The sequence below is a fragment of the Salvelinus namaycush genome, chromosome 7 (assembly GCF_016432855.1).
Source record: "Salvelinus namaycush isolate Seneca chromosome 7, SaNama_1.0, whole genome shotgun sequence".
NCBI lineage: Eukaryota > Metazoa > Chordata > Actinopteri > Salmoniformes > Salmonidae > Salvelinus > Salvelinus namaycush.
In genome coordinates, this window is record NC_052313.1 from 13078422 (window position 1) to 13191637 (window position 113216).

Below are 113216 nucleotides of genomic sequence, written 5' to 3' on the forward strand. Positions count from 1 at the left end.
TCATATCTCCCTCACTAACTTTAAGCATCAGCTGTCAGAGCAGCTAACAGATCATTGCACCTGTACATAGCCCATCTATAAATAGCCCATCCAACTACCCCATCCCCATATTTCTACAGTCGTGGCCAAAAGTTTTGAGAATTACACAAATATTAGTTTTCACAAAGTTTGCAGCCTCAGTGTCTTTAGATATTTTTGTCAGATGTTACTATGGAATACTGAAGTATAATTACAGGCATTTCATAAGTGTCAAAGGCTTTTATTGACAATTACATGAAGTTGATGCAAAGAGTCAATATTTGCAGTGTTGACCCTTCTTTTTCAAGACCTCTGTAATCCGCCCTGGCATGCTGTCAATTAACTTCTGGGCCACATCCTGACTGATGGCAGCCCATTCTTGCATAATCAATGCCTGGAGTTTGTCAGAATTTGTGGGTTTTTGTTTGTCCACCCGCCTCTTGAGGTTTGAACACAAGTTCTCAATGGGATTAAGGTCTGGGGAGTTTCCTGACCATGGACCCAAAATATTGATGTTTTGTTCCCCGAGCCACTTAGTTATCACTTTTGCCTCATAGCAAGGTGCTCCATCATGCTGGAAAAGGCATTGTTTGTCACAAAACTGTTCCTGGATGGTTGGGAGAAGTTGCTCTCGGAGGATGTGTTGGTACCATTCTTTATTCATGGCTGTGTTCTTAGGCAAAATTGTGAGTGAGCCCACTCCCTTGGCTGAGAAGCAACCCCACCCATGAATGGTCTCAGGATGCTTTACTGTTGGCATGACACAGGATTGATGGTAGCGCTCACCTTGTCTTCTCCGGACAAGATTTTTTCCAGATGCCCCAAACAATCGGAAAGGGGATTCATCAGAGAAAATGACTTTACCCCAGTCCTCAGCAGTCCAATCCCTGTACCTTTTGCAGAATATCAGTCTGTCCCTGATGTTTTTCCTGGAGAGAAGTGGCTTCTTTGCTGCCCTTTTTGACACCAGGCCATCCTCCAAAAGTCTTCACCTCACTGTGCGTGCAGATGCACTCACACCTGCCTGCTGCCATTCCTGAGCAAGCTCTGTACTGGTGGTGCCCCGATCCCGCAGCTGAATCAACTTTAGGAGACAGTCCTGGCGCTTGCTGGACTTTCTTGGGCGCCCTGAACCCTGCTTCACAACAATTGAACCGCTCTCCTTGAAGTTCTTGATGATCCGATAAATGGTTGATTTAGGTGCAATCTTACTGGCAGCAATATCCTTGCCTGTGAAGCCCTTTTTGTGCAAAGCAATGATGATAGCACGTGTTTCCTTGCAGGTAACCATGATTGACAGAGGAAGAACAATGATTCCAAGCACCACCCTCCTTTTGAAGCTTCCAGTCTGTTATTCGAACTCAATCAGCATGACAGAGTGATCTCCAGCCTTGTGCTCGATGGGACTGGTCGGCCGGCCTGATAGGTAGGTCCGGCCAACCAGATAGGACCAGTCGACCGGCCATATAAGACGAGTCAGCCAGCCAGATAGGTCCAGTCGGCAGGCCAGATAGGAAGGTTCGGCTGCTGGCTAGATAGATTGGTCCGGGTAGGCCGGCCAGACCGGCCTGATAGGTACAGTACCAGTCAAAAGTTTGGACACCCCTACTCATTCAAGGGTTTTTCTGGCTCTCTGCAGTAGAGGTAACTCTGGGTCTTCCTTTCCTGTGGTGGTCCTCATGAGAGCCAGTTTCATCATAGCGCTTAATGGTTTTTGCGACTGCACTTGAAGAAACTTTTAAAGTCCTTGAAATTTTCTGGACTGATTGACCTTCATGTCCTAAGATAATGATGGACTGTCATCTCTCTTTGCTTATTTGAGCTGTTCTTGCCATAATATGGACTTGGTCTTTTACCAAGTAGGGCTATCTTCTGTATACCACCCCTACCTTGTCACAACATAACTGATTGGCTCAAACGCCTTAAGAAGGAAAGAAATTCCACAAATGAACTTTAAACAAGGCACACCTGTTAATTGAAATATACATTCCAGGTGACTACCTCATGAAGCTGGTTGAGAGAATGCCAAGAGTGTACAAAGCTGTTATCAAGGAAAAGGGTGGCTACTTTGAAGAATCTTAAATATACATCTAAAATATATATGTGTTATTTCATAGTTTTGATATCTTCACTATTATTCTACAATGTAGAAAATAGTAAAAATAAAGAAAAACCCTTGAATGAGTAGGTGTGTCCAAACTTTTGACTGGTACTGTAGGTCCAGGCTGGCCAGATAAATACGTCCGGCCGGCAAGATTGCTAGGTCCGGCCAGCTTGCCTGGTAGGTAGGTCCAGCCAAATAGGTAGGTCTGGCAGGCCGGCCAGAAAGGTAGGTCCGGCCGGCAAGAAAGGTAGGTCCGGCCGGCCGGACAGATTGTGAGGTCCGGCTGGACAGATAGCGAGGTCTAGTCAGCCGGCCTGCCTGCCTGTCTGCCAGATAGGTAGGTCCGGCCGATCAGATTAGTCGTTCCGGCTCGCCGGCCAGATAGGTTGGACGACGGCGGATGAACAGCTGGATTGAAGGTATGTTGATCTCAACAGAATTGGGGCCTTCCAGAATTGGGGCGAGAACTGAGGACCCCGGTCTGAGACAATGTCAACCGGGAGTCCATGGATTCGGAAGATGTGCTGCACCATAAGCTGGGCCGTCTCCTTGGCTGAAGGTAACTTCGGAAGTGGGATGAAATGGACGGCCTTAGAGAATCTGTCAACCACCGTCAGGATGGTGGTGTTTCCATCTGGCAGAGGAAGCCCAGTAACAAAATCCAAGGAAATATGGGACCAGGGGCTTGCCGCGGAGTCTTGCTTTGCGCACACACCATGCATGCAGCGTCGAAGGCCGAGACATCAGGAACCATGGTGGGCCACCAGAAGCGTTGATGGAGGAAAGCCAGGGTTTGACGAGTACCAGGATGACAGGTAAGCCTGGAAGAGTGAGCCCATTCCTGGACCTGAGACCGGACGGAATCAGGAACAAACAGCCGGTTAGCCGGGCCCCCCCCCCCCCCCCCCCCCAGGGTCCGACTGGGAATGCTGTGCCCTGCGGACCAGAGCCTCAATTCCCCAAAGAACAGAAACCACCAAACAAGAGGCAGGGAGGATGGGCTCAGATTCATAGGGAGTGGCAGTGGAACTGTACAGATGGGATAGAGCATCCGGCTTCACGTTTTTTGACCCTGGGGTGTGAGATGGTGAAATTGAACCTGATAAATAACAGAGCCTAACGAGCTTGCCTTGGGTTGAGGTGCTTGGCAATTCTTATGATCTGTCCATACCAGAAATGGATGTTCTGCCCCTTCCAGTGGTCTCACCTTCTCTGGATCCATCTGAACATTCCCCTCAGCAATAATGTATCCCAGAAGGGAGATAGTGGAGCGGTGGAACTCACACTTCTCAGCCTTTACAAACAACTGATTCTCCAGGAGGCGCTGAAGGACTTGTCGCACATGGAGAATGTGTTCCTGGGCAGAACGAGAGAAAACCAGGATGTCGTCGAGGTAGACAAAAACAAAACTATTCAAAATGTCCCGGAGCATATCGTTGACCAGGGCCTGGAAGACAGCGTTGGTGAGTCCAAACGGCATAACCAGGTACTCATAGTGTCCACTGGCAGTATTGAAAGCTGTCTTCCACTCGTCTCCTTTACATATCAGCACAAGGTGGTAGGCATTTCGAAGGTCGAGTTTGGAAAAGATAGTAGCCCCCTGGATAGGTTCGAAAGCTGAGGAGAGGAATGGTAGAGGGTACCGATTTTTAATCGTAATGTCATTGAGGCCCTGGTAATAAAAACATGGACACGGGGTCTTGTCCTTCTTCCCCACAAAGAAGAATCCTGCGCCGGCAGGAGAGGCAGAAGGGCGAATGCTCCCAACAGCCAGTGAGTCCTCGATGTACTTCTCCATGGCATTGGTCTCAGGACCAGACAGAGAATATAGCTGGCCTCGAGGTGGTGTGGTGCCCGGAAGGAGTTCAATAGCACAATCGTAAGGACGATGTGGAGGAAGGGAGGTGGCACGAGCCTTGCTGAAAACCTCCAGGAGGTCATGATACTCTGCGGGCACGGCAGAGAGATCTGAGACCGTACTTAACCCTTGAGGCAGACGTTTCGGGGGAAGGCTGTGCCGCCTTTAGGCAGTGTGAATGGCAGAATGAGCTCTAACCCAGGACGGAACCCGTAGTCCAGTCAATATCTGGGTTGTGCTTCTGGAGCCAAGAAAAACCCAAAGCAACAGGTATGTGAGGGGACTCAATGAGGAGGAGCTGAATTGACTCACTGTGATTTCCAGACACCTGCATATTAATGGGAACTGTGCTGTGCGTGACTATACCAATGGAGAGGCCGTCTAGAGCCCTGGCATCCATGGGAACAGAGAGGAGTTGAGTAGGGATACTTAGTTCTGATACCAGGGTAGCGTCCATGAAACTCTCATCTGCCCCAGAGGCAATAAGCACCCAGAGAGACTTAGACTGGTCTCCCCACAGCAAGCTCACATAAAAAGGAGTTTGGGTAATGGGACATAGAGGGTTCCCAGTCAGACTCACCAGAGTACTTGCACCTACTAAGGATTCAGGTCTCTTTACTGGGTAGGTGGCTATGTAATGCCCTACATCTCCACATTACAGACAACAATTGGAGCTTAGCCTGCGGGAACATTCCCTAGGTGATAACCTAGCTCTTCCCAGTTGCATAGGTTCAGGTGTATCAAGCTCACCCGTCATTGATGATTCTCAAGGGAGCTCGGGTGGCTTCAGATCCTCTCGGAAAAATAGCCTTCGGGGACTTCCGGATTCCTTCGAAGATGAGTGAGCCACTGCGGATGAACGAGTGTGACCTAGGCCAGACCTCCTCTCACTCCTGCATTCCCTTAGAAGTCCATCAATTCTAATGGTGAGGGCGATGAGGGAATCGAGGTCCACCGGTAATTCCCGAGCAGCTAGCTCATCTTTTATCACCTCATATAGTCCGTGAAGGAAGGTATCGAAAAGGGACTCCGGATTCCAGGCATTCTCGGCAGCCAACGTGCGAAAATCAACAGCGTAGTCTGCCACACTACGGGAGTCTCGACGTAATTCATTAAGTTTTCAGGCCGCCTCCCAAACTGCCGTAGCCCAGGAGAGCGCCCTTTCCGACATTAGTGTAATAATATACGCTATCTTCGATCGGTCTGAAGGAAACGAAGACGGCTGTAGCTCAAAAATAAGGGAGCACTGAGAGGTAGGTACCAGGATCCCCAGAATATCGCTCCGGAGGAGGTAAGCAGGGTTCTTGGGGAGCTGGGGTAGGCTGTACAAACTCACCACTAATAGGAAAAAAGTTACTAGGTGGTTGGGAATTCTCATGCTGCGTATGAGCTAACTCCCTGATTTGCTCCATAATAGCCTTAAACCCTTGGTCGTGGCATTCCTTCAGGGAATGAAGCCCTTCCAGAAGGTCCTGTAGTAGCTCCTCATGCCTCCCAATGGTGGCTCCCTGCAGGGAGACAGCGTGGCGGAGCTGGTCCAAGTCTGCTGGGTCTGTCATGGCCAGTTCGTACTATAAGGGCACAAGGGGAGACCCGGATGCAGACACGGGAGGCAGATGGTTTGAGTCTTTGATATTTATTATAATCTAAAAATGGTAGGCAAGAGAATGGTCATGGACAGGCAAAAGGTCAAAACCAGTTCAGACTCCAGGAGGTACAGAGTGGCAGGCAGGCTCAAGGTCAAGGCAGGCAGAATGGTCAGGCAGGCGGGTACAGAGTCCAGAAACAGGCGGGAGTCAAAACCGGGAGGACTAGCAAAAAGAAAATAGAAAAAGCAGGAGTATGGGGAAAACACGCTGGTTGACTTGAACATACAAGACGAACTGGCACAGAGAGACAGGAAACACAGGGATAAATACACCGGGAAAAATAAGCGACACCTGGAGGGGGTGGAGACAATCACAGGTGGAAAGGACAGGTGCAACAGATCAGGGCGTGACAGTTTCAGCATGATAATGCACGGCCCAATGTCGCAAGGATCTGTACACAATTCCTGGAAGCTGAAAATGTCCCAGTTCTTCCAAAGCCTGCATACTCACCAGACATGTCACCCATTGAGCACGTTTGGGATGCTCTGGATCAACGTGTATGACAGCATGTTCCAGTTCCCACCAATATCCAGCAACTTGAAGAGGAGTGGGACAACATTCCACAGGCCACAATTAATAGGCTGATCAACTCTATGCGAAGGAGATGTGTCGCACTGCATGAGGCAAATGGTGGTCACACCAGATACTGACTGGTTTTCTGATCCACGCCCCTACCTTTTTTTTAAGGTATTTGTGACAAACAGATGCATATCTGTATTCCCAGTCATGTGAAATCCATAGATTAGGGCCTGATTTATTTATTTCAATTGACTGATTTCCTTATATGAACTGTAACCCAGTAAAATCTTTGAAATTGTTGCATATTGCGTTCATATTTTTTGTTCAGTGTATATTTGTATATAGGCATTTTGTCATATTCAATGACAAATCACTGTGCATCAATATCGTGGTCGTTAATAATTGATTCATGTCTGTTTTATTTTCGCTTGTGTAACTGTTGACATTTTTCCAGTCAATAACCACAGCCAAACAAATGGATTAATTTATATAGAGTACCTCCATGCTACATATTAGCAATTAATTACTTAAATTAAAATAATTCATATTGATTGAATATTTAATAAACATCAGAAAACACTTACATGTTTTGTACCAACTGCATAGTTACCTGAAATTACCCATGGCATGGTTACAATTACTACAACAGGTAACAGATCATGTTCTTTATCAAAAGCAATCAGTACTTTTATGCAATTATAGTATTTGAAATGCATTTTTGGACTATTTAAATCAGAAAGTACAAAATGAATAGACTTAAAATGAGTATTAATTTACAGTACAGCATTATGCTATGGAGAGATACATATTTGTCATCCAAACTGCTGAATACCTTCCATTGTCAAGATGTTTTAAGGACTCAAAAAAGACACAAGAAAGAAGTGGCAATTTAGAGCAATTAGGATCTCAAGAAATTTCCAGAAGTCATGCCACTTAAATATATTTAAGTGTTCTCTGTTGACAGTTGTTTGTGACAAGGTTTATGTTAGACGTATTCTTTCAGATTATATGGGGAAAATGCATTTCATTCATGGCTGTTTTATGTGAGTGTTCACATGATGGTAATTACTGTGCTTTCGGAAAGTATTCAGACCCCTTCACTTTTTCCAAATTTTGTTAAGTTACAGCCTTATTCTAAAATTGATTAAATCGTTTTTTTCCCCTCGTCAATCTTTACACAATACCCCATAATGATAAAGCATATTTTTTTGTGCACATTTCTTAAAAATAAAAAACTTTATATCACATTTACATAAGTATTCAGACCCTTTTCTCAGTACTTTGCTGAAGCACCTTCTGTAGCGATTACAGCCACGAGTCTTCTTGGGTATGACGCTACAAGCTTGGTACACCTGCATTTTGTGAGTTTCTACCATTCTTCTCTGCAGATCCTCTCAAGCTCTGTCAGGTTGGATGGGGAGTGTCGCTGCACAGCTACCTTCAGGTTGTAGCTGATGTGTTGATGTGTGCAGAGGGTCCCTGGTTCGCGCGAGGGGACGGACTAAAGTTATACTGTTACATTGATGCTGTTGACCCGGATCACTGCACCAATGTAACAGTTTAACTTTAGTCCGTCCCCTCACCCCGACCCGGGCGCGAACCAGGGACCCTCTGCACACATCAACAACAGTCACCCACGAAGCATCGTTACCCATCGCTCCACAAAAGCCACGGCCCTTGCAGAGCAAGGGGAACCACTACTTCAAGGTCTCAAAGCGAGTGACGTAACCGATTGAAACGCTATTAGCGCGCACAACCGCTAACTAGCTAGCCATTTCCCATCCGTTACAAACACAATCCTGTTTCGGAGTTCTACGGACAATTCCTTTGACCTCATAGCTTGGTTTTTGCTCTGACATGCACTGTCAACTGTGGGACCTTATATAGACAGGTGTGTGCCTTTCCAAATCATGTCCAATCAAACAAATTTTCCATAGGTGGACTCCAATCAAGTTGTAGATACATCTCAAGGATGATCAATGGAAACAGGATGCACCTGAGCTCAATTTCAAGTCTCATAGCAAAGGGTCTGAATACTTATGTAAATAAGGAATTTCTGTTTTTTATTTTTTTAGAAATTTGCCAAAAATTCTAAAAGCTGTTTTCACTTTGTCATGATGGGGTATTGTGGGTAGATTGATGAGCAAAAAAGTAATTTAATCCATGTTAAAATAAAGCTGTACCGTAACAAAGTGTAGAAAAAGTCCAGAGGTCTGAATACTTTTCGAATGCACTGTATGTTGTCATTGTTCATCATGTTGTTTCCAGTTATCTACGTTTGACTTCCTCAATATGAAAATGAAGTGAAGTTGTCAGGATAAGGGGAAATCAGGCATCAAAGCCAACAAGGTCAAGGATCATACAACTTGATGCAAGGTGATCCTGATCTTGACATCTTGACAAAATAAGTGCAGTAAATTGCCCAAATCAAGTATACAATGGATTCCACTCCCAACCTCACTAGAATATTTGGCTTTGAGAAAAATGTGTTACAGTAGACAGTTACAACCCAGAATCTGTTAAAGTAATATGTACACTCGCATGTAGAGTACATTGCATTGTTAAGAGGTGGCACTGTATTGCCATTTGTCACTCATCTGGGATCCTAACTGTCCCTTGCTGTATCCTTGAGACAGTTAACTTTGTGTAGGACACTGCAGCTCCTCTAACTTCATTATACTAGTGTGTGACTCATAAACGATAGGGGCGTTATAGATTATCCTATAACAGGATCCAAACAGACAATGGTGTTGGTTTGTGAAAGAAACGCTCAAATTCTTTAATCGTCACCAAAATCACATCAACAATCAACCAAAACCACATAACTTTTAATTTGATTAGCTTATGAGGACATTCATCCATGTAAACAATTCTGGCCTAAAGTTTGTTGTTGCAGTATGTTGTAATTAAAGTGTAGGTTTTTCAATCTCTTTTGATTAGTTCAGTTCACTGGGCTGTGCAGCTACACCCAGACAGATTCCAGGTGGAAGGTCAACTCAGGTGGGCTGCCCTCAGTCGATGTTCCTCAACAGAAGCTAATAAGAATGATGTTTTCCGTAGTAACACTACAATTTGATAAGGGATTTAGAATTGCACTCTGAATGCTTACGGACATATAGTCTGTTCTTGTTCTACAGCTGTTAAACACTCGAGCTGAGATGATTTTTATGATGGTTTATGTGAGTGTGAGTGTGTTCAGTAGGCTACACACACAAGTCCAGTCATCTGAGTTGTGTGTGTTTTGATATAACATAGTCACACTTGCCACTGGGGTGCTCGTGGCTTAGTTGGACGGAAAGGTAGACGGAAAAGGAGACAAACCAAACCAACCAACCAACCATGGATACAGCACATTGCCCCAGGCCGACCTAACGACAAGGAATAACTGCCGCTGCCTTGTCACAACCCTATCACACTCCTCTTCCCAGCCCATTATAATATCCATACACCCCAAATAGGAACGCTGGCATTCACTAACTGTTCCCACTCATCTGTAAGTATGAATCATCAGCTTTTATTTGCAGTACAAAATGCAAATGAGGCCTTGCGGCCATCACTGAGCATTCCCTCCCTGCACCCCTGTTTGGAGACAATGAGGAAATTAATCACGTAACTCAACTATAGGGTGAAATGTCCGTTAAAAGACCGAGCTTCATAGTGAGAAAGAGAGACGAAACAGAAATAAACCTGTGAATTTGATTTGCAGCAGGTGCAACGAAGCAAACCCCTGGTGATGTCACAAAGGGACTGGCGGAGTGTTTATGTTATGCTGTTTTTGATCTCATGATTGGGAATAACATAAAATAAACAGATTTTTTATGTTGAATTAAATTCAGTGTAGAGCGCTTGTGAGTGTTCCCACGGAGATAGTTGTTGCTGGCGCCAAAGAGTTAAAGTCTGTGTGTTGTTGTGTTTCAGAGAATCCTGAGGTGTCTTTAAGTTTGAAAAGGAGCTAACGTGGACTCCATGGAAACCAATTAAAGAATAGGTCAAACAGAGGCGATTCTTGAACAGGTCTCTCTATCAAAGTCCCATTGTTCAAAAAGGAGAAGACGTTATTGTTTCTCTTCTACCACCCAGTTCACTACCACACAAAATCCAATTTGAATTCCAGTGAGTTCCCTCACTGACCACACTATATTTTAATTGCAGTCGTCCGTAAGTAGGGAGACCCCCTGCTACCCTCTAGCGCTCTCTCTCTCTCTCTCTCTCTCTCTCTCTCTCTCTCTCTCCCTCTCTCTCTATCGCTCCTTCTCTCTTTCTCTCTCCCTGTCTCTCCTCTCTCTTTCTGGTTATGACAGTCCATTGTTCCACTGTGTGTAATTGTTAAGACTTCTCCCATCCCTGGATTCTACAATGACCAGTCTGCATGACGGCCGGAACCCCACATATTTCCTCCCAGATATAGTGAGGAGTAATAAGTCTCTACCTCCCGTCCACCCCCACACTGACCTCCCCAGAGAGACGCAGTCAGTCAACTGGTACCTCACAATGTCAAAATGGATTTCATATAGCCTGTAAAGTTTATTCCAAATGACTTCTGAGGCTATTGAAAATGGGTCCTTTGTAGCCTACTGGTCTTTGCAATCATAAGTGGATTAGTGGTACCTAAGAGAAGGATAGAAAATGACGGGTAGCCATTTAAAATTAGGAAGCCAAATGTTGATTAAAATGTTGATTCGTATCTCTACTTGCACATTCATCTTCTGCACATCTATCACTCCAATGTTTAATTGCTAAATTGTAATTATTTTGCCACTATGGCCAATTTATTACCTTACCTCCCTAATCGTACTACATTTGCAAACACTGTATATAGATTTTTCTATTGTGTTATTGACTGTACGTTTGTTTATCCCATGTGTAACTCTGTGTTGTTGTTTTTTGTCGCACTGCTTTGCTTTATCTTGGCCAGGTCACAGTTGTAAATGAGAACTTGTTCTCAACTGGCCTACCTGGTTAAATAAATGGGGGGGGGGAAAAATAATAATAATAATTAGCACCCACCAAATTGTTGCCATCTTGCAACTCTGTGAAACTCAAGGGTTTAGAAATATGAATCAGATTTGCACAACAAAGCAAAGAAGCCTTGGGGGCGGGGGGTGCCTCAGGGCAGAGGAGGGGGTGGGGGGGTTGTGGTAACTCAAGAAAATTATGTTATCTGTATTATTTAGAGCCAAGGAAAGTGTCTCTGGATTTGTGTTTTGGGCATCTGTCATGTTCAGGGAGGAGACAGTGGTAGAGCGAATGTCACCAAGACGTGTCCCATACTGTACTGTCTTCGTATGGATCCGAGCACACAGACATGGCATGTGTCGTTTAGCAGTGCCCGTCACGTAGGCTAGCACAGCATTGACACCCTGTTAGGAATGAGTGACAGGGAGCAGAGCGGTCTGGGTGATAGCCACTGGAGGAGGTTGACTTCAGCCCTTTGGCTAATGAGCATCCCTAGCTCTGACAAGCCACAAAAACACATGGTGTAGGAAGGAAGCCACAGCGCTTCAGAATGACACATAAACTAAGATGCAATTCTGGACTCACTGGTGTAGGGGGACTTTATTTACCCTCACAAGCTGCCTTATCTCACGAGCTTACATGAATGTTCACTGTATGGATATGTACCCTGACTATACCAAACATCAGGAACACCTTCCTAATATTGAGTTGCACCCCCCCTTTTTCCCCCTAAGAACAGCCTCACTTCGGGGGAAGGACTCTACAAGGTGTTCCACAGGGATGCTGGCCCGTGTTGACTCCAATGCTTCCCAAAGTTGTGTCAAGTTGGCTGGATGTCCTTTGGGTGGTGGACCTTTCTTGATACACACGGGAAACTGTTAAGCGTGAAAAACCCAGCAGTGTTACAGTTCTTGACACAAACCGGTGCAACTGGCACCTACTACCATACCCTGTTCGAAGGCTCTTAAATATTTTGTCTTGCCCACACATACACAATCCATGTCTCAATTGTCTCAAGGCTTAAACATCTTTATTTAACCTGTCTCCTTCCTTACATCTACACTGATTGAAGTGGATTTAACAAGTGACATCAATAAGGTATTATAGCTTTCACCTGGTCAGTCTATGACGTGGAAAGGTGTTCCTAATGCTTTGTATACTCAGTGGTTATGATACCACAGTGGTAATCAGTCTGGTAATCAGGAGGCTAGACTTTATTAGAGAAGAACTCTTCAGAAGCAAGCCAGCAGTGTGATGTAGGGTGGTGTGCTGCTGATGATTCAACATGTGAGACAGGGCTTAAACCATATAGGATGAGGTGTGTGGCTATGGAGCTTGCCAAGCCTTGCTTCCTGTCCAAGCTGTCCAACGGAGGGTCTAGAGGAGGGGATCAGAGAGTCAAGGGTTCAGGGGCAGCAGGGGTTCCACTGGAACAGCAGTGTTGGGGATGATCTTGAGTTAGGGATCAAATCAAATTGTATTTGTCACAGGTGCCGAATACAACAAGACATGTAGACCTTACAGTAAGCCCTTCCCAATGATTCAGACTTAAAAATAAGAAAATATAAACACAAGAGAAATAAAATACAATTTAGAGAAGATATTTAAGAAAATGGCAAGAGTTCTTCTTTAAAGCCAACCCCTGTGCTAATATGACCAAGCGCAGCTATCCTCAGAGTTCTTATTTCTGTTACCAACCATCACTGAAACTGCCACAGCATCTTCCCACGAGCCTAATAGACATCTTTCCGTTGACGTTCACAACTGATTAGGCCGTTTTAAAGGTAAATTAACAGATGAAAAAGTGTGAAAAATGTGTGCTCTCTTTTAATCCTCAAAGGTAATTCCCACTTGTACTTATTTAGCTTTTTCACAGTGAGTTGCTGAGGGCTTGTATTTTAAAGTGTTTCAGCTTTCAGCCCTGTCTTCACACGCATGTCGCACACGTCAGCACCGTCCAGAGCTGCTTTGAAAAGTCAGAGAGAGAGAAAGAGAGAGAGAGTGAGAGAAAGAGAGAGAGAGTGAGAGAAAGAGAGAAAGAGAGTGAGAGAAAGAGAGAGAGGAGAGAGAGAGAGAGAGAGAGAGAAAGAGAGCGACAGAGCGAGAGAGAGACAGAGAGAGAGTGAGAGAAAGAGAGAGAGAGAGAGAGTGAGAAAGAGACAGAGACAGAGAGAGAGTGAGAAAGAGAGAGAGAGAGAGACAGAGACAGAGAGAGCGACAGAGAGTGAGAAAGAGAGAGACCCCTTGGGGAAACACCAGAAGAACCTACATAAAGTATTCAGTTCATCTCTCAAAATACCAATTTGTCACTATAGATTTAGTGAGAAACAATTTGTATTCGGTTTCTGTCTTGTTGTCCTTCCCCCTGGTCCAATGTCGTCAAACCGGATGGCGTCACATTGAGCAGCACTTTGATGCTAAAAGCTTCACTGTCTTTGAGGAACTGTGTGAAGGTTTGTAGGCGTGGGGGCATTCCGTGTGTTTCTCCAAGCCATAACTTCAAGATACTGTTCATCGCTAGCTCTTTATGGTTATTGATCTACCCCAAAAAAATATATTTTATCGTTTCATAAACGTTTAACAACACATTTGTCGTCTGCCCATTTCTAACATATATATTTTTCTCATACAAACATGTAGGGCTAATATTAACCAGCCCTTGTGTAACATTCAAACTCTTCCCCCTTGTGTAAACACTCCGCCTTTACTTTTCAACTATTCCTCTTTGTGGTATCAGGCAGACTGTTTTCATTAGGCTCATTATCACCCTCATTATGTACCTATGAGCGAATTAGGAGAGGATCAATACCGGCCCTGGATACCCCTCACAGATAGCGCAGTAAAGGACCAGATCATTACCAGCGCTTCCAAGCGGCTTCAAACAGGATTTTTGCAGACCATACCCACTGGGTTATGATGGGGATGACACATTGTAAAGGTTTTGGCAAAGTTAATATTTCCGTTTCTGTGTATTCTGATTCTAGAATCCGATTGATGGTTGGAAAAAGATGGTAACCCCAGGGCTGTTTGGAAGGATGGGATATTTACAGACACTTTGAGAACTACTGAGAGCCAGTGAAGATTTGTCACGCTGTCAGATTTAGCAGCTTTATGAACTAGAGTAGGAAAGCTGGGGGGGATTTGTGATGTATGTGAACTAAAAGGGGACGTACTGTATATGAACTGAGGAGGGTTGTGGAGTTGTGTGTCGCATATTAACTGCCAGTGGGGTGGTTGACATAATAAACATAGAAACAGAGCCAGGGCCGTGGTTTTAACACATAAAGAGGTAGACGAGAAGTGGTATCATAAGAACTGAGCTTGGAGACGGATTTTATCTTACATCAACCAAACTTTGACTGAACTTGTGGGGTAGAGCCAGTGGATCCTAATGCGTTGTAGGGGCATTGACTGAGGTCTGTGGGTGTCCCTTCTATATGATGTCATCCAAGTCAGCTCCCACAGTGTAGAGTAGCGGGCTGAGGGATGACCTCTGTTAACTGCTGTGATCTCAGCCAGTGACCAACTCTCTCTCCGCTTCCAAGCCCCAGCATGGAGTCGATGGATAATACTGCAGTCCAATCACACACATACACTCAAGTACGTACACACACACACACACACACACACACACACACACACACACACACACACACACACACACACACACACACACACACACACACACACACACACACACACACACACACACACACAGACACACACACACACACACACACACACACACACACACACAAAACTCGAAATGTTATCTCAAGGACTCTCCATTCCATGCTGTGTGTTTTCTAGGAACCAGGCCAGGTTTGGTGAGAGGCTGTCCACGGCCGGAGCAGCTTCTGTAGTGTTTACCGGCCCCATAGTACTTAAGGGAGACCCCAGCTGTTTGTCTCCCAGCACCTCCTACACACAACCACAACAGAACAGTGACACACCACTGTGACCGGGGCAGAGAGTGGTGTAATCCTCTCCGTTTACAATAAAGGTTCACCAACCAAACAGGTTCAGTCCCTATTTGTCCTGTAATATGACATTATGCTTGAAGTCACAAGAGCTGGAACAATGCACCTTGAATCTGTGAAATGTATGGAAAGCTGTGTGCTTTCACAGAGAGAGGGCGGAATGTGTAGGAGGTGGTTTGTCTTCTCACTCCTCCCTTTCAGGGACGAGCTGTCGTGCCGGGATGAAAGTTGTTTGGAAGCAGCAGGTAGAGTCATGAGGTATTGACCAGAGTAAAACGAGGTCTCTGTTCACATCACACTAGATCAGTACAGGCCTTGACCTCAGCTGTCATAGAGCTAACGACTGGCTCCCTTCCGGCACAATCTGCTCATTGACTTAAGTCAAAGATGCATTTAGAATCATAGTCTAAGGAATTTTGGTCTGATATTGATAACAGCGCCACTAAAAAAGTTTGCCACGCAGCCCCAAGCCACTGAAGTGATTTTGTTTTTTTTGCTCTAATTCTCCTGAGAGCCATCCAAGGAGTGGATTTACAGAGTGACGCTACTGTACTGTTTACTTCTATTTATGAAGGTGAGGTGCAGAGCACTGCGATGGATTGGGAGCTTTTCTGTATGTTGACCTTGCAAGCCGAGGGAATAGGAGAGTTAAGCTCGCAGTGTGTCTTCACTTCCCTCTTACCCATGACCCACCAGGATGCGTCCTCCATCACTGACTGTCATCCACTATCTGTTTGTCTTGACAGCAACGTCAGACAAGTAGCTAGGAGACCTGACTGGCCCCAGCATAAACAGACTGACAACCAGGCTGGCAAAGCAGACAAGAGAAAAGTCAGCTCACCTTACTTTCAGAGACATTTCGAGAAAGTCAACTTCTGAAGGACCGCTGGTTTACCTTCTTTTCAATTTAATTCAATTCAAGTGGCTTTTTTGGCATGGGAAACATATGTTAACATTACCAACGCAAGTGAAGTAGAAAATATACAAAAGTGAAATAAACAATAAAAATGAACAGTAAACATTACACTCACAGAAGTTCCAAAATAATAAAGACATTACAAATGTCATTTTATGTATATATACAGTGTTGTAACGATGTGCAAATGGTTAAAGTACAAAAGGGAAAATAAATAAACATAAATATGGGTTGTATTTACAATGGTGTTTGTTCTTCACTGGTTGCCCCTTTCTTGTGGCAACAGGTCACAAATATTACTGCTGTGATGTCACACTATGGTATTTCACCCAATAGAAATGAGAGTTTATCAAAATTGGGTTTGTTTTCAAATTCTTTGTGGGTCTGTGTAATCTGAGGGAAATATGTGTCTCTAATATGGTCATACATTGGGCATGAGGTTAGAAAGTGCAGCTCAGTTTCCACCTCATTTTGTGGGCAGTGTGCACATAGCCTGTCTTCTCTTGAGAGCCAGGTCTCCCTATGGCGACATTTCTCAATAGCAAGGCTATGCTCACTGAGTCTGCACATAGTCAAAGCTTTCCTTAATTTTGGGTCAGTCACAGTGGTCAGGTATTCTGCCCCTGTGTGCTCTCTGTTTAGGGCCAAATAGCATTCTAGTTGTTTTAATGTTAATTCTTTCCAATGTGTCAGGTAATTATATTTTGTTTTCTCACGATTTGGTTAGGTCTAATTGTGTTGCTGTCCTTTCTCTTAATTTCTATCTAATTAATACCTGAGAAACCAACTGTGTGGACTGGACTGCCTAGCCAATCACTAGTCCTCCAGGACTTTTACTCTCCAGCTGGTGGCTTCTCTCAGGGACGGTTCTACTTCTCTCGGGGACGGTTCTACTTCTCTCGGGGACGGTTCTACTTCTCTCGGGGACGGTTCTACTTCTCTCGGGGACGGTTCTACTTCTCTCGGGGACGGTTCTACTTCTCTCAGGGACGGTTCTACTTCTCTCGGGGACGGTTCTACTTCTCTCTGGGACGGTTCTACTTCTCTCTGGGACTGTTCTACCTTTCTCGGGGACGGTTCTACTTTTCTCTGGGACGGTTCTACTTCTCTCGGGGACGGTTCTACTTCTCTCGGAGACGGTTCTACTTCTCTCAGGGACTGTTCTACTCCTCTCGGGGACGGTTCTACTTCTCTCGGGGACTGTTCTACTTCTCTCGGGGACGGTTCTACTTCTCTCAGGGACTGTTCTACTCCTCTCGGGGACGGTTCTACTTCTCTCGGGGACGGTTCTACTTCTCAAGTCTATTAAGTCTCCCAGCCAAGTGGGCCACAGTCGTTTATGCAATCCATAAATAAATATATAAGCTTCACTTACACACAACCAGCTGGTTTTGTGTAACTCTGTCAACAGCTGTTCTCTTCCATTTAGTCAAGCCTGCGATGATGCAATCATTTCACCTGCTGTACCATCCCCTACCTTCCTTACTCTATTTCTCTCAACTCCTGGAGGACTTTTCTCACTCCCTTCCCGCCCCTCCCTAACTCACTTCCGATCTTTCTCTCTCTCTTTCTCTGTTTTTATGTCCCCCTCTCTCTCCATCTCTCTCTCCTCATCTCTTCGGGTGATACTGGGTCAGCTGTGACATAGAAGTGTAAAGCAGCAGGCTAATTTAAACTAAATGCATGCTCTTCAACCGATCGCTGCCCCTACCTGCCCGCCCGTCCAGCATCACTACTCTGGACGGTTCTGACTTAGAATATGTGGACAACTACAAATACCTAGGTGTCTGGTTAGACTGTAAACTCTCCTTCCAGACTCACATTAAACATCTCCAATCCAAAATTAAATCTAGAATCGGCTTCCTATTTCGCAACAAAGCATCCTTCACTCATGCTGCCAAACATACCCTCGTAAAACTGACCATCCTACCGATCCTCGACGATGTCATTTACAAAATAGCCTCCAACACTCTACTCAACAAATTGGATGCAGTCTATCACGGTGCCATCCGTTTTGTTACCAAAGCCCCATATTCTACCCACCACTGCGACCTGTACGCTCTCGTTGGCTGGCCCTCGCTTCATACTCGTCGCCAAACCCACTGGCTCCAGGTCATCTACAAGTCTTTGCTAGGTAAAGCCCCGCCTTATCTCAGCTCACTGGTCACCATAGCAGCACCCACCCGTAGCACGCGCTCCAGCAGGTATATCTCACTGGTCACCCCCAAAGCCAATTCTTCCTTTGGCCGCCTCTCCTTCCAGTTCTCTGCTGCCAATGACTGGAACGAACTGCAAAAATCACTTTGCACCCCAGTATCTCTACTTGCACATTCATCTTCTGCACATTCTACCAGTCCAGTGTTTAATTGCTATATTGTAATTACTTTGCCACCATGGCCTATTTATTGCCTTATCTCTCTTATCCTACCTCATTTGCACATGCTGTATATAGATTTTTCTACTGTATTATTGATTGTATGTTTGTTTATTCCATGTGTAACTCTGTGTTGTTGTATGTGTCGAACTGCTTTGCTTTATCTTGGCCAGGTCGCAGTTGCAAATGAGAACTTGTTCTCAACTAGCCTACCTGGTTAAATAAAGGTGAAATAAATAAAAAAATATTTTTTTTAAATACAAATTTGGCTGTGCTCTTTAGACTACACCTATCTGATGTCCATGTTTCTGCTGTGAGAAATATATCATGATGGCTGAAGGCTCCTGCAAGGTGCAGCCACTCATAAGATGTTTAGGTGAGAGACTGAGGAACTGTGACTGAGACTGTAGGCAACACATGGCAGTCTGAGCCTTAGGGGGGTACTGTATAAGCCAGCACACACGACACTGATCCTCAACAGTGATGCTCATACATGCGCCGCTATACTGCAGCGTTCAGGCTCTGACAAAACTTGCACACACCAGTCCACTTTTTATTTGCACATGATTTTGTATTTAATGATGCTGGTTTACGTCAACTAGTGAATAATCAATATGAACATCCACGTTTTCTATTTCCATCTTATTTACCTATATTATTCGCTCTTCAAAATAAAAAAATAACTGTTTCAAGCACCCTGTGGAGCACCCTATGGTAATTACAGAGCACCCTGTGGTGAATACAGAGCACCATGTAGTAATTACAGAGCACCCTGAGGTAATTACAGAACACCCTGCGGTAATTACAGAGCACCCTGTGGAGCACCTTGTGTTATTACAGAGCACCCTGTGGTAATTATACTGCACCCTGTGGTAATTATACTGCACCCTGTGGTAATTACAGAGCACCCTGTGGTAATTACAGAGCACCCTGTGGTAATTACAGAGCACCCTGTGGTAATTACAGAGCACCCTGTGGTAATTACAGTGCACCCTGTGGTAATTACAGAGCACCCTGTGGTAATTACAGTGCACCCTGAGGTAATTACAGAGCACCCTGAGGTAAATACAGAGCACCCTGTGGAGCACCCTGTGTTATTACAGAGCACCCTGTGGTAATTATAGTGCACCCTGTGGTAATTATACTGCACCCTGTGGTAATTACAGAGCACCCTGTGGTAATTACAGAGCATGCTGCGGTAATTACAGTGCACCCTGAGGTAATTACAGTGCACCCTGAGGTAATTACAGTGCACCCTGCAGTAATTACAGTGCACCCTGAGGTAATTATAGAGCACCCTGTGGTAATTACAGAGCACCCTGTAGTAATTACAGAGCACCCTGTGGTGATTACAGAGCACCCTGTGGTGATTACAGAGCACCCTGTGGTAATTACAGTGCACCTTATAGTAATTACAGAGCACCCTGTGATAATTACAGAGCACCCTGTGGTAATTACAGAGCACCCTGAGGTAATTACAGAGCACCCTGTGGTAATTACAGTGCACCCTGAGGTAATTACAGTGCACCCTGCAGTAATTACAGTGCACCCTGAGGTAATTATAGAGCACCCTGTGGTAATTACAGAGCACCCTGTGGTAATTATACTGCACCCTGTGGTAATTATACTGCACCCTGTGGTAATTACAGAGCACCATGTGGTAATTACAGAGCACGCTGCGGTAATTACAGTGCACCCTGAGGTAATTACAGTGCACCCTGAGGTAATTACAGTGCACCCTGCAGTAATTACAGTGCACCCTGAGGTAATTATAGAGCACCCTGTGGTAATTACAGAGCACCCTGTAGTAATTACAGAGCACCCTGTGGTGATTACAGAGCACCATGTGGTGATTACAGAGCGCCCTGTGGTGATTACAGAGCACCCTGTGGTAATTACAGTGCACCTTATAGTAATTACAGAGCACCCTGTGATAATTACAGTGCACCCTGTGATAATTACAGTGCACCCTGTGGTAATTACAGAGCACCCTGAGGTAATTACAGAGCACCCTGTGGTAATTACAGTGCACCCTGAGGTAATTACAGTGCACCCTGCAGTAATTACAATGCACCCTGAGGTAATTATACTGCACCCTGTGGTAATTACAGAGCACCCTGTAGTAATTACAGAGCACCCTGTGGTGATTACAGAGCGCCCTGTGGTGATTACAGAGCACCCTGTGGTAATTACAGTGCACCTTATAGTAATTACAGAGCACCCTGTGATAATTACAGTGCACCCTGTGATAATTACAGTGCACCCTGTGGTAATTACAAAGCACCCTGTAGTAATTACAGAGCACCCTGAGGTAATTACAGAGCACCCTGTGGTAATTACAGAGCACCCTGAGGTAATTACAGAGCACCATGTGGTAATTACAGAGCACAATGCGGTAATTACAGAGCACCCTGTGGTAATTACAGAGCACCCTGTGGTAATGACAGTGCACCCTGAGGTAATTACAGAGCACAATGTGGTAATTACAGAGCACAATGCGGTAATTACAGAGCACCCTGTGGAGCACCCTGTGTTAATTACAGAGCATCCTGTGGTAATTACAGAGTACCCTGTGGTAATTACAGTGCACCCTGTGGTAATTACAGAGCACAATGCGGTAATTACAGAGCACCCTGTGGAGCACCCTGTGTTAATTACAGAGCACCCTGTGGTAATTACAGAGCACCCTGTGTTAATTACAGTGCACCCTGTGGTAATTACAGAGCACCCTGTGGTAATTACAGAGTACCCTGTGGTAATTACAGAGCACCCTGCGGTAATTACAGTGCACCCTGAGGTAATTACAGTGCACCCTGCAGTAATTACAGTGCACCCTGAGGTAATTACAGTGCACCCTGCAGTAATTACAATGCACCCTGAGGTAATTATAGAGCACCCTGAGGTAATTACAGAGCACCCTGCGGTAATTACAGAGCACCCTGCAGTAATTACAGTGCACCCTGCAGTAATTACAGAGCACCCTGTGGAGCACCCTGTGGTAATTACAGAGCACCTTGCAGTATTTACAGTGCACCCTGCAGTAATTACAATGCACCCTGAGGTAATTATAGAGCACCCTGAGGTAATTACAGAGCACCCTGCGGTAATTACAGAGCACCCTGCGGTAATTACAGTGCACCCTGCAGTAATTACAGTGCACCCTGCAGTAATTACAGAGCACCCTGCAGTAATTACAGAGCACCCTGTGGTTTGAATGACAAATTAAGTCACTAGACAATTATTTTAGAGAGAGAGAGTGTGTGTGTGTGTAGCCACTTTAGCGCCTGATTAAGATTCCCCTCCTCACACTACCTGCAGTACATATAGCAGTGTCACTGGTAGGCTCATTTCCATAGCTGTCAGAACCTTGGCTCTCAGGGTGAGTCTCACACTGGATATAATTAGTGGGGTCCAAAAACATTTTGAAAATAGCATGTGGGGGGCAACACAATCCGTCTGTATGTATAGAGGTTGATAAAGTCTTTATAAAGTCTTGATAAATATCAACAGGTACAACTTGATAAAATGTAATAGATATAATGGCTCAACATTGTTACCTGTTCGTCCCTCTATTCTCTCTGCTCCTTCCACAGAAGACCGCTGTAAGATTGGGTATTCATGTGGAACATCACAGCCAAGCTCTCTGAAAAGAGACAGTCTTATTGAGCATCAGCTATTCTGCCAAAAACCAATACACAGACCCTGAAAAGAAAGGGACAGTGAGTTGGTTGTGCCATGCTTTAGTTTAGAGGTCTCAAGGGACATCAGGTATGCATTAAATAATATTCTAATTTGATAGTGATAGAATCAAGTAATATAACTCAACTATTCACTTTCTTCAAGTGAAAGGCTGTATTTAAAAAAATATATGTTCTGTTGTTGCCATGACTCAAGTAAGACAATGGTACCACCTAGTGGACACAAGTGGGGAAAAATACATCAGAATGGGGAAATTTGAACCCGGAAATAAATGCATGACCTTTTCACGTGACTTGAAACACACGCGGAACCAGTTCTTTATTACACTTCAGTGCTTGGGACCGACATGCTTTCAGAAATCCAAAATGGCTGCGTGCAGTATAGAAGGCTTGCTTGCTAAAGCTGAACAAGATGAGGCTGAAAAACTCAAAAGTATCACCGTTCAGAAAGAACTGGACCTCGAGTTTGACATTGGAAACTTGGTCGCATACGACAAGAACCGTATTGACATTCGACTGTTTCGTGAACAGAAGAAAGAGGATTTTCTGCGTTCGCTAGCTCGTGACAACACGCAGCTCCTGGTCAACGAGATATGGAAGCATCCAACTGAGAGAGTTGAGGAGGTAATCGTAGTCAAACTACCCGAGCCGACCACTGCACTGCCGAGAGAGAAGCCCCCACCAAAGCCCAGGCCTCCAACCAAATGGGAGGAATTCGCCAAACTGAAGGGGATCCAAAAGAAGAAGAAAACTAACCTGGTATGGGACGATGTTGCCAAAGAGTGGAAGCGGCGTTGGGGCTACAAGCGTGTCAATGATGGCACAAAAGAGTGGCTGATTGAGGTTCCCGAAACGGCAGACCCTAACGAGGACCAATTCGCCAAACGCAACAAAGCAAAGAAGGAGAAGGTGGCAAAGAACGAGCTGCATCGCCTGAGGAACATAGCCAGGGCACAGAAAATCAAAGTACCAGGTGTTGGACTCACACCGACCGCCCAGCAATCCAAAACTGACCTGGCTAGGGCTGTCAATGTGGCCAAGTCATCCACCGCTTCCGCAGGTAAATTCCAAGAGCGCTTACCTAAGGAGAAAGCTCCCAGAAACACCGGGAAGAAGAGGAAATTCCAGCCGGTCATTGGTAACTTTTCCAATGAAAAGCAGAGGCAGCTGGATCTGCTGAAAGTGATGGACAGTAAGAAACCTCGTCTGGACGTCAACAAAGCTGTAAACAAACAAATGCGAGAGGATGACCGAGAGGAGTCTGCAGCTAAATTTAAGAAGGGGGGAAAGAAGGGGCGCAAGGGTGGTAACTTCTCTGGAAAAGGAAAGGGTGGTGGTGGGAAGGGCAAAGGTAAAGGAAGAGCAGGGGGTAAGGGTCAAGGACCACCTAGTGGTAAAAAAGGAGCTGGGAAACCAGGGAAGCGCTAAGGAGGACCTTTTGGAACTTTGCATGTCATACATCATAAGTGCCTTGTCTCAGATGTATCGGACTGCACAATATGAACTGACTACTTCATTATGTCTCCCACCTGCACTGTCATATTGCTGGGAGCGATTCCTGTTTTGTTTCCCCTTTATGCAGGTCAGGTGCAATAGGAGTGTAAGAGGGGAGGGGTCTTCTGTCCCATCATGCAAATTTCTAAATGGCTCACCCATGATGTTGTGTGAAATGGAATACAGTCTTTATTTACCTCATCAGTCCTCAATTTGTTATAGATTTGTCAATGCAATGTATAACTTTTGGGTACAGGGTTATGTTTGATATTTCAAATTAAAATCAACTTCAAAAATATATATGCTGTGTTTAAGATTTTATAAGAATGTAGGGCACAGTGCATTGTTACTGAACACAATAGCAAGTGCACAACTTCCATGTGATGGTTACAGTAGGGCTGCCACTGGTCTGTAAACAACAAAACAAATATTTTAGGGTCACTTTAAAGGATATGGGTCAACCAAGAAAAACCTGTCTCTGAAGGCTGCTATTCTTTTTGTCCTCTGCTGAATATTGGTCAATCATGTAGATTTTCCCACTGCACGTGTATGACAGACTGGATGCGTACAACACTTGGGGGCAGAGAGGAGAGGGAGGGGTGAACAACTCTTTCATTATGCTCCTGTAGAAAAGTGCTTAGGAATCCACAATTGTGGCTTCATGTCAATATGAATGTGCCCTTGTAGTAGACTGCCTCTCAGTCCCATCACTCCATAAGGGCCAGATGGAATTGACTGAGGCCTGCCCAGAAATGATGCAAAATATGAACAAATACAATTGTACTGAATACAGACAATGCTATAAAGTAGTTAATTGATACGAAAATGTTTCCTGGAATCAGATTAAGCCTATTCCTACACTAAAAAGCATTGAATATACATTTAGGCACGAGTGGACAGTTTTATTTAACTAGGCAAGTCAGTAAAGAACAATTGCTTATTTAAAATGATGGCCAAACCCTAACGACACTGAGCTAATTGTGCACCGCCCTATGGGACTCCCAATCACGGCCGGTTGTGATACAGTCTGGAATCGAACCAGGGTCTGTAGCGATGCCTCTAGCACTGAGATGCAGTGCCTTAGACCGCTGTGCCATTCGGAAGCCCAAAAGTTTTGCTGCCCCGTGTGAGGATCATGGTCTGGGAAACTGACCCTGTAAGTAGTGTCATATGATGATATAAACAGAGAGCCTGTCTGTTTCTAATGCATTGCATGTAGACCTAATGACCAAGAATAGAGGTGATGTAATTGGACTTTCTTAGAAACATACAGTACAGGAGCTGGGCCTGCTTATCAGATTAACTGTGCTGTTGGTTATATAAAACTAGCTTTGGCCCCAGTGAGTTAGATTCCATCTCAGGTCAGCTTTCCATTCACCTGGCCAGGACATTACACCTGGCCATACCAATCAAGGAGACCCACACTGGGAAAAAACAACCACGTGAGCCTGGGATCTGAATTAATAATCTGCTGCTGCAAGGCAAAATGTGAAACCAAATGATATTTTCAGTGAATACGAAATACTTACCTCGATTAGCAGCTCTTCATTATGCATAGCCAAAGTTATTTTCATAATGCATTACGTACTGTACATCTGGTCAAAATTACATCAAATAACTATTCATGCAGAAATTGTACCCTATTATCTCTGGGGAGTACTTTCATCCAGAGCCTGATGCCTGTACTCAAGCATCACTCGGCGATAGTCTAGGGCAGGGGTCCCCAATTAAATTAATCCGTGGTCCCATTTTTGCTTGAGCGGGTGGTTGGAACATAGTTTTAAATCATTTGTACACTAGAATCAGATATAGTATTTGACAAAAACAGAATAATTTCAAACCTTTATTACATTGGGATTCGATCACATACGCCTCTATGCGTGGGAATACTTGGGAACAGATTTCCTAAATTAAAGTCACGCTGACTTCCTAGTGATTTTTCTGTCAGTTATGTCCAGCAACAAAAAATGTAGCTCAGAAAACTTTGGGGACAAATAAAATTATCCGCAGGGGGTCGCCTATTATAGAACTCATGGTCTAAGGCAGGGTTTCCCAAACTGCACCTGGGGGGCCCAAGGACAGAGTTTGGGAAACCCTGGTCTAAGGGAACAAAATCCTAAACATGTTGTGTGCAAAACAAGGGAAAACTGAGGAGAGATTGAATTGAGGTTAGAGTTTAGTGTGTGCAATCTATAGGTACTTTAACACTAATACAAGGCTAAGGAGGACAATGAGGTTAATCGTCTGTCAGATCAATTTACCAGGTGTGTCTTAACTTCTGCTCCACACCGCTATCACACACACCACGTTTCCCCTTCGAAAGAAGAGCTAATTCTCAGCCCTTTTGGCTCCAGACAGGCAGCCATAGATCTATTTTCCCTCCCTATCAGGACAAATACACTGGAAATAGGCAAATCAGGATGTGAGTTCTAGAGCTCTCCATTGTGAATGCAAGTGTTCTTTCATTTCTCTTGCATATCATGCCCAGAGACACAAATGGATCTTAGCACTATATATACTTTTTCATGTCTATTCATTTGACCGAATTCAATGGAGAGTTGACAATTAATTTGCTCGTCTCATCAACTTTCTCAAGCAGTTACCCTTCCAAAAAACCTGATCGATTGCACTAGTCAATACAAGAACATACTGTAATTCTTACAATAGACAGATTGGGCACAATGTTATAGATAGGGTTGTATATACAGTATCCACCACATTATTGCTCTTTCAGAGATGTGGTTGTTTTGTTTCTGACTGACTGCATAATCTCCCACATTTTTGATGGATGGTGTTTGACTGCTGTCACAAGCCAGCAGCAAAGCCCCTATGCACTGGGGAGGGAGGGGGCGAGGCAAAGGCTCTAACTAACCGCCATCTGTTGACTGACTGGTCCATCTCCTGACCCACCCAGTCAAAACCCCATTCATCTCATGCCTATTCTGGCCACTGCTGGGACACACCACACACATCGTCATTGGTAAAAATCAATCAACCGCCCTGAAGTGAAATTATGAATTCTGTTAGGGCAGGGAACCAAGGCATCAATCCCGGGCCACCTCATGCCTGTAGCCAGATGGAGGGAGGACAATAGGCAAATGATTAAATCAAATCAAATATATTTATAAAGTCCTTTACACCAGCAGATGTCACAAAGTGCTTATGCAGAAACCCAGCCTAAAACCCCAAACATCAAGCAATGTAGATGTAGAAGCACGGTGGCTAGGAAAAACTCCCTAGAAAGGCAGGAACATAGGAAGACATCTAGAGAGGAAGCAGGCTCTGAGGGGTGGCTAGTCCTCTTCTGGCTGTGCCGGGTGGAGATTATAAGAGTACATGGCCAGATCGTTCTTCAAGGTGTTCAAATGTTCATAGATAACCAGCAAGGTCAAATAATAATCACAGTGGTTGTAGAGGGTGCAGCAGGTAAGCACCTCAGGAGTAAATGTCAGTTGGATTTTCATAGCCGAGCATTCAAAGGTCGAGACAGCAGGTACGGTAGAGAGAGAGAGAGAGGGAGAGAGAGAGAGAGGGTCGAAAACAGCAGGTCCGGGACAAGGTAAAACGTCCGACAAGGTAGCACGTCCGACAAGGTAGCATGTCCGATTTCAGGATGACAAGTTGAAGTGGTCAAGCAATGTTTATAGATGGGTGTTCAGTGACATTCCACTATTAGTGCACACTGGGATTAATGAGTTCAACTAGAATATGATAGTAAATTATGTTTTGATGCACTTGTTTTGACTTCAAAATAAATGTCCAAAATTAATTTGGAATTATATGATTTATTAGAGACAAAAAAATATGTAGTCAAGCACCGTAATGTAGTCAAGCACCGTAATGTAGTCAAGCACCGTAATGCAGTCAAGCACCGTAATGTAGTCAAGCACCGTAATGTAGTCAAGCACCGTAATGTAGTTAAGCACCGTAATGTAGTCAAGCACCGTAATGTAGTCAAGCACCGTAATGTAGTCAAGCACCGTAATGTAGTTAAGCACCGTAATGTAGTCAAGCACCGTAATGCAGTCAAGCACCGTAATGTAGTTAAGCACCGTAATGTAGTCAAGCACCGTAATGTAGTCAAGCACCGTAATGTAGTCAAGCACCGTAATGCAGTCAAGCACCGTAATGTAGTTAAGCACCGTAATGCAGTCAAGCACCGTAATGTAGTTAAGCACTGTAATGTAGTCAAGCACCGTAATGTAGTTAAGCACCGTAATGTAGTCAAGCACCGTAATGCAGTCAAGCACCGTAATGTAGTCAAGCACCGTAATGTAGTCAAGCACCGTAATGTAGTCAAGCACCGTAATGCAGTCAAGCACCGTAATGCAGTCAAGCACCGTAATGTAGTCAAGCACCGTAATGTAGTCAAGCACCGTAATGCAGTCAAGCACCGTAATGCAGTCAAGCACCGTAATGCAGTCAAGCACCGTAATGTAGTCAAGCACCGTAATGTAGTCAAGCACCGTAATGTAGTCAAGCACCATAATGTAGTCAAGCACCGTAATGCAGTCAAGCACCGTAATGTAGTCAAGCACCGTAATGTAGTCAAGCACCCTAATGCAGTCAAGCACCGTAATGCAGTCAAGCACGGTAATGCAGTTAAGCACCGTAATGCAGTCAAGCACCGTAATGTAGTCAAGCACGGTAATGCAGTTAGTTACCGTAATGTAGTCAAGCACGGTAATGCAGTTAGTTACCGTAATGTAGTCAAGCACGGTAATGCAGTTAGTTACCGTAATGTAGTCAAGCACGGTAATGCAGTTAGTTACCGTAATGTAGTCAAGCACCGTAATGTTGTCAAGCACCATAATGTTGTCAAGAACTATCATGTATACACAGATGATTGAAAGTCACTTTGGATAAAAGCGTCTCCTAAATGGCATATAGTTCAGTTTTTTCAATCACCTTGGCACATTTTTCAGATGTACGTGGTACATTTTCAAAACTCTTAGAACAAAATTCTAAACAGATAACACTTGTAATGCCTCCAATCTTATGTTCAGAACCTTTGATTGTGCCTTCATTGGGGTTGCACATATCTTTCACACGTGAGTCATTCATGCAAAAACAAAGTTTTCTGTGAAATACCATGAGAGCATTTAGTTTAGTCCTCAATACATCAGATCATGATAGGCTTACCATTTTAACTAACATTTCATCTAATAGTAAAAAATACAAGGTAGACATTTCTGACAGGTGTATAAAATCGAGCCCACAGCCATGCAATCAACATAGACAAACTTTGGCAGTAGAATGGCCTTACTGAAGAGCTCAGTGACTTTCAACGTGGCACTGTCATAGGATGCCACCTTTCCAACAAGTCAGTTCGTAAAAAATTGTCCCGGTCAACTGTAAGTGCTGTTATTGTGAAGTGGAAACGTCTAGGAGCAACAACGGCTCAGCCGCGAAGTGGTAGGCCACACAAGCTCACAGAACGGCACTGCAGAGTGCTGAAGCGCGTATCGTGTAAAAATTGTCTGTCCTCGGTTGCAACACTCACTACCGAGTTCCAAACTGCCTCTGGAAGTAACGTCAGCACAAGGGCTGTTCGTCTGGAGCTTCACGAAATGGGTTTCCATGGCCGAGCAGCCTAGACTAAAATCACCATGCGCAATGCCAAGCGTCAGCTGGAGTGGTGTAAAGCTTGCCACCATTAGACTCTGGAGCAGTGGAAACACATTCTCTGGTGTGAGGAATCACGCTTCACCATCTAGCAGTCAGAAGGACGAATCTGGGTTTTGCGGATGCCGGAAGACCTGCCCCAATGCAGGGTGCCAACTGTAATGTTTGGTGGAGGAGGAATAATAGTCTGGGGCTGTTTTTTATGGTTCAGGCTAGATCCCTTAGTTTCAGTGAAGGGAAATCTTAATGCTACAGCAATACAATGACATTCTAGACGATTCTGTGCTTCCAACTTTGTGGCAACAGTTTGGGGAAGGCCCTTTCCTGTTTCAGCATGACAATGCCCCCGTGCACAAAGCGAGGTCCATAAAGAAATGATTTGTCTAGATCGGTGTGGAAGAACTTGACTGGCCTGTACAGAGCCTTGACCTCAACCCCATCGAACACCTTTGGAATGAATTGGACTGCCGACTGCGAGCCTGGCCCAATTGCCCAACATCAGTGCCCGACCTCACTAATGCTCTTGTGGCTGAATGGAAGCAATCCCTGCAGAAATGTTCCAACATCTAGTGGAATCTCTTCCCAGAAGAGTGGAGGCTGTCATATCAGCAAAGAGGGGACCAACTCCATATTAATGCCCATGATTTTGGAATGAGATGTTCGACGAGCAGGTGTCCACATAGTTTTGGCCATGTAGTGTAACTATCACCTGGATTCACCTGGTCAGTCTGTCATGGAAAGAACAGGTATTTCTAATGTTTTGTACACTCAGGGTATATGACCTAGGCACTACATCATTTTGGTGCAGTAGTTATCAGTTTTGAGCAGATTGAAGTGATTGTTCATTGTATTGTTAACAAATTACAATAAAATTGTATCAAAAGTAAGTGAATATTGCATTTTAAAAAGCAGATACTTATATTGAATATGTATCTAAATTGGAAGAGTGATTTGGTGCAGCGAACAAGTGACTTTGTGAATTTGTTTGTTGTTCTCAGTCAATTGAAAGTGTGCTTAGAGTTTTGAAAAATGTGTCATTTTGATGGTCTGTTTAGATTTCTTTGCTTAGAGTTGCGAAAATATGCGACATGCTTGTGAAAATGGCACCAAAGTGATTGAAAAAAACTAGATGGAGATAATGTCCGAATAAATCTGCCAGTCACAATTTGCTTGAATTATATAATGTGTGTGTGTGTTTGTCTCTGCTTAACTTTGTTTGTGTTTCTGGATATATGCTTACGTGGGGTTGCTTGCGCTTATGTTTCAGTGTGTGCGTGTGTGTGCGGGTGTGTGTGTCTGTTCCAGTAAGTGCTACAGTGGATTAGTCACCTGGTTTATTTAAGGCAGAGAGAGGGTGCAGACGCATCAGTGCATAACTGCTTATTTGTACATAGAGTACATAGTTAATGAGAGACTGGGTTGCTTAGTCAGTTAGTCAGTGTGTGTGACTTAGGTCCTAAGTCATTCAGTCAGCATGCAGAGCAACATCTACAGGCAGCAGAATGAGCACTTTGAAGTCTTTACCACTGTCCTCTCCCCACAAGGTGAGTAGCACAGTAGCAGGTTACTGCTTACATCATATGTGTATATATATATATACAGATATATGTATATATAGACATGTGTGTGTGTGTATATATATATATATGTGTGTATCTGCAGTGGGCTAGACTGGAGAAGCTTGGCAAGGAAATACACCCTTCCGAAAAAAAGATGCTGCAATGACTGCGTCCAAAGTACCACAGTTGACTGTAGTTACTGCACTGTTACTGCACTGTTACTGCACTGTTACTGCACTGTTACTGCACTGTTACTGCACTTTCAAAACTGCCATCTTTTTTTGAAAGTGCAGTGCTTAACTTGTGTGTGTACAGCACATTATTAGCACATTATTGTAATTATTAAGATTCATGATATTGACTTTTCAATGATGATTAAAATTCCATTTGATTTGTATACTGCAGTTGTTTATTTTGCATACTGTACGGTCCTGGGTATTGATGGCAAACTGAAATACATCTAGAATCATGTTGTTTTTTCACCAACTTTTCATTCCCTAATGCTTTGCTATAGTTCTTTGTGGTGGGAGCTATTTTTTTGCTGATTCGTCTCTCCTTGTTTACCAGTTCACCGGGGACGATGCCAATTCAGACAGGCAGAGGCTGACAAGGCAAGTTATTTTCCTGTTAATGCTCACTCTCAGATCCTCAATATTTATTAACTATGTTGAATGAAAATATGCTTGGATGAATTCAACTTGTTGATACAATTGGTAGATTTGCTCCGCAATTCACCCTCATATCCTCTGGATTCTGTTCATGCAAGCATGAGACATCTCATGTAGATTGTTTTTGTGTCTCCAGCTACACTTGTCTGTAGAGACAATTGCATTAGTTAGTTCAAATTAGATGCTGTCTGTTATGTCATTCATTACCATGAGACTAAAGAGAACAGATCATGGAGAACAGCAGGTGATTGGGTGTCTTTTTAACTGCGAGCCAGGTAATCCATAGAGTTTTAGCCAGCCTCCTAATCCTCTTCTTTCATTCAGGCATAGACTCAATGTGAATGAGCTGCGGTAAAGGAATGGAACAATGAATTGGACATGTCATGACACCTCTTTGATCATCACAAGGCACACTATATCATATAAACTTACTGCAGAGACAAGCATATACTGTGACAGACATATGGAACAACGCTGCATATGCTCAAGTACTGCATCTGTCTTGTTACATATAAAATGTATTGAAGTTGCATTTCTCGATCTATCCACTAGATGGTGGTAAAGCGCAGCTACAAGCCCCACTGGCCAGATGAGCTTGCGCTGACCCGGGGTGAGTTCATCCTGGTTCTGTGTAAAGATGATGAGGCCCGGTGGTTTGGGCGGCTGCAAAACGGACAGCAGGGATACTTCCCGGCCTCGCATGTCGTGGAGCTGAGCCACCAGGTTAGTGGCTAGTGGAAATTGTCTTATGCTAGGCAAAAGCAACATTCCGTCTCTGAGTGCAACAAGGCTCTATTTCTACTCTATTCTATTTATAGTCATCGATCAAGACTTTGATTAGTTAAATCAATTGTGTTGGTGCTTGGCTGGAACAAAAGCCTGCATACACACCTCGTATGCTCTTGCACTGCTCGCAGATATAATATTGCCCACCCCTACTATTCATAAAGAATAGCTCTCCTGATTTACAGAAAAGTATGTCTGGTTAGAATAGCCTACCTGAGTTTTTGACAGGACAGAGGGATAGCAATACAGAACAGTCCCAGCAGTAATCCCACCCTGTCATTGACACACCTCTGTTTGTGTTGTTAGGACGATGAGCCAGCTAAAGACGTCCGCCGCTTAGCGAGACGGGGTTCAGCTCCGGCCACGTATGCAGGTGGTACTGGGTGAGAGCAGCGCGCCCAAAACACACACACAGATACACACTCAGAAAGACACAAACACACACAATCCTCAATCAAACCCCCCTCCACAAGTGCGTGTACACAACTCATACACACACCCCAGCAGCTGCTCCCCACACACATACACACACCCCTCACTGCCTCCACCTCCTCCAGTTCCACTCCGCCCAGCGCACCCTGAACAGGTGGCCCCTCTCATCCCTCATTAGTTGACAAAGCACACAGATTACACCCCCCCCTCCACCCACCCCTCCCTCCCTCCCTCCCTGATCAATTCCCACTCACTGCACTGCTGCTCCCTCACACACTGGACCACAGTGGGGGCTCACAGTCACAGACCTGCGTTCAGGGGAGTAGATGAGGGCTCCCTCTTTCCCTCAAAAAATATTGTGTTTCATAATGTCAAACAGTGGAGCAGAACTGTCTGTATAATCTGACTGAAGTGCCCTCAGTGAACGTGGAAATGTAAACAGTAGTTGGATGTTGTTTAAGAGATGATCCAAGATTATACATTTTAGTTGTGCTGTGTGACTTAGGTCCCTCCTAATGTGTGTAGAGGTGAACGTAGCTCCTTGAGCTGCAACAGCCTGCACACACACACACACACACACACACACACACACACACACACACACACACACACACACACACACACACACACACACACACACACACACACACACTCAGAACGAGCCCCCTGAACAGCCCTGCGCTTGTCTTGTCTGCGCTGAGCGCTGGAATTTGGGTCAGCGGGAATAAACATGTCCTTTGTGTTTGTTGTGTCCTCTTTGTTCTCCAGCGCACTCAGGCTGCAGGCCCTCCGCAGAGCCAGCAGAGCAGCGGCAGGAGGGGGGCCGGAGGGGGCCGGGGGGGCCGAGGGGGAGAGAGAGGGCCCCATCCTGATACTGAAGTCCCAGATCTCTCTCCCTAACAGGCTGCCCCAGCCCCTGCCCCAACCCCAGCCACAGGCACACAGCTCCCCAAGCTTCCTCCACAGGATCCTATCCAAGCACCGTCGGAGGAGTGATTGTCATGGGTCCAGCAACACGGGCTACATGGCCGACTAAGATGCTACGATGGACGGTGGTGTGTGTGGGGAGAGAAACAGGCACAAGAGGGGAAAGGAGGGAGGAGAGAGGAGGAGATTGGGTATAGCGGTGGGATATTTTTGAAAAGTGACTACATTTTGTGCCCACCCCCAATGGGGCCAGGTAGGGTTGCCATAGTTACATCACTGATGCTAGTCTATGGCTGAACTGTTGGCTGCATCATTGAAGAGCTGGAGTGAGGGTAACTACTTCCCTGCCTCCTCTGTAAAGTGTTCAAGAAATATCAATGGTGTACTGTATATACATTTTCCGGGATTAAGATGTGACATTAAGCAAGCCGTAAATTGAGGGGTTGAATAGGGGGGGAAAGTATTTCATTAATAGTCAAAGAGGGATCAGATTTATGACTATATTTTATGAAGCTAACTGTGTTTACTTCAGCCAAATAATGTTCCATGAGTCTGCCTGAGCTTTCTGTTCCATGAGTCTGCCTGAGCTTTCTGTTCCATGAGTCTGCCTGAGCTTTCTGTTCCATGAGTCTGCCTGAGCTTTCTGTTCCATGAGTCTGCCTGAGCTTTCTGTTCCATGAGTCTGCCTGAGCTTTCTGTTCCATGAGTCTGCCTGAGCTTTCTGTTCCATGAGTCTGCCTGAGCTTTCTGTTCCATGAGTCTGCCTGAGCTTTCTGTTCCATGAGTCTGCCTGAGCTTTCTGTTCCATGAGTCTGCCTGAGCTTTCTGTTCCATGAGTCTGCCTGAGCTTTCTGTTCCATGAGTCTGCCTGAGCTTTCTGTTCCATGAGTCTGCCTGAGCTTTCTGTTCCATGAGTCTGCCTGAGCTTTCTGTTCCATGAGTCTGCCTGAGCTTTCTGTTCCATGAGTCTGCCTGAGCTTTCTGTTCCATGAGTCTGCCTGAGCTTTCTGTTCCATGAGTCTGCCTGAGCTTTCTGTTCCATGAGTCTGCCTGAGCTTTCTGTTCCATGAGTCTGCCTGAGCTTTCTGTTCCATGAGTCTGCCTGAGCTTTCTGTTCCATGAGTCTGCCTGAGCTTTCTGTTCCATGAGTCTGCCTGAGCTTTCTGTTCCATGTTGTCATCCATATTAGGCTGTATTCTCTGCAACTACGGCGTTCCAGAGCAGCACTAAATCATTGATATATTTCCTTTTGACTATAAATTGTTAAATTTAATTTGTGTAAAACCCAACATCAGCCAAGAATGTATTTTTCCTAAAAATAATCAAACCCGTACTTGCGGCTGATATCCCTTCATTCTAGTTAGTAACATATTCCACTACAGCATGTACCACGGCAAGAGTCTCCCATTCAAAGGAGCTGAAAAAAGCCCTGTGAAGTGAGAGGATGTGTGATTGAGGCGTGTTGAAAGGCACTGCCAAAGGAAATGGCATCATTATTGTGAAGGTTGCCCAGGCAATGGTAAAACAGCTCTCTCTGGGCTCCACACAGTCTTCAGTGGTACCTCCCAGCATGGCCACGACTGGAGTACGCTGTAGAATGTATCCTTTGAAAGGGCAACGCTGTAGAATGTATCCTTTGAAAGGGCAACGCTGTGGAATGTATCCTTTGGAAGGACTAAAGCTCCAACTCTCTAATCCTAATCCTAACCTTGACCTCTATTAGATTTAGACACCACATCCACCAGCCCAGTGATGTGTCCATTGATACATTTAGATCAGATCTATTCTAACAAGGACCATATCCCTGCCTGATATGTGAGATTATGGCATTAGCAAGCAATAATGCTAACTACGGGGAATGCTGGTTTAAAAGGTAAGCGTTTAAAAAAACACCAAAGCCAAAAGCCATCCTGTAATTTATGACTAGTTGCATGGTCAGTCTGAACCTCTGTGTTGTTGAGATGGAAGCAGAAATAGTGTCTGAACAGTTTTCCAACATCTTGGTGTTCCCTCGCACATCTTCCTGATTTCTTAGTATGTGATATAGGATGTTTGATGCTGGAGGCCTGTCCGCCACAGCCATCTGCTGAGAAAGGCTTAGCGCCTCTGAGAGAGGAGCAGCTTTCCCCCTCTGACTGGCCTCTCCTCTCTCTACTCTCCTTCATCCATTCATTCATTCAATCAGTGCTTTAATTATCTTTAATCCAGGGTCAAACTCTGCCTCTCTCTAACTCCTGGAATAAATCCTTGCTATGTGGATTATTGTGGTTGACATCCAGTGGGGACAGTGACAGCTACACACAGAGTGACAGAGGCCCTACTCTCATAGAGTCTAGAGGCCCAGAGGGCTGGTGTGTAGAGGGGGGGGTGTTCACCTGCCTGACACCTGTTCTTTCTCCTCCTCACCTGTGGAGCAGCAGATGCTATGCAGGAGAGTGCTGAGCCCTGCCCCACCCCCGGTGAACACAGTCTGTACCCCTCATACACTGTCTTCCATGCCCATTCAACCAGGACCCCTTGAGTAAACACACACACACACACACACACACACACACACACACACACACACACACACACACACACACACACACACACACACACACACACACACAGACACACACACACACAGGCTCCAGTTACACCTCAGATACACCCAGAAAGAAACGCAGACCAACCCAGTCCAGTGTATTGTATCGCCCCTCATTGTGAATCTGTTGTTTGTTGCTAACAGTGTAGTCAGGCAGCAGGCTCCTCTAGTATACCAGTTAGGTACTGCTGTTCATTAGTGAGCCTGTTTAACCTCACAGCACTAACATTCACAGGGGAACTGGAGACTAGGACCTATTTACAGCAGAAAGGGTCCAAAACACACACACACACACACACACACACAATTTGTTTTTCCCGCCTAAAGTGTCTCATCCCCTCAGTGGTGCTGTGTGTTCAGCAGGACACCAACAGGGTGCCTGCCAGATGACTGCCCTGTCAGTGCTATAATGGCTGCCATCTGCTGTCTGGCATACACAAAGGCTGGCTGTGTGTGTGTGTGTGTGTGTGTGTGTGTGTGTGTGTGTGTGTGTGTGTGTGTGTGTGTGTGTGTGTGTGTGTGTGTGTGTGTGTGTGTGTGTGTGTGTGTGTGTGTGTGTGTGGAGGGGAAAGGACCCTTGCTGCTCCTGGAGCTCTCTGCATTGAACACCAATACACACAGCAAAGTGTGAGGACTGTACAACATAATGACTTGAAACAGTATGTACATTTAATTGAAGTAAAACATACTTCTCTCAAATCACTAAATGCTTTACCCATTGATTGATGTGCTACAGTACTACTAAAATAGATGCCTGTCAATACACTGTATAGTACACGCGTCTGTATAGTACACACGTCTGTATAGTACACACGTCTGTATAGTACACATGTCTGTACTGATACCCAACAGGTGCATGTGAGGCCAAGCTAAGTCAATAAGGAGTGCCCTATGCAGGACCAAAACAATACACTCAGTAAACACAAGGCTTTACAGGCTGATGCCAACAACCAATTAAGAGGCAGTAAGCCTTTGACATGTCTCAAGCCAGTCCAGACCATCTGAAAGCAACAATAGCTCAAGTCCTGCCCAGACAAGAAACAGATTGATCTAGTGGATATTTGTGTGCACGTTTGTCTGTACTGTTGATGCTGCCCCAGCAGAAGGCAAGTCGCCAGGCCTTGTGCCCCTCCTCTTGGGGGCAATTGAGTGAATGGGTCTGTAAAAGCAACAGGTCCTGGGGACAATAGCGCCCGGGGGCATTAAGTCACGGGTGACTGGGCGTCTTTAGGGCCAGCAGCTGACCCTGTGGAGAGGCCTCTTGTCCTGCCGGAGGGGGACTCGTGTCCGCAGACCCCAGGCCAAGCTGACAGCAGACCGCCACACACACACACACACACACACACACACACACACACACACACACACACACACACACACACACACACACACACACCGCCACACACACACGGAAGAGGGATTGTGTCCATAGTGAACCCAGGCCAAGCTGACACACTCCACAGGCAACATATACACAGATACTGTTAATCCACCTGACAGGACTGGACAGGGAACAGAAGAGTCCTTCCACTGGAGGGAACAGGGATAGAAGGTATTTGGATGACAAGGTTTAACGTGAATAAGACTGCAGCGTTAAAGAGAGGTGCACCAAGATCATAACATCATATTGCTGTTACATAACACAATGACAAAGAGCCACAAACGCAATGCAATAACATTTTATTATTATTCCATATTAAGTACATGGTTACAATGGCAGTTGGCAGGAATTCTATGGTACCTGGTTATGATTTCAGCAGAAAACACAGTAAACTTTGAAAATGACATAATGGAAGTGTTACGTCTGTGATTACTGTAGTTGTAGTAAAAACATGATCACTGAAAAGTCCAATGTATTGCTTGTTGTTCATGCATGATTATTATGACAACAACTGCTACTATAAATATAGTTAATTCCCTCATAGCCTCGGGTTAGATGTCCAAGTGTTAACATACAACATGTTACAAACAAAACATACAACATACTGAAGTCAAACCAACCAACAGAACAGAGAACAAACATATATTCATATTTACTGTAGCTGTTAGATGTCGGGAAATCAGAAAGTTCAGAAAGTGTGGTTCTGTGGAGTTCAGAGAGGGTGAACATAAATGATCTTTCCACTTGATCTTTCCTGAGGAGATTCCCTTCTTATTCTCAAACACACTTAATGCTGAATAATCCCCATTATTATCTACATTCTAAACAGTTGGAAGACTGTCGGAACAAATGACACCAACCATCACCACAGGGACCATAGATACTCTGCTGCATCCCTATTATTATAGAGGCAACCAATCAGAGCCATAGAAGACCGCATTGTCACATAAAGACGTAAAAGCTTCATCTTTCATTGTATGTTGAATACCTTGTATTGTACTTGTGATTATTACTTATAAACAATTGATTTTAAACAGCTCTGTCTTTACATCTGTGTGTCAGTGTTCAATAGTCACATGTAGTGAGACATTCATCCAATGGCACTGGATTTTAAAAAAACGAAACAAACACAAACAAGAGCTACGTCATGAGCACAAACAAATTAACAAAACAACACTTAAACGATGAGAAAAGTGCAATTTGTCTATGATTAGAGGTTGGAGACTGAATCCTGCTACTACCTATGGAGAATACAAAGAAACTCTGATTCCAGGGGAAACTGTTCTACCAATATCAACAACTCAGTGATGTCACTATAATGGTTATTAACTAAATCTGATAGTTAACAGAATGACTGAATGAAAGAGATTAGTGGTAGTGCATGTTCGCTTGTTATGTCTAATTCGTAGAAATTAGTTGAAAGGTAGCCCAATCCTTTTTCTGATAGAAAGAAAATATAATTATTTGATCATTTATTTTTCCTTTAGAAATAAATAAATTAGTAAACGTTGAATAAATAGAACCTCAACTAAAATACTTGCTTTAGCACACTGATGACATGAGCGCTATATGTCCGTACCAAACATGACAACTGGATTCTGATCTAGGATCAGTGTGGTAGAACTGACCTTAGGTCAAAGGGTTTCAGAAGGGTTTTAGGCTGTCTGTCAGCAAAGGTACATTTCTTAATGGAAACTTTATGTGTTCAATTTACACTTATATTAATATCTAAGTTTTAGAGAACAGATAATAAATAAAATAAGATAAAAACAAACAAATGAACAAAAAAGGTACCCTTCCATTTTGAGATTCTTCGCAGTTTCACGCTATGAAATACATTCAACAAAAGTCTCAATTTGAGACTGCTAAAGGGAAGTATGGCCTTGGAATGGAAACTTTATTGTACTATCCAGTTACCTCCTCAACACTGACCGTTTCTCTGCAGCCAACCCCTACTCAGTAGTGCAATACTGACAGCTCTCTCTCTTCCTCTTTCTCTCTCTCCTCTCTCTCTCTCTCTCAAGACTTCATAACAACAGGTTTAGCAGTACAGGGTAGTTCTACAAACAAGCTGAATATACATATACATGTAATGTTACATCATAAAACGTATTTTTTCATTTTTGTTTAAACAATATATTAACAATATGAAACTCATAAGCAGTCACTGCTACAGTAGTAATACAACAACTATTTCTACAGCTTGCTACTTACTGTATGTGCAGGTTGTTCAGTTTTAACACATTATAAACTAGTGCAGAAAATCGAGTATTTCTAATCTGTACAAACCTGTTACATGTCTAGGAGGTCAACGGCTGGTGTGTATTCAAAAGACAAACAAAGCAATTTATGACAACCAGCAGTGTGACCTAGAAAAACGACAGTCTTACCTTTTCTGTAAAGTATTCTGCGGTACACTTGAGTGTTCAGTTACCAATCTTATCAATACACAAATGTCTAAATGATTTGAGTAGATCTACACCAGATTGTAGTATGTTAAGAGTCATTAGGAGAAGGAGCGTGGACAGATGTAGTGTGTGGGGACGTAGGTCTCAGAGCACAAGCGCCCTCGAGGTGCAGCCGGTGGACGTGTAGGTGCTACTCAGGTACTGCCGGGCCTGCTCTGTCATAATCCGCTGGTCCTCCGTCTTCCCATAAACCACTGCTTCCCACTGGTTGTTGACCTGCAGGAGAAGAAGAGAGGACTATTCTCTCCCGCATCTCAATGCATTAGTCTATCCCCTTCTCACAACCAAGACCTTGATGCTCAATAAAAAAAAATCACTGAAAAGTTGGCAGGTTTCTTTGACAAGGGACCAGCTGTACCTAACATACTGTCCAATTTGGAGGGACAACCTTTCCCCTCTCCCTATCATTATATATATATCGCCTGAGGAGCAATAATGTGAAGTTAGTATTTATTTAAATGTTTTTTTTAATTTTTTGTTTTTTTACATACACCAGATAGGGGCAGTGAAATGTGTTGTTTTGTTTTGAAATGTGTTGCTTTGTTTTTTAAAGGGTAGTTTGGAGTTACACCAAAGAGAGATGTCTGTGTGTACCTGTCCAGGTGAATCGTGGTGGGAAATTCTGACCGAGGGGGGGTTCTTCCTCTTGCGGGGGCTGGGAAGGTGGCGCCGGGGGCCACAAGACCCCTCCTTCCCAGACGAGGGGGGGCAGGGGCGCTCTTCTCTGTCTCTCTCCGGGAGTGGGGTCATCAATAAGGAGCTGGTTAACAAACTCTCCTCTGGGACCTGGAGGGGGGCAAGGATGGGTAGACATTGATTAGTTGGTTGGTTCATTGGTTGACTGATGAATTGATTGATTAGTTGGTTGGTTGACTGATTAGTCTGATTGATTATATCCCAGAACCCACCAGTGCGTTATTGAGCTGGTCCTGGTATAGCTGGACGTTGAGACAGTCTTTCCCCCAGGAGTCCAGCACCAGGGACTTACGCACCTTCCTGGCTGGGCCATCCACCTGGGAGGGTCAGGGACAAGGTTGTGGTTAGACTGTATACCAAGTCATACAGAGGTCATGAAAAGTTTAGTTGTACATGGTTATATGAACACCTACATTATGTTTCCATGTCCTGAAGTCTGGTTGTGGTTCTCTGGTGAAGATGTCTGATCCTATCTCCTGCTTCAGCACCTCCCTGATATCTTCCTCCAGAAAGGCCAGGGGCTGGGGCTGAGACACACACACACACACACACACACACACACACACACACACACACACACACACACACACACACACACACACACACACACACACACACACACACACACACACACATTAATATGAGCACAGTAACAAAGTACACACACTCATAAGAACACACAGTGAATTATAAATACACACAGCTAGACCAACTTCACACTTACCACCATCTTTAGCGGCCCATGCATCTTCTCCTGGGCGGCCAGGGCGTTCTTAAATGGAGTAGGAGTTCTGGGAGTCGGAACCATTATGGTCTTATGAATCTTAGGGGTCCTGAAACTGAGTGAGACAAAGAGAGATATTCTTACAACACCTGTTGTAATGATGATGAGATCAATACATCAAACACACACATGTAATTTAGCCAATGAATCAAATGTGAAAATATGGAGGAACCTGTAACTCGCTTACCCCATATTCTCTTTCTGGTGTTTGGGCGTGGTCTCTTTCTGGAAGGGTGTGTTGAGGAGATAGTTCTGGCCACAGACTGGGGTGGAGGTCAGAGAAGGGTTGTCCAGGCTCAGATGCTCTCCTCCTGATGTGTTGAAGAACTGGAGGAAGACATGATCACAACAGTTAGAGATGGGAGATGGACAAGAAAGGGGGACTATAAAGAGAAGCTATACTGCCAGAGCCAGATGCATTGCACCATCATGCCCTAGCTTGAGCACATTTCTAGCATCTGGCTTGCCTGGGAGAGGGTGAAAGGCAGTGCTTTCGTGGGGGTGTTCTTGGGCGAGTTGATGCTGGGTGACTCTAAGAAGGACGCACGGCTCCTATCAGGGGACTGGTCCCCCCTCTCTGTCCTCTTCCTCCTCCCCAGGGATGGCAGGCCTGGTCTGGGCACGTGGTTCGGGGTGTGGACTTTCCGCTGACCCATGGGGGCACAGTGCTTGGTTGAGATGTCGTTGGAGGGGTCAATGGTATACCTCATCCCCTCTGTGGTCCTCCCCTGGGGTACGTAGCTCCCCTGTATTTGTTTCAGGGGCGTCGTCGCCTCAGACACGTCGAAGCTGGCCGCCTCGCTCCACGCCATAGGGTCCTGTAGAGCCAGACACATCTACAATGGATTTTCAATACATTCATGCTCTGGGTCTGGTATATATAAACACACACATCTACACCGGGCCCTGCTCCACAAAGGGGGAAAAGAGGGCTTAGCCCCGTCAGTTGAAACTTGTGCCATCTCAGTTTTAGTTTTATGTCTCTATATAAACATTATTGAGTGACAGGTTGGTGAAAAATCTGTATCTCCTCTGCGCTGTGTCAGCACAATGGACAGATCGCTGCGGTGTGTATAGGGCTATGGAAAGCCACTGGGGAGGTTAGGTTTAACTCCTTCAGGTTTACCGTTGAAGCTGCTTCACTCAACTCTGCCTCACGCCCCACCACTACAGAGTTTAGTTAGCTCCTTAGCTAGCTGTAAAAACTGTTAGTGTTATTAGCCTTAGCCTATTTAGCTAGCTCGAACCAGCTAGTCTGCCACTGCCACAAAGGATATCAGAAATTGGCTTCGCCAAAGTACCCAGACAAAGCTATAGAAGAAGGAGAACGATGAGCAGCAGCATCAAACCACGAGGCCGCCGCCAAGCCCAGCAGCGATGATGCTGCTGAGTGCAAAGCCTACCCAGCCTTCTATAAGTGCCGCCAGGATAATGGCTCCACAGCCCCCTAAACCTCCAACTGTTCCTGATGATCTTGGAACAGAGGAGCCAGCCCAGGTTAGCCTAGAATCCTACCCTAGCTGCAGGTTTTCTGTCCAAAAACGTTAATTTAATAGCATAGGAAGAATGGCTGGAATACTAGTTTTCTGCAGAATTCAATATAATTCCAATGAAAGAAACCAAATGACGCCCCTGGATATAGCTACATATCGGTGTGTTTCCTCATAGAGATAGATAGGATACATTCTATGATGGTTTTCTTGGTAGCCTATTGGTTTTCTTGGCAGCCTATTGGTTTTCATGGTAGCCTATTGGTTTTCATGGTAGCCTATTGGTTTTCATGGTAGCATATTGGTTTTCATGGTAGCCTATTGGTTTTCTTGGTAGCCTATTGGTTTTCATGGTAGCCTATTGGTTTTCTTGGTAGCCTATTGGTTTTCTTGGCAGCCTATTGGTTTTCATGGTAGCCTATTGGTTTTCATGGTAGCCTATTGGTTTTCATGGTAGCCTTTTGGTTTTCTTGGTAGCCTATTGGTTTTTGTGGTTGTAAAAGGAACTGTACTGTATTGGAAACATGTTTATGGTAGGCTGGCATTGCTTACGTGGGTGGAATTTGATCCACAGAAGTGTATTGTGCCATATCACAACGTGTTGCTGAACTCATGAGCGCCATGATTTTCCATGTTTGAAGTGGGCCTATTGGTTCATTTATTTGGCGAGACACCTGTGCATGGCTGCATCTCACTGTAGGAGGCTGGAGGCTGTGTTTTGGTTATTTGGATCTCCATTTGCCTTCACTGTGCTTGTTTACTGTTAATGTTTACTGTTTGTTTACATACATTTTATATATGAATGCTTCCGCTCAGTGTTTGAGATCAATCGACACCCTTTACCATGGCACTTTGAGATTTATTTTAAACTACAAAACCCTTACGCACCACTGCACTTTATATACCAGGGTTGGCTGGCCTTCTCTAGTCACTCGTAGGCTCGTATACTTTTATTTACAAAGCCATTTTTATTCCTCAGAAATGTGGTGAGTACTCTCTTCGTTCACAAGACTTTATCCTGCTAAACTATTCCAAATGTCCGAACTGAATTTGGTAAAAGGGCTTTTATGTACTTTGCGCCATCCGTTTGGAACGCCTTACAAAATAGTTTTCAACTGGAAGAACTTGTCCCGATTGGTGTTTTTAAATCATTGATGAAGGATTTTGAGCTGATTCCTTGACCTGTCAATGTTTTTAATTTTCTGTTTTATGATTTCGTTATACTCCTGTGACTTCTATGGTTTAACTAGATGACTTGTAGTGTTCAGGTTGTCTGTCTGTAATTGTGTAATGACTCGGTGCTGCCTATCAGGGCCAGCACGCTCTTGAAAAAAATATTTCAAATCTCAATGAGCCCTTCCTGGTTAAATAAAGGTAAAAAATAAAGGTAAAAAAGTCCAAATGTAACTAGCCTAAATATAGATTGTGTCATGCTTTTATCCATCTGATATTTTGTTGACTAGGCCTACTACTTCGCTGTTCTGTTCACATTCATTCGTTCTCATTTGCAGTTGTGTCCATACTCTAAGCTAAACTGCTTTTCAGTATTTTTGTTTTGCATGCATGAAAAACTAGGTTACTCCTTTCAGCATTTAGTTTGCATTATTTTGGTAAGACAGCTGTGTGTACGGCTGCATTCACATAGTGTGTAATAGGTGAGTTACCCTATCTATCTTGTAGCCTATATTCATTACCAAAACGGAGCTGTCCATTGTACTGATACAGCGAAGCGGAGATACAGATTTTGTGCCAACCTGTCACTTCAAAAGCACTCAATCAAGGGTCTCGGAGTTTCGGCATTTGAACTTTGTTTATTGTGATATAAGCAGAATTCAATATAATTCCAATGCAATAACCCGCCAAAATTGTGCCCCCTCACCGATTTCAAATGCCCCCCTAGTCACCTTATCCTGGCTCTGGGTGTGATCTGCCCCCCTAGTCACCTTATCCTGGCTCTGGGTGTGATCTGCCCCCCTAGTCATCTTATCCTGGCTCTGGGTCTGATCTGCCCCCCTAGTCACCTTATCCTGGCTCTGGGTCTGATCTGCCCCCCTAGTCACCTTATCCTGGCTCTGGGTCTGATCTGCCCCCCTAGTCATCTTATCCTGGCTCTGGGTCTGATCTGCCCCCCTAGTCACCTTATCCTGGCTCTGGATCTGATCTGCCCCCCTAGTCACCTTATCCTGGCTCTGGGTCTGATCTGCCCCCCTAGTCACCTTATCCTGGCTCTGGCTCTGATCTGCCCCCCCTAGTCACCTTATCATGGCTCTGATCTGCCCCCCTAGTCATCTTATCCTGGCTCTGATCTGCCCCCCTAGTCATCTTATCCTGGCTCTGATCTGCCCCCCTAGTCATCTTATCCTGGCTCTGATCTGCCCCCCTAGTCACCTTATCCTGGCTCTGGGTCTGATCTACCCCCCTAGTCACCTTATCCTGGCTCTGATCTGCCCCCCTAGTCACCTTATCCTGGCTCCGTGTCTGATCTACACACACTCACCGAGTCGATGAGCTCCATGGTCTCTGCGAACTCGGGGATGGTCTGCAGGGTGGAGAGCACAGAACTAGCCTCCACAGCCAGGAACTTACTGGGGGAGACATGGTGCTGGCCCTCCTCTGCCCCCCTCCAGCCCCCCTCAGCCAGCTCCACTGGTGGCCCTTGGCCTTCCTCTGCCAGCCTCCAGCCTCCCTCAGCCTGATCCTCCAGACTGCTGCTGCTGGTGGTCATGGTGTCATCTGACACACTGTCTGCCCAGCTGGAGTAACGCTCCACACTCTGAGAGAGAAGAGACTGGGGTTAGGGTGCTGCTGATGGTGGGGTTGGACACCAACCAGGACAGTAAGTCTGACTGGGTTCGGAAAACTCCCAATGAATGAAGTTATGACGTTTCAAGGAAGTTCAATCAAGTTTAGACGACAAGGCAATGTAACAAAATTCATACCCAAAAGTCTCCCAACACCCAAACTTGTTCCCTCAGTCTAAAACGTCATTGAACCTCATTGAGAAGTCAGTGGTAGGCATGTGTTGTAACACACCAAGATATTTATCATTTAAAATCTGAACCACTGACATCATCATAATAGTTTGTTCTGTAACGCAGGTTAAAATGAGATAAATGGATGGAGTGAATAGATGAATGAAGAAAGACAACGAGTGGGGGATTCTGCTATGGAAGCCACAGTGGTGTGGTGAAAGAAGGGAAAAGGTTTAAAAAAGAAGAAGAAAAAGGGGGAAACACATGTTTGGTTCCAAACCGCTGGCTGAAGTGACACCGTGCAGATAGGAGGCTGGAGGAGGCTGGAGGTAAGGAGGCTGGAGGGAGTGAGGGGAGGTTAATGGTGGCGGCCGCATGGCGAGATGGCAGGAAGCACTGAAAATGGGGATGGGAGGGGTAGAACTACGAAGCGTAACGGGAGTGTGGGGAGAGGGGTGAGATGGGTAGGCTACTATGACATCACTACAGCATAACTACGAGCTCAAGTGGACTAGGCTACATCATCACACACATACACACTGAGAGTGTGTCTTACACATGGGCCTCGGCACTGGGCCTGTCTCCGGACCTCGGTCTCTGCTGACATAAGCAGCAGCTCAAGCTCCTTAATTCTCTGCTCTTTGTCTGGATCGTCATGGCAGGACGGCTGGAGTAAACACACACGGGAAGGAGAGGAGTGGACGGAGGGAGTGAAGAAAAGGTAGGCAGGGAAAGAAGGAAGGAGAGAACAAATTTACTCACAAATGACTCATATCAGACTCAGGCTTACTCTGATTAACACCAAACCACACATTTGTTAAAGACACAGAGAAGAAACAGGAATCCAGGCAGGTCATTTAGTTGTTTGATTCAGAGAGTGATTAATACAAACTGAAGTTAGTACGGTGGAAAGGTATAAAAAAGGGATGGTAAAGTGGACAGGATTGGAAGACACTTCTACTGATTAGCTCCATGCTTCAGTCCAAACCTTGAGCTTTTGAGTCAAACAACATATCGGACTCTTGGCCAGCTGTAAAGGACAGGTCACTCACCGATAAGTAGCTGGAGGAGTCTGGGAGGCTGTCCATCAGCTGGCCACAGTGAGGGCTATAGAGGTAACCCCCAAGCTACAACACACAGGAACATTCAACACTGATCCTTTCAATATGCCAATAAACCTTGTTTGAATGAAACGCAACAGAAGTGTCTGAGAGGCCTCTCACCTGAGTTGGTCCAGCCATGCCCAGAGGGCTGTGCCCACCATGGGGGGTGTCTGGTTGGGGGACACAGGGTCTGTGGTGGCGTCGCTTCAACCCCCCGTGCTCTGAGCTGAATCCCCTGCAGCCGTCCTGGAGGTACCCCTCGTGCTCCACTTTCCTCCTCATGGTGGAGTTCCAGTGATTCTTGATGGAGTTGTCCGTCCTATAAGGGAGGTTGTTCAAATACTTTAGATCTGTCCAAAAACCTAACAAAACCTACGCTTTTGCCCTTAGCCTTACACCTTTGGTTATGGGACCAGATACTACTATACTGTAGGTGTAGGAAATATGAAGGAAAGCTGACCAGGAGAAGAAGGGAAGCCACTTTTACTCTATTGAGATGCAACCACCCACTTTTACTCTATTGAGATGTAACCACCCACTTTTACTCTATTGAGATGTAACCACCCACTTTTACTCTATTGAGATGCAACCACCCACTTTTACTCTAGAGATGTAACCACCCACTTTTACTCTATTGAGATGCAACCACCCACTTTTACTCTATTGAGATGCAACCACCCACTTTTACTCTATTGAGATGTAACCACCCACTTTTACTCTATTGAGATGTAACCACCCACTTTTACTCTATTGAGATGCAACCACCCACTTTTACTCTAGAGATGCAACCACCCACTTTTACTCTATTGAGATGCAACCACCCACTTTTACTCTATTGAGATGTAACCACCCACTTTTACTCTATTAAGATGCAACCACCCACTTTTACTCTATTGAGATGTAACCACCCACTTTTACTCTATTGAGATGTAACCACCCACTAACTCAGGCAAAGAGATGTACGGTATATCATTCCGTTACCTTCCAGGCAGCAGCTTGGAGATCTCGGCCCAGCGGTTGCCCAGGCGTTTGTGGGCCTGGTAGATGATGCTGTCCTCTTCCTTGGTCCAGGAGGACTTCTTCACCTCAGGGTTCAGATGGTTGTGCCAGCGCTCACGGCACTGCTTCCCGATCCGCCCTTGCAGGTGCTTAGCAATCACCGACCAGCGCTTGGGGCCATATTTATGAACCAGGTCAATCACCTATACACACAGGAGTAAAGAAGACAGGGACTTCTTACAATGCAATCCTCTGGACTTAAAAAATATGCATACTGCAGGGGTAGGCAACTAGATTCAGCCACGGGACAACATATTTAGAATAATTTGTACACTGCAAATTGACCACAACTAAGCCCAAAAAGTGATTGTATTTGAAAATAACAATAATTTCATACATTAATAACATTGAGACATGATCACGTCTCTTTTTTTATTTGTGGGAATACTTGGGAACATACAGGGAGGTGTGGGGGATTCACGCCGCCTGTTCCCGACCCCTGGCATACTGTATAGTATATATTACTGGAGGGAATCACGCCGCCTGTTCCCGACCCCTGGCATACTGTATAGTATCTATTACTGGAGGGAATCACGCCGCCTGTTCCCGACCCCTGGCATACTGTATAGTATCTATTACCGGAGGGAATCACGCCGCCTGTTCCCAACCCCTGGCATACTGTATAGTATCTATTACCGGAGGGATTCACGCCGCCTGTTCCCGACCCCTGGCATACTGTATAGTATCTATTACTGGAGGGAATCACGCCGCCTGTTCCCGACCCCTGGCATACTGTATAGTATCTATTACTGGAGGGAATCACGCCGCCTGTTCCCGACCCCTGGCATACTGTATAGTATCTATTACTGGAGGGAATCACGCCGCCTGTTCCCGACCCCTGGCATACTGTATAGTATCTATTACTGGAGGGAATCACGCCGCCTGTTCCCGACCCCTGGCATACTGTATAGTATATATTACTGGAGGGAATCACGCCGCCTGTTCCCGACCCCTGGCATACTGTATAGTATCTATTACCGGAGGGATTCACGCCGCCTGTTCCCGACCCCTGGCATACTGTATAGTATCTATTACTGGAGGGAATCACGCCGCCTGTTCCCGACCCCTGGCATACTGTATAGTATCTATTACTGGAGGGATATATGCCATTACCGCACAAACAGAGGTGCCACATCATCATTGGCAACACTAGACAATGTCAAGAATGCAGCTGAAGAAGTAGAACTAGTTGCCACAACACTTCTGTCATGGAGCCAAACATGTTTTGTCATCTCTTAGCAGGCCCACACTACCCAGTGCTATTAGCTTCCTGAATATCTTACTTCTAGCATGTCACTAAGGGCAAGCCAGAACAATACTATCACTGGCGTGTTGTGATGTGAGGCCTAGATGTTGGAGGAACAAAATATCAATCTTGACATTCCAGTAGGCGAGGCATCATGTAGTTCTATTTAAGGAATGTATTGTTCACCTTCCAACTATGAGAGATATGACCCTAAAGCCTGGCTGAGGAGGGGCTCAGGACCAGGGAAACTTGGAGAGCTTTGGTTGTTCTAAAGCATGAGGTAGTGAGTCGTATGCACAGCCAATGAAAACTACTGCAGGGCCTATGGGCTACACACAGGGATAGAGAGTGGGAGAGGAACGTGTGTACTATATGTTCCTTTCAATGTTTCAAGTTACAACAAAATAAAGGTCTGTGATGTTCATCCTGCAGCTTGTTTGTATTGTGTTATCAACGAGCCGCTCCAATAAAATTCAGAACAATACATGTTCTCTCTAGCTCTTAATCTACTTCTTTTTCCAGCCCCCCCCCCATCCCAGGTTGGGGTAACTCCCATCTCCACTTACCTTCTGATCCTCCTCTTTTGTCCAGGGTCCTTTCACCAGCTCTGGGTTGAGCACCTTCTGCCAGCGGTGCTGACACTGGCCATCTGTCCTCCCCTGTGACAGACACAACGCAGAGCACAACACCTCATTAACACACAAACCCACCTGCAGCTGTCCCCCCCTGAGTTATCATATTCACGTACACACACTTGCTAATAACCCCACCTCACACAACACCTGTGAGTACTACAAATAACCCCACCTCACACAACACCTGGGAGTACTACAAATAACCCCACCTCACACAACACCTGTGAGTACTACAAATAACCCCACCTCACACAACACCTGTGAGTACTACTAATAACCCCACCTCACACAACACCTGTGAGTACCACTAATAACCCCACCTCACACAACACCTGTGAGTACCACTAATAACCCCACCTCACACAACACCTGAGAGTACTACAAATAACCCCACCTCACACAACACCTGTGAGTGTCACTTGTCATATCACTTTTCTTATCCAGATAATAAAATAAAATGTTATTCATCACAAGCTTCGTAAACAACAGGTGTGGACTAACAGTGAAATGCTTAATTGCGGGCCCCTCCCAACAATGCAGAGAGAAAGAAAATAGAGAAATAGTAGAAAAGTAAAACACGTAATAATAAAAGTAATAATAGATACATAATGAGTAATGATAACTTGGCTATATACAAGAGGTACCAGTACTGAGTCAATGTGCAGGGGTATGAGGTAATTGAGGTAGATATGTACATATACTAGGAATAAAGTGACAGATGGTTAAACAGTAGCAGCAGCATATGTGATGTTTGCGCAAAAGGTCCATGCAGATAGTCCGGCTAGCTATTTGGTTAACTATTTAACTAACTATTTAGCAGTCTTTGCATCGGTACCGCTTACTGTGCGGTAGCAGAGAAAACAGTCTATGACTTGGGTGCTTGGAGTCTTTGACAATTTTTAGGGCCTTCCTCTGACACTGCCTGGTATAGAGGTTCTGGATGGCAGGGAGCTCAGCCCAAGTGATGTACTGGGCCGTACACACTACCCTCTGTAGCGCCTTGTGATCGGATGCCAGTAAGTTTCCATAGCAAGCGGTGATGCAGCCAGTCAAGATGCTCTCAATGATGCAGCTGTAGAACATTTTGAGGATCTGAGGGCCCATGCCAAATCTTTTCAGCCTCCTGAGAGGAAAGAGGCGTTGTCGTGCCCTCTTCACGACTGTGTTGGTGTGTTTGGACCATGATAGGTCCTTAGTGATGTGGACCTGGTCCACTACAGCCCCGTCGATGTAAATGGGGGCGTGCTCGGCCCTTCGTTTCTTGTAGTCCACGATCAGCTCCTTTGTCTTGCTGACGTTGAGGGAGAGGTTGTTGTCCTGGCACCACACTACCAGGTCTCTGATCTCCTCCCTATAGGCTGTCTCATCGTCGTCAGTGATCAGGCCTACCACCGTAGTTTTGTCAGCAAACTTATGATGGTGTTGGAGTCGTGCGCGGCCACACAGTCGTGGGTGAACAGGAAGTACAGGAGGGGACTAAGCATGTACCCCTAAAGGGCCCCCGTGTTAAGGGTCAGCGTGGAGGATGTGTTGCTGCCTACCCTCACCACTTGGCGGCGGCACATCAGGAAGTCCAGGATCCAGTTGCAGAGGGAGGCGTTCAGTCCTAGGGTCCTTAGCTTAGTGATCAGCTTGGAGGGCACTATGGTGTTGAACGCTGAGCTGTAGACAATGAACAGCATTCTCACATAGGTGTTCCTTTTGTCCAGGTGGGAAAGGGCAGTATGGGGTGAAATAGATATTGCGTCATCCAGGGTGTCTGGGATGATGGTGTTGATGTATGCCATGACCAGCCTTTCAAAGCATTTCAAGGCTATAGATGTGAGTGCTAAGGGGAAATAGTCATTTAGACAGGGACTATGGTGGTCTGCTTGAAACATGTAGGTACTACAGACTGGATCAGGGAGAGGTTGAAAATGTCAGTGAAGACACTTGCCAGCTGGTCTGCACATGCTCTGAGTACGCGTCCTGGTAATCCATCTTGCCCTGCGTGCTTGTGAATGTTAACCTGTTTAAAGGTCTTACTCACATCGGCCACGGAGAGCATGGTCACACAGCCGCCCGGAACATCTGGTGCTCTCATGCATGTTTCAGTGCTCCTTGCCTTGAAGTGAGCATAGAAGGCATTTAGCTCGTCGGGTAGGCTTGTGTCACTGGGCAGCTTGAGACTGAGTTTCCCTTTGTTATCCATGATAGTTTGCAAGCCCTGCCACATCCGACGAGCTTCAGAGCTGGTGTAGTAGAATTCGATCTTAGTCCTGTATTGACGCTCTGCCTGTTTGATGGTTCATCAGAGGCCGTAGCGGGATTTCTTATAAACGGCCAGGTTAGTGCCCCGCTCAATCAAAGCGGTAGCTATAGCCTTTAGCTCAGTGCGGATGTTGCCTGTAATCCATGGCTTCTGGTTGGGATATGCGCGTACAGTCACTGTAGGGTCGACGTCGTTGACGCACTTATTAATGAAACGGGTGACTGATGTGGTAAACTCCTCAATGCCACCAGATGAATCCCAGAAAATATTCCAATCTGTGATAGCGAAACAGTCCTGCAGCTTAACACCCGATTCATCGGACCACTTCCGTATTGAGCGGGTCACAGGTACTTGCTGTTTGAGGAGTTTTTGCTTGTAAGCAGGAATCAGGAGGATAGAGTTATGGTCAGATTTGCCAAATGGAGGGCGAGAGAGAGCTATGTGTGTGGAGTAAAGGTATATTTTTTTCACCTCTAATTGCACAGGTGATGTTGGTAGAAATGAGGTAAAACAGATTACAGTTTTCCTGCATTTTCCCCCATCACTATTACATATCATCAATATATAGACCTGATTTTTGTTAGTGTGTTACTGTGCTTATTACAGAAAGCTTTGTATTTTAACACCATGTTCTAACAGTGTGTAATGATTAAGGAGAAAAAATGTTTTACTTACTGGAAAATTATTAGCTACTAATTTCCAGGAGTCTGCTCCATGCTGCTCCACTGACTTCTTCAGCCTCTCGTCCTGCAGCGAGAAGAGGGGGGGGGGGGGGGGGGGGGGGCAGAGAGAGACAGTCAGGAGCCAACCTTCCTGAGACACTCCCTTCATCCTCAGTGCTTCCATAAGGTTAACGCCCTTTACACTTTTTTTAGGGACACAATAGGGCTTCCTACATATCATGCAATAGAATAGCAGCAGATTGCTGCAGACAATACATTTATAAACAAACAGACTGTTGGACCACAGCACAATTTCACGCACATGCTATTCTCAATCCATTTGAACACTAAAACAATGTAAGACAGATACAATAAATAATGGTTAAACAGTGAGAGCAATAAACTAACTAGCACACTTGACCAAACTGGCCCACTCATATGCCTCTTATAGAATTAGCCTACCTCATCGCGAGACCATTTGACTTTGCACAGTATCTTCTTGTCTTTGCTCTTGTCCTTACTTTCAGGATCTGTGGAGTGTAGATCTTCATCCTCAGACTCACTGAAAAAGGAGAGATGGAGAGGTAGAGGAAAGAGAGAGAGATACTCTTATTTATTACTCTTTTCACATTTCATTATAGTCAATCACTAATCAACACAGCCACTTAGGTAAAACAAGAGCATTGACATAATCATGACACAATATTACAGGGTGGACTCAGAACTAGTGACATCAATAAAACATAAAAAGACACAAGCAGGAACAAGACATCACTCATGCCACAAATGAGTCACATACAGCGCCAACCCACTGATAGCCAATTACAAATAACCGTCCAATTTCAAACTGAATCAGAAGTCAATGGATCGAGCAGGCATAGTCATTCATGGTGAAGCAGGATTGGCAGTAGTCTCAGTCTCAGTACGTGTGCGTGGCGTGCAGAGACGGAAACAGAGTTGAGACTCATATTAAACAGAACATTCCTGACCATAATTAGAGTAGCCTAGCCGTCCCTTGTTCCCTGCTAGATTAGGCATTATGATGCCAACCATGACTGTGGCAGACTGCCTCTATACCTAGGTGGTAAAAGGGTAAAAGCTAGTCTTATTGGGTATAGTGAAACAACTGCTGCCTTTTTTGGGGCAAATCCACCTTCACACAACTGTCCCTTTTTGCCTCGAGTGTTGATTTTAGGAAAATAGGGCCAACTTAAACACCTATAACTCACAATCTATTAGATTTAATCAAGACTTGTAACTTCTCAGACAGCAAAAAGCTGTAATACTGGACACAGAGAAAGTAGTTGTGCACACTTAGCTCTGTCCATAGAAATGTCTTGTTGCTGGGCAACACTTCCTTCATGGCGTCACGTTGTGCCAGGGGTAGAACATCTAATAAACAGACAGGGAGGAGGGTTGAGGACAGTGGATACCCAGAGTAATCACAGAGCAAACCTAACCTGTAAGTTCACACTGACACTGTTCCAACGGCTGAGACGCACCAGAAACAGAGCTATGTGATAAAGCTACACCACAGCTGTCAACAGAGATATACTGAGCTATTGGTCTCATTGCATTCCTGATATTGTCAAATAAGAGTCTGAAGTTAGATAGTATCACAGCACAGTAACATAATATGGGCCTACATGCAATTGACTGATTCCAAGGCCAGCCACAGTCCCATACAATCCCAGAGACTGAAGGACAGGGGCTGCATTCAGAAGAGCACAACGTGGTGGGAACGTTTAGATATACAGTACCAGTCAAAAGTTTGGACACACCTACTCATTCAAGGGTTTTTCTTTATTTTTTTTACTATTTTCTACATGGTAGAATAATAGTAAAGATATCAAAACTACAAAATAACACATATGGAATCATTTAGTAACCAAAAGTGTTAAACAAATCAAACAATATTTTAGATTCATCAAAGTAGCCACCCTTTGCCTTGATGACAGCTTTGCACACTCTTTGCATTCTCTCAAGAGCTTCACCTGGAATGTTTTTGCAACAGTCTTGAAGGAGCCCTAGAGGGGTGTTGTGTCATTGTTCTGTTGAAAAACAAATGATAGTCCCACTAAATGCAAACCAGATGGGATGGCATACCGCTGCAGAATGCTGTGGTAGCCATGCTGGTTAAGTGTGCCTTGAATTCTAAATAAATCACTGACAGTGTCACCAGAAAAGCACCTCCACACCATCACACCTCCTCCATAATTCACGGTGGGAACCACACATGCGGAGATCATCCGTTCACTTACTCTGCGTTTCACAAAGACACGACGGTTGGAACCAAAAATCTCAAATTTGGACTCATCAGCCCAAAGGACAGATTTACACCGGTCTAATGTCCATTGCTCGTGTTTCTTGGCCTAAGCAAGTCTCTTCTTATTATTGGTGTCCTTTAGTAGTGGTTTCTTTGCAGCAATTTGACCATGAAGGCCTGATTCACGCAGTCTCCTCTGAACAGTTGATGTTGAGATGTGTCTGTTACTTGAACTCTGTGAAGCATTTATTTGCGCTGCAATTTCTGAGGCTGGTAACTCTAATGAACATATCCTCTGCAGCAGAGGTAACTCTGGGTCTTCCTTTCCTGTGGCGGTCCTCATAAGAGCCAGTTTCATCATTGCGCTTGATGGTTTTTGCAACTACACTTGAAGAAACTTTCAAAGTTCTTGAAATGCTCCGCATTGACTGACCTTCATGTCTTAAAGTAATGATGGACTCTCGTTTTTCTTTGCTTATTTGAGCGTTTCTTGCCATATGGACTTGGGCTATCTTCTGTATACCCCCTTACCTTGTCACAACACAAGTGACTGGCTCAAACGCATTAAGAAGGAAAGAAATTCCACAAATGAACTTTAAACAAGGCACACCTGTTAATTGAAATGCATTCCAGGTGACTACCTCATGAAGCTGGTTGAGAGAATGTCAAGAGTGTACAAAGCTGTCATCAAGGCAAAGGGTGGCTACTTTGAAGAATCTTAAATATAAATTATATTTTGATTTGTTTAACACTTTTTTTGGTTACTACATGATTCCATGTGTGTTATTTTATAGTTATGTTGGCTTCACTATTATTCTACAATGTAGAAAACAGTACAAATAAAGAAAAACCCTTGAGTGGGTGTGTACAAACTTTTGACTGGTGCTGTAAATATATTTTGTAGGATTAACATGCATCTCGTACATGTAAAATAAGGAATTTCATCTCTGTTCATTGCATTTCTTTACAACATTCAGCCTGATGCCATCCTCCTGGTTTGGATGAAATGTTGGGTGGATTTACAGCAGTCTTTCTCCCCTCTCTAAAGAAGGTCAAAGTATGAAGTTCCTAAATATGGCTCTGTTGTTTTAGTCTCTGAAATACACACTCACATGCGCCACCAGCACAGCAGATGCACACACACATGCACACACATTCAATCACTCTAACACGTACACATTTGAACACACACACTGTGGTGAGGAAAACAAGGCCTCCCACAGGTTTTCAGTACTGGCCTGTGATGAAAGGGCTTCTTCAGTGGTGACTGGGACATGCCAATTGAATTTCAACATAATTCCCTCAGTACAGGAAAGAGAGGTGGAAGTGGGTCTGAGCCCAGGGTGTGTGCTCCCACATAAACAGGCTCTTTGTCGTATCTAGGTGTGTGGCATAAAGGTGTGTGTGTGTGTGTGTGTGTGTGAGTGAGTGAGTGAGTGAGTGAGTGAGTGAGTGAGTGAGTGAGTGAGTGAGTGAGTGAGTGAGTGAGTGAGTGAGTGAGTGAGTGTGTGCGTGGTGCGCATGGGGCGCGTGCTGCAAGGAGGCAGGCCTGGGGTGTGGCTAAACTAATAGGTCAGACCTAACGGTCCAGGCTGAATTAAACAGGAGTTTCAAAATCGACTCAGGGGGATTGGTATGATTTCTTATATAAGAACTTGGCCAAGGTGCCTGAGCCAGTACTGTTTCGAGTCTTACGTTCTCTCAAACAACTTCTTCATAGACTACTAAAGTAATCTTAATCTATGTGTAATACCTACGTAATTTGTGTACAATGTTGGCAAAGGCACAAAAATATATTTTCTAAATCAAACGTGTCATATTCTTCATATGCTTTTTCAATGCCTCATTTATTATGTGAATAAAATATATAACTGAAATATTGGCCTCTGTAGACTGTGTTCCCACAGGTTTCTTCAATTCAAACTTGAACTTCCATGTGAAATGTAAAGCAGAGTGAGAGGTAGAGAGGACCATCCTCCACCACCCTGGCCCTCCCCTATCACCCCCAGATGGGGCACACCGAGGGGATAGGGTCTAGGGGGGGTAGAGGGTGGAGGGATACACACACGCCACTGAGTTGTTTGTGCAGACGGAAATGACGTCATTGTCATGTTTGTGTGTTTAAGGGCAGGTAGCAGACTCCAATCAGCCTATAAATCAATAGTTAATTCAGCCATCCGGGGCGGCAGGTAGCCTAGTGGTTAGAGCGTTGGACTAGTAACTGAAAGGTTGCAAGATCAAATCCCTGAGCTGACAAGTTAAAAATCTGTCATTCTGCCCCTGAACAAGGCAGTTAACCCACTGTTCCTAGGCTGTCATTGAAAATAAGAATTTGTTCTTAACTGACTTGCCTAGTAAAATAAATAAAAATCACAGGCTCAAACTCACAAATACTAATAACACACAGCTGTGTCATTCTAGCCTTACCTCAGAGGGAAAATATATCCATAAATTAATACATTAGTGCTCTGACTATCCTATATACATTAGTATTCATATATATATAATTAACAAACTAAATCTGATTTGTGAAAACAATAGATGTCTTTTAGATGCCTAGCCTACAGTAGTAGCATTCTCTGTTTACCATTTTATGGGACTCTCTGTTATAGGGGATTTTCCAAACATGTACCCACACAATGTGTTAGAATGGTGCACAAAACAATCATAATCCTATGTTGGACTATGTTTTTTTCTAAATCAATACATCTATTTTATTTCCCTTGAACAATAATGTTCATACTAAAACAACAGAGGGCTTGGCCATCTAATATTTTTTTTCTGTAGCCTTAGATGAAAATAGCAAGTGCTCTATCTGTTCAATAGTCTTACTCGTGCTACGTCTCACGGTAATGGCTAGAAGGGATCCAACTTTTGTCAAATTAACGTCACATTTGACTTTTCGTAGCAGGTTAGGAGAATTTACGCAGCAATGCAGCAGGTTAGGAGAATTAACGTATCCGGTTAGGATAATTAGGTTAAGGTTAGGAAAAGAGCTAGGGTTAGCTAAAATGCCCAAAAAATCTAACTTTTGACGTTAATTTTACAAAAGGTGGATCTCTTTTAGCCAAGACCACATCTCACAGACTGTCAGCCATGTTTTCTGTTCGGGGAAAGATGGCAATGAATGGGTGTTGAATTAAGCAACAAAATACAATACAGACCAAAGCAGTTACATAACCCCCGAACAACTCAAATCAACGGTTTTTATTTGTTTTATCAAAGTTATCATGACCAAAAGGGTCATAGCCTAGTCTACTACAAAATAAGCAACTCAAACAGCTGTGCTGGTTCACAAGCTCGCGACATGCTTTGGTTATTCACTGAAGAGTGCCACATGCACTCTTATGACTGTTCTATAACCATACATTTTGCACAAACATCCAGCTAAATAAAGTATTGATGGAATTGATTCAACTATTTTAATTCACCTTTAGAATCCTAACTAGGCTGTAATTTGCTGTAGCCTACTTACTGTATTTCAATATCTAACTAACACGTTATGTGACCGTGAGCAGGTGCTCTTGATGTGTCAACGATCAACGTGACATCTGGCTCAATATAATGCCATGCCTGAGCAATGGGTTTCACTATGAATTGCATCTTTACTGTAGCTATTTTGTTGCAACATTTTTGTATCATATCTGAAACCATTCAAATGTAGCTAGTACGCAGCCAAATGAACTGCAGATTTAGCAGCAATGTGTCACCTACCTGCGCGACGTTATGTTGGCCATAATGACAGCTGATCAAAGCTTTTCAAATAAGAAATCCTCTATTTGTAGTTGGTCTAAAATCCATATAAAAGCGAATTAGATGATCTCTATGGACAGTTATCCATACAATCCAATGTCTGTCATCTTCCAGTTTATTTTCAGACAGTAGCCTAAAATACAGCGCCACACTTTCGCTGGTTAGCTAGCGGTTCACTTTCATGTCAAACTCTTTCTTGTTGTAGGAAATGTGTGCAATCGTAAATAAAAACACATCTCCTTATATTTTGCATGTCACCGCGATGCATGCAATGTCAATATCCGATCGAATAGGATGTGAACATATATAGTTAGCTAACCTGCCTTGTAGGCTACACACTGTTCTCCCTCCCACTGTACTTCTATTTTGTTATTTTCGCATTCAGATTTTTGTCGATCCCGCCGAATCTCGCGCCCAGCCTCCTTCTAGAAGGGTGTTTGAATCTGCGCAGGCGGCCTCGCACCTGATTGGTTAGAATCAGGGGAGCGCTCCAAAAGGGCCTGTAGCTTTGAACGCAAATGAACATTGTGACAATTAATACGAAAGTATTGTGGCGATAAAAACCTATATTATTTTATATATTTTTTTATCTGTCTATTCTACAATCATCATACAAACCTGTTGAAAAAATCTAGACGTTATGAAGGTAAAGACAAGTATTTATAACATTTTTTTTTACAATATCAACAATATTCAAGTTATGTTCAATGCAGAACAAAACAGTAGGCCTACTGTAGTAATAATTAACAGAGGCTGGCAGACAGTGTGCCCTTCTGCAAGCATAACAGTCGTGGAATGACAGCTCTATTTCAAATGGTGTCCTGCTGCCCCCTTGTGTACAAATACTTTGTGACATACATTACATGATCTGAGCAACTGTAGGCCTACATGTACTGTATTGTGGATCTACACTACCGTTCAAACGTTTGGGGTCACTTAGAAATGTCCTTGTTTTTTAAAGAAAAGCACATTTTTGTCCATTAAAATAACATTACATTTATCAAAAATACAGTGTAGACCTTGTTAATGTTGTAAATGACTATTGTAGCTGGAAACGGCAGATTTTTTATGGAATATCTTCATAGGCAAACAGAGGCCCATTATCAGCAACCATCAGTCCTGTGTTCCTACGGCACGTTGTGTTAGCTAATCCAAGTTAATAATTTTAAAAGACTAATTGATCATTAGAAAACCCTTTTGCAATTATGTTAGCACAGCTGAAAACTGTTGTGCTGATTAAAGTAGCAATAAAACTGGCCTTCTTTAGACTAGTTGAGTATCTGGAGCATCAGCATTTGTGGGTTCAATTGCAGGCTCAAAATGGGCTGAAGATCTCGAACAACGCTGTGTACTACTCCCGTCACAGAACAGCGCAAACTGTCTCTAACCAGAATAGAAAGAGGAGTGGGAGGCCCCGATGCACAACTGAGCAAGAGGACAAGTACATTAGAGTTGTCCTCTAAGCTGCCAGTTGAGGACTTGAGGCATCTGTTTCTCAAACTAGACACTCTAATGTAGTTGTCCTCTTGCTCAGTTGTGCACCGGGGCCTCCCACTCCTCTTTCTATTCTGGTTAGAGACAGTTTGCGCTGTTCTGTGAAGGGAGTAGTACACAGTGTTGTTCGAGATCTTCAGTTTCTTGGCAATTTCTCACATGGTATAGCCTTCATTTCTCAGAACAAGAATAAACTGACGAGTTTCAGAAGAAAGGTCTTTGTTTCTGGCCATTTTGAGCCTGCAATCGAACCCACAAATGCTGATGCCCCAGATACTCAACTAGTCTAAAGAAGGCCAGTTTTATTGCTTCTTTAATCAGAGCAACAGTTTTCAGCTGTGCTAACATAATTGCAAAATATTTTTCTAATGATCAATTAGTCTTTTAAAATTATAAACTTGGATTAGCTAACACAATGTGCCATTGGAACACAGGAGTGATGGTTGCTGATAATGGGCCTCTGTACGCCTATGTAGATATTCAAAAAAATAAAATGTTTATCTGCCGTTTCCAGCTACAATAGTCATTTACAACATTTACAATGTCTACACTGTATTTCTGATCAATCTGATGTTATTTTAATGGACAAAAAAAATTGCTTCTCTTTCAAAAACAAGAACATTTCTAAGTGACCCCAAACTTTTGAATGGTAGTGTAGTTTAAAATAATTAGCGAATATACCAATTTCTTGATCTCTTTGCATAACACATTTATTACAATACAAATGCCTACTTTGGTTGAGCCCAATCTCCATAAATTTCCACCGATAGGCCTACATAGAAGGGCCACTATTATGGCCATGGGAATACCTGTGTCAGCCAGCCAGTATCACTGTACTTACATGGAAAGAAGTGTGATATTTATCATCATGAACATTCATTCATAAAGTGATGATGAGTAGGCTAGATGTATCCACTATTACCGGTAGTAGGAAATATCTGTTAGATGAGTCAATATTTCCTGAAGAGGAGGTCAGGACCCTGTATAGTTCCTTGGCAGACGTCCACTTTCCTTGAGCACTTTGATGCAGACCTCAAGCTACGGCTGCAGCCTGCAGGACAGTTCTCTTCCCATCACAAAGCCTCCATGGAGAGGTGAACCTTCAGTCACAGTCATGATGTTAGTACCTTCAAACGTGTAGAGACCGTTTCAGGAGTGGAAGGGACACCTGCTAGATAGGACTTGGACATCCTTTTGCTCTAACTATCAAATAATAGAATAGAACATAACTGAATATAATACAATATAATATAAACGAATACAATATAACAAAAGTTACAGTGAATGACCAAACAGACACAGACCTTTAATGGACATTAAAGATGACGCTCTACATACATACTGTACAGTGGGCTGTAGATCTCATGTCACAGAGGGACGTGCGGTACTAATTTCACATGGAACAACGTGGTTGTGGCCCTGCCCACGTTCCACCGCTAGGGGTTACTGTTTGCTGCTGTTTCCACCTCAATGTTTTCATCCTCTTTATGTGTGTGGTCCCGTGACTAATTTCATTGGAACTTGCAGGACAAACGTCTTGGTGTTTCCTGCTTCGAGCTACCCCTTGACAGACGCTCAGAATGGCAGTAGAAAGTACAGGCTGTGACTTTGAATTTTCCTCCTAAATAATTGAGTCAAACTCACCGGATTTTGCTACATTTTTTACTGACACATTCCTTTGCCTTCAGCGCAACACGCCATTGGAGTTAGTTGGATTAAAAACCCGACAAAATAAGGTACATTCACACGTATACTTTTCTGTACTGTTGTCGTGCAGGATCTTTGCAACAACCGTTATCGTTTCCTTCCAACTTTGAGCCATATACAGACATACATCTGTTAAATTGTCATTACGTAACTTTTTCTTCTGCTAGAGCTGTCTAATTTAAAGCATAAACATAACGTCCAGCTCTCTCTCTCTCAAAAATTGTTCAACTAAGAAACGAAACTATTTTCTCCTGTTCTTTCCCGTATGTCTGTCTGTTCATGGAACATCCCCATGTTTGCTTTAACTTCCTTTCCACAGCCAGTTAGTCAATGTGAAGACATCTCGGTGTACTTTTCCACTTGTAATTTCACATGAGTGCTCCATGTTGAGACTATAGTCTTGTTATGGGACTTTATTTCTATACAGTCGTAGATTAACTCTAGGCTACAATGTAACCACTAGTTAGGCTACAGCAGGAATGCGTAGGTGCAGAGCCATGCAATTGTGTAACAAGAAAACCAGGGTGTTCTCTGGGGGTATTGTATCTGGGCATTTCCATGTAAAAGGACCCATGAGCACCAGCATGTGAAGTTCATAGGAGCATGTCAAATGAAAGTTAAGTCTATATTATTATTTTTTATTTAAGCATATAATTATTTATTTTTTACCATTTTCCATCCTACAAATTTGGAATAAGCAAAGGCTTTGATATCTGGTCAAACAGATGGAAAACATCGACCAAAAAAGTCTTAAAGGGTATTATAAATACATCAAAACACAATAATGTTGAAGTAAAGAACCCTGCCAACTACTATCAACACTTACAGTACGTTTAGTTTTGGATACATTTTTATGCCTTCTGCAAGTTAAGAAAACATTGTACCTTGAAGTTCCAGTACCAAAAACCCAAATCTCTAAGATAATTTCAAATTTCTCTCCCTCATGAGGAGGGAGGGTAATAAAAGTTGACAGAAGTAACAGGTAAAGGAAAACCTATTAATTAGTTGTATTTTTTGTATTTTTTTTTTTACTTATATACATTTTGTTTCGGTAACGGAATTTACGAAAAATCGTTAACGGAATTTCTGAAATACAATTGGCTGAAATGGGAAATCATAGTGGTCACAAACCACAGTTGGGTTCACAGTACATTAAAGCACAGCACAGTAGAGTACAGTTGAGAAAGGTAGAGTATAGTTCAGTACACAGCAGAGCACACTAGAGCTGAGTACACTGTACTGTGCTCTAGTGTACTGAACTCTACTGTGCTGTACTGTACTCTACTGTATTTGTACTTTGATGTCCAAAATTGTGAAACATAGACGTACGTGTATGATTGGTTCAGATTTGGTCCGGTCTGGATCAACCAAATTTGGTCTTGTTTGGGGGCAGAGCTCATTAAAACAATTATCCAGTGTGTAGAATAATACCCAAATATGCAAAGGATAATATTGCATATTTTTACAGTTTGTATACCTATTTAGGATACATCACCATGAAAAGAATGACATTCATATCTACAATTATGCATTTCTATGTAGTACAGATCAGGGACCCAAGGGATGAAATTCAATTACAGCAATTCTGTTACTGGGTGTAAATCCACTTCACTTACTGTAGTTTAATAACCCAAAGAGATGTTTTCAAAGTCAATGTGTCACACCATAGCTGACACCCCATTCTTTATAAAGACATAGTTGAATCTTAATTCAGAACATATATAATGTTCAGAGTTGTATGGTTTGTTAAACTTTGAAATCAATGTTTAATGTTTGGCATACATTTTATTTTAAAAAATCGGAGTCTAATTTCGTTACCTTGGAATTGTCCATGTCCTGTTTGCCATCTGTCCCTGGTCTATGGGAAACAAACCAACCATAAGAGTAAGCTTCTTTAAGCTACAACATAACCATGAATGAGGGGGTGGCGGGAAACACACCCTAAAATGACTGCCGTGTGGTAGATCCACCAGTCTCAATACACCAATGTCAGTTCTAGATTTTCAGAGACATTCTTAATTCAAATGTTAGGCCTATTTGCAGACTAAATGCTCCAGTGTCCAAATACTGTAGTTTCACTCATCAAGTTCTGTTTTGTTAGTTCTCAATGGTGCTGTTTACAGCCATACTTCCCAAGCCTGAGAAGTAGAGTTAAGAGGAGAAGTTATGTGAGTGTGTAGTAGTAGCAGTAGTACAGAGTTCCTCAGCCAGCTGTGGACAGCCAGTGTTGTTTGTTAATTAACAGTGGAGGTTTGAGGCGTCTGTACTGGACTGCTGGTTAGGCATTAGTCCAAATGCTGTCTCGCACTTCCTTTTTTTAGAGAAAGCTTTGTCATTATCAATTCCTCCCTGGGAGGATGTTTGTCTATTGTAGATGAGTGTCTCTGTGTGAATGTATAGCCCACAGGCTAACAATAGCGTAGTTGGTCCTTTAGAAATAATCCATACTGTTGCATAACAAATAGATCTCTCACCAATTAAACAACACATAGGCCTATTCATAAAAACAACTATTGAAATAGCTCAGTAAAGCCAAATGCCTATTTCCATGGCCGTCCTTGTACTTCATTTCCATCCTTTTATACCAGCAGAAAAGAGGACACTCTTGTTTAGTCAGGCTATGTCCCCCAATGTCTACAGCAGCTGACATGGCTCTCCTGGCTGATCTTTCACTGCTGTTTATCGAGAGTTTCCTGACCTCTAGGTCTGACCGCTGACAAGACGCATCGGGCTGCTGAGACTAATAATAATGCCATTCAGGTTGTTCAACATCCTCAAAATATTTTCCACAGGCAAGAATGTGTGTGTTTGAACAAACCAGGAAGAGGGCTATTTTTGATAGTAACATATTTGAGCTTGTCAGCACAAGTTAATTCAAGCCCAGTGTTGTAACTACGCTTGCAACATCTGGCGATCAGCAGTGAATGTGATGATACATTTTCTGTTTAATGTATTTATTTAGTGACCTAAAACCCCTGAACACGAACTTAACGTCTACTTTCCCCTTATGTGATTGTTCTTGTGATATTGGTTTGAGGATGCGGATTGGTCAGGACTTTATGTTCTGCATTCCAAATGAAGGAGTATGTAATAGCTTTGAACAAAAGTATTTCTGGAATGTTAAAAAGCGGTTCTGCCTCGGGATGCGCAGTCATTTTGCCATGCTTGCATGATTTGATTTTGAAACAAGCCCAGTGGGAGAATATTTGTTTATAATATCCCAGTCAAGCCTATGGGCTCTCTGCTCTGCTCTCTGTGGGTGTGGTGGGAAGGGAGGGGGGGCTGGAACTGAAGGTCTCTCAGTTGCACTTGTGCATTTTAAGAGGCTTTCTCCCTTTATGCGTCTTTACTATTACGTGAGTTGAATTATATCTCTGTGAAGACATTCAGTACAGCACAGTTTACTGGGAAGTGTTGAATTAGATCTCTCTGTCAAGACTTTCAGTACAGCACAGTTAACTGGGAACTGTTGTGTGAGAGAGAGCCAGCATGTTGTAGCCTACACCAAGCACCGAATGGCAAGGTCTGAAAGAAATGACTTAACATGCTAGCTGACCTCACTATGAAACAAAGGACAGTGTCACGCCACCAAACAAAAAGCTTTGTTTCTAACAGGAAAACAGACACGACACGATCAGCAAGTAACCAGCACAGTGCTTGACATGAACTTTTTTAGGACTGATTTCTTTACTTGTCTGAAAGCTCAAGTCACTGGTCCCCCCCCCCCCCCCCCCCCCAAAAATAAAAATAAAAATATATATATACAAATTCTGTAACACTGTTGGCCAAAAAGGTGACTGAAAATTGTGTTGTATGATGCAAGGAACCACTTCACAAAATAACATTCATTATTATCACTAGTATTGACAATGGAAGGCTGCTGGTCTCTGATCCCATGTGCAGTGCCTTCAGAAAGTATTCACACCCCTTGACTTTTCACAGTTTGCTGTGTTACGGTCTGAATTTAACATTTATTAAATTGAGATTTTACGTCACTGGCATACACACAATACCCCATAATGTCAAAGTGGAATTATGTTTTTAGACATTTTTACAAATTAATAAAAAAACGAAAAGCTGAAATGTTATGGCAAGCCATAATAAGTTCAGGAGTAAAACTGTGCTTAACAAGTCACATAATAAGTTGCTTAGACCGCAAAAGTGTTAAACATGATTTTTGAATGACTACCTCATCTCTGTACCCCACACATACAATTATCTGTAAGGTTCCTCAGTCGAGCAGTGAATTTCTAAAAACGGATTGACCGCAAAGACCAATGCCTCGCAAAGAAGGGCACCTATTGGTTGATGGATAACATTTTTTAAAGCAGACATTGAACATTTAATATTGAGCCTTGCAGCATATCAACATTAATACATTTGATTGAGGTGGCATTTGTAATTTCTCCATATTGTTTCAAGGCATCGATAGGCTTTGATTGAGACTGATGAAATTCTCTTTTCTCAATAAGGTCTTCAAGGTGATTTCATAATAGGCTACTACTACCTCTCTAGAGTGTTCACTACAAAGGCACTTCTTCCTGTCTTGGGGATCCCACTGGGCAGCTTCCTACAGGTCTCTACCTAGCCTGTGTGCTTCAAACTTCAAAGAGCCAGCGGAAGGTTATCTATAAATACCTCCAGTCCTCCATGCTGTGACAGGAGCCAGGGAGAATGTCACAGGCCCAGCGTGCGAGCGGGAGTGTGTGTGTGTGTGTGTGTGTGTGTGTGTGTGTGTGTGTGTGGTGTGGGGGGGGCGAGCGGGAGTGTGTGTGAGCTGTATGTGAGAAGAGGAGGAGCGGGAAGAGGAGGAGAGTGAAGTTATGCAGCTCTGGGTCCATCGGTTTGGAGAGAGGGGCTGAAGAGAGGATGAGGAATGGATAGTAGGGGATGTGGGGATGAGAAGAGATGGATAGTAGGGGATGTGGGGATGAGAGAGAGGTGGATAATAGTGAGGTATGAGGTAAAGAACTAAACAGGATAGAGTGGGCGTGTAGGTGACAGAGAGCATGGAGAGACTCGAGGGGGTGTGTTCGGGGGGGGGGGGGTGTAGGAGCGTAGCCAAATGTCTGTCATTCCAGGATGAGGTATCCTGCTGTGAGGCTGTTGACCCTCAATGACCACACTGTGGGTTCTCCTCTGTCACGCTAGCAGCTACAAACAACAATTCCCTCCACAACTGCTGAGAATCTGTGCTCTGCAATCAGCTCCATGCAGGATCAATGTATGAGGGCTGAGCTTGGGTTTTATTCCGGTGGCTGAAACGTTAAGACGGTTGTAGGCAGAACTGTAACATGATAGAGCAGGTATGCTCATTCTCTCATATGGAATAGAGTGCAGTATCCTTTCTCTATAGTACCTCTATACTGAACAAAAATATAAAACGCAACATGTAAGGTGTTGGTCCCATGTTTCATGAGCTGAAATAAAATATCCCAGAAGTTTTCCACATGCACCCAAAAAACATCTGTGTACAAATTTGTTTACATCCCTGTTAGTGACCATTTCTCCTTTCCCAAGATAATCCATCCACCTGACAGGTATGGCATATCAAGAAGCTGATTAAACAGTGTGATCATTACACAGGTGCGCCTTGTGCTGGGGACAATAAAAGGCCACTTTTAATTGTGCAGTTTTGTCACACAACGCCACAAATATCTCGAGTTTTAAAGGAGTGTGAAATTGGCATGCTGACTGCAGGAATGTCCACCAGAACTTTTGCCAGAGAATTTAATGTTAATTTCTATACCATAAGCCGCTGCCAACATCGTTTTAGAGAATTTGGCTGTACGCCTAATGCATTTATTTCAATTGACTGATTTCCTTATATGAACTGTAACTCAGTAAAATCTTTGAAATTCTTGCATGTTGCATATATATTTTTGTTCAGTGTATAATCTAATCTCTCTTATCTCTTGTCCACAGCAGTCAACCATGATGAGGATGGTTCAGTTGTCCACGTGAGCTCTGTCCAGGACCGGACGCTGTGGAAGGGTGCTGGGAGGCTTGACCTCTGACCTACGCTTTGACCTCAAACCTCTGAACTCTGACTGCTCCAGCTCAGGATGGAGGAGCAGTCCAGCTTCCCCAATGTCAGCATCCCCTGCTACAACGAGCAGAGGGACAAGAAGAAGCGCTACACTGTGAGTAATGAGTATAGTATAATAGTGTTGCTATGGCAATGGCTGTTCAGCAGGCAGTATTACAGACTGCAGTATACCTTGTATAGACATTATACAGAATGGTTATTAGAGAGTATTTATTATCAGTAGAAAGTAGGGCATCGGTGTCATTTGTCTAGGTCTATACTAAAATGTGTTTTCCTCCACATTTGTCCAGGTTTACAAAGTGATGGTCAACGTAGGAAGACATGAGTGGTTTGTCTTCAGGCGATACGCAGAGTTTGACAAGCTCTACAACACAGTAAGTGGAAGTGTTACAGTGTGATAAATGCATGTTGTCGTGAGACTCCAGGCTTCCTTTCTTACTGAACCTTTTCATCAGAGATCTGCTGACTAAACTGGGCAAAGCTCGATTTTGATCAAAATAGAATCTTATCCGATGTTTTAAGGAGTATTTTTCAGGCTGTGAGTGGGGATTTATGTTTAGTTGACATTTAGAAAATCAGGTAATTCAACTCTCATAATTGGGGAAAATGAAAGTAGAGAGTAATTTTGGTCTCTGTGACATCTATTTTTATATATACTTTCTGTAATCTGATTTGTCTGTCTTTTCTATTTATGCAGTTGAGGAAACAGTTTCCATCTTTGAACTTGAAAATCCCAGCCAAGAGAATATTTGGGGACAACTTTGACCCAGGTACCGTATTGATTAATCTGATAAAAGTACAGTATACTACCTGTAACTTCACTCTATTATAAAAATGTATTCAGTAGATCAGAATTCAATACAGACCCCTCTGTTTTCCACTGACCTTCAGCCAACTATTTTGTTTTATTTAAATTGCAAACAAATTAGCTCATTTGGGTATTAAAAACTAGATTACGGATGATATGAAACTACACCAGAAAAACTTTGCATCATATCTGCTCGTGTGTCTGTAGGTTGTCTTTCATTTGTGATACCGGGTCCATATCAAAAATTATATTTCTAAAATTGTCCATTTCTTATTTTTATTTTTTTTAGAGTTTATCAAGCAAAGAAGAACAGGTTTACATGAGTTCATTCAGAGACTGGTCTCACATCCTCAGCTCAGTATCCAGTAAGTATTGTATAACTGATCAGCTAGCTAAATAAGTTATTGAATTCAATTGAAAATAAACCAAATCGATCTGCCTCACTTTATGCAAGTGTGAAGCCCCCTATACAAGTAGGAAGTTACCCCTAGAAACTAATCTAAGGTCCGTTTTGTGTTTCCTCCCCTCTTGGTTACGGTTCTCCCTCTTGGTTACAGTTCTCCCTCTTGGTTACAGTTCTCCCTCTTGGTTACAGTTCTCCCTCTTGGTTACGGTTCACCCTAATGGTTATGGTTAAGATCTGGGGATGATAAGCTCAGAAGGAGCATATGTAACCCTGTCGTATCATGGCAGTATCTCCGGAACAGTGTTGAGATTCGTTACTTGAAAAAGTAAATATTACTTGTTACATTTCGCAAAAAAGTAACATATTGCTTTGTGTAGAAAGTAACATGTTATTACTTTCTGTTACTTTCATGGAAAAAATCGAAATCTCAGTTTGTTTGCTCTACCAAAGATAGTAAGTAGACTAACTCAAGTTTGATCACTAGTTTCTTCTTTCATCTGTGGTGATGCTTTCCTGTGCTAGTCTACAAGTGCTGTGCTATCATATGGGCTGCTTATTTAGCCATATACTGTAAGCCAAAAATCTGTACAGATTTCTTACCTTTTCATTCAAAATCGTTCTCTCAAGCCGCCAGTTCTGGTTTTAGACCGCACGTACACGGACCCATAGAGATGTATAGAGGGTCACTTGCCACTAGATGGTAGAGCCCTCTATGGGCCTTGCTATCACAGACGTGATGGCAAAAATCTAAATTTCACGTTTCAAAGTTTATTCGCCACGTGCAGAGGACGTAAAACTTTACAGTGTAATTCTTACCTTGAGAGCGCTTTCCCAACAATGCAGTGATAATAATATAGATCATTTTTACTTTATTTTTATTTAAATAGGCAAGTCAGTTAAGAACAAGTTCTTATTTTGTTGGAAACATGAATGCAATTACCTTATTCAATATGCAGGGATACTGGAGTGGTTGGGGTGGGTTTATACATTTTTATGGATGTAGCTGTTGTGACATTTCTCCAAACAGCCTTTCTCCACTCGCTGGAGAACTAGATGAGGAAACAAGTCGAGATCGGATCAAGGAAACACGCGCCCGGTAGAGAGATGATTCTGAAAGTAACACACGTTAGTTGACAAAGTAACTGTAATAATATTACCCAATTTCAAAAGTAACATGTTACTCATAAAAGTAATTTGTGACACGTTACCCCCAACACTGCTCCTGACCCAGTGATGTTTAACATGGAGTCTAAAAGCAGTGCTTCTCTAACAGCAGTGGCTTTGTGTATGTCTCAGTCAGACCCCTAACATGTGACCACTCTGCCCCTCTCTCTCTATCTCTCTATCTGATAGGCCTGATGTCAGAGCATTCCTGCAGATGGACAAATCTCAAAACTTCTCAGACGCATCGGAGGACGAAGATGACAAGGTAGGGGATGACAGGACAGTATGATGTGGAAAGGAGTAAGACTGTTTTATAGATTTAGTTGTCACGTCTTGAAACTGAAGAAATATGTCACATATGGATAACATTGAATAACATCTCTGCTCTGATTTTAGCATGAATGAGTACTTGATTAAGTATTCTATGTATTGGATATTGTATTGTCAATGTGTGATAATTTATTACATTCTACAACAATAACGCAGCAGTGTACAGTTGTCATTTGAGACTTCAAATCAAAGTTTATTTGTCACGTGCGCCGAATACAACAGGTGTAGACCTTACAGTGAAATGCTTACTTACAGGCTCTAACCAATAGTGGAAAAAAGGTATTAGGTGAACAATAGGTAAGTAAAGAAATAAAACAACAGTAAAAAGACAGGCTGTATACAGTAGCGAGGCTATAAAAGTAGTGAGACTACATACAGACACCGGTTAGTCAGGCTGATTGAGGTAGTATGTACATGTAGATATGGTTAAAGTGACTATGCATATATGATGAACAGTGATGTACTGGACCGTACGCACTACCCTCTGTAGTGCCTTGCGGTCAGAGGCCGAGCAATTGCCGTACCAGGCAGTGATGCAACCAGTCAGGATGCTCTCGATGTTGCAGCTGTAGAACCTTTTGAGGATCTCAGGACCCATGCCAAATCTTTTTAGTTTCCTGAGGGGGTATAGGCTTTGTAGTGCCCTCTTCACAACTGTCTTGGTGTGTTTGGACCATTCTAGTTTGTTGTTGATGTGGACACCAAGGAACTTGAAGGTCTCAACCTGCTCCACTACAGCCCCGTCGATGAGAATGGGGGCGTGCTCGGTCCTCCTTTTCCTGTAGTCCACAATCATCTCCTTAGTCTTGGTTACGTTGAGGGATAGGTTGTTTTTCTGGCACCACCCGGCCAGGTCTCTGACCTCCCTATAGGCTGTCTCGTCGTTGTCGGTGATCAGGCCTACCACTGTTAACGTCTGTAAACTGAATGATGGTGTTGGAGTCGTGCCTGGCCATGCAGTCGTGGGTGAGGAGGGGGCTTAGCACGCACCCCTGGGGAGCTCCAGTGTTGACGATCAGCGTGGTAGATGTGTTGCTACCTACCTTCACCACCTGGGGGCGGCCCGTCAGGAAGTCCAGGATCCAGTTGCAGAGGGAGGTGTTTAGTCCCAGGATCCTTAGCTTAGTGATGAGCTTTGAGGGTACTATGGTGTTGAACGCTGAGCTGTAGTCAATGAATAGCATTCTCACATAAGTGTTCCTTTTGTCCAGGTGGAAAAGGGCAGTGTGGAGTGCAATAGAGATTGCATCATCTGTGGATCTGTTTGGGCGGTATGCAAATTGGAGTGGGTCTAGGGTTTCTGGGATAATGGTGTTGATGTGAGCCATTACCAATCTTTCAAAGCACTTCATGGCTACGGACATGAGTGCTACGGGTCTGTAGTCATTTAGGCAGGTTGCCTTTGTGTTCTTGGGCACAGGGACTATGGTGGTCTGCTTGAAACATGTTGGTATTACAGACTCAATCAGGGACATGTTGAAAATGTCAGTGAAGTCACCTGCCAGTTGGTCAGCACATGCCCGGAGCACATGTCCTGGTAATCCGTCTGGCCCCGCAGCCTTGTGTATGTTGACCTGTTTTAAGGTCTTACTCACATCGGCTACGGAGAGCCTGATCACACAGTCGTCCGGAACAGCTGATGCTCTCATGCACGCCTCAGTGTTGCTTGCCTCGACGCGAGCATAGAAGTGATTTAGCTCGTCTGGTAGGCTCGTGTCACTGGGCAGCTCGCGGCTGTGCTTCCCTTTGTAGTCTGTAATAGTTTGTGAGCCCTGCCACATAAGACGAGCGTCGGAGCCGGTGTAGTATGATTCAATGTTAGCCCTGTATTGACACTTTACCTGTTTGATGGTTCGTCGGAGGGCATAGCAGAATTTCTTATAAGCTTCCGGGTTAGAGTCCCGCACCTTGAAAGCGGCAGCTCTACCCTTTAGCTCGGTGCAGATGTTGCCTGTAATCCATGGCTTCTGGTTGGGGTATGTACGTACAGTCACTGTGGGGATGACGCCCTCGATGCACTTATTGACAAAGCCAGTGACTGATGTGGTGTACTCCTCAATGCCATCGGAAGAATCCCGGAACATGTTCCAGTCTGTGATAGCAAAACAGTTTAGCATCTGCTTCATCTGCCCACTTTTTGTTTATGGACCGAGTCACTGGTGCTTCCTGCTTTAATTTTTGCTTGTAAGCAGGAATCAGGAGGATAGAGTTCTGGTAGAATAAAGATTTAGACTCTATGGCCTCGCTTACGTATGTCTGCGTTTTTAACCTGAATCATCTGTTCTCTCTGGTTTGCAGAACAGCTCTACCTCCAGAAATATTAACCTGGGACCGTCTGGAAATCCACAGTAGGTTACACAGTCTCACGTTGAATTGAGGCCTGCAGATATTTCTGTTGTGTTAATGTGTTTTCTGGATGTCATTTTCCTTTTAAGTAACCTTTGCAGGTCTTATCGTAGCCATTCATTTGTTCAAAAAATTTCACTTATTTTGTTTGCTTACCTTTTTTTGTTTTCCACATTTTAGTGCAAAGCCCACAGACTTTGACTTTCTCAAAGTCATCGGAAAGGGGAGCTTTGGAAAGGTATGTGATTATGCATAATACAGTATATATACACACTACCGTTCAAAAGTTTGGGGTCACTTAGAAATGTCCTTGTTTTTGAAAGAAAAGCAAATAACAGTGTAGACATTGTTGTAAATAACTATTGTAGCTGGAAATGGCTGAGTTTTAATGGAATATCTACATAGGCGTACAGAGGCCCATTATCAGCAACCATCACTCCTGTGTTCGTACGGCACGTTGTGTTAGCTAATCCAAGTTTATCATTTTAAAAGGCTAATTGATCATTAGAAAACCCTTTTGCAATTATGTTAGCACAGCTGAAAACTGTTGTGCTGATTTAAAGTAACAATCAAACAGGCCTTCTTTAGACTAGTTGAGTATCTGGAGCATCAGCATTTGTGGGTTCGATTACAGGTTCAAAATGGCCAGAAATAAAGACCTTTCTTCTGAAACTCGTCAGTCTATTCTTGTTCTGAGAAATGAAGGCTATACCATGTGAGAATTTGCCAAGAAACTGAAGATCTCGAACAACACTGTGTACTACTCCCTTCACAGAACAGCGCAAACTGTCTCTAACCAGAATAGAAAGAGGAGTGGGAGGCCCCGATGCACAACTGAGCAAGAGGACAAGTACATTAGAGTGTCTAGTTTGAGAAACAGATGCCTCACAAGTCCTCAACTGGCATCTTCATTAAATAGTACTTGCAAAACACCAGTCCCAATGTCAACAGTGAAGAGGCGACTCCAGGATGCTGGCCTTTTAGGCAGGACTGCAAAGAAAAAGCCATATCTCAGACTGGCCAATAAAAAGAAAAGATTAAGATGGGAAAAATAACAGACACTGGACAGAGGAAGATTGAAAAAAAGTGTTATGGACAGACAAATCTAAGTTTGAGGTGTTCGGATCACAAAGAAGAACATTCGTGAGATGCATAACGAATGAAAAGATGCTGGAGGAGTGCTTGATGCCATCTGTCTAACATGGTGGAGGCAATGTGAGGGTCTGGGGGTGCTTTGGTGGTGGTAAAGTGGGATATTTGTACAGGGTAAAAGGGATCTTGAAGAAGAAAGGCTATCACTCCATTTTGCAACAACATGCCATACCCTGTGGACGGTGCTTAATTGGAGCCAATTTCCTCCTACAACAGGACAATGACCCAAAGCACAGCTCCAAACTATGCAATAACTATTTAGTGAAGAAGCAGTCAGCTGGTATTCTGTCTATGATGGAGTGGCCAGCATAGTCACCGGATCTCAACCCTATTGAGCTGTTGTGGGAGCAGCTTGACCGTATGGTACGTAAAAAGTGTCCATCAAGCCAATCCAATTTGTGGGAGGTGCTTCAGGAAGCATGGGGTGAAATCTCTTCAGATTACTGTACCTCAACAAATTGACAACTAGAATGCCGAAGGTCTGCAAGGCTGTAATTGCTGCAAATGGAGGGTTCTTTGATGAAAGCAAAGTATGAAGGACATAATTATTTTTTCAATTAAAAGTCATTATTTATAAACTTGTCAAAGTCTTGACTATTTCCTATTCATTTTGCAACTCATTTCATGTATGTTTTCATGGAAAACAAGGACATTTCTAAGTGACCCCAAACTTTTTGAACAGTAGTGTATATTACAGTCACTTTGAATGTCTTTGGTCCAGTGTTAATTTCGTCAACAAGAATGTTTATTCTTCAAACACTTATTTTTCAGTGGCAATTGACGAGACTATAACTTACTAAGTAGTCCCATTTCAGTTTACTAAAATGAGGTGATACAAAATGATCTCTGTGACAAATCTGACTACGGAGTGGACTAAACAAGAGTTTTTGGAGAGATTGAGTGATACGTACAATTTAATATTAGCAGCACAGATGCGCTAAACAGTTGCCAATAGCCTTCTAGTTAGCTACCCTTTTCCCGGTTAGGAAACACAAGCTGCTATACAAAATTAAAAACGATAGCGGCATTGAGTTTAATCGTAAAACAGCAGTCTAGCTATGAGGATAGAAAAGTAGGCTGTCTTTGAATTTGTAGTCTCGTTCAACCCTCCCACTTTCCCCACTGCATTTCATAGCCAGGTTCTGAATCAGATTCTGTAGCCAAGTCTCCTTTTCCTCAGAGAAAACGTCTTGATTCTAGCCCTTATGGCCCATAATACTGGCGCTAGGTATATATTTGTTTGTGCATTGGCGGGTCACATTTGATATTTATAAAGCGTATTGCGGGGCGTTCTAAAGATAGGCTACTTGCGGACCGGACCATTAACCATTTGATAGGCTACACCTTATTCAGCCATGTTACCTCATTAGCTAGCTATAGCTAATAACCTGCAGGACGCAATGTTTTTGAACATTCAGATAAAAATATGATCTGTAGAGCAAAAATGCCTCTGACATGTTGAATAAGGAATAACGTTTGCTCTAATCATGGACTGAACGTGGCCCTGGTAACATTACCAGTAACCTATATGCAAACATTTGGTGGCACAGAAAGAAAGGGAAATGGATGGCAAACAAGTTGACTAAATTCCTCTAGCTACTACACTATATCTGACTAGATAAATAACTGTATTTTGAGTTAATGTGAACCGAGAGACTCCAACTTGAGCACTGGGACTCGGACTTCAGCCATCAGTCATTATCTCCCTTTCGAAGTCATTAGCCCGGTTCTACTTTAGGACACCAATGTGGCTGTGGCGTCTGTGGAACGTTGATAACAATGTCAATGATGTGACCGAGTGATGGAGGTACAACCCAGACTACTTTGTCTAGACTTTGCGGCACCATCTGGTGATTGTGCTTGTCTCTATCTCTGTGTCTCTGTCTGTAATGTACAGTATCCATGTAGGCTGAATTTGGAATTTACATGTCCACATTTTTTATATACAGTGCATTTGTTTTTTTTGTTACAGCCTTATTCTAATATTGATTAAATTGTATTTTTTCCTAATTAATATACACACACAATACCCCATAATAGCAAATGTAATTAATATTAGATTTACATTTCACATTTACATACAGTAATAGTCCAAAGTTTGGACACACCCACACATTCAAGGGTTTTTATTTTTACTATTTTCTACATTGTAGAATAATAGTGAAGACATCAAAACTATGAAATAATACATATGGAATCATGTAGTGACCAAAAAAGTGGAAAACAAATCTAAATATATTTTATTTGAGATTCTTCAAAGTAGCCACCCTTTGCCTTGATGACAGCTTTGCACACTCTTGACATTCTCTCAACCAGCTTCATGAGGTAGTCACATGGAATGCATTTCAATTAACAGGTCTTGTTAAAAGTTCATTTATGGAATTTCTTTCCTTAATGCATTTGAGCCAATCAGTTGTGTTGTGATAAGGTAGGGGTGGTATACAGAAGATAGCCCTATTTGGTAAAAGACCAAGTCCATATTATGGCATGAACAGCTCAAATAAACAAGTCCATCTTTACTTTAAGACATGAAGGTCAGCCAATACGGAACATTTCAAGAACTTTGAAAGTTTTTTTTCAAGTGCTATGATGAAACTGGCTCTCATGAGGACCGCCACAGGAAAGGAAGACCCAAAGTTACCTCTGTGGCAGAAAACACGTTCATTAGAGTTACCAGCCTCAGAAATTGCAGGCCAAATAAATGCTTCACAGAGTTCAAGTAGATCTCAACTGCTCAGAGGAGACTGCATGAATCAGGCCTTCGTGGTCGAATTACTGCAAAGAAACCACTACTAAAGGACACCAATCAAAATAATAGACTTGCTTAGGCCAAGAAACACGAGCAATGGACATTAGACCGATGGAAATCTGTTCTTTGGTCTGATGAGTCCAAATTTGAGATATTTGGTTCCAACCGCCGTGTCTTTGTGAGACGCAGAGTAGGTGAACGGATGATCTTCGCATGTGTGGTTCCCACCGTGAAGCATGGAGGAGGAGGTGTGGGGGTGCTTTGCTGGTGACACTGTCAGGGATTTATTTAGAATTCAAGGCACACTTACCAGCATGGTTACCACAGCATTATGCAGCGATACGCCATCCTATCTGGTTTGCTCTTGGTGGGACTATCATTTGTTTTCAACAGGACAATGACCCAAAACACATGTCCAGGCTGTGTAAGGGCTATTTGACCAAGGAGAGTGATTGAGTGCTGCATCAGGTGACTCGCCCTCCACAATCGCCGACCTCAACCCAATTGAGATGGTTTGGGATGAGTTGGACCACAGAGTGAAGGAAAAGCAGCCAACAGGTGCTCAGCATATGTGGGAACTCCTTCAAGACTGTTGGAAAAGCATTCCTCATGAAGCTGGTTGAGAGAATGCCAAGAGTGTGCAAAGCTGTCATCAAGGCAAAGAGTGGCTACTTTGAAGAATCTAAAGTCAAAAATATATTTTGATTTGTTTTACACTTTTTTTTGGATACTACATGATTCCATATGTGTTATTTCATCGTTTTGATGTCTTCTACAATGTAGAAAATAGTAAAAATAAAGAAAAATCCTTGAATGAGTGGGTGTGTGCAAACTTTTGACTATTACTGTAAGTATTCAGACCCTTTTCTCAGTACTTTGTTGAAGCACCATTGGCAGCAATGACAGCCTCAATTCTTCTTGGGTATGACGCTACAAGCTTGGCACACCTGTATTTGGGGAGTTTCTCCCATTCTTCTCTGCAGTTCCTCTCAAGCTCTGTCAGGTTGGATGGGGAGCGTCGCTGCACAGGTATTTTTAGGTCTCTCCAGCGATGTTCGATCGGGTTCAAGTCTGGGCTCTGGCTGGGCCACTCAAGGACATTCAGAGACTTGTCCCGAACCCACTCCTGAGTTGTCTTGGCTGTGTGCTTAGGGTTGTTGTCCTGTTGGAAGGTGAACCTTCGCCCCCAGTCTGAGGTCCTGAGCACTCTGGAGCAGGTTTTCATCAAGGATCTCTCGGCACCTTGCTCCGTTCATCTTTCTCTTGATCCTGACTAGTCTCCCAGTCCCTGCCGCTGAAAAACATCCCCACAGCATGATGCTGCCACAATTCTTCACCGTTGGGGCCATGTTTCCTCCAGACGTTACGCTTGACATTCAGGCCAAAGAGTTCAATCTTTGTTTCATCAGACCAGATAATCTTGTTTAACATGGTCTGAGAGTCCTTTAGGTGACTTTTGGCAAACTCCAAGCAGGCTGCCATGTGCCTTTTACTGAGGAGTGGCTTCTGTCTGGCCACTCTACCATAAAGGCCTGATTGGTGGAGTGCTGCAGAGATGGTTGTCCTTCTGGAAGGTTCTCCCATCTCCACAGAGGAACTCTGGAGCTCTGTCAGTGATTATCGGGTTCTTGGTCACCTCATTGACCGAGACCCTTCCCCAATTGTCTGGGCGGCCAGCTTTAGGATGAGCCTTTGGTGGTTCCAAACTTCTTCCATTTTAGAATGATGGATGCCACTGTGTTCTTGGGGACCTTCAATGCTGCAGAACTCTTTTTGCACCCTTCCCCAGATCTGTGCCTCAACACAATCCTGTCTCGGAGCTCTATGGACAATTCCTTTGACCTCATGGCTTGGTTTTTGCTCTGACATGCAATGTCAACTGTGGGACCTTATATAGACAGGTGTGTGCCTTTCCAAATCATGTCCAATCAATTGAATATACCACAGGTGGACTCAAATCAAGTTGTAGAAACATCTCAAGGATGATCAATGGAAACAGGATGCACCTGAGCTCAATTTTGAGTATTATACCAAATTTACTTATGTAAATAAGGTATTTCTGTTTTATATTTTTAATACATTCGGTAAAATTTCTAAACCTTTTGTGCCTTTGTCATTGAGGTATTGTGTGTAGATTGATGAGGAAAATGTTTTCTTTAATCCATTTTAGAGTAAGGATGTAACGTAACAATGTGGATAAAGGGAAGGAGTATGAACACTTTCCGAATGCACTGTTGTTGGGAAAAGAATACGATGTTATGCAGAAAAATATGTTGGTTGGACAAGACTATTTATGTTTGTGGACATGGAAGCCAGTGATTTATGTTTACTATAGTTTGAGGCAATACAAATGTAATGTGACTAAAATGTAAGGCATTTAGTTGACTAAAATGGCCAACTGTGTCATTTTGACAATAACTAGATTAAATCATTATTCAAATGTATATTTTAGTCAAAATGAATAAAACTAGACAAAATCAACAAAGTGCCAAAATTAGCATTGCTTTTGTCTTAAAGTAGTTCACTGTGAAGAGAAACTCCACAGCAACACTAACAATGACATTGTTTTTGTTTGCTCTTACCAGTGTGGTAAGGAATACTGTTTTACTTCTTTGTCTATCAGTAGATGGCCTTTCCATTTGGGAAGTGATAGTCTTACAGTTCTGTAATTTCACTGCCTCTTTGTTGGAACTGTATTGTCCCTGATGTGGTAACTGAGGGGTTTTAACAACAATTGAACACCATACTTTTATATTCTCTCCCACGTGAAGGTTCTCCTTGCAAAACGGAAACTGGACGGGAAGTATTACGCAATCAAGGTCCTGCAGAAAAGGGTCATTCTCAACAGGAGAGAGGTAATTTATTCTGAAGTGTTATTACTCTGTTTCTCAATGTTGGGTGCGTTATTTCTATGTTCACCCCACCAATACCATTTCTCCTGTTTCCACCAGCAAAAACACATCATGGCGGAGCGCAACGTGCTACTGAAGAATGTAAAACACCCATTCCTGGTCGGCTTGCATTATTCCTTCCAGACGACAGACAAGTTGTACTTCGTCTTGGATTTCGTCAACGGGGGAGAAGTGAGTAGTTTCACTCCTATGAATAATGGAGACCCACCGTGTTGAGTCACTGAGCTCAAGGAGGGAAACTCAGAATAATACAACACCGGAAACCTGCTGAAAAGGTCCCTGGGAAATGACCCCTGACCTGAGTCCCAGTGGTGCTGGTCAGGGGTTGGAACCGAAATTATTTTCCAATCATTTCGTTCCGTTCTACAGTTCTGACCAGGAAAATAAAGTTCCGAACCGTTTCGTAACCAAAAGAAAGTAGCGGTTTATATCGTTCCTTTTTAAACCTCTGAAATAATTTTTATTTATTTTTTCAGGTGTGGAGAGAGGTTGGAGGAAGCTTGCCTTGATGGGCATCTTGTTATGACATGCATTATCGGAATTAGGCCCACATAATTATACCAATGGAGGAGTGGCTTCTATGGATGAACTTTGAACTTCCGAGTTTGTTTAGCCGTGGACCAGAGCTAGTTCTAGTGCTGTTCTGCACACACAAGCTTGTTAGTTAGCTAGCAACTACCTAACAAACTTGTGTGTGCAGAGCAGCACTAGAACTTAAACATGTTTAACCTTTTTGTAGTTAATAAATCCAATGTGAAACGTGATAACTATTGTATCTCGTCGGGCAGAAATTTCAGTGATCAATTGGTAAACTCTGATTTACCTCCCCAAAATACCCCCAGACAACATCTATTTCCAACTCTACCGGATGGAAACTGCAAGTGTAATGGCTGTGTTGTAGATGTAGATCCTTCAAACACCCTCAAACAGGGAAACCGATCCCAATCAAAGGTGTTATCACGTGCTCCACTAAGGCAGTTATTTATCTTATAAAGTCCTTGTGGTAAAAAATGATGTGTGTAATACGAAGCGCAAATTAAAAGTAAGAATCTCTGAGCATCGTAGCACCATTAGTTGCAAAAATTTGATGTACCCAGTTGCAGCCCACTTTTTGGAAGCGAACCACTCTATTTCGTCCCTTCGCTATATCAGCATCAAACACATCACCCTCCCTTGGAGAGGGGGTGACCTTGACAATTTATTGTTAAAACGAGAGGCTGCCTGGATCTTTATTTTAAAGACCCTTGCTCCCGTCGGTCTCAACATAGACTTTGATCTGAAGCCATTCTCGTGATTAGTGTGTTTTTGCTATCCATTGTAAGTGTTTGTTGGCCTATGTAGCCAAATTGTATCTATGATCGTATGTTATTCATTCGTGCTTTTTATAAGTTCTATTTATATCTGTAAATCAACCAATGTTATCAAGCCACACCTGGCCGTTATTACAGACACCTGTCTGTGTCCTTTCAAAGTATTTAATCTAGTGACCCGCAGTGTTTGTCATTATACCCTGATGAAGGCGGCTTGTCTGTCAATGTCGGTTATAAAATGATTGCATCTGAGCTCCTAGAGTGTGAGGCTCTCCTTTTCTTTTTCAACTATTGTAGCCTTAACTAGCATTAAAAAAAGTGAATCTATTATTTTAAACATCTCTCCCTAATTTCTGAATCATGCTTGTAACATTGTCAGTAGGCTAGAGTAACCTACATTGGGCTCCAAAATTACTGGCACCCCTGACTGGCAATGCACAAACAATACTTAAAAAAATATAAACAATATAATTATAGAGAGAAACTCAAAATACCAACGTGAGAAATACTGTACTTTATTAATGTTTCCATGGAACCCATCAAAATCATTTATTGAGTTAATAAAAAATCAGTGTCCTCCAAATCAAGGTTTCACAATTAATGGCACCCTTAAAGATTATTGTAAATAACCTCTACCTAAATTAAATTAAATTCCACTTATTTAAGTGGAAGGAACTAAGTCTTAAGGAACTATATTGAGCCATTACATCACTTCCTGTTTCACTAGGGTATAAAAATTAGGTAACACGCATGCAATATCCCTTTGTCATCCAACACCATGAAGGAAACAAAAGAACTGAAAAGAACTGGCAGTTCAAAAGAGACAGATGGTCGTAGACCTTCATAAATCTGGTAATGGCTACAAGAACAAACACAAACGATTGAATATACCACTGAGCACTGTCAGGGCAATTATTTAAAAAATCAAAAGATATGGAACAGTTGAAAACCTCACGGGTAGAGGACACATTTATTTTGCCCCCCAGGATAGGGAGGAGGATGGTGAGAGAAGCAACACAATCCCCCAAGAATCACTGTGAAAGAATTGCAGACCTTGGTGGCGTCTGAGGTCACCGTCTTGGGGTCACCAGGTTTCAAAAAGCACCATTAGATGCCACCTCCACAACCATAGGCTCTTTGGAAGGGTTGCCAGAAGAAAGCCCTTTCTGACCCCAAGACACAGACGCAAGCTCTTGGAGTTTGCCAAAAGTCATTTAAATTATGACTGAAAGAAGGTGCTCTGGTCAGATAAAACCAAAACTGAACGTTTTGGTCAGATACAGCAATGGCATGTTTGGCGTCGAAACAGAGATGTATACAAGGAGAAGCACCTCATACCCACGGTGAAATATGGTAGTGGGTCAGTGATGTTTTGGGGCTGTTTTAATTCCAGAGGTCCAGGGGCACTGGTTAAGATTGATGGCATAATGAATTCCACCAAGTATCAGGCAATTTTGGCTGACAATCTGATTGCCTCTGCCAGAAGGCTGGGACTTGGCCATAGGTGGACTTTCCAACAAGACAATGACCCAAAACATACCTCAAGATCCACACAGAAATGGTTCTGTGACAACAAAATCAATGTTCCACTATGGCCATCTCAGTTGCCGGACCTCAATCCAATCGAAAACCTGTGGGCTAAGTTGAAGAGGGCAGTTGATAAACGTAAACTCAAGAATATGAAGGATCTTGAAAGGATCTGCATAGAGGAATGTGTTCCTTAACCTTGTCAAACATTACAGGATAATACTCCATGCTGTTATCCTTGCCAGAGGTGTTTGCACTAAGTACTAAATGAGGAGTGCCAATACTTATGAAACCTTGATTTTGGTAAAATTTATTTTGTATTAAATAATTGTATGATTTTGGTTGGTTCCAATGAAACATTAAATAAGTACAGTATTTCTCACATGTTGGTATTTTGAGTTTATCTCTATAATTACACTACCTGTCAAAAGTTTTAGAACACCTTCTCATTCAATGGTTTTTCTTAATTTTTTACTATTTTCTACATTGTAGAATAATAGTGAAGACAGCAAAACTATGAAATAACATGGAATCATGTAGTATCCAAAAACATGTTAAACAAATCAAAATATATTTTATATTTTAGATTCTTCAAATAGCCACCCTTTGCCTTGATGACAGCTTTGCATACTTTTGGCATTCTCTCAACCAGCTTCAACTGGAATGCTTTTCCAATAGTCTTGAAGGAGTTCCCATATATGCTGAGCACTTGTTAGCTGCTTTTCCTTCACTCTGCGGTCCGACTCATCCCAAACCATCTAATTTGGTTGAGATCGGGGGATTGTGGAGGCCAGGTCATCTGATGCAGCACTCCATCACTCTCCTTGGTAAAATAGCCCTTATACAGCCTGGAGGTGTGCTGGGTCAGTGTCCTGTTGAAAAACAAATGATAGTCCCACCAAACCAAACCAGATGGGATGGCATATCGCTGCAGAATGCTGGTTAAGTGTGCCTTGAATTCTAAATAAATCACAGACTGTGTCACCATCAAAGCACCCCATCACCATAACACCTCCTCCATGCTTTACGGTGGAAAATACACACAGGGAGATCACCCGTTTTACCCACACGCATCTCACAGACACGGCGGTTGGAACTAAAAATCTTCAATTTGGACTCCAGACCAAAGGACAAATTTTCATCGCTCGTGTTTCTTGGCCCAAGCAAGTCTCTTCTTATTATTGGTGTCCCTCAGTAGTGTTTTTTTTTAAAGCAATTTGACCATGAAGGCCTGATTCACGCCGTCTCCTCTGAACAGTTGATGTTGAGATGTGTCTGTTACTTGAACTCTGTGAAGCATTTATTTGGCCTGCAATTTCTGAGGATGGTAACCCTAATGAACTTATCCTCTGCAGCAGAGGTAACTCTGGGTCTTCCTCTCCCGTGGCGGTCCTCATGAGAGCCAGTTTCATCATGGCGCTTCATGGTTTTTGCGACTGCACTTGAAGAAACTTTCAAAGTTCTTGAAATGTTCCGTATTGACTGACCTTCATGGCTTAAAGTAATGATTGATTGTCGTTTCTCTTTGCTTATTTGAGCTGTTCTTGCCATAATATGGACTTGGTCTTTTACCCTCACAACACAACTTATTGGCTCAAACACATTGAGGAGGAAAGAAATTCCACAAATTCACTTTTAAGAAGGCACACCTGTTAATTGAAATGCATTCCAGATGACTACCTCATGAAGCTGGTTGAGAGAATGCCAAGAATGTGCAAAGCTGACATGAAGGCAAAGGGTGGATATATGAAGAATCTCAAATATAACATTTTGGTTACTACGTTATTTCATAGTTTTGATGTATTCTCTATTATTCTACAATGTAGAAAATAGTTTAAAAAAAGAAAAACCCTTGAATGAGTAGGTGTTCTAAAACTTTTGACCGGTAGTGTTTATTGTTTATATTTTTTAAAGTATTGTTTGTGCATTGCCAGTCAAGGTTGCCAGTAATTTTGGAGCCCACTGTATGTAACGTCGTCAGTAGGCTACAGTAACCTATGTAAAGTTGTCAGTAGGCTATAGTAACCTATGCTTCAGAGGGGAGGGGCAGGTAGCCTACGCACACCTACTGGCAAAGATTTCCAGCTGGCAGGCAGACACTGGAATACGTTTCTGAGGGACAAAGTGCATAGGAGCTTTGTTGTAATTTTTTTGTGAGACTGGAAAGAAATGTCCGGAATGTAAAATAACGTTATTAACCGGTTCCCATGCTTTTAAAATAATGGTTCTGTTCCGGAACAGTATAGATCATTCCGTTTGGATTCTGTTCCTCTAATCTGTTATTTTCCGGTTTTTGGTTCTGTTCCCTGAACCGGTTACAACTCTTGGTGCTAACAAAACAGACTGGTTTTTAATCATAAAGAAGCAGTGTTATTCAACTTTGGCTGAAGACATTTCTTATGTCCAGTGGTACAAAGAACATAACTCAAGGTAGACGTAACCACTTAATGCTGATCCAGGATATGCTGCTTACCCCTATCCCAATGTTGACAGTAAACTGTAAACATTTACATAGAGTTTATAGTCTGTTTATTTTCTACACTATTCAAAAAGAATCAGCTGTGACCCACTCCCAATCTACCATTTAAGTGTTAAAAAAACCATACATTTCAAAGCTTCCTTTTCAATAAAATGAACTGTGCAGTGTATTTGGTGGGAGCTGAATTTCCACATTTGAATAAGCACATCCTGGCCATTAGTGCAACGTTGGCCAATGTAACTCCTATAAAAATATTTATTAGCATTTTTATGCCGTTCTGGGACTGTCAGAAAGAGCCAAATCCAAGAGTGATTGACAGGATGATTGAAGGTTTGTAATGTTTCTCTAACCTTGGTATAATGGCCAGTCTTTATAAATATTTTGACAGTATTAAAATATTATAGATATCTACAAAAAAGCTACTGAGGTCTATGGATTTCCCTTAGCCTACAAATCTGGGATCAGGCTATGTGCTTTAGCTAACTCCTTTCATTATTGTTGTCATCAGTATGTGCTTTAGCTTGGGGGAACTAGGCTCAATATCTCCTCCGAAACCGCTGAATCTGTGTTGCCTTTCCAGTTTTCCAGGGCGCAGAGACTAATCTCATAGTTCATCCCCTCAACGTGCTGCTTGAGTCAATTGTAATTGTGATGTGGAATTTGCAGACGGGGCAGGAAGTTTGACCCACGGCTCTGTGTCATGACTCGGCTACAATTGTTGTTAGCAACCTGGGCTAAATATCACACCATACTCTTACCATGTCCATTAGTTTATTATGATGTACTGCCAAAATAAACTGCCAAAATAAAGGAAACACTTCAGTAAATGAGGGATACAAAGTCTATTGAAAGCAGGTGCTTCCACACAGGTGTGGTTCCTGAGTTAATTAAGCAATTAACACATCCTATCGTGCTTAGGGTCATGTATAAAAATGCCCAGTTGCGCATTATTTTGGCTACCATGGCTAGAAGAGGAGATCTCAGTGACTTTGAAAGAGGTCTCAAAGGAGCATAGGGGGTTTAAAGGGTGTGTGTGTCAGTCACCAGATCTCAACCCAACTGAAACTATGTTTTCCACCGCCATGAACAAAACTCCAAATTATGGAATGTCTCGTGTAAGAATGGTGTCATATCCCTCCAATAGAGTTCCAGACACTTGCCGAATCTATGCCAAGGCACATGGAAGCTGTTCTGGTGGCCCAACGCCCTATTAAGACATTTTACGTTGACGTTTCCTTTATTTTGGCAGTTACCTTTATTCTTCTGCGATGTCTCACTGGCACTGTGGCTGTATTCTATCATTCCAGCTTTTCTTCCATCTTCAAAAAGAACGGACCTTTCCAGAACCCAGAGCCAAGTTCTACATCGCAGAAATGGCAAGCGCACTGGGCTATCTGCATTCTCTCAACATAGTTTACAGGTACATGGATTGCGTGTATATATACAAAACATTAAGAACACCTGCTCTTTCTATTATATCGACTGACCAAGTGAATCCAGGTGACGGCTATGATCCCTTATTGATGTCACTTGTTAAATCTACTTCAATCAGTGTAGATGAAGGGGAGGAGACAGGTTAAAGAAGGATCTTTAAACCTTGAGACATGGATTGTGTATGTGTGCCATTGAGTGTGAATGGGCAAGACAAAGGATTTAAGTGCCTTTGAACGGGGTATCGTAGTAGGTGCCAGGCGCAAATGTTTGTGTCAAGAACTGCAACGCTGCTGGGTTTTTCAAGTTCAACAGTTTCCCGTGTGTATTAAGAATGGTCCACCACCCAAAGAACATCCAGCCAACTTGACACAACTGTGGGAAGCATTGGAGTCAACATGGGCCAGCAACCCTGTGGAACGCAATCAAAACACCATGTAGAGTCCATGCCCTGAAGAATTGAGGCTCTTCTGAGGGCAAACTCAATATTAGGATGGTGTTCCTAATGTTTGGTATACTCAGTGTATGCGTGTTTGATGAGTAACCTTGCCTGAGCATGGGCTTTGGCTCAACAGGCAAACCCAGTCTTTAGGTGTGCAGGAGTCCCAGGTTCAAATCCAGTCAGTGGCAAAGGCTGTATTGGATAAGTGAGTCATCCATGTGGATAGGCTGGCTGGTTGTCTTGGCTCTGGTACACCAGTTGGCTGGAGGTCTGTAGTAGAGAGTGAATGCCATCCTGAGCCAGCTACCACCCGGTTACTCAAACCTGCACCTTAGAGTCTGCTGCCCGATGTATGTACATAAACTTGGAATCACTGGTCACTTTAAGAATAGAACACTAGCCACTACTGTTATACTAATTTCACATGTATATACTGTACTCTATTCTACTGTATTTTAGTCAGTGCCACTCCGACATTGCTCGTCCTAATATTTCTTAATTCCATTATTTTAGATGTGTGTATTGTTAGATACTACTGCACTGTTGCAGCTAGGAACACAAGCATTTTGTTACACCCTGGTCCCCAATAACATCTGCTAAATGTAATAATGTAATAACATCTGCTAAATATGTGTATGTGACCAATAAGATTTGATTTGAATGTTAGACACATTCTAAGGTTTCCTATGTCGTGAAACAGTTTCCACATGAACTATCCTGAATGAGCAATGAATGCAACACACATCTCCCCTCTTTGAATATTTGAAGTGTTCCTTTTTCAAGCGGTCAGCTGTAGTAATGTTCGTTAAGTCCAATGTCACTGCTGTCACGGTTGCAGCACGTGTATAGTCGTTCATTAACTGACATGTATTGTTCTCTACCTTTTTTGCCCTTCGTGCTGTTGTCTGTGCCTAACAATGTTTGTACCATGTGCTACAGGTTTTAGTTTTTCCATTTATGTTTTTTGAGGTCGGACTTTAGTACGTAGGGCGCACTGATTGGTGTCACCTCATTTGTCAGTATGTGTTACACCTGTGCTGGTTGCCATCTTGTTAGCGGGAAAGTTTTGGTTGTTGTGACTGTTAGTTCCCATTCTGTTTGAGCTGGGGAACGTAACGCATGTTTGTGCTGCTACCATGTTGTCTTAGGTCTCTCTGTATGTAGTGTGGTGGTGTCTCTTGTCGTGATGTGTGTTTTTGTCCCACATTTAAATGTTTAATCCTCGTCCCTACAGGAGGCCTTTTGCCTCTTGGTAGGCCGTCATTGTAAACAAGAATTTCTTCTTAATTGACTTGCCTAGTTAAATAAAAACATGTGAAGGCAATTTTCCCTCAACATGGGTCTGTCCCCATAGTCCCTCAAGCCATCCACTTTACCTGTTGTTTCAGTTTGTGTAACCTTTATTTAACTAGGCAAGTCAGTTAAGAACAAATTCTTATTTACAATGACGGCCTACTGGGGAACAGTGGGTTAACTGCCTTGTTCAGGGGCAGAATGACAGATGTTTACCTTGTCAGCTCTGGGATTCGATCCAGCAACCTTTTGGTTACTGGCCCAACGCTCTAACCACTATGCTACCTGCCACCCCGGTTTAGTGTAATGCTGGTTCAGTGACTCGTGTACATTGATATCAACTGGATGCAAATCGCTAGGATTAAAGAAACCTCTCTTGATGATTGTTTTGATATCCTCTGTTGCTCTTCAGTTGGCCACTTACCCAGAAGTAGGAAGATAATAGCTCTTGTAATCCATTAAGCACAGTTCTATTATCCAATAACAACAACTTTGGATAATGTTCATGTTTTGTTTTTTCACAGGGACTTGAAACCAGAAAATATCCTTCTCGACTTTGAAGTAAGTGTGACATCCTAACTCATTTGCAGTGCGTAAGTAATCTGTTTTATATGTGGAGTAGCTTAGGGTTGTATTCAATCAAAACTACATTAGCAATCTTTTTGCTTAACAACTGCCTTTGCACAAATGTTTCTTGACAACTGAAATCCTCCTCCCATGAATGTAGTCTACCTGGTATTTTAACATTACCCAAAATACACTGCTCAAAAAAATAAAGGGAACACTTAAACAACACAATGTAACTCCAAGTCAATCACACTTCTGTGAAATCAAACTGTCCACTTAGGAAGCAACACTGATTGACAATTTTTTTGCCAAAGACCTTTTTGCCACAGCTCGCATTGATGTGCCATCCTGGATGAACTGCACTACCTGAGCCACTTGTGTGGGTTGTAGACTCCGTCTCATGCTACCACGAGAGTGAGAGCACCGCCAGCATTCAAAAGTGACCAAAACATCAGCCAGGAAGCATAGGAACTGAGAAGTGGTCTGTGGTCACCACCTGCAGAATCACTCCTTTTTTGGGGGTGTCTTGCTAATTGCCTATAATTTCCACCTTTTGTCTATTCCATTTGCACAACAGCATGTGAAATTTATTGTCAATCAGTGTTGCTTCCTAAGTGGACAGTTTGATTTCACAGAAGTGTGATTGACTTGGAGTTACATTGTGTTGTTTAAGTGTTCCCTTTATTTTTTTGAGCAGTGTAATTCTGCATATCAGTTTAACCTCAAGGAAAGTGTTTACTTTAGTTTAGCCTTTATTACACTGAAAAAAAAATATCAACGCAACATGTTTTCATGAGCTGAAATAAAAGATCCCAGAAATGTTCCATATGCACAAAAAGCTTATTTCTCTCAAAATGTGTGCGCACACATTTGTTTACAGCACTGTTAGTGTGCATTTCTCCTTTGCCAAGATAATCCATCCACCTGATAGTTGTGGCGTATCAAGAAGCTGATTAAACAGCATGATCATTACACAGGTGCACCTTGTGCTGGGGACAATAAAAGGCCATTCTAAAATGTGCAGTTGTGTCACACAACACAATGCCACAAAGGTCTCAATTTTTGAGGGAGTGTACAATTTGCATGCTGACTGCAGGAATGTCCACTAGAGCAGGAATGTCCACAGAGAATTTAATTTCTCTACCATAAACCACCTCTAATGTTATTTAAGAGAATTTGCCAGTAATGTGTCGTGTGGGCAGGCGGTTTGCTGATGTCAACATTGTGAACAGAGTGCCATGTGGTGGCAGCGGGGTTATGGTATGGGTAGGCATAAGCTACGGACAACAAACACAATTGGATTTTATCGATGGCAATTTGAATGCACAGAGAAACCGTGACGAGATACTGAGGCCCATTGTGCCATTCATCCTTCGCCATCACCTCATGTTTCAGCATGATAATGCACAGCCCCATGTCGCAAGGATCTGTACTCAACTCCTGGAAGCTGAAAATGTCCCATTTATTCCATGGCCTGCATACTCACCAGACATGTCACCCATTGAAAATGTTTTGGATGCTTTGGCTCAACTTGTAAGACGGCGTGTTCCAGTTTGTGCCAATATCTTGTACCCCCGCACATTGACTCCGTACTGGTACCCCCTGTATATAGCCTCGTTATTGTTATTTTGTTTTTATTTTATTTTTTACTTTATTTAGTAAATATTTTCTTAACTCTATTTCTTGAACTGCATTGTTGGTTAAGGGCTTGTAAGTGCTACTACACCTGTTGTATTCGGGACATGTGACAAATAAAAATGTATTTGATATCCAACAACTTCGCACAGCCATTGAAGAGGAGTGGGACAACATTCCACAGACCACAATCAACAGCCTGATCAACTCTATGCGAAGGAGATGCGTTGCTCTGCATGAGGCAAATGGTGGTCATACTAGATACTGACTGGTTTTCTGATCCACGCCCCTACCTTAACTTTTTTTTAAAATCTGGGACCAACAGATGCATATCTGTATTCCCAGTCGTGTAAAATCCATAGATTAGGGCCTAATATTTTTTTTCAATTGACTGATTTCTTTAGATGAACTAACTTTGTAAAATCTTTGAAATTGTTGCGTTTTTATATTTTTGTAGAGTTAAAATGTTTCAGTGTTTACTACTAAACTCAGCAAAAAAATAAACGTCCTCACACTGTCAACTGCGTGTATTTTCAGCAAACTTAACATGTGTAAATATTTGTATGAACAAGATCCACAGACATGTAACTAACAGAAATGGAATAATGTGTCCCTGAACAAAGGGGAGGGGGGCTGTATGGCTGGTGGAATTGTCATGCTGGAGGGTCATGTCAGGATGAGCCTGCAGGAAGGGTACCACATGGGAGTGGAGGATGTCTTCCCTGTAATGCACAGCGTTGAGATTGCCTGCAATGACAACAAGCTCAGTCCAATGATGCTGTGACACACCGCCCAAGACCATGACGGACCCTCCACCTCACAATCGATCCCGCTCCAGAGTACAGGCCTCGGTGTAACGCTCATTCTTTCGAAGATAAACGCGAATCTGACTATCACCCATGGTGAGACAAAACCGTGACTCGTCAGTGAAGAGCACTTTTTGCCAGTCCTGTCTAGTCCAGCGACGGTGGGTTTGTGCCCATAGGCGACGTTGTTGGCGGTGATGTCTGGTGAGGACCTGCCTTACAACAGGCCTACAAGCCCTCAGTCCAGACTCTCTCAGCCTATTGCGGACAGTCTAAGCACTGGTGGAGGGATTGTGCGTTCCTGGTGTAACTCGGGCAGTTGTTGCTATCCTGTACCTGTCTCGCAGGTGTGATGTTCAGATGTACCGATCATGTGCAATTGTTGTTACACGTGGTCTGCCACTGCGAGGATGATCAGCTGTCCGTCCTGTCTCCCTGTAGCGCTGTCTTAGGCGTCTCACAGTACGGACATTGCAATTTATTACCCTGGCCACATCTGCGGTCCTCATACCTCCTTGCAGCATGCCTAAGGCACGTTCACGCAGATGAGCAGGGCCCCTGGGCATCTTTCTTTTGGTGTTTTTCAGAGTCAGCAGAAAGGCCTCTAGTGTCCTAAGTTTTCATAACTGTGACCTTAATTGCCTACTGTCTGTAAGCTGTTAGTGTCTTAACGACCGTTCCACAGGTGCATGTTCATTATTTGTTTATGGTTGTTTATGGAACAAGCATGGGAAACAGTGTTTAAACCCTTTACAATGAAGATCTGTGAAGTTATTTGGCATTTTACAAATTATCTTTGAAAGCCAGGGTCCTGAAAAGGGACGTTTTTTTTTGCTGAGTTTAGTCAGTGGAAAAAATGATCAGATGAATGTCTCAAACTAACCAATCCAACAAGTTATAAAGAAAGCAAGTGTCTGTGGTGAAGCCTAACCCTTCACCAGCTAACACATCTCACACGAACGGCAGTGTCATTTTCAGTTTAGAAGAGGAACGTTTGTGATTTGATTATGTTTAACTAATGCGTTTCCTGACTGGCCTTATTGAGACTGAGGAAATTGCGAGTGTCCTGAGAGTTGGCTACTCTGGCCAAAATTCCACAAAGAAAATATATGTTCTGACTGAGGATAATGGTGGCAAACACTGTCTAAAATTGTCCCTGACTCCCCTTCTTTAAAGGGACATATAGTTTTGACGGACTTCGGATTGTGCAAGGAAGGCATTTCCCAAGCCGAGACGACAAGCACATTTTGTGGGACACCTGAGGTAATGTTGAACATGTTTTCCAGGACAGCGTATGTAATAAGGCATAATAACCTGTTTTAATCTCTGGACCACTGTTCTGGATTGAGACTGAAAAGGCCTGTCATTGCTAATTTATTTAACTTTCTCCTCCCCCCAGTACCTAGCTCCAGAGGTCCTGAGGAAACAACCATATGACAACACAGTGGACTGGTGGTGTCTAGGATCAGTGCTCTATGAAATGCTCTTTGGCCTGGTGAGTTACAGTAGTAGACATTGAAAACAGGCACAATATGTACGGACAGAATGCACCCTTGACATAATGCCTGATCACACACTGTCTTAACAGTAACACACATATATCTCCCCTCTGTTCCACAGCCTCCGTTCTACAGCAGAGACACCCATGAGATGTATGACAACATCCTCCACAAACCCCTGATGATGCGTCCCGGAGCGTCCAACACGGCCTGGTCCCTCCTGCAGGCTCTACTGGAGAAGGACGGCACACACAGACTGGGCTCCAGAGACGACTTTGTGAGTGGTGACCCTCACAGCATGGCAGTGGTTTATGGTTTTATGTCACCCATCTCATTTAGTTAGAAAATATTCCAGTGACCCAAGACTTTTTAAATACTCCAAACTCACTAAATACACACAAATTGACCTTCCTCGAAGTCACAGGAGGTTGGTGGCACCTTACTTGGAGAGAGCGGGCTCGTGGTGTGAAGGGAGCGGAATAGTTGGTATATAAAACCTATGGTTTCCAGGTGTTTGATGCCATTCCATTTGCTCCGTTCCGTCCATTATTGTGAGCTGTTCTCCCCTCCGCAGCCTACAGTGCTCTAAATCCAAAGCTACCATTTATTTAAGAAACACAGCAGTATGCTTCATAGTCTCACAACTGTGACTCATGTATTGCTGTATGGCATCTGACTCTCTCTGGTGGAGAAACATTGTCATGACCAGGAGTTGCTCAATAGCTGCAGTGTCTGGCAATGTTCATTTCTTCTTGGCAGATGGATTGCATTACATCGCTTTCATCAGTATGAAGTAATAACATTTGCCTTGGTTGTTCTAGAACTTAAAAAGATCTATTCTCTTTTTTTCAGAATGAGATCAAAGCACATAACTTCTTCTCTGCGATCAAGTGGGATGACCTGGAACAGAGAAAGGTTCCACCTCCATTCACTCCCAATGTGGTAAATGTTCTCAGGGTTACATGTGATTCTGATGTACGGCAACACACGGCAGATGCAACACCAGACCACAAGCATGAATGAACTGATGTTTGTTTTTTCCTCTTTCCTGTTTTGCAGAATTCTCCTTACGACATCACAAACTTTGATCCAGAATTCACAGATGAGACCATTCCAAACTCTGTGTGCTATACTGAACATGCCATAGTCAATGCCAGTGTAATGGAGGCTGATGATGCCTTCCTAGGTTTCTCCTACGCACCCCCCTCAGACGACTCCTTCCTATGAAAGACTTGCTGTGAGGACCTGCCCCAGAGTTCTGGGAAATTGCCTTAACCAGGGCTCTACGCTAACTTTTTTTTTAATTTTTTTTTTTTTTTTTACAAGGAGCACGTGTGCACCTAAGTTGAAAAATGTAGGTGCACACAAAGAAATGTAGGACCACATTGAAAAATATTTGAGGTAAGAAAGCTAGAATCCTTAATTATTCTAGGCGCACTGGTGCTCCTAAATAAAAATTCCATGTCGCACAGCAAGATCTTAAGGCACATATGCGATCAAAATGGATGCACTGTAGAGCCTTGGCCTTAACCCAGTATTATTCTATCCTGGTCCTGGAAATCTATAGGGTATGCAGGATTTGTTCCAGCCCAGTAGCTTGTTGATTAGTGTATTTAGGTGTGTTAGTGCTATGCTGGAACAAAGCCTGCACACCCTGTGGGTCTCCAGGATCAGAACTGAAAAACACTGCCTTAACCTGTCCTAAATATTTTGAATAAAAGGGAAGAATTTATATTGTGGATGAACCCGTTTTGAGAAAAGCCAAAGTGAGCAGAAGTTGTGATCAGACAGCACTTATGAAAAGGGTTTGGGCTGCAGACTGTGTCAAAAAACTTTATTTTTACCTAATGATATTTATATAACAAATTATATTTTTAAGAAATGTCGGCCATCTTTCTTTCTTGACACATGTATTGGTTGTTGGCTCATGTCCATTTTGGTTCTTCGTTTGAAGAAACGAGGACATTCAGTGTGGTGTTGTTGGGGTGGGTAAAAAAATAAAAAAGAATCCCCCAAATAAAATCCAAAATGTAAGTGGGGAGTTGGGATGAAAGCGCTTCCTCAAAATCTAAATATTTTCGTTCCACTTTAAAAGCAGACATTGTGGATTTAATGAAATGGCAGTGAACATGTCGTTTATATGCTTTCAGAACAGCTAAAAGTGATTGTTTTGTCTCTTCCAATATCAAAAGTTTGTTCATCCTAACAAGATCACTGGTTAATGGTATATTTAGAAAGCGCTTGTAGTAGGTTTATTTATAGAGGTTCATTGTTCATTTGTATGGGGGGGTTCTCAGTCGGAAATACTAGGTCACGGAATATAGTCTTGTGTTGACAGAGGTCATTTCAGTTCATATTTTCATTGTGTGTGTATATATAGACCTTTTCTGTAATGGCTCCAGTGACTTTACTTTGCAAACAGGTGCTGCGCCATCTGATTGATTTCTGTGGTTTGCTTGCCTGTCTGTATTATAGTTTACAAGCTCATAATCTTGCCTTAATTGACACTCAGATATTCCTTAGAAATCCTCACAGAAAACCTCAACCACCAGACTAGGATTTTCATACCAATTCTAACTAACGAGTGTGGTCAACAGGCCTCATTGTTCAATACAATGCCTTGGATGTACTGTGCATTAAAATAATAATTAAATGAACCAACAAGTTTGTTTTCGATGTCTTGTTTATTACGGAGATGGGGGGGACTTGTCTGTCTGCTCTAAAATTGGCGAGCACAGTTCAAATGTTCAAGTCGCGTGATATCTTGACTGTGTGACTAGTCTCTTCAGCCAACGCTTTAGCTAACGTTAGTCAGTCGGTAACAGAAAATGGAAGACGTTTTCTTACTGAAAGAGTCAGTTTTGTCTTTTCTAGACAGAAGTGGAGCTCTTCTTCAACTTGCCGAAGACTGCAAACCATTCAACGGTAAATTTTAAGGGGCAGTGGTAGGCTAGCTAGCGAGAGCTTTCGGTCAGTGTTAGCTAGCTAGCTAATGGGATTGTGTGACTCCTGAGGAAAGGGTAACCTAGGCAACCCTGTACCCACTTGGAGGATGTAGTGAGACGCAGTCCTTCATAGATGACAGCAAACTGTTAAATAACTGATCTGGTTATGTAAATTGTTAGAGTTGACTTTATAATAGCTAAATCAATCACCCAATTACCTATTCCCTTCAGACATCCAGCGAAATGAGGCTGTGTATCGGTTCTGTATCCGTGTGAACCCTTCAGACCTAATCGAACTGGATCCTAGATTGGGTGACTGTGTTCTCAATGACCCCCTCAAAGCTACAGCACTGTTTCAATCTGTAAGTCCAAAACATCTCCCATTTTCATTACCCCTTATTCAAACCTTGAATTCTGAACATACTGGTATTCGTTTTTTTGTCACTCTTTCAGGTTTGTTTTCTGTCAATAAAGACACTCTCCCTCATAGAGAAAATCCACACAGAAAGTCAGGTGAATGTGATCCTGAAGTTTACACACCTACCTCCGTTCCCTGAGTACACCTTGGACCTCTGTGAGTTTCCCTGTGGTTATGGCCCCATGAGGCCTGTTGCCATGGAGGGCTTGGCCATCGCAATGACTAGGGTCTCCAAGTACACTCAGGGAGCCAGGTTTCTCTGTTCTGAGGAGGACTGTCCCTGCTCAACAGGTAGGCCTGATTACAAGTAACCTATTTCTGTTTTCATAACATCACGGTAATGCCATTTACAAAACAATTTCAAATTCTGTAATATGATGTTATCCTCAGGGTTCCATCACATCAGAGTGCATGCACCCGGAGCCACTGAGTCAGCCACAGTGAGGAGTGACTTCAGCTGCCTGCTCTGCTCCTCTCACCTCAAAGAGGACATCAAGTTCCGGGTCCTGGGGGGTGAGAATGTCCCTAAATGATACCTGATGAAGTAGCCTCACATGCCATGCTTACATGTAGCTCGTCATTTCTTACTAGCTCTGATTTTACAGACAGCTACTTTATTGAAGAAAATGTACTTGAATGTGATAGTGCATCCATCTTAAGGTAACTAGGTGAGACAAAGTGTAAGATGCTCTGGATAAGAGCATCTGCTAAATGACTGACCTTTGTAATGTAAATGTTCATGTAAGTATAATGTGGTTTGGAAACAGACAAGCAGCTTGTAGAGCTGATCCATGTTAAAGCACTGGATGTCCTGAAAGTCCATCCTCCCAGTGCCCTCAGGTACCAGTCTGTCACCCTGTTTCTCAGAGGTAAGCTCACATAATAATGATAATTTTGCCCAAACGTTTTTTAATGTTCACATATTGCAAGTCAAGATTTCGTTTTTAATAGATTTGACTTCGATATCTCCTTAGAAAAGTAACTTAGAAGTTTGTTAGGAATTTTCTCTTCCTTTTCCATGACAAATGTAATTTGAGCCAAAATCCAGTGGGGGAAGAGTTAAAATAGAGGTTTGAGTAGCCAGCCACGCAGTAGTGCCCCTGGGTGAGATATTAGGTGTTCCTGTGCCCTCCAATAACATTGTCCAGCCATTACCCCTGAGAGAGCAGTGATTCTCAGTGCCAGTATTAGCATATTCTGTTGACCTAGTCTTCTGGAGGAATTCAACACAGCTGGCTCACGTTACTAAACATATATGTTAATAAGTGTAAGAAACACTCATTAGTTGGGTCGCCCAACGCACACACAGTGAGATCTTTGTTCCAAGGGCCTGGTTCCTGTGTTGCTCTTGGCAGGGGTGTGTTAGGTGCCTTGCATGTTCCTCCAATAATTAGGAAACAGCAGGACAGAACCGAACAACCCCTCTGAGTGTTATGGTTCTGTTTCCCTCACAACGTTGTAGATGAGCTGTGTAACTCCATGAGGATTGGACGTCTGTACAGGGTGCTGGGCATACCGGCCCATGTCCACCAGTGGCCCAACGTCACCTGGAGTGTGGAGGCCAATAGCGTTCAACCGTGGGAGCCTGAATGTAAGGACCTATATGCATGCTTACAATGGTACAGATCAGCTTACATTAAATCCTATTCATAATCTATAGATCTGATTTTCAGCTACTCTGAGAAAGCCATTCATAAGGAACATGCATGTTCCTCTGACTTGCTTATATCAGAACACTGTACAGTACCAGTCAAAAGTTTGGACAAACCTCATTCCAGTTTTTTTTTGTGACCTATTTTCTACATTGTAGAATAATAGTGAAGACATAAAAACTATGAAATAATGTAGTAACCAAAAGTGTAAAACAAATCTAAATATATTTTATGAGATTCTTCAAATAGCCACCCTTTGCCTTGATGACAGCGTTGCACACTCTTGGCATTCTCTCACCCAGCTTCATGAGTAGCTTCATGAGGTAGTCACCTGGAATGCATTTCAATTAAATTGTTAAGTTAATTTGTGGCATTTTTTCCCCTTCTTAATGAGTTTGAGCCAGTCAGTTGTGTTGTGACATGGGAGGGTTGGTATACAGAAGATAGCCCTATATTTGGTAAAATACCAAGTCCATATTATGGCAAGAACAGCTCAAATAAGCAAAGAGAAACGACAGTCCACCATTACCTCAAGACATGAAGGTCAGTCAATCCAGAAAATGTTTATTCAAGTGCAGTCGTAAAAACCATTAAGCGATATGAAAGAACTGGCTCTCACGAGGACCGCCACAGGAAAGGGAGACCCAGAGTTACCTCTGCTGCAGAGGATAAGTTCATTAGAGTTAGCAGCCTCAGAAATTGCAGCCCAAATAAATGCTTCAGAGTTCAAGTAACAGACACATCTCAACAGCAACTCTTCAGAGGAGACTGTTTGAAACTGGCCTTCGTGGTCGAATTGCTGCAAAGAAACCACTACTAAAGGACATTAATAAGAATAATAGACTTGCTTGGGCCAAGAAACACGAACAATGGACATTAGACCGGTGGAAATCTGTCCTTTGGCTCCAAATTGGGAATTTTTGGTTCCAACCGCCGTGTCTTTGTGAGACTCAGAGTAGGTGAACGGATGATTTCAGCATGTGGTTCCCACCGTGAAGCATGGAGGAGGTGTGATGGTGCTTTGCTGGTGACACTGTCAGTGATTTATTTATAATTCAAGGCACACTTAACCAGCATGGCTACCACAGCATTCGGCAGCAATACTCCATCCCATCTGGTTTGCGTTTAGTGGTACTATCATTTGTTTTTCAACAGGACAATGAACCAAAACACTTCCAGGCTGTGTAAGGGCTATTTGTCCAAGGAGATTGGAGTGCTGCATCAGATGACCTGGCCTCCACAATCACCCGACCTCAACCCAATTGAGATGGTTTGGACCACAGAGTGAAAGAAAAGCAGCCAACAAGTGCTCAGAATATGTGGGAACTCCAAGACTGTTAGAAAAGCATTCCAGGTGAAGCTGGTTGAGAGAATGCCAAGAGTGTGCAAAGGGTGGCTACTTTGAAGAATCTAAAATAAAATATATTATGATTTGATTCCATAGTTTTGATGTCTTCACTAATATTCAACAATGTAGAAAATAGTACAAATAAAGAAAAACTCTTGAATGTGTAGGTGTCCAAACTTTTGACTGGTACTGTATATTCAATGACAACACCTCACAGTCCAGTAGATTCACTCCACCCCGCTTCTTTTCCTTCAACCACACCCCCAGACACTGGCACCATCAGCTCTAACTTCCAGGCCCTGTTGACGGCAACAGCCTGTTCCCCCTGGAGGTTCTCTGCCATTGTGGCTAACACGTTTGGCTCCCCTGTGGTTCCCCCGGGCTTGTACAGCACACTGAAGCTGGGCCTGCTGCTCAGCCTGGTCCAGGGCCGGGAGGACAACCCAGACTCACTGCACTGCCTGGACCTGCTAGCCCTGACTACTGACACACTCATACTGGACAGGTCCTGCATTATAATCCTTCAGTCAGATAGTCAATTAATCAATCTCTGAATCAGTGAATCAATCAACCAAGTTCTTAGGAAGCACAATACAATGACCAAAACAATAACACTACTACAGTAAAATTGTACTATGCCCATATTCAAGTCAACAGCATAAATAAATAGTTGAGAGCCAGCCTCCGTTACCCCCCGTCTTAGGCTGATGATGTACAGCCTGGGTCTGGCTGGCCGTGGGGTGAGACACCCTGCGACAGGGGAGATGTTTGCCTCTCTTTCTCGTGATGAACACGGAGCGGGCACGGCTAACATCCACGCTGGCTCCGCCCTGCTGGCCACTGGGGGCGTCTGCATGCTCGGGGACCTGGGCCACCACAGGAAGGATAAGATGGACGCCCTTCAGTCAGGTACAGAGCCCTGCTTACCTTGTAGCCTGGAGCCAGTCTGATACAGCTGTAGCTAATGTGTTGTCTTGTCAAAGCAATGCAACAACGAAGAAACATTATGGCATCTCCTGTGACACAAAGTATAGAGTAGGTTATTTGAGTGTATAACCCAAGGGACTGGTTGCACACTGGGCCTTTGCCTTCTATCCACCCCCAACTGTTAGTTCACCTTTGACCACTCTCCTTCCCTAACCAGCTCTGGAGAGTCGGACAGTGTCTGTGATCATCCCAGGGAAGAAGTATGGAGAGGATGCTGACCAGCAGATCTCCTTCCCTGTCCAGTGCAGCTTCTGGGCCTTGGCAGACTCCACAGCTCCCTCAAACAAGACCACCAGGACTGACAGTACAGTGCTGGGAACAGTGGTGGGTCATAGTTGTTTAATTTACATTACCATTCAAATTTATTGGACTACTGCACTTGATAAATGTGTGTGCCCCCGATGTGTCCCCATTGGGTTGTTGTCTGATATGGTGATTCTGCAACAATGCTATTCCATTTGAGCAGTTTGAAACCCTTTCTCCTACCACACAATGCCAATAGCACTGGCAAATATGTGTTCCCAAAATGTCAAATCTCTGAACCAGCCAATTGTCTGTTTAGGCGTATGCTTTATGTAGGCAAAGCAGGAAGGGGAGACAATTTACTCTCTTCAGAGGAAGTAGTTAATTGTCCCACTCATGGAACAGGCTCCCGCCCAAACAAACGCTTTCAGGTTCTCCTCCACTTTGGCCTCAGTGCCAATTCAGGATGGACAAGAAACAGTACTCTAGTGGTAAATATAGTACTTCCATGTTAAGGTAGTAGGTCAAAGTATTTTTACAAAATTAGCTACCAGCCACATAAAAATATGTTATCCATTGTGTGTGTAGGACATGGGCCCGGTCCCTGCCCAGTTGGCTGAGGCCTTTGGTCTGGTGATCCTGTGTCGGGAGGCAGGGGGAAAGCAGGCTCTGCTAGCCCAGACGGTGCACACCCTCAGGCAGGCAGTGCAGCCCGGAGAGCCCCTCTACCCATCCTGCATGCAGTTCACCACACAGGACTATCAGGAGGTAAACCACACAATACTGTACACACTATGAAATTATGATTTTCACCTTTTCATGTAATTTATGGCACACACAAAATACATCCGCACACTTTTAGATGCTTTGTGACAGACAACATTATGACTTACCATTGTGCTCTCTTCCTTCCCCTAGCTTCTGGCCCACACCCAGAGGATCCAGACAGAGCTGAGCCCTGGGGCAGAGATGATGATACATGGCTATTACATGGCCAGCAGAAGGGTCCGCTCAGACTCGGGCCATGGTGCAAAGGTGTCTGTGGCCTCCATTAAGCTACTGTAAGGGCCCACCACATGCTGAGGGTTATTCATTAAAGAAATACCATGTTTAATAATTATACACATCACCCTTTTACTTATTGTAATGTTTAACAATGTGTAAGTGAAAAATCCCTTCATTCTCAGGGCACCTGCAGCATCTTGTGCTTTAGAAGGATTCTCTGTAATGTCATATTTCTCCACAAGGTGGAGCGCAATTCATTTACAGAACCTATAAATGGGTGCCTGGGTCGACTATTTTTCGTGTAGGTTGGAAAATATTTTCAGTGGTATCAGATTGTATAAAAATAAACCCAATTTCATCAGTGGCACTATATAGATAAAACACTCATCACTCATAACTAACAGACAGGTTTTTCCAGATCTGATGGTGTATTTCATTGCCCGATTTTGCACAGTATCATTCTTAATGCTTATTGTGCATTGCCAGTTGGTAACTGTACCATTACTCAGTAAATTCTGCTTAGCTAAAAATAAACATTTGTTTACTTCTACAAAATGTCCCCATGGAGACAGTATAATTGTCTTTATTGGCATGTTTCTTCCAGGATCTCCCTGGCCGAGGCCCACAGTAAGCTGTGTCTGAGAAGCACAGTGCTGGAGGAGGATGCAGTGATCGCTGTGTTGCTGTGTGAAAACTCCATCACTCTCAGACATGGTATGACACACAGGACCGAAGGCCACGTCAGCAGCCAAACTCATAGATCCCATTTGCTGCCATGTTGAAATCACCTACCTTCACACATCCTGGCTAACGGACAGTCCAAGAATAAACCCCTCCAGACTCAGCACCATTTCTAGTTACATTGTCACAGTCCAACCTTTTGTCTAGGGATTATGGTTCCATAGCCAGGCTGCAGCCCCCCCCCCCCCCATATCAAAAATAGTGCACCAAGTCTTTAATACTCCTGTATATGGTGAGAAAAATACATCAGCAGAGCGGGGTGAAGAATCCCCCAAACACAAAACATCTTCCCGCAGCCATGCCCAGGTCTTGCTTTAATGTCAGTGAGTAGAGACTAGGGAATCCAACCTTGTCAGGGGATGATTTCTACAGGGGCCATCTATAGTCAAATCACATTTTTATCAGTCACGTGCAGATGTTATTGCAAGAGTATCCTGGCCATGATCTTCTTTGCTCTAGTAATAGCAGTCAGTGTGGACTGTAGTCTAGATGTTCCCTGATAGTTGGTCTGGGGACTGCGCCCTCTACCTACAGGAGCCTCAGCGCTCGTTATCCCACCCGACGCAGCATTTCCCTGTGACCTGTGTGACCTGGAAGCTCTCCACAGGAGAGACCTTATCCTGGAGCAGCTCCAACAGAGCATCCTGCACTTTGTCTACGCCTACGCACCCGGGGCCGCCAGCTACATCACCGAGGAGGAATAGGACCACAGCTAAGTAAAAGGATGCTTCTATTTTTACATATCCAATTGAATTCCAATGGTGAAATGAGCTACTCAGAAGAATATAAAACGTAACGTGTTGATCCCAGAAATGTTCCATACACACAAAAAGCTTCACATTGAGCAGTTCTCCTCTGCCAAGATAATCCTGACAGGTGTAGCATGATTACAGGTGCACCTTGTGCTGGGACAATTTTAAATAATGCAGCTGTCACAACATAATGCCACATATCTCAGGTTGAGGGAGAGTGGAATTGGCATGCTTTGCTGACTGCAGGAATGTCCACCAGAGTATTGAATGAGAATTTGGCAGTTCATCCGACCGGCCTCACCTGCGATAAGCCACCCAGACAGCTGATAAAACTAATTCTGATGGTGGGCCTATTCCCTCCCAGGCCAACCCATGGCCACGCACCTGCAGTCAAGTGAAATCCATGAATTGGAACAGTCATTTTTCAGTATAGTTCATGAAATGTAATTTCAGTTATTCAATGTAGGCAGAAAAAAAAATGCGATTAATGTACCATAAAATATTTTATTTCATAACAGGACAGAATAAAATCTGATTAAAAACAAACATTTAACTTTAAATTTAAGCAGGGGAGTCAGACCAAGGGTGTGCTTTTTTGACAGGCAAGAAAGTTGCAAATAGGGTGATAGTTTAGGTCTCCAGGGTCACATTTGTGAAGAGTACCTGCACCGCTTTCCAAACCTTGTGAATTGTCAATGAATAGAAGAATTCGGTTAAATAAATTACCATTGTCTGAGATTAGCCAGCAACCTAAAACTACTTTCTACCATTGAGGGGTAAATTAGCAGAAATGTCAGAAAAGGCATCACAATTCCATTAAAAATGAATGTTCATGGGTAGAAAAATTTTAGTTGACACCTCACAACCCAGGAAATAACTCCCCTACTGCAGGTCTAACAACCCTGCATGATGAAATAAGTAGTCTCAAACCTTAGTCAGGGATTGCAGGTTTAATGATTGAAGGTAGACCCTGCAAAATGCTGCTGCCACGAGGTGCACCGCAGATATTGAGCTAAGCGAGATGCTCACGCTTCAACACTCTTAGTTGTGGAAATTGACCCACTATCCCCTTTACTCTCTGCATCTATACCATATCGCTGCATTGCGTCTACCTATAATTATCAATGTTAATACTGGCAGTTCAGTATGTCACAGCATCCCAATTTAGTCAGACCAGGAAAAGAGCAAAAGTGAGAAGTCATCACAACTCCAGTAGAAGACTGAAGGAAAACAATTGGCTATTTTTAGCCCTCACACTCACCATAGGGTTGAGATTTAAGTCTTCATATTCCACATACTGGATCATCAAACGCAATCTAGGAGAGAAGAACAGTCTATTAGCATGACTATCATTTGATTGTAGTTAGGCAAAATATGCAAGCAATTATACTGTAGTTCAGGAAGTCACATTCTCAGCATCCCAATTTAGTCTGATGGGTAAACGGCAAAATGTAGAACTCATCACAACTCCAGTTTCGTGCACATTTGCCGATCAAAGACACGTTTGGCCCTCAGATTTATTTAAAAAATAAAAAACATTTTATTTTACTCACCACAGGGCAAGATTTACACCAGTCTTCAATATACATCCTGGTCCATTAACTCTATGAAAGAACAGAACCTTATTAAAATGATAATTTGATAGACAATGTAAAATATAACTCAGAATACAGGTAGTTCAGTTAGTCACATTGTCAGCACCCCAATAATGGTCTGATGGGTAAACGGCAAAAATGGTAACTCATCACAACATTAACCGAAGGGAAAACAGATTTCAAACAGGCCACTCAAGTGGGCTGGTTGTATACTAGTTGGTTAATGCCAGTGGAAAAGAGAAGGTATAGGCCTAACTCACCATAAACTCATTGCGTGTCAAACTCATTGCACGAAGGGCAGAGTGTATGCAGGTTTCGCTGCTCCCTGTACTCGATTGATGAGTTAAGGTCACTCCATCACCTGGTTGTCTAAACCTTAGCTGAAAGGAAAACCCAAAACCTGCAGACACTAGGCTCTCTATGGAATGAGTGACACCCCCGACGTAGATCTCTTATAGCATCTTCAGTACCCTGCCAGCCAATCAAATCTGTGGGAGAAAAACATTGTTATACTGATGATCATTGGTCTCCAATCGAGAGGTTGTGGGTTGAAATTGTATTATTTAGATAAAATAATGCTGGTGGTTCAGTTAGTCACAGTCTCAACACCCCAATTTAGTCAGATGGGTAAACGGCAAATGTGTGAAGTCATCATAATACCAGCAGAACAACCGACTAGCAGAGCATAGCTTATAGTTAGGAATGAACTCACCTCAGTACACTACTGGAATAGCCAGCACCATCTGTCCCCAAAAGACAAACCTGTGAAAAAACTGAAAATGAACTTTGCGCCAAAAATAATAAATCAAATTTGACTGACAGTTGTGGTATGGTCAGTGTTGTGATTATACTGGTAGTTCAGTTAGTCTCAGCTACCCAATTTAGTCAGATGGGTAAACGGCAAAAATAATATTCTAGGCCTTTTAATAAACCTTGGTTTAAGAATGGACGACTCACTCCAGTACAACAAAAGATGTATGCGTGTCTGGAACCTTCCAAGTCCATGAAAGCTATAAGAGAAATACATAAAACCTGAAGTGAAATTCCTGCTGCTGTATATTTAAAAACACTTTTGTCATAAATCAGCCTACACGGCTGTCGAGTTTGCCAAATTCAAGGTTCAGCTAATTCTGGGATTCAGATAGCATACAACTCTACTGCTCAGATATTCAAAGATATTAAAAGAGCCACATTCAGATCTATGGGAAGCATTCTGAACATTGAAAAAGTCTGAGTGACATCCAAAAATAGTACTCCCAAGTAATTGCCATGTAACTGGTGTGGCACTATTGGTTTTTATCTTGCGTGGATAAGCTGTACTGAAGGAATAGCCAATGCACTCAGAACACAACTAGACAGCTAAAATGAGTAATGAACTTAGGGTCAGGGGGCACATTTAACACAGCTTGGGAGTACTGCACAATGAAAGCCCACACTGCAGCCTTTCCAAGGAAGGTTCAACAGCAGATCACGACCTTAACCAAGACGTTACTCCTTTGAGACGTCCAAAGTCGAGATTCCTCAAGGAAGTCATTGCGAAGACAATTAACAGTCCACCGGGGTATCCGATGATCGGTGACCAGAGCAGGTGTGCAGTAACCTAACTAACAATAGGGGCCGAAATGGCAAAGGGGCAATTTATCATCGGATCTGGGACAAGCAGCTGACAGTATGATTTATTACAATACTGCTGGGACATTTAGGACCAAATACCCCGTTCGATGAGTCATGATTTATTTTTGACTATGGCCCCATTCCATTCACACATGATACTAAGATCCAAAAGTAAAACGTCAATTTATTTTGGTAAAATGGTCCATAGTATTGTAACGACCCTGGGTTTATAAGCGCGGAAATCGACTCTGCCGCTCGAGCATGCTTTTGCGGCACAGTCGATAGCGCGCCGGACCTCGGGCTAGGAGGTCGAGGGTTCGAGACCTGCTCCCTGCTGTTTCATTACAGTATGATTGCCAACAGCCCACATGCACCGACAAAAGTGCCTCAAATGTCTGCGGTATGCACCAATTTGAGCATAAACATGGGGTGAGTGGTTAATTAGCAAACAAAATGAATGATTATTAAATAATGAGCTGCACCCTTTGCCAGACAATATCCATACATTACCAGTCTCTCGCTTACCCTAGCGCTAACCACATTATGGCCACGCCAGTCTGCCAACTCACGTGGTCAGCGGCATTGATTCGTGGCCCTCCAAGGAAACTTCTTAATAACCTAGTCAATACAATTACATCATTGAAACGGGAAGATTATATTACATAAAACGACGTAAATTATTTCGAATCCATTTTTAGAGGGAAGGATATAATCCTTATTTTGATGGCGGAAACGTTACATTCAGGTTAGCTAACATGCTAACATTTATATAGCCAGATAAAACACCAATTTGCATTACTATTGAATAAAACCGACTGCCTAATGTTATTAGCCACCTACCTGTTGACTGAACGGGGAATTCAACAAGTTATTGCTCATAAAAATAATATTGGTGCGAGCGCATACAAACTCCATGCGTCCTCCTTCGTTGTTCTTCCAGAAAGAAAGTTTAGATTTCCTGCTTCATCGTTATTGGCATGCGCAGTCTGAGCTCACATCACGAAGGCAACTACCAAAAACACACTACAAGGTTTTACCTATTATTATGAGGCAGCTAATAGGTCTATCTTATAACTTTTGAAAACGGTGTTTTAATTGTATTTGTGTTTTGGCAATTTTGCATTTGAATTAAAGGTCCAATGCAGCCGTTTTGATCTCATTATCAAATAATTTCTGGGTAACAATTCACGTTAAGTACCTTAATGTGGGTTTTCAATTAACATTTTCAAAAAGATGGCTTAGCAAAGATCAATTTCTCAAACAAATTGTTTTTCTAGGACTGTCTGGGAGTGGTCTGAGTAGGGAGGGGAAAGGTGAAAAAAAAGCTGTTATTGGCAGATAGGTTTGGAACTCTCTTTCTTATTGGTCTATTAACTGTCAACAGGCAGGCCAAAACTCCATCCCACCAAAACAGGCAGAAATGTCAGGCAGTCTTTTCAAACAGCTCTTACACTAAAAGGGCATTATCATCGTAGTCTGGAAATACACACTCAGTGGCCAGTTTATTAGACACACCACCCCGTTTGTGAAAACGGTTCGCTCCTACAGCCAGTGAGTCACATGGCCGTGGCTTGCTTTATAAAGCAGGCAGACAGGCATGTGGTTACTGCTTCGATTAAATGTTAGAATGGGCAAAACGAGTGACCTAAGCAACTTCAAGTGTGGTATGATCGTCGGTGCCAGGCACGCTGGTTCCAGTATCTAAGAAACGGGCGGCCCCCTGGGCTTGTCATACACGGCAGTGTCTAGGGTTTACCGATAATGGTGCGACAAACAAAAAAACTTCCAGTCAGCGGCAGTCCTGTGGGCGGAAACAGCTCGTTGATGAGAGAGGTCGAATGAGAATGGCAAGAATCGTACAAGCTCACAGGCGGGCCACAAACAGGCAAATAACGGCGCAGTACGACAGTGGTGTGCAGAATGGCATCTCGGTGCACACAACTCATCGGTCCTTTTCACGGATGGACTATTGCAGCAGACAACCACCCCGGGTTCCACTCCTATCAGCTAAAAACCTGAAGAAGCGGCTCCAGTGGGAACGCGATCACCAACACTGGACAATTGAGGAGTGGAAAAACATTGCCTAGTCCGATTAATCCCGGTTCCTGTTGCGTCATGCTGAAGGCAGTCAGGATTTGGTGTAAACAGCATGAAACCATGGCCCCATCCTGCCTAGTGTCATCGGTACAGGCTGGTGGCAGTGGTGTAGTGGTGTGGGGGATGTTTTCCTGGCACAAGTTAGGTCCCATGACACCAATTGTAGAAAATTGTACCTTGATACCAAACGTCTGAACGTTTCTGACACCTTGTAGAATCCATTCCCCTGAAGAATTCAGGCTGTTCTGGAGGCAAAGGGGGTCCAACCTATATAAATGTAACATGCAACAATTCCAATGATTTTACTGAGTTACAGTTCTTCTCCTGTTTTTTTTATTCTAGTATTACATTGTTACTGATTATTGCATTGTTGGGTTTTGAGTTTGCAAGAAAGGCATTTCACTGTACTTGTGCATGTGACATTAACTTGAAATCAGTCAATTGAAATAAATCTATGGATTTCACATGATTTGGCAGGGACACAGCCATGGGAGGGCATAGGCCAATCAGAATGACTTTTCCCCACTAAAGGGCTTTATTACAGACAGAAATACTCCTCAGTTTCATCAGCTGTCCGGGTGGCTGTTCTCAGACAATCCTGCAGGTGAAGAAACTGAATGTGGAGGCCCTGGGCTGGCGTGGTTACACATGGTCTGTGGTTGTACATACTGCCAAATTCTCTAAAATTACATTGGAGGCGGTTTATGGTAGAGAAATTAACATTAAATTCTCTGGCAACAGTTCTGGTGGACATTCCTGCAGTCTACATGCCAATTGCACGCTCCCTCAAAACTTGAGACATCTGTGGCATTGTGTTGTGACAACTGCATAAAAAAAAAGTCCAAGCACAAGGTGCACCTGTGTAATGTGCATGCTGTTTAATCAGCTTCTTGATATGCCACACCTGTCAGGTGGATAGATTATCTTGGCAAAAGAGAAATGCTCACTAACAGGGATGTAAACAAATTGGTGCACAAAAGTTGAGAGGAATATACTTTTTGTGCGTATGAACATTTTCTGGGATCTTTTATTTCAGCTCATGAAACATGGGGCCAACACTTTACATGTTGTGTTTATATTTTTGTTTAGTATAGATGGGTGTACCTAATAAATTGGCCACTGAATGTATTTAAAACACAGGGAAATCAATTGTTTTACTGCACTGGACCTTTAAAACCATAACTCAGTTTTTCTTTGAATATTATGCTAAGTCTCCAATTTGCACATTTCAGCAGTGTAACAGTGTCTGAGTAGCCTACATAAAAGTGCACTTTCTAAATTGATCTCTGACCATTCGATTTAAACTTCATAAAGCTAGAATGATCTCAAAAGTTATGCTATAGTTTAACGGGATAGTTTGGGATTTTGGCAATGAGGCCCTTTATCGATTTCCCCCACTAGCTGTTCCCATAGACTTTCAGTAGTTAGCAATTGCGCTAACGGTAGTTGGCAGCTTACTTAAAACTGAACACAGAGACATAAAAATGATATGCAGTTTATCTGACTCTCGGGAAGTAGATATATTTTTTTGAATTAATTGCACAAATCCGAACTTTCCCTTTAATCCCTTTAATAGAAGTGGCCTCTTGCCGAGTTCAAAACAACTGGGAGGTCAAATCATGACTTCAGTGCTCTTCAGGTCGGGAAGTCCGAGCTCTAGAAGAGGCCCGACTTCCCGAGTTGGAATTCGGAGTTGGATGACGTTCAAATCGATTTCCCAGTCAGAGCTAGTTGTTTTTCCGAGTTCCCAGTTGTTTTGAACACACTGATAGTCGGAATTCAGAGATTTCCGAGTTCCCAGTTCCCATTGTTTTGAACGCGGCATCTAGACACACTATACACCACACTGAAAGAGTCACTACCATTTTGAATAGGCTAGGGCCTATAATACATTCCACAATATGTGCCTTGAAATACATTAACATTTATTGTAATGAGGAGTTTGTTGTGGTTGCAAAATTGTGCATTTGTGTAAAATATATATCTGACTGCACATACATGAAAAAAAATTGCATATTTCCAAAGAATGTCAACTCATAATTCCCTTTTTAGGCAAATAATAAAATGGAATCCCTCTTGATTGTTTTAAGAGATAAAGCTTGTCTTAAATTACAGAACATGATTATTTAGGCCAGTTAGAACAAATACATCTCAGTAAACGTATTTACAACCGATGGAGTGGGAGACATGTCTTATTTCTATTTCTCAAGTCATTATCAAAATACACATTTACAAACATTTACGTAATAAAAAAAGATGAAGAGGCTCCTACCATTGTTGAGATTCTGACAGATCACTTCACATGACAGATGTTAAGTTATTCACACATGCATTTAGTGCAAATGTCCATTACACCAGACACGGAATTTCTAAAAAGTATACACACGTTAATATCTCCAACAGGCACAGAACAGCAGAAAGCAGAGCAGAAACACAGCATGGCCAAAATAAGAGCAACAATATTCAGGCTTTCTCAGATTTTATATACATAATCACATAATATATTAATTTACAATGTGTTCCTACTATTGAAAGAGTCGTGACTGTCTCATTTACATGAAAATACTGAAGTCAAAAGCAGACTTCAGTTGTTTGATAAATAAAAATAATAAGCACTGTCAGACGACGAATCTGCTGTCCATTTCATAAGTCCTCATGGGTGGATTTAGCTGAAAGAGTCTTACTAATTAATGGTCGTCTGAATTAGAAGTCCCTTATGCAGTGGATACATTTATATCTGCGAGGTCGACGATGATGCGCCTTGATTTTCTGTCTGTTTTGAATTGTTCAGAAACTGACCGCTGGCGCCGACGTATAACCTGGATCGCATTGGCCACTTCTGTTAAGATAAAAAGATAACAAATTACTTAGGGAGTGCAATTAACTGATTTCAATGCACCTGAAAATAGAATTAATACGTTTATTTTAAGTCATTCTTCAGTTGAACACACATACATTAAGCAAGATATTAATTTAAATGTTTAATTTTACACAATTTATGGTGCAAATTACCAATAATAGCCATTCCTCTCTGTATAATTGTATTAAACATAATAGGAAGCCTACTCATTTTAAAGATCTGTGTAATATAAAAAGTTGTGCAATGATGGCTAAATGCATTTTATGCATGCATGATTGATAATTGTTAGCCAACTATTTTTATTATTATCATGTTTTTTTTCTATCATGTGGTTTATCGAATAGAGCTGAGACACGATTATCACACACTTTGTCAGGTCAGTTTCAAATGGAATTTCGATATCAATTCAACGTCAAAATGTATTGAGCCTACTTACTTTCACAGGGTGCAGGTAACCTTCACCTTTCAGCGAGTGTAAGGCCTCTGTTTGTCTATTGCTCTCTCCCTCCTCCATCCCCTCCTCTTGCAAGGTCCGAGTCAGATGGGCAATATACGTGGTGGCCAAAATCAACACGTCGAGCTTGGACAGTTTTGTGTCCGGTGGCACCGACGGAAGAGTCCTCTGTAGCTCCAGGAATGCGCTTCTCAGGGTCTGCACTCGACTCCTCTCCCGTGCTGCGTTGGCTGCTGCCGGTCGCCCTCTGCCACCGAGCCCACCGGCCTGGACCACCCTGGAGTGCTGCAGGGCCTCCGGACGTCGACTGTCGGTGGTCAGCATGTCAGGACTGGGGCTGGAGCTGGGGCTAGATGTGGGACTCTCATCCATAACTGTCACTGGGCCATTTCCACTATCCATGCGGATCGTCTGTCTTCCAACCATATAGGGAGCACTTATAAACCTGACGGGTAACATATGTATTGTTGATGAATGTACATTTTCACTTGCCTATTAATTACATAAACAAACTGAAAATGCCAAGACTGTAATTGAAACAAAAACAGTTCTGTATTTTATAATAAGCCTACAGAAATAGTACACGTTTATGTAGGTATATTGACCAGTGTGCGTAAAGTGTGCGCAAATGCATTGAAATGATCTGCAACAGGTCAAATTAGTTGCTGAACATAAATGAAGGCAGGCATATCAAATCCTCACCCTTGTCTTGAACTGTGCGCATTTTGAACTTGTGTATAACCACGCCGTTGAATATTTAGGCATTTTGAAAAATATTAATGCTAAAATAGTATCGCAACAAATTCTGTATCCAATTAGGCCTATTGAGTAAACTTACATTTGCAATACGCATATACAGCATTCATTGCGCATATAGGCAACATGTACTTAATCAACATGCCATAAAAACATTACTAAATTGTTGTGAAGAATGTCAATCAAATCACATATAATCGCATGTTATTGTTCCTTCATTATTGCAATAAAGCATTTGAAAAAGAATCATACTGAGACCCACGTGTGTTAACCTTGACCTAAGAAGGCTGCTTTCCCAAGTTCAATTTGACATAAGAATGTGAAACATATAATATATAGTTCTATGGCAGTTGCATCATTATTTGATGTGGTGCAGACTCATGTAAATAATACCAATTATCGTGCACGTTCCATCACCATCATTAAATATGTTTACATAATTGACTGTGCTTGATGGTGATGCTGTTATCAAGAAATCTAAACACCTCATAACCCTCTGAAAATAATATTACTTTGAATGTATTCCAAGCCATGTCGTCTATGAAAATAAGGAGAACTTACCTTCAAATTTCCCCCAAAACGCCGTTTTGAGTAACGACATCAAGGCAATGCAGAGAGGTATCGTGCACCACACAGACTCCACTGCTGCTACAATACGAGGTGGAGAAAAGTAGCCCTGCCGCTCCAAATACAGATAATCTTTATAAAGAGGCGCGGCCGCGGAAAA

At 43.2% G+C, this 113216-nt stretch overlaps 5 protein-coding genes and 1 long non-coding RNA gene across 7 annotated transcripts; 3 read left to right on the plus strand and 3 right to left on the minus strand.

Annotated features, from left to right (window-relative positions):
- The first annotated feature begins 22420 nt into the window (after positions 1–22420).
- Positions 22421–23866, plus strand: rrs1 (ribosome biogenesis regulator 1 homolog). Its single transcript, XM_038996925.1, has one exon. The coding sequence runs from the start codon at positions 22439–22441 to the stop codon at positions 23498–23500; it is 1062 nt and encodes a 353-aa protein (XP_038852853.1). The 5' UTR covers positions 22421–22438; the 3' UTR covers positions 23501–23866.
- Positions 23867–37824: 13958 nt separating this feature from the next.
- Positions 37825–59262, minus strand: LOC120050985 (myb-related protein A-like). The gene is made up of 16 exons (XM_038997547.1): positions 58878–59262; positions 53360–53459; positions 52911–52982; positions 49916–50008; positions 48026–48246; positions 47165–47363; positions 46994–47068; positions 46498–46608; positions 45617–45742; positions 45467–45577; positions 41966–42297; positions 41420–41528; positions 41109–41222; positions 40908–41012; positions 40594–40785; positions 37825–40215 (listed from the first exon to the last, which is right to left on the minus strand). The coding sequence occupies exons 1-16, from the start codon at positions 58898–58900 to the stop codon at positions 40084–40086; spliced, it is 2115 nt and encodes a 704-aa protein (XP_038853475.1). The 5' UTR covers positions 58901–59262; the 3' UTR covers positions 37825–40083.
- A 2674-nt stretch (positions 59263–61936) lies between these two features.
- Positions 61937–95692, plus strand: sgk3 (serum/glucocorticoid regulated kinase family member 3). 2 transcript variants are annotated; one of them, XM_038997548.1, is made up of 17 exons: positions 61937–62146; positions 68043–68260; positions 68457–68540; positions 68864–68936; positions 69264–69339; positions 70734–70809; positions 73173–73222; positions 73401–73458; positions 79893–79976; positions 80073–80204; positions 86657–86769; positions 89040–89076; positions 92700–92786; positions 92923–93018; positions 93144–93299; positions 93875–93964; positions 94082–95692. In XM_038997548.1, exons 2-17 carry the CDS (start codon positions 68183–68185, stop codon positions 94247–94249), a joined length of 1458 nt encoding a protein of 485 aa, XP_038853476.1. In that variant the 5' UTR covers positions 61937–62146; positions 68043–68182; the 3' UTR covers positions 94250–95692. The 2 variants fall into 2 exon arrangements, with proteins under 2 accessions (XP_038853476.1, XP_038853477.1); XM_038997549.1 differs by having other exon boundaries at positions 68046–68260.
- A 40-nt stretch (positions 95693–95732) lies between these two features.
- Positions 95733–104559, plus strand: mcmdc2 (minichromosome maintenance domain containing 2). Its single transcript, XM_038997550.1, has 13 exons — positions 95733–95947; positions 96199–96329; positions 96421–96676; positions 96776–96898; positions 97153–97254; positions 97848–97976; positions 99653–99890; positions 100089–100294; positions 100530–100696; positions 101204–101383; positions 101534–101676; positions 102225–102334; positions 102896–104559. Exons 1-13 carry the CDS (start codon positions 95851–95853, stop codon positions 103063–103065), a joined length of 2052 nt encoding a protein of 683 aa, XP_038853478.1. The 5' UTR covers positions 95733–95850; the 3' UTR covers positions 103066–104559.
- On the minus strand, positions 103604–107260 carry LOC120050989. Its single transcript, XR_005477217.1, has 5 exons — positions 107163–107260; positions 105421–105470; positions 104969–105196; positions 104667–104717; positions 103604–104429 (listed from the first exon to the last, which is right to left on the minus strand). It is a non-coding gene; the product is annotated as an uncharacterized LOC120050989 (long non-coding RNA).
- Positions 107261–109877: 2617 nt separating this feature from the next.
- On the minus strand, positions 109878–112533 carry LOC120050611 (transcription factor 24-like). Its single transcript, XM_038997202.1, has 2 exons — positions 111716–112533; positions 109878–109883 (listed from the first exon to the last, which is right to left on the minus strand). The coding sequence occupies exons 1-2, from the start codon at positions 112190–112192 to the stop codon at positions 109878–109880; spliced, it is 483 nt and encodes a 160-aa protein (XP_038853130.1). The 5' UTR covers positions 112193–112533.
- Between the last annotated feature and the right edge of the window lie 683 nt (positions 112534–113216).

Coding starts and splice junctions, on each gene's coding strand:
- rrs1 (XM_038996925.1), top strand. CDS start 22,439: ATGGCTGCGTGCAGTATAGAAGGCTTGCTTGCTAAAGCTGAACAAGAT.
- LOC120050985 (XM_038997547.1), bottom strand. CDS start 58,900: ATGGCCAACATAACGTCGCGCAG. Junction 45,578..45,616: donor AGGAAGGCCAAGGGCCACCA/GTGGAGCTGGCT, acceptor GGGGCAGAGGAG/GGCCAGCACCATGTCTCCCC. Junction 40,786..40,907: donor ACCAGCTCAATAACGCACTG/GTGGGTTCTGGG, acceptor GCCCCCCTCCAG/GTCCCAGAGGAGAGTTTGTT.
- sgk3 (XM_038997548.1), top strand. CDS start 68,183: ATGGAGGAGCAGTCCAGCTTCCCCAATGTCAGCATCCCCTGCTACAAC. Junction 73,223..73,400: donor GGACCGTCTGGAAATCCACA/GTAGGTTACACA, acceptor TCCACATTTTAG/TGCAAAGCCCACAGACTTTG. Junction 93,019..93,143: donor ATGAAATGCTCTTTGGCCTG/GTGAGTTACAGT, acceptor TCTGTTCCACAG/CCTCCGTTCTACAGCAGAGA.
- mcmdc2 (XM_038997550.1), top strand. CDS start 95,851: ATGGAAGACGTTTTCTTACTGAAAGAGTCAGTTTTGTCTTTTCTAGAC. Junction 96,677..96,775: donor GGACTGTCCCTGCTCAACAG/GTAGGCCTGATT, acceptor TGTTATCCTCAG/GGTTCCATCACATCAGAGTG. Junction 101,677..102,224: donor GTGGCCTCCATTAAGCTACT/GTAAGGGCCCAC, acceptor TGTTTCTTCCAG/GATCTCCCTGGCCGAGGCCC.
- LOC120050611 (XM_038997202.1), bottom strand. CDS start 112,192: ATGTTACCCGTCAGGTTTATAAGTGCTCCCTATATGGTTGGAAGACAG.